Below are 121896 nucleotides of genomic sequence, written 5' to 3'. Positions count from 1 at the left end.
CCAGCACACGGAGAAGACAGCCCTGGGGACCCGGGGCGGATCGGCCGCCGGGCTCCTCGGGCCGGGGCGCTGGCTGCTGAGCCGGGCGCGCCAGGGCACCCGGGGCCGGGCCAGCGCCCCCTGCGTCCCCACGCGGGCAGCGGCCCCGCGGGAGGAGAAACCCGGGTCGCCGCCGCCGCCGCCACCGCCGCCTCCTCAGTCTCCTGGTCTCCGTTGCCGCCGCCGCCCCCTCCGTCACCTCTCGGGGGAAGGGGGGACGCAGGGGGCATCGCGGGGCCCCGGCGGATGCGCCCCCCGCCACCTCTCGGGCTGCGCCGCCTCGCGGGGATGAAGCACCGGCCGTGAAGATGGAGGTGACCTGCCTTCTACTTCTGGCGCTGATCCCCTTCCACTGCCGGGGACAAGGAGTCTACGGTAAGAGCCCGCGTCCCGCTCTAAGCGGGCTTAGCACCGCGCGGAAACTTTGCAAGAAGCGCAAAGTGCGCGCTGCCGGGGTTTGGTGGGGACCCCGGCTCGGACTCTGGAGTGGATGCCCGGGTCCCCGCCCTTCTCTGGGCGTGAGATCGAGCTAGCTGTTTCGGAGCACGGAGACGGGTCGTTGGGTCTGGCGTGAAGCCGGGGATGCCAGGGGGAGGTGGCCACTTCCCCAAACCTTGCCTGGGGCAGGAGTGACTCGGAACCCTTGAGAGCACCCAGTCGGCTCGGGAGATCCCACCAGACCCCAAACCCGGGCCTGGGGCAGCGACTTGCACGGAAACCTAGTCCTACCCTGGCTCGGCCTCCGGAGTAGAAGCCAAACGATGCACGATCTGGAGTTGTGCACGGCTGGCGGGTGAGCTGGCTGCCCGTACCGCGGCCGGGCGGCGGGCTCGCCTTCCCCGCTCTCGCTGAGGCTTCGCTTCTTTTCACTCGCTTCTTGACGGCAGGAGCGGATGCCAGCATCCCCCGGATTGGGCGCCTAAAACCCGGCATCCGTTTTTCAAATCTAGCCTGAGCCAGTTCTTCCTGTCCCCGGTTCCCAGCTACAAAACCCCAGCCCCACCTTCCTTCTCCCCGAGTGCACACACGGACACATTCAGCCACCGTCCCCGGGAAACGCAAACACGGCACGCACCGATCCGGCTACGTGTTCAAACTCTGCCTCCTGCCACGCAGCCCTGCTCCTGCGTCCCTACGCCCCCGTTGTCCGGCGTTTAGGGGACTCCGGCTGGGTGTCCCTTCTCCTGTCTCTCCAGAGAGTGTTCCCTGGGGAAAGGTCCCGAGAGCGGGCATCATCTGTTCACGATGGCCCAGAGCTCTCCCCTCTCAGGAACCCCTCCCTCTGAGTTCTAGCAGCCTTCAGTACCTTGACCTTATACACAAAAAAAGCCCGCCTCGGGGCTCAGTGGCCCTTACTTTGCCTTCTCCTGACTGCAGGGTGTCCATGTGGGTCACTTTGTAATCCTGCGTAGCTGGGGTGGGGAGAGGTCCCTGTTCCTCTTCCCCAGGGCCTGATTGTTCTTTAGATCAGGGAAGAGTTTGACCTGTTCTGTGGGCGTGGAGGCAGAGGCAGTGTCCCCCCAGCGTGCTCCCTTGCCCCCCCCCCCCCCGCAGATGCCAGCCTCAGATGCTGATGCTAAATGCTCCCTTCTGGGGGGTGCCTGGCTCTGCTGTGCCTCCCAGAGACAGGGGTGTCCTGAGGGGTGTCTAGGAGGTGACATGCTCCCTGCCCTGCACAGTTAGCTGGCTTGGGCTTAATTCCCTGGGGAGGCAGGCCCAGGCATCTGGCCAAATTCTGCTTCTTAATTAGTTTGTGTGTCTCTTACTGCCTGGCCCTTTACAGAGGCCAGAAGAGGGAAGGGGGAGGAGGGGGGAAGTGGGGAATGGAAGGGGGGATTGTAGGGAGGAGGCCACTGAGCTGGCGCCAGAGGCCTCCTCAAGGCAAAGGAAGACACCTGGGACTTGGGGGGGCAGGGGTCCTCTATCTTCTTTCTCCCCAAGGGTTCCTCATAGCCTCATTGCCTCAAGAGCTGGCCTAAGGAGAGATGTCACTGAGGCCTTTGCCTCCTGCTCCCCACACCCCAGGGGCTCTGAGAGTGACAGAGACCACTATACCCTGCTTTCTATCCTCTACTCTGCTACTCCCTCCAAGTGCCCTTGGGCGATCGGGCCAACCTATTTCCTGGCCATCCCTCTCCTCCATCCCCTCCAGCATCCAGCCTTCTCCAGGGCTGCACTGGGCCATGTAGAGGAAGCTCCTGTGAGCATAGCCTGGAAACCCTAGCAATGAGGGTGGGGAGGAGGGAGGGATGGGAGGCATAGGGTTGGTGGTGTCTGCGGGCCCTGATTTCAGAGGCCCTGGGGTGAGGATTTAGCCTTTGGTTTATCTGCCCCCTATTTTCTGTAGTTTCTCCTCCCTCATGTGCCTGAGTCTCTCTTTTCGTTGCTGTCCACCGGAACAAATCAAGGTGAGCTGGGTGTACTGGGGCCAACCCTGGGTCCTGGGGTGACAGCGCCTTTGGGGTGTTGGCTCCGGAGAAGCTTGGGGCCTCAGGGGAATTGCAGAGTGGAGGTCTGTCTTCGTTGAGGTCGATGGAGAGAAGTGAGGATCTAGTGTGAGAAGGAAGATGGCAAGAGGCTCTGAGTTCTTTGTGATGCTAGAAGCTTTGGCCAGACTCAGCAGAGGGGGGAACTATTGTAGGCCCGTAGTTCTTCTGCCCCCCCAATTTCCCTCTCTGTCCAAAGCAGATGAAGCAACTCGAGGAAGAGTAGAGTGTGGGGGTGAGGAGTGATCATTTGTGTCCCTCATTGTATCCTGGCATCCAACATGGCATCGGGCACGCAGAGAAGCTGGGCAAACATTTGCTGCAGGAATGAAGGGCCATGGTTGGGGGGAGGTTGAGGAAATGATTTTTGAAATTCTTTCCCCCCAAAAAGTCAGTCTAGGATGTTTTCCAGCAGGGTAGTGGGACACATTCTGAGGGTCTCTGCTTAGGAAAAGTCCCAGAGCCCTAGGGTGGCAGCCTAGGGGGCCTCAGGGAGAAGAGAAAAGAAGCCGATAGCCCGGGAGCACAAGAAAAGGCACAAAAAATCGCAGTGTGTCCTGGGGAGCGCCGGTGTGGCTGAAGGAGGGCCAGATTAACAGGGAAGTTGAACAGCTAAACTGAGGAGCAGGAGGAAGAACAGGAGGACGTGGAGGGCAAAGCCGGCAGGATCTAGCCTGGGCTGTGGATCTCTGTTGAGGCTGGCAGGAGGCCAGTACCCAGTACCTATACTCCGCTTCCTGCTGAGGGTCCTCTTGCTGGCCCTGAGCTCTGCTGTTGGGCTGGGGAGGTGTGCTCAGTCTGGCCAGGTGGCTTCCCTTCTTCTTTGGGGCGCAGATGCTCTAGCAGCCACAAACTGGACCAGATGGTCCATTTGGAGCCGATCCCCTCGTCCCTCCCTGCCTCCCAATCTCCTGGCTTCGTGGTGGATCCTGTAATTTGTTTTCTGGCTCGTGAGGGGGTTGGGCTGGCCCCAGAGGCCTACTTCTGGGGCAGAGTCAGTCACCAGGTGATGGAGGAGGAGTCCCCAGTATGTGGATAGCATCAGAAATCACCCTCTCCTCCATCCCAGCTTCCTTTCCTCACCTAGCTGCCGGACTTCTAGCCAGGGCAGGTTGGTGGGATTCCTCTCTCTTACAGAAACACAACAAACCCCTGGATTATTTAATATTCAAGAGTAGGAATTGACATTATCCTTAAGACAGGTTGTTTGCAACTTACTGGTGGAAGTCAAAATATTTCACCAAAGGTGTCATCAGAAACTACTATCCTATGCTAATTTTTGTGGGAACATGAAGACAGATGTTGAATAATTTGACAAGAGCAACATAGCTTACAGAATTATCAAGTCAGGTTTTTTCCCCCTCTTCTGAGGGGTGCACAGAAGGAATTTCAGGAAGTGGGTCTCCCAGTGCCGTCTTCTGGGTGTTGATCTGGGTGTGGGCACTTGGGATTTTTTTTTACTAGAGTTTCTGCCACATGCCTTGAGATTGGCTGTCCGTATCTAACTCTCCCCCTGGAGAAGGCATGGCATTGAAAAATTTTGTTAGGTTAACAGAAGGCTTAGAGTTTTCTAAATGTCCTCAAGAAGGTTAAAACCTCTGTTCTTCTTCCTTCCCAGTTATAGAAATTGCATGAGCGAGAGACAGGGCCTTGTGCCCGCAAAAGAGGCTGGTTTGTTTGCCTTGCTAGCACTGTCTCCCCGCCCCCCTCCGTCTCCCCCTTCACCCAATGAAGTTGTTGCTGCCTGCTGAGCCAGCCTGAGGGCTCTGCAGGAGCTGGCTGGAGGGCCCCACTTCAGGTCAAGGTTGGCATGATGTCCCATTCCACCCTGCAGGCTGGAAATCTGTGTTTCCTGATGTGGTGGGGGCTCTGGTGAGGGGGTGGTTAGAGAGGACGCTATTACCCAGGAAACCACTCCTGAGAGGGTATGCTGGGGCCATGCCAAGGGCCCACCTGTAATTGGCCAGGCTTGGCTGTGAGTTGCTGGGGCAGGGTGGCAAAGCCTCATTTAGAGCCTGGTATGAGCTCTGCTTTGCTAGAACAGGGAGGAACAGGCGGGGTGGGGTGAGGGGGTGCTCCGGAGGGAGAATGGAGGGAGCTAATCACAGCCGCCAAGGCCCAGCAAATGAATGATGCAGGAAATCAATATCTGGGGGCGGGAGTGGAAATCCGGGCAGTGGTAGCAGTGGTAGCAGCCCTGGCTGCCCGGCAGGCATGGGTGGGCCTGGGAGGAGTGGGACAGGCTGAAGTATGGAGGACCCCTCTTGGCCATCTCCCTGTCTTCCCCCCATGACTACTCTAGGTCCCACCCCACCCCACCCCCCACCCCAGCCCATCCACCACCTGCCTTCCATCTCCATGGTGGGTCAGTAGATGCCCCTGCAACACAGGGGGTTTGGGAGGTAAGACCTCAGGTCTCTCGGTCCTGGCAGAGCCTTGCCCTGCCCCCTACCATCCTCTGGACATCAGAGCCCAACTCGCTCCAGGTGCAGGGGAGTTAGTGCAGCAGCCTGGGGACGCTGCCCTTTGCGTCTGGCACTGCCACTCCAGATGTGGCCAGCAGGGGGAGGGCTTGGCCACCACATTGCCTTTCTGGGGCTCCCTGGGCCTCAAGCCTCCCAGTGGGATGAGAGTTCCATTTCCTCAGCTTGGGGTCCATGGGGGGGGGTCCCTAGGGCCTACTGAAGATCTGGACTCCCTACACTTCCACCTCCACCCAGTGTCCCATGGCACTTGGCTGTGGCCAAAGCCACACTTTCTGCACCCTCTGCCACAGGAGAGCTCTGTGGAGGGGCTCAGCTCTGTGGGACTCTGCCCAGGTGGGGCTTTGTGCTGAGCAGGGACCGTTGTCCTTGCAGAGCTGCCTCTTTGTGAACCTGGGGTGTGGCCCCTGTTCTTCGTCTTCCTCCCCTTCTTAGAAGACTCTGCTTTGCAGACACACCTCTGCCCGTGGCGGGAGCTGGGTATGAAGGGCGGGATGGCATTTCATTGCTGATCGGGGAGTCGAGAGCAATGCTTAACACAGAGGAATCCTTTTTAAACAATGACATCTCTTTTCCCCAAGTCAAAGAGTAACATGTAACAATCAGAGAATATGTACAATTATAAGGAAGTAAAACTCGAAGCCCCGCCATGCATCTGGTGATGGTTCTTCTAGGCAGCCTTTTGTGCAAAGACTCAGACTCGGTTTTAACAACAATCGGTCCCTTATAGGCGTGTAAATGCCGTCTGCCTTCCTCACTGTTTCCATGCCGCTGCCTCCTTTGATTCCCGTAAAGTTCTGAGAGGTCAGTACAGCAGGTCCTCTTGTCCCTATTTAAGAGCAGAGGAAATGGAGGCTCCAAGACTTTAAGTGACCTGCTCAAGGTTAGCCAGCTGGTAAGAAGTGGCTCTGAGACTCCATCCCAGGGGACCCTCTGATTTGGTGATAGGAAAAAGGGAGGTTCTGCCCTCAAGGAGAAGGGGAGGGAGTTACATACAAGATGGTTCCTGATGATCTTGGCTAAGGGCAGATGAAGAACTGGGAGTTCAAAGGGGAAGGAAGTTGCTCGCAAGGCCTCGTGAAGGGGGCATTTGAACTGGCTTGGCAAACAGAAGTAAGGGCTGAGAAGGACATTGCAGGCGGAGGGCTCGTTGTGGCAAAGGCATATGGAGGATAAAGACCCTGGTGTGTGTGGGGAGTAGTGAGTCACTCCTTCGGGCTGGAGCAGAGACTGAAATGGAATGGGCAGTTAGAGCTGGAACACAGAAGGAATGATAATAACAACTGCTCATGTTTCCTGCCCAGGCTGAGATCACAAATGTGTATTGTCTTTAATCCTCACCACCACCTCGTGAGTGAGTCATCATCAGCCCCTTTTACCAAAAAGTAAACTGAGGACTCAGGAAGATGAAGTCGCTGGTCCAAGTGACAGAACTGGGCTCAAACCCAGAGCTGAATCAGAGCCTGTGCTTGGGTGGAGTAGGCTGGAATCCTGGGTGTGTGGGAGAAGCTGCCAGGAAGGTCTTGAGCAGAGAAATGGGCTGACGGGCGCCAGCCCTCAGGCCGTTGTGCAGCTAGCTGTGTGTGTATTAAAGAGGATATGACCAGGAGGAGGGCAACTGGCCAGGAGGTCCTGCCGTTGTCCCGGGGAAACCATAGAGAGAACTTGATCCCGGGTGGTGGCGGGGAGGAAGGGCAGGAGGGAGTGGGTACAAAGACTGTGGTATTTCAGCAATCATGTGATTGAAGGCTCTGGATGGAACATTTGAGATGTTTGGCGGGAGAAGCAAGCTCTTAGTCTCTGAGCGTTGCATTCAAACCGAGGAGAGGGGCACCTGGGTGGCTCAGTGGGTTAAGCCGCTGCCTTCGGCTCAGGTCATGATCTCAGGGTCCTGGGATCGAGTCCCGCATCGGGCTCTCTGCTCAGCAGGGAGCCTGCTTCCTTCTCTCTCTCTCTGCCTGCCTCTCAGTGTACTTGTAATTTCTCTCTGTCAAATAAATAAATAAATAAAAATCTTAAAAAAAAAAAAAAAAACCGAGGAGAGACAAACAGTAAACAAGGAACAAGTCTATAATGCATCGTATGGTGATGGGCGAGGTGGAAAAGGGTAAAGGAGCCAAGGGGACAAGGAGTGGTCAACTGCAGTTCAAGGTGAAATACAGTGGCTGGGAGGCCTCCTGAACAGACATCTGAAGAGGCTGAGGGAGGAGGAGGCCCAGTGGGTGTCTGCAGGACGTATATTCCAGGAGGGGAAGCATGCCTGGCCTGGTTAGCAGCAAGGAGGCGTCCTGGATGGCTGGAGCCCAGTGAGCGATGGGGAGACCAGGAGGACAGAGTTAGGGGGTTAGTGGGGCCAGATTGTCGGCAGTCTTGAAGGCTATGCAAGGATGTTGGCTTGTATTCTGAGAGATGAGGGGAGCCATAGGAGGGTTTTGAGCAGGAGAGGGACATGAACTGACACCTTTTAGAATCCCTCTGGCTGCCCTGGAGAGAACAGATGTAGGGGGTTGGGCGTGGGGGAAGGGATCCTCTTAGAGATTGTTGAAAAAGGCAAGAAATGAAATGATACAATCATTAACTTCCACAAGTGCTTCTGGAAGAGCGTAGGCAAGATCTGGGGCTGAAGATGGCCCTGGCACCATGGCGGTGAGGTACAGCAAAGGCCTTGGGAGTCAGGCAAGTCTGTGGCAAGGGGGTGATGTAGTTAAGAGCTGGGACTTCTGGGTAAGAAACCAGGTGGGAACCCCAGCTCTGCCCTGCACTGGCCATGAGAGCCCGAGAAGTTACCTCAGCTGTCTAAGGCATGGCTTTTCTGTTTGTCGTATAGAGACAGCCGAACCCACTGCGTGGGTTTGTGACAAGCAGGCAGTGAGACAGCTTGGGAGGCCCCGAGAGCCGCGCTCGGCTCTCAGCCAGGCCTCAGTGCATCATTTTCTTTTAACGACAATGCCAGTGCAGTTTTGAACTTCATGGGATCCCGGTGTGGGATGTTTGGAAGAGATGCTAGTGGGGTAAATAGACCTAAGGGTTCGTGCTCAGGTGAGAGGGAGGTTTGCACATCTGGTTTTCTGTGCACAGAACCATGTGGGCCGAAATCGTGAATGGACTGAAACCACCAGGGCGGAGAGAGCGGAGTGAGGGGCACTGGGCTGAGATCAGCACCCTGGGCTGTGGGAGGCCTGAGAAGAAACAGAGTGGGTAGCATCAGGGAGGTAGGAGGAGACCCAAGAGGGGTCAGGGACCGGAAAGTGAGCGGGGATGGAGTCGGTGGGAGCCGAGGTGGAGGAGGAGAGTGAGCAAGGGCCGTCTGGGGACTGGGGGTTTGGCAGCTAGGCAGCTGCAGCCTGAGCAGGGCTCCCTGAGATCCAGCAGGACTCCTCTGGGGACTTTATGAAAACACAGATGCTGATTCAGTGGATCCGGGGCTAGGCGGAGAGTCTGCGCGTCTAACCAGCTCCTGCATGCTGCCCATGCCACTGGTCCACGTTGCTCTTTGAATACCAAAGGCACCCAGGAGAGACTCTGGATTCAAATGGCTTGGGTTGGAGGGCCGAGTAGGTAACATGTTGCCTGGGTGGGACTCTGGCCCAGGAGCTTCGCCTCTGAGCCTCAGTTTCCCTCTCTGGAAGGCTGGTTCGGGCATGCCGGCCTCTTGGGATTCCAGAGTAGCCCAACAGTAATAACCTTCTGTAAGATCTCAGGCAAACTCTGGGGACTCTGTTTCCCGAGAGCAGAGGGGGTGGCAGGCAGATGGTAGGGGAGCCCCAGGAGTGGGTGGCGTGTGGAAAAGGGAGGTGCAGGCTGCACTTTTGAGAAACGTGGCAGGCTAGGGAGGGCCTGCACAGCAGTGTCTGCTCCCCAGACCTGGCCTTCTGCCTTCGGGAAGCTGGGGCTGCAGGGGTGGGGGGTGAGCCCCATCGGTGGGCAGTGCCTTGGGCAAGCAGGAGGGTGCTGCTTGGCCAGCTTTGCAAATTCCACCCCAGGCTCCTGTTGGTTCCTTTCCAGCACCAGAAAGTCAGCTGAAATAGACGTTGATTATCGGGAGGGTTGGAAGTTGTGTAGAGAGGTGGTTCTCAACCCCAGGGGCATGTCAGAACCACCTGGAGAGCTTTTCCAACTACAGATGCCTGGCTCCACCCCCAGACCTCCGGAATCAGAGACTCTGCAGGTGGCATCAAGGCAGCTGCGGTTGTAAAGAAAAGAGCTCTCCGTTTGATTCTTGGGCACAGCTGGTGTAGACCAGGCATCCGAATGTGTCAGGCCCAAACAGATGTCTTCTTCCCTTGGGCTTTCTGAGGGCATTTCTGGGTTTTTCAGGTCACCGCCCAAGCTTTGTTTTTGTCAAGCTCATCTGGACCCTGGGGTCTTTAAAAACAACAACAAAAACAACCACCACCACCCATGCTTGTTATTTTGTAAATGATGAGCAGGGAAGCTTTCTAGTTTAATAGTTCTACCTGGCAAGTCCAGGTCACGGGAGACCGGCCCCTCCCCCTGCTTAAAACCGGGGGATTTCCAGTCCTGAGTCTAGAGAGCCAGAAAGACACTGCCCCAGAAACTGTTTTCATTGATTTTCAGTAGGTAAATTCTGTTACCATTTTGAAATGTTGCCCTGTTGTTTATCCTCTTCTCTTTTTGGTTTAGAGAAAATGAAAATTTCAAAGCTGGACCACATCACAGCCATTCAGTGTAAACCAAGCAAATATTTAATATTAGAGTATCTGCTAGGTGTCTGGATGGGTGGTGGGTGCTGAGGCTGCAGAGGTGAAGGTCACCTGCCTCCAAGGAGCTCACAGGGAGACGGGAGAATATAGTCTTTTCCAAAGCCCTCATTTTCTAGGTGCAGAAGCTTGAGTGACTTGTCCAAGGCTATACAGTTAGTACGTAGTGGAATAAGGATTTGAATTCAAGCCTGCTTCGTGCCAACCCTAGTGTCAGCCTGCTTTCCCACGTGTGAGGTTCCTGAGGGCAGCATCTGGTCATTTTTTTGTTCCCTAACCTGTGTTGTGGAAGACGGGTTGGCTGATGGGAACAGCGTGAGGACCTTTGGTCCTATATCAGATAAACATCACATTCTGTTGCCAGAAACAAGACCCGACTACAGAGCCTCCTACCTTCTTAAGTCAAGAGATAGGCTCTCCATGACTGCTATGGTGACTCCTTGGTCACTAGAGATCCAGACTCCTTCCATCTTATTCCTCTGCTCTCCTTCTGAAGAGTGGTACTTTTCAAACGCTGCCACATGTTAGAATTATCCGGTGAGTGTTTAAAAAGCCCAATGCCTATGTCATACCTCATACCAATTAAATCAGAATGTCTGGGAGTGAGAACCAGGCATCAGTATATAAATGTATTTTTAAAGAACTCCAGCCATAGAGCATTTTTGCCTCATTGTTGCCAAAGGGCTGCTGGGGCTTAGCAATCACGACAGATTCCAGGCAGGAGGAAGGGAGAAATATTTAAAAGGGTGGGCCTACCTGGTGAGTCAGCTTCTGTTAAATAACTTTTCCAGGAGCCCCCTCCCAATGACTTCTGCATACATCTCATTGGTTAGTTTCAGCTGCAAGGGAGGCTGAGAAATGTAGACTTTTAGAAGGGCACATTCTCACTCAAGAAAACATGAGGTTTGGTTAGAAGGGGAGAATGGATATTGGGTAGGTAATGAATAGTCTTTAGAACAAATCCCCACCTCAGGGCCAGTTGGCATTTCTTGAAATGAGAAAGGATTTAGACGGATGTGAACGCTGCTCTCACCCTTCCCTGCCAGCCTGGCTCAGGTGGGGTGGGCAGCTCTGGCTGCTCTGAGGTTGCCCAGAAGGATCCTCAGAGAAGACCGAGAGGCACAGGAAAGAGACAGACATTCATGAGGGGTCCTGCTTCCCATCTGCACTTGTTCCCTCCCCTTCCCCCCACCATTCAGGCTTGCCCGAGTTTGTTCATTTCTGCTGCTTGATACCCCTTTCCACGAGCAGGTGGCTTCTTTGAGTCATCGCCACAGAAGAGCTCTGAGGATCTTTCTGATTTTTAGGCCAGAAACTGGCAGTCCATACTGAAAGCTGGGGACTGTACTATAGAAATGACAATCTAGCTCATCTTCCTGTCGGATTCACACCCACCGGAGACCAGTCTACCACACTGCTGTTTGCTCAGTGTCTTTCTGGTCCTTGTTTCTGGGAACTTCTCATTGTCTGACCTTGTTTCAACTTGCCATAACATACTCTCTAACAGAAAGATTCAGGAGCTAAGGCCTCTGAGCTGACCTTGAACATCTGTTTGGCCCTGAGATTTTTCCCATATGTGATTCTTAAGACACCAGGAGGGTAGAGGTAGGGAGCTGGATTCCGGTGGCCTCATGTACCTGTGTCTGGTTCTAGGGTTTCAGTGAAATGTGGGGAGACCTTGGCGGAAGTCACTTTAACTCCCAGTAAAATACATAGGCTCACAAAGCACACTGGAGGTGGCAAGGCCTGACTTCCCTGTCCTTTCTGGAATAAGGCCACAGGGTAGACAGAGGGAAAGCTATGAGATGGGGACATAGTAAGGTGTGAGCTCTGCTTCCATCCAGTGACCTTAAGTGACCCAGAAGCTTATCTTTGAGATTCAGTGCAGGAAGAAACTGAGACCAGTGAGGGTAAGGGGCTTGTCGAGGTCACATAGCAATTAGGAGTCAAGACTGAAGTTAAAAGCCATGCGAAGGGACTCTATAGCTATATCTTTTTTTTTTTAATAAAATATTTTATTTATTTGACAGAGAGAGATCACAACCAGGCAGAGAGGCAGGCAGAGAGAGAGGAGGAAGCAGGCTCCTCGCTGAGCCGAGAGCCTGATGCCAGGCTCTAACCCAGGACCCTGAGATCATGACCTGAGCCGAAGGTAGAGGCTTTAACCCACTGAGCCACCCAGGCACCCCTCCATAGCTAGATCTTGCTTGTTCTCCAGTATCACCTTTCTAGGTTCAGGAGAAGCCAGGACATGTCCACATGGCATTTATAAGCTCTTCTATAGCCACACCTTTATAATCTCCCCCACCCTGCACTCCTCTCTGAACCCTTTGTCTATTCCCAGGCCTTTTTGTATCTGAACTATAGGATCCGGGGCTTGGTCTGTGCTCAGGACTCTGGCTTAGATGTTGGAAGCCCTTAATGGAAATCTCAAGGAGGCCCGCCTTTGTGGGTAGAAGAGGCAGCTGGCTTGGCAGTGTGAACTGGAAGTTGCTGCCAGGCCCCACCAGGTCCAACATCTCTGTCATACTGTCTAAGGCCCACCTTAGAGTTATTAACAAGCAGAAACACGGACACTGTTACCAGAAGGTCACTCTGGGAATACCTGGCAGCACTCAGGCCTTTTGCCAGTGGCCTAGGTCAGTTGATGAGATGAGTTGGATCTTGAAGTGTTGGTACTCAGGCAAGGAAGTTTCCAAGAAAGTAACGGGTCATGGCTGGGGGCCACGGTCAGTTATGTGATGTTTGTGGGTGTGATTGTTAAGCAATATGAGGGCTCTGGATCATGGCCATATGAGAGATCTAATAGTGGACATCATGATGATCAGAATGGGCTTGGACTCACAGTCTTTGTTTGGGTTCTCCAGCAGCAGACCTTGGGATGAGAAGCCCAATGAGGCCATTTATTTGACAGGTGAGCCTGGAAATCTCTGGTGGGGAAATGGAGATGTAAGACAGGGAAGCAAAGGGAACCCTGAAAAGGTGCGTGGTCAAGCCAGTCAACACCATGTCCCATTGTGGACACCTGGGACACCGTAAACACCCTGGAGTTCTCCCACCATGGTGAAGGAGCTGGGGCATATATACACTAGCTCCTGTTGTCAGCTGAGGGCTATTCTGGGGGTATAAATTTCTTGGTACTTACAGCCCAGTCCACATGCTGTATAAGCTCTATTGACCGGAGACAGCCTCAGGCAGAGAGAAGCAGCTTCTGGCCAGTGTGCAATCAAGTGGTTGGGTGGGGGCAGCACAGGGGTGGCAGGCACCACCGACAGCTTGTGCTATATATCCTGCCTAAGCCATCCACCTTGCTTTTCCAGACCCAGCCTGTTTGGCTGAGCTCTTTGTTCTAAGGTCTTGTCTTCTGTATAAGCCCTGACTCCAGTCTGCAGAGTCTCCCTGTGGCCATCAGATCTGTGAACTGCTCATTTACTTCCTTGGATTCTGTGACCGGAGCCCCAGCACATCACCTTCCCCAAGACCTTCCCAATAGAACCCAGGCTCTCCCTGAGGGATGGAGGGGGCCTCGGCCTTGGGAAGGGTGGGGTTGGGGGATCACTGAGGACAGACTTGGAGTCTATGGGTCTTTCAGGCATTGCTATGAGAGGCCTGATCTTTAGCTCCCCAACTGCTGAATTCAAAGCTAAGAAAAAGGTGGGGACAACCTCCGAGACTAGCTCTCTGCAGGCAGAATGCCATGTGGTTGTAATAGGGTTGATGGCATTCTGTTCACTTCCTTCTCCAGGAACAAAACCTCCTCCTATGGGCAATGACTAGGCTAGCCTGCACCCTTGAATGTCCCTGGGCCGTATGGATCCACATCAAAGCACCTTAGTCTGTTGTGAATTTTTGTGTCGGTTCGTTACCTACCTGAGATGAATTAATCCATCAAATATTTATTGAGTGCCTCCTATGTGCCAGACACTGTTCTAGGTGCTGAAGATACAGCAGAGAGCGAGACAGATGATATAGAATTACCGACTCCTAGAGTCAGAGCCAGCAGGCATCTTAGGGCAGATCTAATCATTTGTTGGGAGAGAAACCTGAAGCCAAGAAGGGGCAAGAGAAATCTTCAGGCCACACAGCAAATAGGGAGCCCTGCTTAGAATCATGGAAGGTCAGAGATAATGAGCTAAGAGGTCAGCTGTCCCTAACTGGTCAGTTTTCAGAGGCAGAAACCAGTGGCCAGAGGCAGGGACACACCAAGCTACTAGCTTTACTCTTGTTTGCCAGTGAATGCATCCTTCTTTCCTACATCTCTCCCAAGCGAGATCTGGGCTCTGATTTACTGAGGGGAGTGTGTGCGCATGTGTATGTGTGTGTGTGTTTGTGTGTGGGGTTTCATGTGGGCTAGGGCAGCCAGCCGCAGACATGAGTGGTTTTCTCGTGATCAAGCCATTCCACCTCCTTCTGGGGCGTTCAGAGGCTGCAGTGGGCTCTCCCCTCCCCTCTTGCCTCCCCTAGTTCCCCCAGATGGACATGGCCCCCTGGCACTGCCCGCTGTCACAGTGGCCTCGGCAGTGCCAGGGGGGTTCTGTCCTGAGTGTGCCCAAAGCCTCCACACTCCTGACTCATTTCCTTACTTTCTCAGGGGCTGAATGAGCAGGGGCTGTGAGGCTGTCCAGGGCCTGGGTGGGCTGCCTCCCTCCCAGTCTCCTCCCCCTCCTTCTGGGGGAGCTGGGGCAGGTGTCAGGAGTGACTCTAGAGAGCCAGACTGAGAGGCAAAAGGAGGTGATGGGGTGGGAGTTCTGGTGATCAGTGTGTGTGTGTGTGTGTGTGTGTGTAGGACCATTGACAACGTGATAAGCTGCTCCCACTGGGTACCTCGATAAGAGCTGGAACACCCCCCACCATTCTCTCTATACTGTGCATGTGTACTCCGTTTGTATTTTTTTGTGTACCCATAAATATACGAGGGTGTACCCATGCTGAAGGTGTGTGAATGCATGGTTATGTATCCAAGAACCTGCCCTCCTCTGCACAGGGGGCCAAGTGTGTTACCTGTGGGGAGACTGCAGATCTGTTTGGGGGCCCTTCTCTGGGTCCACCTTTATCCCCCTGCCACTCCGGGCAGCCCTTGGTTCCCAGGCGGGGGACAGAAATGGTTATCCAGCACCCTGGGCCGTCAGCCCAGTGCTTATGTCCAGCCTGGGTTATGGCTGTGCCCCCCAACCCCTACTTCTAGGAGACCTGAAGTGGGGGCCAGGGGCAGGCTGAGGCTGGCCTGGAGCTCCTGGCTAATTTTCCCCGGCCTCCATCGATCCAGCAGCTTCTCCTGAGTCTATTAGCAGTCGGCGAGTGAAAATATCCCCCATTGCGAGCCCTGACCTGAGACAGGGAGGAATCCATAGCAATTTGTTCAAACAGAGGAAAGCGTTTCCCTCTGATTTGTATTCCAATTTATTCTAGGCAGGAAGGGGGTCAGGGTGGTGGGGGGTGAACCCTGGCTCACCAGAGCTGGGCCCAGGCCGGTCTCCCTCGGCCCCCCATGCCAGCCGGGGTGGCAGCTGGTGCTCCCCATGGTTCCTGGGGTGGGGGTTGAGGAGGGGAGGGTGGGCCCCAGCAGGGGGACGGGAAGAGAGGCCCGCCAGCCTTCCCAGCAGGCCCGGCTTGGCTGGAGAGCTCAGTTGTGGATTTGGTTTTCACAAAATACAAAGCCGCCTGCTCGGAGCCTCTCTCCCGGGCACTGGGGCCTGTGCCAGGCGTGCGCTCACCCACTGCGCCCGTGCCAGGATGGGGGCTGGGCTGGGCTGGGCCCACGGACAGTGGCCCCAGCTGGGCTGAGTGGCAGGAGGGTCTATTCTTCCCCTGAAGCCCTCCCCAGCCGGCCTTGCAGAAGCAGAGCTGCTCAGGCTCAGAGGGGAGCTGACACTTTGGAAAAGCTGCTGTGCCGGGTTGGCGAGCCCCCCATCCCAGAAGCCCCAAGTGCATCTTCCTGGTACCGTGTTCAGGCTCCGTTCCTGTCTGAGCAAATGGGGGGCTCACCGGTCTCTGATCCACCATGCTCCGAACTCTCTGAGCACTTACAGTAATGACAGCTCTGACTGACCTTCATTAAGGACTTATATTTGCTAGGCACTGGGCTAGTGCTATAAAGTATCCAGTCCTTGCAGGGTCCAGGCTTCCTTGGGTGCCTCGGTTTCCCCACACTTCAGATCCTTCTGCCACCTCCCTCACCCCCCTCTGCTCTATCTTTCTCACTTCCTCCTGAGAATCACTTCTCCCTTCTACCTGAGGGTGGCCCTGGTGATGGAGGGTCTCAGGACTGACGCCTCTGCATCTTTCCAGAGGGACCCCATGAACAGGCTAGCTCCCTTTTTTCCAGGTAGCTCCCTTTGGCCCCACCTCACCCTCACCTCCAGGGTGCAGGCCTCTGAAGAGGTGACGCCATGGCAACGGGAGAGGAGGATTCTGGGAAGGGTCAGCCGATGGTCCTACAGCTACCCACCCCCCTCCCGTTTCCTTCTTTTTTTGCACTGGTGCCCGCAGGAAGGGGAGTAACCAGAGACGTTCTTCACACCCAGGTGTCAGTGACTAGCAGCTCTGAGGTCAGCTGTCGCACATGATTTGCCGGGCTCCATGACACCACCAAGGTCTAATTTCAGAAGCCAGCAACTAAATATATCAAAGTGGATGAATAATCATCTCTCCCAGGTGGGAGTATATGGCATGAAGGGGTAGAGGGTTCTGACACAGATCTGGGTTCAGGTTCTGCCTCAGCCACTCCCTGGCTGTGTGATCTCGGGCAGGTTAGGCTCTGTGCCTCACGCACAAGCTTCCCCCGGGCACAAGATAGAGGTCTCAGCGTCTTCCTGAGGGCGCTATGGTGAAGAGGCAGTGGGAGTGCATGGAAGGCCATTCTTAGCACGGGGCCTGGCACACAGGGAGTCAGTGTCCAGAGGCGGCCCAGCTAAGTGAGTGATACCTGGGCCTGAGCCTGGCTGGGGGAGCTAGTGGGTCACAGAGGCTGCCACCAAAGAAGCAGCACGTGGGGCTCTAGGTACTGGCATGTGACACATTATTAGGGGAAAGAGGGAGCAAGACCAAGACCCTGGCCCCGGAGAAAAGATGGCAGAATTCCAGACCTCCTGCCATCTTCCTCCCGGGGAAATTTATAGCCAGAACATTCCCTGTGAGCCACTTTGCTGGTTGGGAGACAGGTGTGTTTTACACTCAGGCCTTTGCTGCACCCCTGCCTCTCCCAGACCTCATTTTCGTCCTTAGAGGCAGCCCCCCACCCATACCTCCTCAGCCCCCAGCAGCTTCCTAAGGGCAATGACTTTTTTGTCTCTGGCTGTGATTGAATTCTGGTCCTATTGGCTTCCTCCCTCCCCAAGTCCTTCACCTTTCTCCCTGACCTCTGGGTTCCAAATCATTTACAAGTTGTTCGGGGGATGCTCAGCTTATAATCAGGTCCTACAGTGCATGCTGCTTATGTGATTTCTAAAGTTTTAGCCAAAAAAGGAGTGAAACCCTTCAGTGATAGAGAAAAAAAAATTATGAGGATACTTAACAGGAGGGCAGGTATTGCATTTCTTGATTTATAAATGTACCCAGTGCTAAAGAAAAGATGTTCCCCGACTTGATGCTTCCTGCACTGACTCTTGGAAAGAAAAGACTGACTATCTTTTTCAGGAATTTAACATGCTTTCCTTCTCAGAGGTATTTGCCTTTTGAAAGGGACACAGAAAAAGAATGAATAAGTGACTGTTTAATATGCAGGGTGTTGATGAGTGTTATGAAGAACCCACAAAGCAGGGAAAGGGATTGAAAGTAGTGGAAGTGGGGCAGGCGTGCTGTCTGAAATAGGGTGGTCCAGGAAGGTCTCCCTCAAAACACAGCTGAAGGAAGTAAGGGAGTGAGTTCTGGAAATATGGGGCAGAATAATGCGGCAGCAGGAGCTGCAAGTGCAAAGGCCCTGAGGTAGGAGTGGGCTTGGTCTGCTTGAAGAACAACAGAGAGAGCAGTGCGACCACAGTGCTTGGGACAGTAGAACAGAACATAAGATGGGGATGGGAGCAAATGACAGGGGTGTGACAGCCTATTAAAAAAGTGTTGGCTTTGATTCTGCTTGAGATGGGAGACACTACAGGGTTTTGAGCAGAGGAAGGACAGGGCCTGATGAAGTGTTGTAAAGGGATTTATCTGGTTTCTGCTGGAGAAAAGACTGTACTGGGCAAGGGAGGAAGCAGGGTGTTTCTCTCAGGAGGCTGCTGTAGAAATCCAGGCAGAAGATGGTGATGGCTAAAAGTGGGGTTGTATCACAGGGGTCGGATTGGGGATCAGTTTTGAAGGCAGCTGAGAGGGCTTGCTGGTGGCTTGGGTGTGGGGTGTGGGAGAAGGGGAGAAGCCAAGGCGGGCTGTTTCCAGCTGATGGCAGGGGATAGTGTGTCTTCACTAATGAAGGTGAGGGTGAGGAATGGCTCTTGGACCGTGGGGTGCTGCAGGGGCGGGTGGGGTGGTGACTGCTGTCCTCCTGAGGTCACTGGATGCAGAGAGCGGCAGAGAGCGAATCAGGCCCTTACACCTCAGCTCCCTGATTTTTTTAAACCTCGAGCTAATCCTCCTGCTGCCTCCTGAGCTGAGTGGGGGTGAAAGCCGGTCTGGGGGAACTGTGGGGAGGTAGCTTCGAGACGTTTCATGCAGTCAGGTTGTGGTACCTCTAATTCCACCCCACAGCTGGGTGGGATGAGGCCCCAAAACCCACACATGCCTTGGGGGTGGGGCCCTTGGGGGCTCTCTAGAAACTCTGTCCTCCCCTCCCTGCTCTTCAGTCTGGGGGGGTCTAACGCCCCACCTGCTCTCAAGCCACAGGATTGATTTTGCTTTCAGGGTTGTTATTATTACCCACTTAAACAACCTCATAAGAAAAAAAAAGGAACCCAATGAGCATCAAACATTAACTGTTCATTCTAAATTCCCTTCTCATACCTGTCAATACATTTTTACATAGCGGTAAACAGTCGTCAGTTCTGCGCTGTTGGCCGACTTTATCTCCTGCACACGTCTCGTGGTATTGACTGAGCCCTCAGCCTTGTCACTTTAATGGCTGCAGGGTACCTCCTGCGTCGACCCGCTGGGGTTTGGTCACCATTTCTCTGATGTGGACAGTCTGGGAAGACGCCAGTTTCTCCGGCTTCTAAATAGCTCGGCTGTGAATATCCTTATGTGAATTCCTTTTTCCTTTTAAATTATTTCCTTGGGGCCTATTCCCCAAAGTGAGATTGCCTAATAGGTCATAGGATAGGAACAGTTTTATGGTCTCATTTCGCCCTGCCGGGTCGTGTTACAAAAAGTTGGAGCTGGCTTTGCACATAGCCCAGCCACAGTGGATTTAATCCTCTGAATTTATTTCCCTGGGTTTAATAGGTGTGTTATGGCTTGTTTCTTAAATTCTAGTTTGCCTCCTGAAACCACGTTTGGGTCTCTCGGCACCTAATAAGCACCTGATCTGAGCAGAACTTTACAGTTTTATATGGAGCTTTCTGATATGTCCTCTCAGTGAGGCACTATGAGCGTCATATCGTTGGCCTCTCTTTTATAGGGCAGAATGGGAGTTTGCTCATGTTAAGTGCTGGAGTGAGGCCTCCAACCAGTTCTTACAGGTTTGGTTAGAAAGGATTCCTGCCCACCTGCCACTGTCCCATTCTGTCTGTGGGCCCAGGGTCCCCACAGAGGGACCCACAAAGAGCCCCTAAAGCCCGACCTGAGCCCCAGTTCAGTGTCCTTAGTCTTGTCATCTCTCCTCAGTGCCCACAGCCAGCTGGGGCCAGGCCCCTGCCAGTGGCCTCTGCTTCCAGGTTGGGTCTCATCTGTATGGGGCTTGGAGGAAGCCACTTGGGTTTGGGGGTCAGGTGGGGCTTTGGGGGCTCTTTGCTTCAGCAAAGCCATGATGCTTTCCATTCCCCGGCGTAGGACTAGCCCAAGCTCTACGTTCTGGGTTGGGGGCCTAGACCTAGCTGGTTTTATTCTGCTCCCTTTGAACTGTACTTCATGACTATTTCCTAGGCAGTGGGCACTTGTGCTTGGTGGATTCCGTTCATACTGTGTTTAACTCTCATAATAGGGAGCGCATTTATGCCCATTTTATAGTCAGGAAACTGAGGCTCTAGACCAGAGAGTTAAAAGACTTGCCCCAGGCCACAGAGCAATTGCTGCAACTTCCTGGATGAGAACCCCATGCCCGGGCTGTGTCTACACCAGACCCGTGCCTCCCATGGCTTTGGGTCCATAGTTACGCTTTAGTGTGGGCTGGTTTGATCATATCAGTGTCTGGGGCTGCTGCCAGGGTGCAGGGCCAAGGGAATGGCAGTGATGGGGTCCCCAGGACTGGCAGAGCTTGGTGGGGCTGGGTAGATGGGACCCAAGCAGGAAAACTACATGAGCGACCCCATATCTGTGGGCCTCGTATGCCTCATATCCCTTAGCCAGGCAGGCTCAGGTCCTGCCTTCTAGAAGCCATTCTCTGCCATGATGATGATAGCCTCTCTCTCCCACCGTCATCCTGTATGTTCCCTTGGGGAGACCTTTCCTTCCTGCGATTATTCTTCTGTTCTGGTCTCTCAAGATTACAGCTTGTGGTATTCCCCCTCAAAGTAGACCTCTGCATCCAGTGTTACATTTTCTTCTTGCAGGCTCTTTGAACTGGTTCCCACAGGGTCCAGGGCTATATTATCAAATGGAAAAGGGACTCGAATTTATGAAGTACCTACTGAGATACCAGTCCTTGTGTTATGTACCTGATGTGAGCGATCTCATTTAATTCTCATAACCCAGAAGTTATTTCCACTACTGCCCGAGATGTCTTTTTTCTCCATTTGCCGATTGAGGAAACTGAGGCTTCAGGAGGCTGAATGACTAGCCCAACAGTAGGGAAATGAGCAGTAGAGTCCTGTCCCCTGCACCTCATCCCACACCATCTGGGCTGCCCGTCAGGCTTACACATAAGCTTCAGGTCGAGCAGTGCCAGATTTAGGGCTTGTGCCTCTCCTTGGTCTTCCGTGAGTGTCCCGCCTGCACTGGTTAGAGCTGCCCTCACCATTGAGAGTTTTGATCCTGATCTTCTGTGACTGAGGGAGAAAGCCCCTTATAACTTCTCCCAGGGCACCTCAGAGTCTCCAAGTAGGGGACTTTCTTGGTGGTTTGTCCCAACATCCAGAGTTCCATTAGTGGGGTGCCCATTAGACTTCTACTAATCCATAGACAAGGAAGAGTCTGCGTATCACCGAGCACTCTCAAACACTGTGTGCTTTCTGATGAAGTCAGATGTGGGTGTGAGGGTGTTGGGCATTCCCTGGGCCTGGGCAATGGATTGGCCACCACTGCTGGCAGAGAAATCTTGTCAAGAGGGTCAGGCTCTGCCCAAAATGTTGGGCTCTGCAAACTGTACTAGGCTCTGCAAACAGTACTAGGCTCTGAAAACAGTATCTGCTCCTGCAAATAGGAGCAGGCTCTGCAGACAGTAGCAGGCCCTGCCTGTTTTTATGTTTAGTCGTGGTGATAGGGTGGCAGCCCAAGCACTCAACCCTTCTGTTGTGGCTGCTCTCATATTCAGGGATAGCACCTTGTATTTGGAGGTCAGAAATATCCGTGCTGGGGTTGGGGAGATTTCTGTGGCCAAAGAGGAGGTTGGCTGAATACAGGTTTGGTTGTGATGAGCAAGAAAAGGACTCCGGTGTAGAGAGCAAACACTAATGGGATCTGCAGCAAAGTGAGGACAGCGGTTCTTCACTGAGGGTGGCTCTGCGTTACTTTGTCTTGCGTCCCAGTGCTGAGGGCAGAATAGGTCACACAATAGGTGCTTAGGAAATACTGCAGAACAAATCAAAGATTCAGTGGCAAATAAACAGGCAATTGTGTGTGTCCTTTGAAAGGCTGGAAGGCCAGGAGCGATAGGGAGGATGGAGAGGGAGGATATACCGCAGTGTGCACTGAGGTCTAATGACCTGAGAGAATGTCCAGAGGTGTGTAGGGTAGAGTGTGATGGGGCTTCCCTTCAAGATGACTGGCATTCTTTTTTTTTTTTTTTTTTAGGATATATTTATTTGAGAGAGAATGAGAGAGAGTGAGAGCACAAGGGGTGGGGGAGAGAGACAGAGAATCCCAAACAGATTCCCCACTGAGCAGAGCCCAGTGCAGGGCTCCATCCTGCGACCCTGAGATCATGACCTGAGCCAAAAACCATCCAAAACCTTGGGTGCTTCAACTGACTAAGCCAGGCCAGGTGTCCCTCAAGACGACCAGCATTAAGGTGGGGTCGGAGGAGATGGCGTGGTTTGAGGGAGACTGTTTCAGACTGGTTTTTCCCAGTATTGAATTGGAGCCTCCCCTGGGTTTGGAGAAGTCCCATGGTCCATCCTGGGTGGTGAACAGAGGACAGGTGTTAGCCAGCGCCACAGACAGCCAGGGCCAAGGGGGAGGCAGAGCAAAGCCCTCTGCGGAGAGCACAAAAGGGTTAATTTTCCCAAGAGGTCCATGTTTGATGGCCTGTGGTTTGTTGGAGAGGTATGCCCTAACATCATCCCCGGAAGAAAGGTACCCAGGCGGAGCTGGCCAGGGGCCTGCCCCACGAGCTTCCTCCCAGACCCTAGCCGCCATTCTCTGAGCAGCTAATTAAAAGGGAAAAGCCTGTTAATATTTCAGCACTGTTAACTCTGCTAAATTATTAAGTGTCCATTTGCATTACATGCATAAAAGGATTGATAAACATGTGCGAACCAGGAGCTGGGAGGAGCACAGAAAGATGGCTTCTAAGGATGCTGCCTGGGACTGACCCAACTAGTGACTTGGAGACCACATCCTGCATCCTGAGCCCCCAGCACTGTGCCAGGCCCTCGGGAGCTGGAAACGCACAGGGCTTAGCATAAAAGTCAGAGAGTCAGACTAAATCAGCAGGGCATCCTTGGACAACGTACTTAACCTTGCCGAGCCTCAGTTTCCTGATCTGACAAATGGGAGCAAAAGGCTTGTTATGAGCAATGCATGAGATAATAGACATGAAACACTTGACACAAGGCTGCACATTACTCTTTGCGCAGAGTAACTTGCTATTCGTGTGTATATATCGTGATGTTATTGTTAAGTTAGGGGGGTGGGTTGGGGGACACTGGAGCCTTAACTCCAGCTCCCAGCCGATCCCTCCCTGCCTCCTTTCTGCTGCTCAGCAGGCCTTTATAGGCATTGTCCTTATCCCAGCTTTTCCAGGACTGCACACTTCCCTGGACTCTCCCCAGCACCAAGCTCAGCCCCTCATGCTCATAAGGGTGTGCGGACTGGTGGAGCCAGGACCGGAACGCAGATCCTGATTCCGTACTGCCTGGCTCAGAACACTCATGGATGCTCTTGGGAGGCTGTGAGGATGGTGGCCCTCGCCCTGCCATCTGCTAATGGGGCAGAATGAACCGATGCCAGGTGGGAAAGTCTGCAGCTCCCTTCTCTTCTCCTTCCCCACCCCCGCCTCCTCTGAAAGTTTCCGTGGCCTGTAGCCACACACCTTTCCAGAAAGAGTAGGGAACAGGAAGCAGGACCACAGCCTCCATCTGACGATGATTAACCTTTTAAAATGCTGCGTGGGGAGGAGACCTGAAGGAAAGCCGCTGGAGCTTTAAATGAAGGGTTTCCATTCATTTCATTGCCTGCCTTCTTTGGCTCTACATCTTACTGGTAGCTCCTTGCGTGGTTAACAGCACCTCCCACACCTTGACTAGTGCCGGGGAGGAGATTCTCTCATGAGGGATGGGGGTCTCTGAGGAAATTGCCCCCCAGGTTCCAGTGAGAATTCTCTTCCGAAGCCTAGTGGGCAAGTTGAACTTGTCTTACCATGAATCCTTGAGAGTGTGAGGCTTCCTCACTGGGCTGCTGGGTGCTCGCGGTCCTGACCCCCACCTATAATTTGGGGTGTATGCTTTCTGGAGGAAAAAGGAGTGAGCCAATAGGCCAGAAGCCTTCTACTAGGGACCCACTATTTCCGCCTCAGCTGTCCTCCTTATTATGCTGCCCTGTGCGTGACATCTCTCATGCTGTTTGGTCGTGCTCAGCCACAGGGCTGGGGGGCGGGCATCGTACTTGACTTGACTTGACAGACATTCATTTTATATTGAGCTTGGGATCAGTATTTCTCCACTTGTTTTCCACAGCATTTGTCTCTCTCAAGATGCTAGGAGATCCTCTGTGAAGAAGGATCAAATACATTTGGAAAGCACTGGCTTTAACTAAGTTACATGGGTATGTTTACTAAGGGACTTTTCAGAGCCTTTAAAAATCTACACTCGGGTGCAGAGACACTCTGGGAAGGAGAGAGAAGGTGCAGCATTAGCATCCTGGTTTGGCAGAGGACTATCAATGAACACTTTATGGCACACAGGTTGGGAGATCCCATTTTCCTTTTCCGTGGGGCTTCGTTGAGAGCGCTCAGGAGAATGAACTCGGAAAAGTCTCATAGACCAGAGGCAGGGAAACATACGTGGTTCTAAACTCCTGTCCTATCTTCTATCCATCAATGTGGTGTCAAACAGAGGTAATCAAATCCAGCCTCCAAAGTTCCCAAGGACCTTACAATACAAACTCTGACAGCCTTGGAGTCGGCATGGCAGCAGGCTCCCCAGTGACACAGGATGGGTAGGGGAATCTGTGGAGGACTGGGACAGTGAACAGAGTTCCAAGCTAGCAGGTGAAAGACCTGGGTTCAAGTCCCCGCTCTGCTCCAATCCCGTGTCCGTGAGTGATGAGGAGAGGGCATTTCCTTTTCTGGACCTCTGCTGTCTTCTCTGCCAAAAGAGGCTAAATAAAACGTACTATTTCTGCCTCTCAGAACGAGGCAGAGGAGCTTGGAAATATATACAGCAGACCCCAGGAAGGTATCACTCATCACTATCTGTAACATTAAGGCTGGTCCTTTCATGGAAAGGGCTTGCGCCCCCCCCGCCCCGCCCCAGGGAGGTGGGTTCTTGAGAGGAGTGTGGGATCATTTCTAGAATAATGATGCTAGCTACTATGTTTAGATGGCTTACTGTTTCTGAAAAGATGGCTTCTGTTACTGAAAAGCCCTGTTTTCGGCCCTTGATGTGAGTTTACTTACGTATCCCTCATAACAAGCCCATTTTACAAGTGAGAAAATGAAGGCTTAAGTAACTTGCTAAAGTCACGAAGTAACTTGCTGAGAGCTGAGTGTTCTGGGAAGCTGAGAGGAGTGCTCCGAAGGGGCCTCATCCCTCTGCCCTGTTCCCAGCTCCTCCGAGGCCTTGCACCACCCTCAACATGAATTTTAACATATCAGTGAAACATCTTACTGGCTTCATGACTGCTTTGAGTGTCTCTACTCTGGGATTTTGAGGGTTTGCCCTCCTGCCTCCAGAGGGCGCTCTCCTGCCCCAAACTCTTGCTCCTACTTCATCATCTCAGGATCTGTCATTTATTGAGAGAGCACATATTGTTTGGCCAGACGTTGTCTTAAACCCTCATGCCAGCCCCAGGAGAAGGTATTATTGTTCCCATTATATGAAGGGAGAGGCTTAGGCTCAGAGAGGTTAAGTAACTTACCTAACGGCACCCAGTGGGTGGGTAGCAGAGGCAGGCATTAGTCCCAGATTGTCTTCTTTTCCCATTTCTCTAAAGGATATCTCTCCTCTGCTCGCTGTTCCTGGACGCATCCCCTGTTTGAAAGTAGTCCTAGCACTTACAGAACTCTGAAGCCATCCTGTTCATTTCTGTTCCCTTGTTTGCTATCCATCTCCCCAACACTGCTCTGTCATTGTTTGCTTTTCCTGATAGTCTCTCCCGCACCCAAGCAGCAGCTAACAGGCTTGAAGCATTTGTTGTTTGACAGACTGAATGAAGGGATTATGATGTCATGGTGCCACTTGACACCGGTCCTGGCCTGGTTACCTTTGGAATAGAAGCTGCTGCCATTAGCATTGCCTTCCTAGGGCATGTGGAGCAGGAGGCTGAGGTTAAGTGGGGCAGAGCCTTTGGGGGCCTGGGACTTGGTGGGGACTCTGTTGGTTCGGGGTCCAAAACACAATTCTAGCCATTCCAGGGGTAAGCAGAGTGGGGGAGACTGGTTCACGTTAACAAAGCTCAGTGGGAGGCCACCGGCAAATTGAAATACCAAGGCCATAGGGTCCTGTGCACCCCTTGCTCCAGAGGGAAAATCCACACCTCGAACAAGTCAACCATGGGAAGCAGCTCATCAAATAGGAATCAGAGTAAAGGGAGTGGGGAGTTGTAATGGTTTGTGTCAACCAAGGAAACTAGATAACCTCAAATGGCAATTTTTAAAAATTGAAGTGTACTTAGGAACAGCCAAATCTTAAGCAAATAACCTGATGCATTTTTACATATACGTCCGCTCATATAACCACCACTCAAATTCAGATGTAGACCTCTCCACCAGATCCGATGGGATCCCACCTTCTCCCCAGAAACTTCTGGTGTGCCCTTCCCAGCAAATAACCCTCATCCCCACCTAAGGGCAACCACTGTTACTTTAAAATCGGTTTTTCCAATTTTGGATTTCAGACACATGAAGTCATTTACTATTTACTCCTTTGTGTCTGAGTTCTTCCACCCAGATTGTCCAGGTGAGATCAACAGTGCTGTTGGGTCTATCAGGCCTTATTTTATTTTGTTTTATTTTTTTTAATTTTATTTTTGTATAATATTCCAGTGTATGATTGTACCAGAATGTATTTACCCATGCTAGTCTTTTTTTTTTTTTTTTAAATATTTTATTTACTTATTTGACAGAGAGAGATCACAAGTAGTCAGAGAGGCAGGCGGGGGGGGGGGGAAGCAGGCCCCCTGCTGAGCAGAGAGCCCGATGCGGGGCTTGATCCCAGGACCCTGGGATCATGACCTGGGCCGAAGGCAGAGGCTTTAGCCCACTGAACCACCCAGGCATCCCTACCCATGTTAGTCTTGATGGACCTATGGGTGGTTTCTCATTTTTAGCTCTAATGAATACAGCTGTTATGGATATTCTTGGACCTATTGTTTGGTTGTTGTAAACACTCATTCGCACTGGGCACTACACAGGAGTGGAGTTGCTATGTCATGGGACACCCTTGTCTAGCTCGAGGAGGTACTGCCAAAATCTCTTCCACAGTGGTTCTATCATTTTAGAGTTTGATCCTCTTAAGAGTTAATGTTAGGTCATCTTAGTGATGTTACCATCCATGATCCCCATGATTCTCCAGTGAGGAAACGTGGCTGGTGGCCAGAGGCCTTGTGTCTGCGGGCCAGACTTTGTGCTGGCCAGACCCTGAGAAAGTCCAGCTCTCCAGCTCCTTTTCAGTATTCCTTATCAGTCACCGAACCTTCTGTTGTTACAACACTGCTTGGCTACGGGCAAGCCACAGTGTCCAAGATTACAGCTTATCTTCCACTGGAACCTGTTAAATCAATGTCTTCCTTGTGGAGAGGCACCCCAGGCCTCTTGTAGACATCCACGCAACCTTCTGGTCTTATCAGCAACTGGCATGCTCACTGTGCATGGGGGGGGGGTTGTTTCCTGATGAGATTTCCTTTGGACCTTGGCCACAGATGGCCCTCTCTTCCACGGAATGGTGATGTTCATGCATTTTTGTCACAAAGGGTGACAGTTGCAGGCCCATTCCCTGGATTCCAGGGTGCATCTTATATATGGACTATGCACTGATTACAAAATTTATAGAAAGTATGAGTTGAGAAGGATCTCAGAGGTCATCTAATCTGCTCCTCTGCCATAGGAGAGGAAACTGAGGACCATGAGGTCTGACTGGCTCAAGGTTGCAGAGCTTGTCTCCTGACAGTTGTCCTTGGTTCCTTCCTCTATGACAGCCAGGCAGGAAGAACGGTGGTGTGGATGCTTAGACTCTTGACTACTGGCAGCTGCTACTATTTGCAGAACCTGCTACTGTTTGTAGAGACTCTAATGGTTCAGCATGGCCTGTGTTACTCCCAGTTGCTACCCCACAAGCTTTTTGACCTACAGCTGGGCTGCTCTGTATACCCACCTCTGTAATAGTTCACGACTGTCCCATCCGTGTTGGTTGGAGAGACTCTGGTAAGGCGCTGCTTGGGGTAACTACAGGACACATCAGGGTTTATTAAGCACGTCTCATCCAGTCTGTTACTGTCACACCCACCCTCATGAGTTGTCAGGGCCGGCAGCATTCTCTCTGTTTTAGAGATGAGAAAATAAAGGTCCAGAGATCACTCATGGTTTACTCCAAGTAATATATATAATATAGGACTCTGCCCTGTCACCCAGCACAAAGCTTCCTTGAGACCTAGTGAGAAAGTTGTTTCCTCCTAGAGCCTTTTGGGATTCTTCCTCTAACAGAGCTCTCTCTCTCTCCTCTGACCTATGGGGCCTTCTGTATCTCTTTTATGATGCTTAGCAACATCACCATGGGATATTCTTGTAAATTCACCCATTCAGTGTTCATTGATTGCCCACTGTATTCAAGGCCTTGTGCTGGGAATAATAAGGTAGAACTCATGGTTTGGTAGACGGAAAGGCTAGAACCCTGCATCTGGCAGACAGGCAGATCAAGGCTCTTTTGTCACACTGGGAGAGTGATGGGTACAGGAGGAGGGTGGGTACCAGTCAGTCAGGAGAGGCTTCCTGGAGGAAGTTACACATTTTATGTACAGGCTTTACCTCACCCTTGTGCCCCTCTTTAGGGCAAGGACTCTGTTTTCACCCCCTTGTGCCCCTGGTGCCCACCTCCACTTTCTTCATCCCACAGCTGTGAGCAGACAGGTATGAACTCGGAGGCCTTGCCCTCCTCTTCAGAGCCCAAACGTTGCTGGGCTGGGGGCTGGACACTTAGGGAGGGGCTGCGTACTTCTCCCAGTCAGTGATCTTCCCTTGGGGTGTTGTAACCTCATCCTGCTGTGGTCCCCTGGCCCTGGTCCCTGTGAGAAAGGCCAGGGAGGAGCCACTCTTTTGAGAGCTTCCAGGCCCCCAGAGAGAGCTTCCGTCCCTTGAGGAGGTTGACCCAGGCTCAGGGAGCAATGAGGGAAGAGTAACAGGCCTTTGGGTAAGGGGAATGGGCAGTCTGTGGGACTGGGAGATATCTTGATCAAGCTCTCTAAAAGTAAAGCCTAGGATGGTTGAAGGGGTGCAGGTCAGGCACATGATTTACTGAGAAAGTGCTCTCAGCAGACATTGGAATGGGGAGCAGCCAGGCAAGAATGTGGTTCAGTTGCTTTAGCCTCAACCTGTTCCCAGGGGACTGTGGAGTGTAAGTGGCACATAGTCATCCCACCAGCAGATAGCAGATGGTGGGGCAGCTATCAGTCCTTGGACTCTGTGTGTGTGTATTTGGGAAAGGGGTGATCTCCTGGGCATTTCTGGTGAAGGACAATTCCCAGGGGAAGGTAAGCTCTGTGCACCTAGCAGCTAATACTTCCAGAAGCTGGGGCGTGGATGCCCCCACCAGGTGTGGGGCGGTGGGGGGGGGCAGCGCCAGCATCTTCTATGACAGGGGCTGCTAAGACATTGATGCTCATCGAGTGACAACCAATTTTATACAGATACTGAGCCCCTCATACTCATCAGCTCACTGACAGCCCAGATCTCTTGCAAGGAGAGAGGGCTGAGGAGGAACTGGCCTCTTGCTGAGTCCTTGACCTTTCTGGTTCTGGCCTGTGGCCCTGGGAGTGTCCTTTCTAGAGCTCAACAAGTCAGGCCTCTGAGAAATGGCCTGGGGAAGTCTGGACTGCGCCTCCCGCTAACATACTCAGAGGCGGGAGCCTTAGACCACCCCCTCTGGCCTTGGCACCTCTTGCCTAAACCTGTCCCCTCTCCCCACTTCCAGCTCCCGCCCAGGCTCAAATTGTCCATGCAGGCCAGGCGTGTGTGGTGAAGGAGGACAACATCAGTGAGCGTGTCTACACCATCCGGGAGGGGGACACCCTCATGCTGCAGTGCCTCGTCACCGGGCACCCTCGGCCCCAGGTAAGCACCCCCCTGGCCTCGCCTCCTCAGTCTCCAGTCCACCCTGGGATCAGAGCCACAGAAGAGGTGGTGGGAGCTGGGGACAAGAGGCAGACAAAGTTGGCAAGCCAACACAAGACAAGAGACTGGGTCTGAGAAAGAGCTAGAAAATGAACCCTGTAGGGAAGGGCTGGAGGCCATGAGCTTATTCACCTGAAAACATTGACGACTGAGGGGAAAAATTAAATGGCAGTTGTTCAATTCCACTTCATTCCCGTTGTATCTGTGGGGCAGACACTTCCTCAGAGGCATATTCCGCCTCCATGTGAGGGCAGCCCTCACGCACTGACACTGTGTTAGGTGCTTCCCCAACGTCTTCTCTTTGGTGCCTCACAACCAGGCTGTGGGGGAGACATGAGGGCTTCTGTTACACAGCTGAGGAAATCAAAGCCTGAGGAGGCTGAGTGAACTCCCAAGATCACACAGCCCCGGGAAGGGTGGAAGCAGAACCCTGAATCCAATACCCGTGTTCTCTGTAGCTTATTAGCACACTTCCCCACAGTGTGTCTGTCTTTGGGTTGGGGGCTCTGGATGTTACCAACCACATAGGAAGCACTCTCCTCTTTGGGAAGCTTCAGGTAGGCAAGCCCCACACTCTTGAGGTTAAAAGACTGAAAGCAATAGAAAGCAGTGGAAGAGGAGTATCTGGTAATGCCAGGTATATTTTGTCACAGACCAAGTATGTGGTTTAGTCAGAACAGTTGGCCAGTTATCACTAAAGCTGATGGGAAGAGGCAGGAGGTGGGCTGGAGGGATAGTTGGAATTTGCGGGTGAACGGCTGTGGTATTTAAGAGCAGCAGAAGATTCTTCACTGGGTCCTGGAGAAGACAATGAAATGCAGAAGCATTTTTTTGGGTAATTTGGGGGCACAGGGATGGCTTTGATAGGTTTGGCCTGGAGACAAATAAAAGGACAAGGAAACTGTGAAGGACTCAACCTGAAACCATCAACACCTCTTGCTTCTTCTCTAAGTTTTGTTTTCAAGTGATAGCGATGCTGCCATTCTTCAGTTGCTGTTTGCGTCAGGTGCGATGTCAGTATGGTCCCCCGGAACACGAGGGAGGCCACTGGGCCATCTCTCCCTAAAGCTGCACTGGCCACCTGCGTGTGTCCCCTTGTGCATTGCCTTTATGAGTGGTTTGTGGCTGGGGCTCAGTGTGTACCCACACATTCTTTTTTCTATTTCCATCCACGATGTCATTCATGTCATATTGGATACAATATGGCTGTGTGCCATCTCATTCCCCACATGTAGCCAGCCTCTGAGGCTTCTGTTTTTATGTCTCTTGCATGGACCTTCTGTTTCTATTCCTCATTACCTCTAAAGCTCAGACCTGCAATCCTAGCCCTTGGACCATTGCAGTAGGCTAACTGCCCCCCACCCCCACCATGTTCCCACATCCCCCTCCAATTCACTTCTGTACCCTGCTCCCAGAATTGTCATCCTCAGACCTGCTGTAATATGATGGAATATTACTCCCCTGCTCAGAGACCTTCCATGGTTTACCTATTACCTACCAGACCCAGTTCAGGCTGCTAGGGATGGAAGTGAAGAAACCCCTCCACACACACACACACAGTTTGGCCCCACTGCCATCCTTCTCATACTCATACTATGCTCCAGTCCCACTTGCCCAAAGAAACCCTGTTTGTTCCTGCATTAGCCACTGCTGTTCACCTCTCCTGAAATGCTGTCTACCTCCTTGTTTTCTCAGTTCATTAAACACGTATTTACTGAACACCTGCTATGTGCCCAGTGCTGTGATAGGCCCTGAAGATGCAGTTACAGTTCCCATTGTCATGGAGCATCCAATATAGCAGGGGAACAGGGAAGGAGCATCTCATAGCCCACTCTGAGGTCAGGCTGGAGGAAGGAGTGGATATGGAATTCCCCACTCCAAACAAATAACAAGAGAGTAGGAATCTCAAAGGCCAAAATGAAGAAAGAATCTGTAGCAATGGCAGTGAGCAGAATGTGAAGAACATATCCTTGGAGGGGCTTGAACTATGTAGCCACCTCAGGGATAGTAGCATGAATAGATGCACAGGGAGTATGAGTTGAGGCCACAGGTTCATCTGTGGCTGGAAGCTACACATGGACTCTCTACCTAAAGCAGGAAGCTTGACAAGGGCACCCCCTGTGAATGGGGCCCAGAAGTTCTCTGTCCCACAGCCCAGAGTGACAGCAGAGAGCAGAGTCTGCTTCTGGACGTGTGTACAAAATGTCGTTTGTACAACCCCTTGGGCTGTCTGTATCCACCGTCCAAGTGATGAGGACACCAAAGCTAGGAAACTAATGTAAAAACTAGCTGGAACCTGTGAACCCATGGGTCTTGGGCATAGGCAACCATAAAGCAACACCCAACACAGGTCTGTGAGGGCCCACATGGAACTACTGTGGAAGAAAACTCCCATGGAATACAAGCCCGTGGAGTAATATTTTAAAACAATATTTAGAAATATAGTGCCAGGAGGGCCAGTCCAGAGACTTGAAGAATTGAACAATTCACATCTGAGGAAACAGACAAATCAGAGCCATCTGAAAGGATCTTGAAAATAAACATGTTTGAAGGGTTTAAAGAGAGAATGAAAGATTATACAACCTGATTAGTTAGATATGAGGGTGAAAACCAAGTAGAAATCCTAGAAATAAAAACAATATGGTCTTTTGAAAAATTTGGGCTCAATACCATAGAGATAGCTAAAGGGAAAATTAGTGAATTGGATGAATAGATATGAGGAAATCAACTACAGTGCAGTCTGGAGAAGATCAAGAGATGGAAAATATGGAAAGGAAGTTGGGAGAGGTGGAGGCTAGAATGACAGGGTACAACATAAACTTAGGACAGACTAGAGAAAACTGTGAGAAGGCAACATCTAAAGAGATAAAGGCTGAGAATTTTGTAGAATTGAAGAAAAGTACAAACCCTGCAGTGGCCATATCCTGCATGAGAAAGTTGCCCTTCACCTGCTTCTCCCCAACCTTGTTCTTACGGCCTATGGCCTGCCCTCTTCACTGAGATCAGGGGCTTTGCCCTGTCTCAGTAATAAGCAATCCTCCCCAAATTTAAGTTGGAAGCTTCCTTACACTACTCTCCAATTCTTAAGATTTAATGACCTGGAATTGATCAATTTTTCTTAAACCCCTGCTACTCTGAGTAGTTGCTCCATTGTCTTGTGTGATTCTTGCTAGTTCACCACAATCTACAGCAATGTTAATAATAAGGGAGATTTATTGAGTGATGAATATATACTGGGGGCTACACTTAGGTGCATTACACTTGTTTCTAAACCTCTGCAAAGAGTAAATTATGCTGTGTAATAGTTATAGTTATCTACTGCTGTGTAACAAATGCTCTCAAACTCAGGGGCTCAGAACAACAAATGCTTGTTGCCTCACCATTCCTATTGGACCAGAATCCAGGAGCGGCTTAGCTGGCTGGTTCTGGCTCATGGTCTCTGAGGAAGTTGCAGCCATTTGAGAACTGACTGGGATGAGAGGACCTGCTTGTAGTCTACTTCTTGTAGCTGTTGACCTGATGTTTCCCTTCTTCCCCGGTGGACCCCTCCTCCCTCCAGTGGGCTGCTCATGGCAAGCCAGATGGCTTTCCTCAAGACAAATCACAGTCCTTCATAACCTGATCTTGGCAGTGACATACCATCAGGCCAACTGTATTATATGAGTCATACAGCCCATCCCTCGTACAAAGTGGGAGAGCACCCCAGAAAAAAGAACTAGAGACTGGGATCACTGGCCACCATCTTGAAGGCTGGCTACCCCATAGGCCTCTCCTGCAGATGAAAAATCTGAAATTGGGCGCCTGGGTGGCTCAGTGGGTTAAGCCGCTGCCTTCGGCTCAGCTCATGATCTCAGGGTCCTGGGATCGAGGCCCGCATCGGGCTCTCTGCTCAGCAGGGAGCCTGCTTCCCTCTCTCTCTCTCCGCCTGCCTCTCCATCTACTTGTGATTTCTCTCTCAAATAAATAAATAAAATCTTAAAAAAAAAAAAATTTAAAAAAAAAAAAAAAAGAAAAATCTGAAATTGAGAGAGGAGTAACCTACCCAGGGCCACCAAAAATTTTAGAAAATTCTTAGTCTTATGGACACTAAGGCACATTTAGTCCTTTCAGGAACCCTAGGTGGGGGTAATATTTTCCATTTTCCCAATGAAGAAAGGAGGGCAGGAAGGGGGGGGGTAATTTTGGCCGATCCAACTTGCCTCTTAACCACTGCGCTATACTTCCTTCTTTAAAGCTCCCTCCCTCTGACCCTAGATTCCCCAGATTCCTTCCCAAGGCATCCTACCCCATCCTGTATTCCCCTGGGGGGATTGGTTTTGGGGAGTGGGGGTGCTCCATGGGTACTCAGGAAAAACAATGGGGTAGGAGGGAGACGCCCCATCCTCCCTGCCCAACCTCTCACTGCCGTGGCTACTCTGCCCTTCCCCTGTGGACCCAGGTGCGCTGGACCAAGACGGCTGGCAGTGCCTCGGACAAGTTCCAGGAGACATCGGTGTTCAACGAGACGCTGCGCATCGAGCGCATTGCTCGCACGCAGGGCGGCCGCTACTACTGCAAGGCCGAGAATGGCGTGGGCGTGCCTGCCATCAAATCTATCCGCGTGGACGTGCAGTGTGAGTTGGGGCTGGTGGTGCCCCCAGGATGCTCAGTCTGGGCTGGAGGAGGTGGGTAGAAAGGAGGCTGGCGAAGCGACCCCTCGTGGAAGAGCACAATAGAGACTCCCGGCCTAAAGGGGCATTACCTGCTGTTCCTATGGTGTGTCTCACCCTTTACCCTTAACACGCGTCCCCCCATAATCCATACAAACCCTGCAGCAGCCCTCTCAAGTGTTCAGGGAGGGTGGGATAGGTTGGATTAGACGACTTTCACAGGTTATGAGGTTATGCCGGGGGCGGGGGTGGAGGGTGGGGGCGGGGGCGCAGGGAATTGTGACTTGTTCACCCGCAAAGGTTCTCTTGACTGCTCTGGTGCCCTTCCCACAGCACCTCATGTCTCTGCTTTGGCCCCAGGGGTAGCTCTGAAACTTCCCTGCCCCCACCACTTACAGGACCAAGCACCCCTTAGTCCTGACTGCTGGTTGAAAGGGAAGCCCCTAGTCCCTACCTGCCTGCCATAGAGATACCCCTTAACCCCAAGAGGCTATTTCACTGCTTGCCACCTGCCTCTGTGCTAGCCCAGGCTGACGCTAGTTACCCAGAAGCCCCAGGGGCAAGCCAAGGGACCTGTCTTGTGCCATCTTAATGTCTACAATGAACCTACCCATTAGATATGCCCTGTGCCCCTCCCCTCCAAAGTGAGATCCCCAAGTGGTGAGCAATGGGATCTTGGACCCTTCTGTCTTCCATCAGTCACCCAAAGTCCTGCCAAACCCTGGGGGTAAGGGTCATTTTTTGATTTATTGGTGCTGGAAGGGACTGGCAGGAATGGCCTGGATGTCATCCATGCCCTACCTCCACCCCTGGCCTTTGTTATGACTTCTGTCCAAGTGGGCTGTGTGAGGACAGAATGATGGGACACTTGTCATAGGATGTTAGGCTGTGTAATGTGGGTACCTTTGGTTCACAATGCTGGCTGTCCATTAGAATGTCTGGGGGTCTTTATAAGAAACTACTGATGCCTTGGTTCCACTTCCAGAGATTCTGATGTAATTGGGTATGAGGCCCAGACATTGGGATCTTTTCTTAAACTTTTTTTTTTTTTAAATTGAGGATTAACCTACATCCAATAGAGTACACTAACCTTAAATGTACAGTTCAATGAGTTTTTATGTCTATGCATGTGTAAACACCATCCAGTTCAAGAGCATTTCCAGGACCCCAGAAAATTCCCTCATGTTCCCTCCCAGTCAATAATCTCCTTAGAGGCAATCGTTCTTCTGACTTCTGACACCATCAGTTAGCTATGCCAGGCAGTGGTATTGAAAAGAAAAGTATCCGTGTGATTCTGTCATGCAAACAAAGGTGAGAACCACCAACCTAGTCCAATTTACCAGTGAGGAAACAAGCCCAGAGACAGAAGGGACTTAGGCAGGTCACACTGCAAATTAGCAGCTAACCCAGGATCTGAACCAGTGTCCTGATTTCCAGTCTGCAGCTGCTTCCTCCATCCCATGACGGGAAGGTGAAGAAAGACACCCCCGTGCAGAGCCGGGGGCAGGGACAGCTGGGAAGCTGTTAAGTCTATTCCCCTGCCTCTAATGGGTTGGTCTGTCTTGTGGGCTGGGAGACCATGTGGCTCTCTGGAAGCTTCCCTTGAGAGTAGCTTAGCTTTCCTGGAGGGCTGCCAGAAAACCCAGTCCCCTACCTTCGGGTCAGCCAGCCCTGACTCCCCCCGGCGTGGTATCCTTGCAGACCTGGATGAGCCCGTGCTGACGGTGCACCAGACAGTGAGTGATGTTCGAGGCAACTTCTACCAGGAGAAGACGGTGTTCCTGCGCTGTACTGTCAACTCCAACCCGCCTGCCCGCTTCATCTGGAAGCGGGGCTCTGACACCCTGTCTCACAGCCAGGACAATGGGGTCGACATCTATGAGCCCCTCTACACCCAGGTCAGGATGGACAGTAGCCGGCCTGGTCTCCTCATGGCTTGCCCCACACTCTTCCTTCTGCACCCTACAGGGGAGGGGGATGTGAAAACTGAGGTCTCATGATCCTGAGTTCCAGGGACGGCCCTGACTCCAGTTATTCTGTTCTGATGTCAGAGGCATACATTCTGATTGGGCTTCAGACATCCTGAGCCAAATGAAATCAGGGCAGAAAGGTCAGGGAGGACAGGATAATCCCCCAGGCAACATGTCCACCAGGGTCATGGCTAGTTAGGAAAGGCACTCCCCCGCCCCCCGCAACCAGAAGTAGGCACGTGATGCCTCAGTCTTCTGGCTGGCAGAGTATTGGGAACTCGGGCAGGTGCAGTGGTAGCTGGGGGCAGAGAGATGACTGCACTTCCCACGGGACCCCTGCAGTCCCAGGAGGTGGTGAGGAAGCTGTCCTACCAGGGGAGGCTTTCCGAGGTAGCTATCCCAGGTGGCAAGGCTCGACGTGTGGACATGGCCTGGGGGCCAGCCCCATGTTTGCATAGGTTGTAAGACAGAACAGGAGTCCTTCCTTACCCCCCATTTCCCAGAGGGGGAGAACTGAAGCCTTGGTCCTGGCCAGTGTGTCCCAGGACAGCATCAGATGCAGAGAAGCTCAAGGTACGGAGTGGGCAGCATCCACCCCAGGCTGCGGCTCCCTAAGGATAAACTGTGGAGGTTGGAAAGATGGGAATTAAAGGAGGAATTTGCTTCTGCCTATGGTGCTGGGTGAATGTGTGTGGGATCCCTGGGACCCAAGCAGGCCCCTCACCCCAGTACACTGCTGCTACCTAGGGGGAGACCAAGGTCCTGAAGCTGAAGAACCTGCGGCCCCAGGACTACGCCAGCTACACCTGCCAGGTGTCTGTACGCAACGTGTGTGGCATCCCTGACAAGGCCATCACCTTCCGGCTCACCAACACCACGGGTACAGGACTTCCCTGCCCGACCCCCTCACCCACCCGGGCTGACTTCCCAGCTAGGAGACAGTACCCCGCCCCACACAGGACTCTAGGCACCGCACCATGAGCATCTCCCTTCCTCCCCTCTGCCTGCTCCCTGCCTTCTCCCCAGTCTTCCTTCAGGCCTTCCCCAAGCCCATGGGTTCTCCTCCCCCTCAGCTCCCTCAGCGCTGCCTCACAGTCCCCTAAGACCCCACCTCCTTGTCCTCATAGCACCACCAGCCCTGAAGCTGTCTGTGAATGAAACTCTGGTGGTAAACCCGGGGGAGAATGTGACCGTACAGTGTCTGCTGACAGGCGGTGATCCCTTACCCCAGCTGCAGTGGTCCCATGGGCCGGGCCCGCTGCCCCTGGGCGCTCTGGCCCAGAGTGGCACCCTCAGCATCCCTTCAGTGCAGGCCCGGGACTCTGGCTACTACAACTGCACAGCCACCAACAACGTGGGCAACCCTGCCAAGAAGACGGTCAACCTGCTGGTGCGATGTACGTGGGTCTGAAGGGGCGGGAGGGACTCGGGAGGCAGATGGGGGTGGGGGGGCTGCCCTCCAGAAACCACTGGGGAACTGGGAAAGGGGCTTGTCTGCTTCCTTTTGGTAGATGAGATTTGCTGAGGGGCCGTGTTCCAGGCACTTTGATTTCCCTGCGATTCTGAGGTCTGTCTGCTGGCAGCAGGACTACAATTTGTATAAAGTTTTATTTGTGATGTACATTTCCAAATGTCATCTCAACAATGGAAGAAGTGGGAAGGGCTGGCATTGATTACTCACTTTTTTTTTTTTTTTTAATCTATTTGACACTCAGAGATTACAAGTAGGCAGAGAGGCAGGCAGAGAGAGAGGAGGAAGCAGGTTCCCCGCTGAGCAGAGAGCGTGATGTGGGGATCGATCCCAGGACCCTGGGATTATGACCTGGGATTATGAGCCGAAGGCAGAGGCTTTAACCCCCTGAGCCACTCAGGCGCCCCAGATTACCCACTTTAAAAAAAAAAAAAAAAGACTTTTTATTTATTCATGAGAGAGAGAGAGGCAGAGGAAGAAGAAGCAGTCTCCCCATGCAGCAGGGAGCCCAGTGCAGGACTTGAACCCAGGACCCTGGATCATGACCCGAGCCAAAGGCAGATGCTTAACTGACTGAGCCACTCGGGCATCCTGATTGCCTACATTTTTCTTAGATTGGGAAATGGAGGCTGCCACAAGCTAAATGTGGACATTCCAGTCTTTAAGAGAAATTTCCTGACTCTTCCCATACAATGGTTTCTACATTTTTCACAGAATTAAAATGAAAATAACATAATTTGCACATATCCCATATGCAAATCTTTATTTGCAAAGCATGTCAGTGAGTCTGAAGGTAATTACTAAATGTAAAAATGATACAAAACTTGGGGCACAATTAAAGAAGTATAAACACTCTCCTTATTAAACCTCAGCCTCATTCGCTTCTCAGTGTGATCTTGATTTTGCTACTGGGCTTGAAGGAGAAAGCTTTTTTTAAAAGTTTTATTTATTTAAGTAATCTTTGCACCCAACATGGGGCTCGAACTCACGACCCTGAGACCAAGAGTCACATACTAACTGACTGAGCCAGCCAGGCACCCCTAAAGAGAAAACTTGAAATTTTTCGGACTTAGAAGTAACTTTAGGTTGTTGTTTGTTTGTTGCTTATTTATTTGAAGATTTTAAAGATCCAGGCTTGTTTGCAGCTCTTTAACCCTTGAAAAATAAAGTATAGCTTCTGTCAAATCCAGTGGAGAGTCTTCTGCTGAAATGGTCTCTCCTTTTTGTTCTTCCCCCTCCAACTATTCTCTTTTCTGACTCTTCTCACAAGAAGAAGCTAGCTCTGGGTGGCTTTTTACTTAATCAGAGCAAGAAAGACCATAGCCAGATTGTTGCTGATAGCTACTTTTTTCTTTGATCTTTTTTTCCTGTCAGATATTCTTTACCACCTAATTCCATTTGGCCTTTAAAACCTGGAGATTGAAGTTTATATCACATACTTATGGTCCCCTCTTAGGGTGACACACAGCCTTCTTTGCCCAGCCCAGTCCTGGTTCTTGGCTGTTGTACCAGGGACCTGTCGAATTAGCACCCACTACTGAGAATTCTGTCTAGGGCCGCCTGGGGAGGCTCAGTCAATTCAGTGTCCAACTCTTTTTTTTTTTAAATTTTTATTTATTTATTTGACAGACAGAGATCACAAGTAGGCAAAGAGGCAGGCAGAGAGGAAGGGAAGCAGGCTCCCCGCTGAGCAGAGAGCCCAACGTGGGGCTCGATCCCAGGACCCTGGGATCATGACCTGGGCCGAAGGCAGAGGCTTTAACCCACTGAGCCACCCAGGTGCCCCCAGTGTCCAATTCTTGATCTCAGCTCAGGTTCTGATCTCAGGGTCAGGTGTTCAAGCCCTTCTTTGGACTCCATGTTGGATGTGGAGCCTACTTAAAAAGAAGGAGAAGAATTCTAACTCTTGGCTATGTCTGACAGCATTCAGATTTTTTCAAAGAGACTAGACCCTTTTCCCCTAAACTCTGTGTTTTATGTAATTTCATGTAAAGTGATTGTATTAGGCTTTTATTACAAAAATTGCACACACTTGTTGCTGCAGAAGCAAACAGTACAAAAGGATAAAAATGTGCAAATTAAAATTTCCCCTCAGCCCCACTCTCTAGATAGAAATGCTATTACATTCTGGTACCTCTTTCCAAAATTTGTACTTTGCATATTCACAGTTTAAAACAAGAATAAAAATAAAGCAGTGCAGGTTTTAAGAGTGCCGGCCGAGTCTGAATTCAAGGTTGGCTATTTCTTTGGGCAAGTGACTTAAACCGTCTAGGTCTCACTTCTCTCCTTTGTAAAATGGGGACAGCAAAGTGCCTCACTGCAAGACTGTGGGATGGGTGAGATGAGTAAAACCACGTCAAGGGTTTGGAACGGTGTCTCTCATGTTCAGTCAAGAGCACCTATGACAGTTAATAAACCTACTTTTCTACAGCCAGCTGTTTTGAATTTTTAAAAATGCATCTGAGCAAGCAGGACCATTTCCAAGCAAAGCAGTGATTTCTCTTGGGGGTGGTGGTGGTTGTGTGGGGTTGGAGCCTCCAAACTTGGCAGTTCAAGGAGAGAAGCCAGGTCTGAATGGGGGTGGGACATAGACCCTTGGCTCTGGGCCAGCCCCAGCCATCTCTCCCTCCCCTTCTGCCCATAGCCATGAAGAACGCTACATTCCAGATCACCCCAGATGTGATCAAAGAGAGTGAGAACATACAGCTGGGACAGGACCTGAAGCTGTCATGCCACGTGGATGCGGTACCCCAGGAGAAGGTGACCTACCAGTGGTTCAAGAACGGCAAGCCGGCACGCATGTCCAAGAGGCTGCTGGTGACCCGAAATGACCCTGAGTTGCCTGCGGTCACGAGCAGCCTAGAGCTCATTGACCTGCACTTCAGCGACTATGGCACCTACCTGTGCGTGGCTTCCTTCCCAGGGGCACCCGTGCCTGACCTCAGCGTCGAGGTCAACATCTCCTCTGAGACAGGTGGGCAGCTGAGACGGCATGGGTGTGTGTGTTGGGAAGGGGAGGGAGCTGGAGAGGCCCACAGAGGGAAGGTGGGCACAGTAGTTTGGAGAAAGGAGATCAGAGTGAGGAGAACATGATTGTGTTGATTCTGTGTTCTGCACACATTTATGAAGCACCTGTGTATGCCAGGCATTGTCCTAGGCTCTGGGTAGAATGGTGGGCAAAATGAGTTCTGCTGGCATTGAACGAAGCAGGAAGGCAAACACTTTTCTGATAGTCTCACAAATAAATATATCACTGCAAACTGTGATACACAAGTCAGGAAAGTTTCCTAAGATAGAATGTTTGATCTGAGATCTGAGGGAGGGGTAGGACTTTGCTAGGCAAAAGAGAACAAGGGAGGGTGAAAGAAAAAGAAAAAGGGAGACCACAGAAGCAGCATGTGCAAAGGCCCTGAGGGAGGTAAGTGTGGGGACCAAAGTGCAGCTGGGAGAATGGCATGAGATGGAAGAGAGTGGACGGGTCAGCAGGTACCACATAATGCAGGGATTTGGGTCTTTATTCAAAAAATAATAAATAACAACAATGAAATAATGACTAACATTTATTGAGTGTTTACTCTGTGTTCTGATGATTTCATATTTATCTCATTCACCTTCATGGTTTACCTTATGGGGGTAGTTCATCATCAGTTTTTAGAGATGAAGAAACAGGCTCAGGGAGTTTAAGAAGCTCACCTAAGTTAACAGACAATAAGTAGTGTAGCTGGGATTCGAACCCAGACAGTTTGACTTTAGAGCCACCCCTGAAGGGTTTACAGAATGACAGGAGTTTGGAGCAGATGATTTTGGAGAGAGTCTCTAGAATCTCTTCTCCAGTCCCAGCCCTTTACACCAAGATGCTGGCTGACTTTGGCTAAGCCTCTTTAACTCTCTGGGCCTCAGTTTCCCCTCTGTGAGATAGTGAACCTGATGGCCTCGGAGGCCCCTTCCATCCTGACTTTTGCACAGGGAAAAGACCTCACATCCAGGGAGCGTGTCCCTTACAAGTGGATCCCATAGCTGGGATACAGGATGGGAGAGAGAAGATGAGGCTGGGGAGTGGCAGAGGCTGGAGCACAAGGGTCTTGTTTACAGAGCCAAGGTTCTGGAACTTTAAGCTGAGGGCAGTGCAGCCTCAAAGAAAGGAGACAGCCCTTTGGCCTGTGGGGGCACAGAAGGGTTGGGAGCTGGGACGTTTTAGAAAAAGGGAAATCCACGGGCGCAGGGCCATTTCCTCCATTTGGCTTATTAGCCTGATGCCTGGGGCATGGAAGCTATTTAAGGGCCTGTGGAAATAATTTAGACCTGGAAAAACAAATTAATTGGCTCCAAAATACAAAGAGAAAACTGTACAATTAAAGCCAATACACATATAAAGGTTTACAAGAGTATGAATGATCCTAACTAGAAAGCCGGACCTCAGCTTGCCTTGTAGAGTTATTTACAATTTATATTTGGTGTAGGACATTTTAATTTGTTTGATGGGATGTAGGATGGGACCCATGGAAGTCTTTAAAAGAACCTCCAGTTGGGCATTGTGTTGGGTTGGATTGGGTTTGGCTGTGTGTAGCAGAAAATCCCAAAATTCTACTAGCGGCTTAAATGAGCTAGATATGTATTTCGTTTCCTCATAAAAGTGAGTGGTCCAGGCTGGAATAATGGCTTAGCTGCTCCGAGTCCTCAGGGCCCTGGGCTCCATCTTGTCTCCGTATTCCATTATCCCTAGTGTGGGCCCCCTTGTCCACAATGGCAGGTCCAGCTGCAGCCATCAATCTGCATTCCAGCCCATAGGCAGGAGGAGAAGAGGGGCACAGTCTTTCCGTTGGAGGACCCTCATTTTCTGTCACATCCCATTGGCCAGAATTTAGTCATGTGGCCACATCTAGACCTAACCCAGGCTGGGAGACTTAATGGTTCTTCTGGCTGAGCGCCCTGCCAAACTCCAGATATTCTCTGACTTTGGAAGAAAGGGTAAGCATATTGGGGGACAGACTAGGCATCTGTGATAATACACCAGAAGACAAATGGAAGCTCTAACTAGATTGGGGCCAGTGGGCAGGAGAGAGGGGGTTGAAGGAAGAAGTCAGTGGGTAGAGCTGTTTAAAAGGTGGAAAACCCCCTTTTGTTGGGCTAAAGGGAAAGAAGGAATAGGCTTCAGAATCTTTCTGAGTTGGGAGACCCTGAGGTGGAGAGAACTGGGGGCGGTGTGTTGTGTTTTGGAGATACTGAGGGATCTTTGGGACATCTGGGATGGGGAAGAGAGGCTAAGACCTAGGGGGAGGAAAGCAGAAGCCCAAAAGCAGAGGCTAGCGGGAGCTCTAACTCTGCTCCTGCCGGCCTCCCCACCGCAGTGCCTCCCACCATCAGCGTGCCCAAGGGAAGGGCCGTGGTCACAGTGCGGGAGGGCTCGCCCGCTGAGCTGCAGTGCGAGGTTCGAGGCAAGCCACGGCCGCCGGTGCTCTGGTCCCGCGTGGACAAGGAGGCTGCGCTGCTGCCCTCGGGGCTGCCACTGGAGGAGACCCCGGACGGGAAGCTGCGGCTGGAGCACGTGAGCCGCGACATGAGTGGGACCTACCGCTGCCAGACGGCTCGGTATAATGGTTTCAACGTGCGCCCCCGCGAGGCCCAGGTGCAGCTGAACGTGCAGTGTGAGTCTCATCGCCCCACCTGGACTACCTTCTGAGCTGTCCCTCCGGGTTCACGGGCTGACCTGCCCCTTCTTCACCCCTTTATACCCTCCGGTCCAACCAATCCCCTCCACGTACTGCTGATATGCCTAAAACCCTGCCACCCCCTACCCCGTGTTCTAATATGGGAGGTCTGTGGCCCTTGTCAACGTTTCCACTTTCCCGCCCCCATCTTCATTCCTAGGGACCCAGTGAGCAAAGAAATAACTGATTTTGACAGGTAGAAATGGGAGTTTGAAAGACCTTCAAGGGAGCTGATAGTGTAAGGATGATAGTGTAAGGTAAGGATGAGAGTTAACAAACCTCGTTCAGCTCTTGCCAAGCACTGTTCTAAGAGCATTTTAAGAGCATTCTAAGAGCATGAACTCATTTAACCCTTCGGCCCTATAAGTAGACTCTATTATTCCCTTATTTTTACAAATAGAGAAACCGAGTCACAGGATAAGTAACTTGCCTAAGGCCCTACCGGCTAGTTTGAAGCTGGGCTGGGATTTGAACCTAAGGCAACTATCTAGCTCTGGGGATCTTGCTCTAAACCCCGACGTTATGCAGCTTTTCACTACGTGGGGGAGGGTCGGGGAGAGGAGTGTGAGGGAAGGATTCGAGGCAAGACTAGAGGCCCAGTCTGGGAAGCATGGCTGGAGGAACTGGCCGGGAGGGGGTGGGTATGGGCAGGTCAGGGAGGTAGGAGCACGGCTACTGTCTATGTTACGAATGTGTATCGCTCTGAGATCCCTCCAGGCTGGGGGGTGCGGGAGCAGGGTCGAGTGCGTTGCCTCCGATCGGGCCGCTCCTCAAGCCCCATCCGCCCCGCTGACCGCCGCCCCCGCCCCCAGTCCCGCCGGAGGTGGAGCCCAGCTCCCAGGATGTGCGCCAAGCGCTGGGCCGGCCCGTGCTGCTGCGCTGCTCGCTACTGCGGGGCAGCCCCCAGCGTATCGCCTCGGCAGTGTGGCGCTTCAAAGGGCAGCTGCTGCCTCCGCCGCCTGCTGTCTCCGTCGCCGCCGAGGCCCCCGACCACTCTGAACTGCGCCTCGACGCCGTCACCCGCGACAGCAGCGGCAGCTACGAATGCAGCATCTCGAACGACGTGGGCTCTGCTACCTGCCTCTTTCAGGTCTCGGGTGAGCGTCCCGTGGGTCCCGCCCCACCCAATCGCGTCCACCTGGGGCTAGGCTCCGCCCCAACTCAAGCCCCGCCCACACCCTGCCTGGGCCCCGCCCCTTTCCAGCCCGCCTTCGCTAGGTTTAGGCCTCTGCCTTTCCAAGACCCGCCCACGCCAGGTCTAAACCCCGCCCATGCCGCCTGCACCAAACTGTGACGTCTTTTAGGTCCCCTCTAGACAGGCTGTAGCAATTCACTCACAGCCCCTCCAGGTGTAAGACCTTTTCTTCTCAAGGGCCGCTTTTATGTGCCCTAAACCCCGCCTGTTGTAGCTTAGCCTCCTTCCCCTTGGCCTCGGACGGCCCTGCCTCTTTCAAGCCCCTACTTCCCCGGGGTTAGGCTTCGCTCCTCTAGACCCGCGAGCTCCCGGTATGGGCCCTTCCCTTTAAAGACTCATCCGCGCCGCGCCTGGACCCCAGCTGCGAGGCATAGGCTCCCTTCGAGCCTCGTCCAATCCCAGCTTTCCGTTTCCTTCTTTCTTGGGGGCAAGTGCGGTCCAGGCCCGCCCACACGAGGCTTAAACCTGCCCACTCAAGCCCCGGGCATCGCCCCATCCCAGACCTCACATTTCAAGCCCCTCCTACTTAGTCCTTGGCCGCAGAGGCTGCGGACGGAGGACCCCATCTTTTCCTAACGGCAGGCCCCATGTGAGGGGCCTGAGCTGTAGCTAAGAGGAGAGAAGACGACTCAACAGCTTCTCTGGAATGTCGTGGGTGGTTCGGGGCCAGCCAGCACACATTTCCTGAGCTGTCACCCCCGAGGTTCGGGCCCCCTGGTGCCCAGAAATCCCTGTCAGCCCATATCTCAAGTCATTCCTGGGTGGGCTGTTTGGGGCTGCAGGCAGGCATAGGTGAGTCAGAAAGGGTCGGAGGTCATGGTGAGGGCTGAGGGGAACGCATAGAGGCCAAAGGAGTTTCTGACCCCCTTTCTCTTCGTTGAGGGAGAGCAGGTTCCTTCTCAGAGCTGGTGGCAGCGCCCCTGGAGGAGAACCCCAGGTGTGCCTGTCCCCTTCTGCATCCCCAGCTCTCTCAGCAGTCCCCAACTAACCGGGTGCCCCTTTAGGTCTTCTCTTCAGTCAAAAACAGGGGGCCAGGACCACAGGTCACTCCCCAGCCGCACCCCCCCCAGCCCTGCCAGCCAGAGGCCCCTATGACATTTCCCACCTCCTTCCCCTCTCCCCTGTTCTCCCACACTTCCCCTGTCTCCCCATCTTTTTTCTCTCTCTGTCCTTCTCCTCTCTTCCTTCCACCTCAATATCCTTGACCCTTCTTTGCGTCTTTTCCCCCATCCTCTTTCCCTCCCTAATGTCCCTCCTCTCTGTCTTCCCAAATTTCTCTTTTCTCTGGTTTTTTCCTTGGCCTTTCCCTCTCTGTTCTCACCAATACCACATCTTGGAATTCCCAATCCCCCTTTTCTCCACTTCACACTTTCCCTCCTACTCCATCCTCACTCCCCTAATATCCTCCTCTCCCACCATCTCCTCCCTTAACTATGTTCCCTTTCTCTTTGTCTCCATATATCCTTGTCCCTGTTTCTTGCCATCTTTCTCTGTCTCCCTCTCCTGCGCCTCCTCTCTCTGTGTCTCTCCCCATCTCCCACCCTTCACGGCCCCACGCCCCCTCCCCACCCTCTCAGCCAAAGCCTACAGCCCGGAGTTTTACTTCGACACCCCCAACCCCACCCGCAGCCACAAGCTGTCCAAGAACTACTCCTATGTGCTGCAGTGGACCCAGAGGGAGCCCGATGCTGTGGACCCCCTGCTCAACTACAGACTCAGTGTCCGCCAGGTGGGCCAAGGGGGACAGGGCTAGGGCGGGGGTGGAGGGGTGAGGAGGGGCAGGCTGACCCTGGGAATGTCCATCAAACCATGAGAAGTGGTTGGAGGCAGGGCTTGGACACATCTGACCCCTTTGCAGACTACACTTTAGAGCCAGAGAGAAAGTTTTCTGGACACAGCAGCAGAAGCTGGAAGGTTTTAGGGACCTTCTCTGGCCCATTGCTCCGGGCCCTGCCCTGAAAACTGGGCTGGGTCTGCTGGGTTTGTACAGAAGAAAGGGGGCAGAGCTAGCTCTGCTCACAAGACACAGAATCTACTCGTGAGTCAGGAGCTTAGGGTGGGGAGGGAGGCAGTTTTCTCCACAGGGTCTCTAGAATGCAAGGCCAGACTATGCTGTTCTTGTGTCAAGTTTAATTCCATGTGGTTCTTCCGCCCAAGGGGCAGTAGGTGTGGAGGGTGAAAGTGTGGCTCTGGGGCGGACCGCCTAGGCTAGAATCCTGCTCTGTGTGAGCTAGGGCAAACCACATCTGTTTGGCCTCAGTTTCTTTATCTGTAAAATGGGAGTCATTATAACATTCCGCCTCAGAAGACTAGAATTTTGAGGATTAAGTGGGTTACTAATGGCAAATCACCTTGAACAGCGCCCAGCACACGTTTATTGTTCAATATGAGTTGCTATCCTGTGTTATTCAGATGGGCTGAGGAGGGAGGCGCGGTAGGAGTGATTACCCTCTCTCACGGATGGGGGAACTGAGGGTCTGGTTTCCTCGTTTTTATTCTTTCTGCTCCCTGCCCCTGCCCCCCACCGCACCCTCCAAGTCATACCAGGGCCTGGGCCGGTGCTGTGGTGGAGGGTGTGGCCATCTGGGCATCTGGAAACACCCTGTATCTGCAGCTGAATCAGCACAACGCCATGGTGAAGGCCATCCCAGTGCGGCGCGTGGAGAAGGGGCAGCTGCTGGAGTACATCCTGACTGACCTCCGTGTGCCCCACAGCTATGAGGTCCGCCTCACGCCCTATACCACCTTCGGGGCTGGGGACATGGCCTCCCGCATCATTCACTACACAGAGCGTAGGTGGTAGTGGTGGTGGTGGGGTGGGAAGGGTGGGCTCCTCTTTTCCCCAGGGGATCTCCTTCCAGCCTCCCCACATGGTTCCAGAGCTTGGAGCTCCCCGCTGTGCAGTGTCCTACTTTGTCACTGCAGGGTAGGCCTCTCTGGCCTCCAGTCCTGGTTTCAGGAGCCCTGTCCCCTGGTCCCAAGCCTGGGCACCCTCTATACAGTCCCATACCTCAGTTCTGACTTGGTTTTCCTGCTTGCTTTCCCAGCCATCAACTCTCCCAACCTGTCAGGTGAGAAACCTCCCTCCCACTTCCCCTTCCCTTTGGGGACACAAAGACTCCCTTGGTGGGTGGAGAGGTCCCTGGCAGATACCCAGAGAGAAAATGGGGGTGGAGGCCAGCAGCTGGAAGAAGAAGCCAAAGGGAACAGGGCTGGGCTTGGAGACAAGTGCATCCAAGATTCATTCTGGGGCTTAAAAGTGGGGGGCAGAGGGGGGGGACATCTGTAACTCAAGGCCTCTCCTCCTCAATCAGCATCCTGATCCTATCCCTAGAATCACTGTCCCAAGAAGGAAAACGGAGAGACCAGACTAATCCATATCCCCCGTTCTCTGCAGCAGGGGTCCTCAATCTGAGATCCATGAAGCCCCCCACCCCACCCACAGGATCTGTGTATAGAATTCAGGGCATCCATGAACCTGGAATGTGGAAGGGCATACAGTTACTTCTTTATCTTCCCTTAAATTCTGGCAAAAGTTTAACATCTTTAGTGACGACTGCAGACAACAAGCCAGGGAAGTGTAATCACTACCCGTGACCCTGTCATCAGGACAAAGTCGAGGTTTGCACGGCACCTTAAAGTTGTTGCGGCCCTTTCTGAATATCATTTACATCCATCGGGACTTTGAAACCACCACAGTTATTAGAGCTAATGCTAGATCTTGTTATTTAATTAGATAAAAAAGAAGCCCACCGATTATCATATCACAAACGTGTTTTTTAAAATATTTTGACAGCTGTATCTCAATATAAGTGATTTCCTTTGTGACCCTCTGTATTTCATTGTGTGCATCTAAAATTATTATTCTGAGATAGAGTCCTTAGACATCACTAGATAGCAGAGGTCTGTGGTATACAAAGGTTAGGAAGTCCTGTTCTGGGGAACAAATTTGTCAGGGGCCCCGTTGCCTGGTTTCTCAAGCCCTGAGACCCTAGGCCCATGGCTTGGATGCACGACCCCTGCCTCAGGGTGGTCAGGGAGGGCGAAGCTGGGCCAGGTGGCCTGAGGAGCCTGACCTTCTTTGTCTCCTCCCCACCCTTGGCCCAATGCAGACAACACCTGCCACTTTGAAGATGAGAAGATCTGTGGTTACACCCAGGACCTGACAGACAACTTTGACTGGACACGGCAGAATGCCCTCACCCAGAATCCCAAGCGCTCCCCCAACACTGGTCCCCCCACTGACATCAGTGGCACCCCTGAGGGTGAGGACATGGACTGCTGCAGGACAGTTTTGGGGGGTGTGTGTATGTGTGTAGCACCAGGGAATCCCAGTCGGAAGGCGGGGACACAATCCTGCCCTCAGGGAGCCCCAGTCTGAAGGGAGCCACAGCCCTGCTCTTAGAGAGCTCTAATTTGACGGGGAGACACAACTCTGTCTTCATGGGGACCCAGAAGAAGAGAAACTGCAATAGGGTTCGGAACTCCTGGCCTAGACTCCTATGCTGTCCAGTGAGGCAGGGAGAACACGGTGGATGGGTGAGGCACCTGGGGTCAGAGGAAGCTCAGGCAGTGAAAGGATCAGATGGTTAGCGGCTGGGTGGGGTAAGGAGGAGGCTGTTGGTGCATCCCCCCCTCCCCAACAGGCTACTACATGTTCATCGAGACATCAAGGCCCCGGGAGCTGGGGGACCGAGCCCGTTTGGTGAGTCCCTTGTACAATGCCAGTGCTAAGTTCTACTGCGTCTCCTTTTTCTACCACATGTACGGGAAGCACATCGGTGAGTCGGGGGACCAGGTCATCTGCCCAAGGGCTGTTGGGGTGGGGAGGAGAGATGGAATCCACGGGAGGCTGGCACGGGCCCATATGAGGCCTGGGCTTCCTCAGCTTGGCTAAATCACAAATCCTTGGAGGGGGTGTAGGCAGAATCCGGGCAAGGGAGGAAGCCAGAGCCCACTCATTCGAGGTTTTCCTGAGTCTGCAAACAAAATGGTTCCAGCAGGACAAGATGGAAGCCTTGGAGGAGATGGCGAAAACAGCTAAGAGGGTGCTGGTATTGAGCGCCTGTCAGGTGCCTGGTGATATCCTGGGGGCTCTGCATCTGTAGTCCCATTACCTCTCACAAACACCAGGTGAGGGAGGTGTTACTATGTAAATCAGAGAGGTTCAGCATTTTCCCCGGGATCACACAGCAACCTGAGTTGTCTGACTCCCCCGAGCCCTAAGCTCAAGGTTGGGGGGGTGCCACTCTGTAACCGGTGAGGGGCAGTCCCTTTTCCTAAGGCTGGGTGGGCATCTGCCTTCTGGGAAGTCACCTCAATCAATGAGGTCATCATTCAGCGGTCACTTCTTGAGACAGGCATCAGGTGATGCAACAAACAGGGAGAGGAGTTTCCCATGCTCCTGGCACCTATGGTCAAGTGGGAGACAGATGTCTAATTAAACCAGATACGACTGAGTGACCACTGTGACACATGCCCACAGCAGGACAGGGGCCAAACAGCTGGTAACAGAGACCAACGCTGGAGGCTTGGTTATGGACAACTCTGATGAGGAAGTGACAAACTTTTAAAATTTTCATTTATTTGTTTGTTTACTTCTTTACGGGACAGGCCATGTATTCTGTATGGGTCAAAATGTCCAAAGGGCTTATAATGAGAGTCCCCTTCTCATCCCAGTCCTCCTGCTACCTAGAGCCTTTCCCCAAAGGCCATCAATGTGCTAGATTTGGGGACAGGATTCCAGAAACTTTTTATGTATATAGAAGCCAGTGGAAGATTTGAATTCAACCCAAGGAAGACCCCGTAAACATCAGATCTGGACAGGAGGGCTTTCTAGTAGGGATGCTGTAGAGGGGACCCCCTGTCCCATGTCACGTGACTCCTCTGCTCTGCCCCTTTCATCACCATCTCCTCTAGGCCTCCCAGGTCTGATCTGGCCCCTGCCTCCTTCTCTGACCTCATCTTCTACCACCTTTCCCTTGGCTCCCACTCAGCTCGAGAGAACACTGGTCTCCTTGCTTTCCTTGAAATACTTGAGGCGGATTCCTGCCAAAGAGGACTTTGCTCATGATGTTCCTTGGCCTGGAACATTCTTCCCCTCCCCTCATTCAAGGGACTTCTCTGAAGTCCCTTGACATCCCCACCTCAATACCTCTTTATTCCTTTCCCTGCATTATTGGCTTTATAATGCTTATCACCAGTAGAAGGTAAGCTCCAGGACAGCGGGGTCCTCGCCTTATTCACTGACATATCTCTTATGCCTAGAACAGTGCCTGGCACATAACAGTGCCTGGCTCAGCTAGTTGAACAAATGAATGATAGGGAGGTCTAAGGTTCTAACCATGAGGTTCTCTGAAAGTCCTCTTTCAGTTGTGAGGACCATGGTAAAGAGTAAAGAGTTCTTTATTCAGCATTTAATTATTGAGAACCTGTAGCAATTTGCTGCAGACCTTCCCTCAAAGAGCCCAATGGGAGGAGAAGATGTGGATGGCTCTGTCACATCACAGAGCAGACAGTGGTCTGGGCCTGGATCACTGAAGTAGAAGGATTCATGGTTCCTAGGGAAGCACAGAGGACTCCCAACTCAAGCCTAGGAAGACTTCTTGGGGGGAAATGGCATTTCAGAGAGGCCTCAAGTCACAGGAAGGATTTGGCCAGGGCAATGTAGTAGGGGAGGGAGTCTCCAGCAGTGTGAAGAGGCTGAGCAAAAGCCCAAAGGTGGGAGACCTGGAGTCTGTCTGTCCAGACTCCAGCATGGAGTTTCCTCGGCTTTGCAGATGGCAAGGGAGGCAGGGAAGACAGTAGTGAGCAGGCCCACCCTTAAGGGAGGCTGCATGTCTTGGGCCCTGGCTGAGGCTGTGAAAGGTGGTCAGGAATCCCCTGAGCAGGGGAGACCCTAGAGCTGATGGGCTCCTCAGGAAAGGGGGTTGAAATTCAATTTTTGTTCAAGCAGTGAAAAGAGAGGTTCCCCATTAGTGGCCTTGGGGCAGGGTGGTGGAGGAGGCAGAAAAGATACGGGAATTGAGGGGGATAGGAAGGGGGAAGAGCTCCAGGAGGGGGAAGAGAGAAGGGTCTCTCGGTGAGGATCCTGAAAGGTATTGGGGCTTGGGTCTGTTGAAGTCTATGTGGCACCTCCTGGCCCACTCTGGCTGGCTGCAGTCCTCTGATGGGCCCATCTGCTGGTGAGGGTCCCCACCCAGGCCTCCTCTGCCTCTGGGGAAGTCTGTGTTTCTTACTGTCCCAATCCCTCCTCCCCCCTCCCCTCCTAGCCCACCTGGCAGCTGGACCGCATCAGCTGTCCCCAGACCTTGTATCTTTCTGGCCAACTCCTTTCATCTCAGGCAGGTAACATTTGGTGGCTCTTCCCCAGCGGGGGTCTGTCTATCTGGTGTCACAGATGGTGTGGCTTTGTCTCTGGGCAGTGCCATGGAAATGCCAGCCACCGGGTGCTAAGATTGATTCCCCTTCCCTCTGAGCCAGATCCTTCCCATCACTGGGGACTGGAGGTAGGCTGGAGGAGCTGGGAAGGGGCATGACATTGCCTGGGTGCTCTTTGCCAAGTCACAATCCCCTCCCCCTTTTCCAAGGTCCCCAGCACCTCCAGAATTCCAGGCCCCTGTGGCTGTGGGCACAGGAGCTCAGCACTCCCAGGCACATACCCTCAATGTTTCACTTCCTCTGTGTTTACTGTGCCTGTGTAGCACAGATACAAACATCTCTTTAAAGCAACTCCCTCTCATTTTCTTGGCTTTGTCCAAAGTGTGAATATTAGAGAAATCGTGAGTTTGAAGGACTTGCTTTATTCATTTCTCAAAACATATCTCTAAGTATCAAAATTTTTAAAGTCCATTCCTGTGCCTCTAGGAAAAATCATCCCATGCCTGGGGTGTGCCTTGTGTGCTTTGGGAATCCTGCTCTGCGCTCAGTCATGGGCCCCACTGCGTGGGACAACTCCACTCCAGAGGAAGAAGGAGTGTGTGTGTGTGTGTGTGTGTGTGTGTGTGTGTGTTTGGGGTGGGGGGATTAGCTGAATAGAAAGGAAAGGAAGGAATAAAGGAAAATTTGCAAGGCGTCCTGATGAATTGAAGCCCGCTGCAGTCCTCTCTGTCCTGTTCCTGTGTTGTGAGCTGTGGCATAATGGGATGTGAACCGTTCTGGGCTAGTGTTGCAGGCAGTGGCGGAGGAGGGGGGCCTCGTCCAGATCCTCACTTCTCCCCTCTCTTCATCCCCACCATAGGCTCCCTCAACCTCTTGGTGCGGTCCCGGAACAAAGGGGCCCTGGACACACACGCCTGGTCTCTCAGTGGCAATAAGGGCAACATGTGGCAGCAGGCGCACGTGCCCATCAACCCCAGCGGGCCCTTCCAGGTGAGGCTCTCCCAGCCCTCAGGCTGGTGGTCTGGCCAGGGAACACTGAGGAAGACTCGGGTTTCCTCCCAGGAGCTGGGGAGAAACTCGGAGGGTATGGGGGCTTCCAGTGGACTGAGGAGAAGGGGTTAGGGGTTCTCTCTGGCAGAACCCCTTAATCCCTGCTCTTTGCTCTCTGACCCCACCCCAGATTATTTTTGAGGGGGTTCGAGGCTCTGGCTACCTGGGGGATATCGCCATAGATGACGTCACACTGAAGAAGGGAGAGTGTCCCCGGAAGCAGATGGATCCCAATAAAGGTGCAAGATGGGGAGGGAGGGAGGAGCCAAATCTGGGAGGGCGGGCTCTATGGGTAGGCACCTGTCGGTATCAGGGCTGAATGGCAATTCAGAGCGACTGGGTGATGGGACTGGGTGTCCGTGACTGCATGGACAGATGCTGGTGTGTTTGGGTGGGACATTTGGCTCAGGTTATGGGGCATTTGTAGGGCAATGAGAAGACTAAACTGTGCCCTCCTGTGAACTTACCGAGTTATCACAGTACCTAGATGCCTCCTGTGCCTGCCTCGGGGTATGTCTGTGTATGTGTGTGGGTGGGTGGGGGGGTCTAGATGTAAACGTGTTCCCCACCCCCCAGTGCCAGGTGTTTGCTGTCATAACAGCTGGAATTTATTGAGTGATTACCACGCACCAGGCAGGGTGCAAAACCCCATATATGTGTAATCTCAGGTCATGAGGACAAGAGCCCCTGGGGTGGCACTGATGGTAGACTCATTTTATAGAGGAGGAAACAGGCCCACGGAGGTCAGGTGAATTGCTCCATGACTTAGTGAGCTGCGGAGCAAGGTCCTGGAAGGCTTAAGTTATCCCCAACACCACCCAACCTCACATCTGCGCTTACGAGCGTGTCTATGTGCAGTGAGGGCAGTGTCCCCCTTTAGGTGTCCCAGAGAGAGGGTGCAGCTCGCTAGTCCCTGGCCTGCCGAGCTGACCCGAGCCCTGGCCTGTGTCCCTTCTTTCTCTTGTCACAGTGGTGGTGATGCCGGGCAGTGGAGCCCCCCGCCAGCCCCACCCACAGCTCTGGGGGCCCATGGTCATCTTCCTCTTGGCATTGCAGAGATGATGAGAGCTGCGTGGCCCCCCCACCCCGCCCCCGGCACACCAAAGTGTCCGCATCGTACCAAAGACTGACCCCCGCCAGCCGGGGTGCCCAGGGGCAGGGCCAGCCTGCCAGGGAGGGGGCCTGCACTGGCTTCGAGGATGAGCAGAAAACAAGGACAGAGGCCCAGCGCTGAGGCCCTGGAGACAGTCGTTCGACACACGCATACACTCACTCACACACACACACAGAGATATATTAAAGCACAAGTTTCTATCTGACCTGCCAGCACCTTCTTTTCTGCGGAGACAAAGGACTCGCCAGAATGGCGTCCGCCACCCCAGGGACCTCGGCGCCACGTGGGCCTTGTCCTGGCTGCACCTGTGGTGTGTTTCTGACCTTCCCTCGTTCCTCAGACCATTCATTGGCTTTACCAGAACGGAGCCAGAAGGGGAACTGACTCAGGAGCCCACCCTTGGCTGGACTCTGGGACTCCCCGGGATGGAGGAGGCCAGGGTCACAGGAGGCCAGGGGGTACCTGGTGAGCTCCAGCGGGCAGTGCGAGGGAGGCCAGACACCTGCTGCATGCCCTCTGTTTTCAGGGCAAGGGCTGGAAGGTGGAGACCCCAGGTCACCTTGATCCCTTGACCTGTTCTTGGATGTCATATCCTCCCCACACTGCACCCCCTTTGAAGTGACCCAGCACAGGGTCTTGGGCCTGGGCAGTCTGAAGACTGATACCTTCCTTCTGCCCCATCTAACCCCACCCCACCCATAAGGAGCTGGATTCCTGAGAGCACAATCCCCATCTTGGTCAGCAGGCCTAACCTTAGCACCCACCTGCCTCTCAAAGGAGTGGGGGTGGGGTGGTGGTGGTGGCCAGCCATTCCCCGGGGTGAGGCTTGACTTTGAGAGGAGTAGAGAAGAAGGCCTGTTTTTGTGAATTCGTGCTCTCATGGCATTTGGGAGTAGAGTGGAGACTTTATTTCTTCTATACTTGGCATGAAGGGGTGTGCTGGATAGGAGGATGTGTGTAAAGGGGGTACCCTCCTCCTCCTCCACTGCAAAGCACTGGCCCTTCCCTGCCCAGGGGCAGTGAAGGAGGGGTTTGCAGAACTGGGGCAGGGAGCGGGGCAGTGGCTGGCCTCCGTGCTGCCTGGAGCTAAGCTCATGCCTGGAACTGTGAAAAGGCTCTCTGTCCACAGGTTCTGGGTTGGGAGCCTAGATGGGCACGGTGGAATCTAGCCCTCTCAATGTCACTCCTGAGATCCTGCCCTGCCATCCGTGGGAGAGAGGAGACACAGCCCCTTCCAGGATGAGTCTCCAGGCACGTGTCCATGGAGCTGTGTGCGTGCATGTGTGTGTGTGCGTGCGTGTGTGTGCAGGAGTGTGCCTGCCTGTCTGTGTAGCACTGTAGGTACATCTCTGGGCAGGAGTGGGTGCCAATGTGAGTCTGCACATGCAATTACACATATTTGTTTGTGAGGCTGGGCCTAACCCCTGGCTCAGTGCGCGCCTGTGGATGTCAGCATGCATGTTCCCCTACACGAGTGACACGGATGTCTGCGAGTGCTGTAGCACTCTGTAGCCTACTCTGTAGCCTACTGCAGAGTAGTACTAGCCTACTCTGTAGCCAAAGCTGCCTGCCACTGCCCCACCTTTCATCCCCTAAGGACGACAAAGAGCTTACAGACGACCCTACTGAAATGCAAGCACCTTTGGTGGCCCATGTTATAGGGCTTCGCCTGGAGCATTCGGAGGGGACAGCTGCCAAGCAAAGGGAGCCAGGCAGTGCCAAGAGGCAGGCAGGGAACCAGTGCAAAGGCTGCCCATCTCACTGCCCTGCCAGGGCTGTGCTATCATTATCACCAACAGCTGGGGGGGGTGGCTGGGCCAGGCCTGGAGCGGGGCCTTCTGATCCTGGACCAATCTGGCTGTCTTGCTGGCCCATCGGAGGCCTCTCTCCAGAATGAGTGGCTCCAGGTTCCCAGAACACACTTGCATCCCGTCTGCTGAGTATTGTTCCTTAATTGTCCCATCTGTGCAGGGTCTGTTGCCCCAACTAGACTGTGAGCTCCTCCTCTGAGCCTTCCAACCTTCTCGCCCAGCCCATCCCAACCTCATGCCCAGCACAAGTGGGCCTGTTAGGGAAATCAGAGCGGGCTTTGCCCAGCAGAATGGATTCTATAAATCAGTGATTTCCAGCCCCAGCTGTAGAATCAAACCTCCAGAGTTTTTTTTAGAAAGCACGGATGCTTGGTCCTACCCCCAGAGGTTTTAATTTAATTGGACTGGTATGCAGCGTGGTATCAGAAATGTTTAAAAGCTCCTCGGAAGAAGCCAGGAATGTGAACCATTGACCCATCACCTGCCAGGGGCTTCCTCTGTGCCCTTGCTGGGGTGGGTATGGAGATCCAGAGAGGAATGGCACCGGGCACCTCCTCCTTGGGGCACCAAGGTCCTTGGTCCTCGTGTGTGGACCGGCGAGGTTGGTGCCTGTTTGTGTCTGTATGTGTGTGTGCGCAGGTCTGAAGGGACTGTGGGTGTCCGTGTGTACTAACACTACCAGTGTGTGATGGGAACTCTTAGGATGTGCCGGTCTGTGTGTGGGAGGATGGGGTCTGCAAGGAAGGAGAGTCTTCATGTGTCCCAGTGTTGGTGTGTCTGTGTCTGCCTGTGAGTCAGCACCTCTGTGTCAGTGTCGGCTGTGCTGTGGGTGGTGGCATCTGTGTGCTGGTAGGTGGCCTGTGAAGACCCCCAGCCCAGGGGAGACCAGGCTGGCTGGATCCAGCGCATCTCCCCCGAGGCAGTTTCGCCCTCAGGGTCAGGGTGGCTGAGGCATTTTGTGGCCTTAAAACAGGGAGTCCGGGGTCAGCTCTCAAGGCGTTAGGGTTTATTCACCCCTGTTGCCCCCTGTTTGCTGTCTGGGGAGACCCCTGGGGCGAGGTGCCGTACAGACAGAAGTGGGGGAGTCCCAGCTGGGTCTTGCTGCTCCTGGGACGACAGACAGGTGCCCCGGGTGCCCAGCTAAGCCTTCAGACCATGCCCCCACCTCCAGGGATGCTCCCCCTACCTAGCCTTCTCTGGGATACTCCGTACTTTCCTTCCCATTCATTCTCCTTTCTCCCTGTGCTTGGCTGAAGCCCAGGGCTCAGGCTCTCACTGCCTGAGACCAAACTGCCCCTTGTGTAAATGAGAAAGGTGCAGAGGCGGGGGTTGGCCCAAGGTCACACACAGCCCCTTGGGGTGGAGCCAGCTTTGCAAGCCAGGTGCTCCCACCCTGGGGCGGTTACACTGTGGGCCAATGACTCCAGCCTGGCACCAGGGGAGTTTGGCCCAGCTGCCCTGTCTCTAGGCACTGGTACAGATGTTACAGATGTTGCTGGGAAGGCTCTAGGAGCCCTTTCTGGCTTCTCAGCCCAGGCCACTGCTCCTCCCACCCCAGATCAGACCTGAGTGCCATGTGGACTCTGCCTCCCTGTTCCTCCACTGGCTTTAGCTACTGCCTAGGCTCCCAGGTAGAAGGGACTGTTTCCCCTCCCCAACCCTCTGTCTTCACATGAGCCTGGACTCCGCTGTCCTGGTGTCCTCATCCTGTGGGCTTCCCTGTACGGACCAAGAGGGCTGGGGTGAGAGGGTACAAAATCTTGTGTTTTCCTCTTCCTGAACTCAGGGGGCTTGATGGCATTTCCAAGATCTGTTCCAAGAATGAATCTTCTCCAGGGAGTCCCTGTAGGGCCACAGATTGAGGTTCTGGGCTCTGGGAAGCCCTCTATACTTCCAAAGGCAAGATAGCATGACCCTCTCTGTTAATCAGTGCTGTGTGAGAGTGTGTGTCTGTTAGGGTGAGGTGTGTGTGTTTGTTATGTATATGTGTGAGGGTGTGTACTGGGGCAGAAGGACCACTCCTTCCTAGGGAGCCCTTAACCATGAGAGCTGGAAGGGACCTTAGAGACCATCTAATCCAGTGCCCCCATGGTACAGGTGAGAAAGCTGAGGTCAGAGACATGTCACTTGCCCACCATCACCCCTCCCTTCTGTCACCTGCATCCATTTCCCAGAGGACCCACTAGAAGTGCCCTCCCTCCCGGCACCTCCCCACCACCTCCTAGCTGCCCCCATAATCACCTTTGCAGCTCAACTCTGCTGGTCCCTTTGCCCCAGCGGTCTCCAAGCATCGTTCCTGCCCCAGGTGGGAGCTCACCAAGGCTCACCCAGGAGAAGGGGCAGGGGAAGGAGGGGACTGCTTCAGCCCTGAGGCCTCCCAGACTTGAGAGAAAAGCCAACACCTCCATGCCCAGGCCCACCCCAACACCAAGGTAAAAGCACAACAGGAGACCCTCATTTATGGGTGAAAGGTATTGGGGTTGTTTTAGTCACACAACCCCGTACTCACCCCTTTGCCTTGCTCTCTGTCTCCACCCCAGCCTCTGTCCCCCTTTGTCCCTCTTTCACCCCCAAACCCCTCAAATGTAACCTCTAGTTGCGGACGCGGTTGTTTCAATCAATAAAGCTGCAGTGTTCTAGTGCTCGGGGTTCGGCTGTGTGTGTGGGTGGCAGATGGGCCAGGAGGGGGCACCAGTGAATGGCTGGGGGGCTCTTTTCAGACCTCTGGGGAGAGCCCTTCTCCTTGGTACCTACCATCATGGGTCCTGCTCTGCCCCTGGACAGTGAGGACCTACGTTCTGGTCTCCAGCCCAATGAACCCAGTGTCTTCATTCATTTATTTCTTCAAGAAATACTAGTCAAATCCCGCCTTCATGGAGGCTTCTGCCTTAGTGGGGAAGATGGACACAAAGCTCATAATTACACCAGGAAACACATCATTATGAATACAATTAGGACTATAAGAGCAGGTTCTTATTTGGGTTAGAGATTCAGGGATAACTTCTTCAAGGAAGAGGCATTTGGGATGAAAGACCACAGTGTGAAACAGGAATCCATCAAAATTCTAGAGAACATAGGCAGTAACCTCTTTGACACCGGCCACAGAAACTTCTTTCAAGACATGTCTCCAAAGGCAAAAGAAACAATAGCAAAAATGAACTTTTGGGACTTCATCAAGATCAAAAGCTTCTGCACAGCAAAGGAAACAGTCAACAAAACTAAGAGGCAACCTATGAAATGGGAAAAGATATTTGCAAATGACATTATGGATAAAGGGCTGGCATCCAAGATCTATAAAGAACTTTTCAAAATCAGCACCCAAAAAACAAATATTGCAAATAATCAAGTCAAAAAATGGACAGAAGACATGAATAGACGCATTTGGGATGCGTCTTCTTCAATAGAAGACATACAAATGGCTAGCAGACACATGAAAAAATGTTCAACATCACTAGCCATCAGGGAAATACAAATCAAAACCACAGTGAGATACCAGCATACATCAGTTAGAATGGCAAAATAAACAAGGCAGGAAGCAACAGTGTTGGTGAGGATGTGGAGAGGATGTGGAGAAAGGGGAACCTCTTACACTGTTGTGGGAATGCAAGCTGGTACAGCCACTCTGGAAGACAATATGGAGGGTCTCAAGAAGTTAAAAATAGAGCTACCCTATGACCCAGCAATTGTACTACTAGGTATTTACCCCAATGATACAGATGTAGTGAAAAGAAGAGGCACGTGCACCCCAGAGTTCATAGCAGCAACGTCCACAATAGCCAAACTGTAGAAGGAGCTGAGATGTCCTTCAGCAGACGAATGGATAAAGAAGATGTGGTCCATATATACAATGGAGTATTACACAACTATCAGAAAGGATGAATATCCATCATTTGCATCGACATGGATGGAACTGGAGGGAATTATGCTGGGTGAAAGTCAAGCAGAGAAAGACAATTATTATATGGTTTCACTCAGATGTGAAACATAAAGAATAGCACAGAGGATAAAAGGGGAAGGAAGGGAAAACTGAAGGGGAGAAAGAGTAGAAATCAGAGATGGAGAAAAACCATGAAAGACTCTGGAATCCAGGAAACAAACTGAAGGTTTCAGAGGGGAGGAGCATGGGGGGAGAGGGCAGGTGGGTGATGGGTATTAAGGAGGGCATGTGTTGTGATGAGCGCTGGGTGTTATATGCAACTAATGAATCACTGAACACTACATCAAAAACTAATGATATATTATATGGTGGTTAACTTAACATAGTAAAAAAAAAAGAAGAAGAAGCATTTAGGAAAGACCTAAAGAATGATTGGGGTTAGCCTACCAGGGCAAAGGGAGTCTTCCAAGACAAAATAGAACATAAAAAGGCCCAGAGAGATGAAGAACCACAGAAGGCTCAAGGAAGGGGGAGAAAGATGAAGAAGGAGGAATCAGGCTGGTCAACCACTGTACCAACTTGGCTTTCCATTCTCAACCCCCTAGTCCCCCATGCCTCCTCCACTCCCCCGACTCCCTTCACAGGGTCTGGGTTCCTTCCTGGCCCCATAAACTGCACTATGCACTCCAACTTGAGCTGCCTCCATCATCAATGAGCTGCCTCATGCCCCCAAATCTTTTTGTACCATTTTCCTTTTCCCCAGCCCCTCCCAGAGTCCTAGAATTTTAGAGCTGTGAGGTCCTTAAACATCACCTATTTCATCCATCTACTACTATATTCCTTAGGAGAAACGGCTTGCCAAGGTCACGGAGGCAGGCAGTAATGGGGAAAGTTCACTCCCCTGTGCACATTTGTTCCATGACCCCAGACCAAGGGCATGGGTTTCATAATATGAACTAGGATGAGATCAAACAAATGACAAGAAGAGTCTCACATTACTTGGTTACAATGACTCAGATTAAGTTCAGCAGACAATTTTATTTTCGTGGTCCCAATGGATAAACTGAGGCTCTAAAAGGTGACAAGACTAGGTGTTCCCACCCTCAGCTTAATCAGTTCACGTTGGGTAACTTTTTGCTACCATACTTGGGATTCCTCTTCCAAGAGCTTAGGATCACCACTTCTCTAGGTTGGCTCACTGTGTACAAGGAAGAGAGATCCACTCAAGCTCACTCATTCAAGTACAGGAGCATCATCGCAAGATATCATAGTGAGGGGACAGCCACTCTCAGAAACCCCAACACGAGAGGTGTAACAGGGATGGGATTCTCCAGCCAGATGGCATTTTGGATTTAAGGTAGCTCTAGGAGATTATGCCTCACCTGTAACAATGGCTGCAAATCCTTTGTCATCCTGCCTATAGAGAAGAAGTCTAATTCCTTTCTCCCTGTATCTAGATTAACCTTAGTGACTTATTTGGCCAGTAGAAGATGACATTCTGACATGAAAATGCCTTGAAGCTTCAGCTAAGGTCCCTTGGGACATTCTCTCTGGGAGCCCTGAATGGCTGTGTAGGATGTCCAACTCTCCTGAGACTGAGGCTGTGGGAAGGGTTCCAGTGGACTGCCCCAGCTGAGCTCAGACTTCCAACCCCTTCCCCAGAGCTCTAAATATGGGGGTAGAGCTGCCTTGGGCCATCCAGATCAGCCAACCACTGACTGAATTCCTTTGCCAAATGCCACATGGAACAGAAGAATCGCCTAGTCAAGCTTTGCCCAAATTCCTTACTCTCAAAATCAAGGGATATAATAAAATAATTATTATTTAAAGCCCCTGAGGTTGGGGATAGTTTGCTACAACAACATTAGGTAAGCCCCTGGAGTGATTCAGCCACTTTCCCTTTTTCACGTCTCTCTTCGCCCACACAGTTCCTCTCCTGATTTATGGTGTCTGCTCCTTTCCTGGCTCTAACTCTCCCCCATGACCATCTAATGGTGGCTCCCATTCACTCCCATTCACTGACTCAGCCTCTCTAGAGAAAGGGCCCTTTGGACTGGCCCACCATTTTGTGCCCAATCATATACACATCGTTGGACAACCTGTTGACAGGCCACCATTGGGTCAGGGATCACTCTGATCCAGCTGGGGAGGAGAAAGGGGTCAGGCCTAGAAAACATGGCTGCCTGTGGCCTGCTGCTTCTTGAAAGTGAGTGGGCCCACTTTGGAGGGGCAGTGGTTGGCAGGCACCTTGAATGTACCTCCTTCGTTCCCCCCTCTTTCATCCCTCCTCTAATGACCATCTGTTCCCAGGGGGCACAGCTGTGCAGTGTTTACACCATGAAAGGAACCCCCATCCAAGGGCAAGTCCCAGTGTAAACTATAGAGGTAGGTCGGCTAACTTACAGGAACAGTGTCTCATATTAAACTTACGATCATGCAGACATTTTTATTTTCACGTTTATAGATAAGGAAGCTGAGGCCCAGAAAGGTGCTGTAATTACTCAAGTTCATAAAATTAGGAAGGAGAAGAACCTGGAGATGAATCAAGACTCTGTCCATTTACGTCAACCAGATCTCCTCCTCTCCTTCCTCCCCTTTGGGGCCATTCTGCTTTTCTCACCAGCTCATCCCCAGGGGCTGGGAGAAGCGGGGCCCTTTCCATGCAAACCTCCACTTCAGATGGAAATTGTTCCTGGTCCCGATTTTCTATTTCTAGCTGCCTGACCTTTTTGCATATGTCCTTTGTGGAAAGCTACTATAACACCTTTTTAGAAAGAGGTTGGTTGGGTATAAATAAATCCAAGAAAAAAGTTGAAACTCTTCTCCTTGAAGTCACCCCAACCCCAAGTGGAAGTCTCTCCATATTATTTCCCAATCCCGCTGCTCCTAAATTCATCTCTCCCGAGCATGAGGCCCTGTCAGCACCCAGCACATCTCCCTGCTCTGAGGTCAGCTTGGCAGGCCCCCCAAATGCAAATCCTACCACTGAATCCATCACCCTGTCTCTTTAGCCATTTTGGTCTTTAAAAATGTTTTGAGCCTTCCATTTCCCTCAGGCCCCATGAGACCAGCCAAAGCTCAGCCGAGTGGACTCAGCACTTTGCAAGGCCTCATTCCATCTCCGTGCACTGCCCTAAGAAGCATCCTGCTCTCAGGAGGGCCCCCCCCCAACCACCCACCAATCAACTCTCTTCTGCGAGGCAGTGAGAAGTAGAGTGAAACATGAGTCAGAGAGGCCGAGAGTGCCAAATGTCCACGCAGTGGGTGTCTCTGCTGCCATTTAGAGAGGTCTGTAATATATTGCTGAGACAGAAGAGCAGATAAGAAAAAAAGATGCCTGGCACCATTTCACTTCTTTATACAAAAATATCTGCATGTATAAGTGTGCACATTTAAGACCAGAAGAATGGTCAGTGGATTATCTGTGGTTACCTGAGTGATGAAATTGCGTATGTTCTTGACTCACATTTTTAGACTTTTCTATATTGTCTGATTGTTTTTGCATGGACATGTATGATTTTTAATAACCAGGAAAAAAATATTTTCTTGAGAAAAGAAAAGCCAGAAGCCATCAAGGACTATGGATTAGAAATAAAGGTCATTTTCTGTTCCTGGCCTTATTTGTACAACCATATATCACAGAGATAGGGAAAGGGCTTTGAACTTAGGCCTTGAAATCTTTGCCTGCTGATTTATTCAAATAAAAATACTCGGACAATTGGGAGGAGAAGAACAATTGGTTTGTGTTGACCAAGGGTGAAGAGGTGGAGCTGGAAAGCCAAACTGTGAAGAAAAAAGAGCCCGGGGAGAATAACACTACCCGGCCACAAATACTAACGTTGGAAATATGGCTGACCCCTGACCCTGATGCACATGTGAGCGACACCTGTCCCCTGAGTGGGGGCTTGACTATGTGTGTGTCTGTGCATGCTCTCTTTGGGACACCTGTGTCACTGGCAACCCTGTGCAGTGCGGCTGTCACCCTCCTGCTCACAATTTTAAGGGGGCCAGCTAAGATGAGTGTGTGGACAATCAACCCCCCCCCACCACCACCCAGTGGGAAGCTGGTGGGCTGTCTTCTGCAGCCAGGGGAGGACCTGGAGGGAGGAAGAAGATCTCTCCTCTTTTTAGGCTCCTCTGTGCCTGCCACTCCCCACCCCCCATCTCCCAACAGGTAGACAACCCCCTTGGAAACTCAGACTCTTTTTTTTTTTTTTTAATTAACATATAATGTATTATTAGCCCCAGGAGCACAGGTCTGTGAATTGTCAGGCTTACACACTTCACAGCACTCACCATAGTACATACCCTCCCCTCAAAATCCATAACCCAGCCACCCTCTCCTTCCCTGCCCCCGTCCCCCAGCCACCCTCAGTTTGTTTCGTGAGATTAAGAGTCTCTTATGGTTTGTCTCCCTCCTGACCCCATCTTGGGAAACTCAGACTCTTGACTAGATGTACCCAGGCCTCTGCTGATCTCTGCCTCAAAGAAGGGGTCCTGCTTCTACTAGTGAGGGGCAGAGAGAGGGGCTGAAGAGAAGTGGAAAGACACAGATGGCGTCCTCTAGAAAGAGCCTTCTAAGGAGAGGCAGGGACGCCTGGACCCAAAACCTGGCTTGTGGCCTCGAATAAGCAGCCCCATCTGGGTCTCAGTTTCCCTGTAGGTTGGGGGAGGAGTGGGACGTTGAACTCCTGAAGGTTCTTCCAGCTCCAGGATTCAATGAAATGAGGGTGGAGTGTTCCTAAGCAATGCAGAGAAAGGGGGCCCCCACAAAAGAAATGAATACCTCCGTGTCATAGCCCTGTTTCTGTGTGTGTGGGATTGAGCATCTGTCTGTCTCTGTCCTCCTCCCCAGCACTGTTCCCCCCACCCCACCCTGCCCCCTCACTCAGGCCTAGGGAAAGCTGGTCAGTCTGCATCCCCTCCACACCCAGGTCCCTGAACTGGGCCCCCCAACCCGGCAAGAAGCGGGCAGGTGGCAGAAAGGAGCGCAGCCCAGAGTTCGGAGAGTCCTGGGCCTGGCAGGTGTAGACAGGGAGCCGGGAGGGGCTGTGCGGCGCGGCGGAGGGAGGGCGGCGGCGGAGGGAGCGCCTGGATCCAGGGTCTTCGCCAGCATCGCGGGTCGGGAGGTAGCCCGGACTGCCGCGGCAGAGAGGGGTCTTGGCAGAGTTGGATGGCTGTTTCCCCGGAAGCTGAGCCAAAGACCAAGGAGGAGAGACCCACAATCTGCAGGGCAGATGGCCCGGATGGTGGGGAGAGGGGGGCGGCGGTGGCAGTTACTAGGATGGGCTGGAGAGTCCTGTTCCCTGTGGCTCCCAGAGGCATCAGAAAAGTCCTGTTCAATCGGGCCCAGGTGGGGGGTGGGGGCGCAGCCCAGTAAATCCAGAAGATTCCCAGAAGGTCATGGCCAGCCTCAGACATCCTCTCCTGGAGTGAAGGGTAGAGGCAGTGGGAAGTGGCATCTCAGAGACCCCGGGGGTAAGGGATCCCCAGAGATGGGGATGAGATGAGGTGCAGTGAAAATGGAAAATCCTCATGTCCTCTCTCTCTACAATGGGAATTTGAAGCCCTTTTCTTTGTACAAAATTGGAAGAGCAGAGTGGTTTCTGCAGGCTAGTCCCCTGGGGACTTGGGCAGGAGGAGTCTGCCGCATTCTAGTGACTTCTGGCCTGTTGAACAGTGATGACAGGGTGGAGGCTGGGGGCCCAGGACTCTCCTCTCAGTTCAGATCCCCAACTTCTGGTGAGCAGGTTTGGCTCTGAGGACTTGCCTCCTCCGCAGGCTTTTACTGGCCCTTGCCCCAGGGGCCTGCTTGGCCCTGGGCCACCCTTTAGAGGTCTCCATGTACATCTGTTGTCTTGCCTCTCTCTTACTGACCTCTTACCATGGGAACAACCTCCAGGCCCAGCCGAAGTGTCTGTTACTTCCAGCCCTGGGCAGTGCCCGGCCCCATCTGGCTAGCAAGAACTGAGTTAGCGTGGAGATACTGCCAAGGGTTTCAAGATCGAATGTGACCTCTGGCCACCCTCTTCAGTGGGCAGCCAGAGTCATCCCTACAATAGCCCCCAGTGTGCTTGAAGGGGACCAATGACCTGGAACTCGGAACCGTGCCAGCAGGTCATTCCCCATTGGCCAGGCAATGCCCTGCATCCTGTGTGATTGTGGGGAGGAAGGTGGTGGCAGAATGGGGGAAGGGTGGGGGGCTCTGTTCTGCACCCCCAGCATTCCAGAATGGACTAGACAACTCCAGGCTGAAGGGTTGAGTCACTCCATGGAGGCCTGGCTCTATCCTGAGAAATAGCGTAAAGTCCCAAAGGAAGGGCAGACACTGGGGTTCAGAGTCTGGGTTCTGGTCCAGACTCTGCCATGGACTCTCTTTTGTTCCCACGTGTGGGCTTGGATTTTCTCATCTGCAAAACGGAAGGAGTTTGGATTGAATGATTTCCTTTGAGCCCTTAGGCTCCAACTTTCAGTGTTCTGTGTTTTACACGCTGTTTTGGTAGAGTGTGGGTCATAAAGCACCACCACGAATGGCCAAAATCGCTTTTTGGTTGTATCTCTGGTTTAGGCAAGGATGGAGTCCTGTAATGCATATTTCAACTGTGGGCTTCTGCCCACAAGCGGGATACAGCTCCCTTGCCCGTCCCCACAGGCCCTGTCTAGGTTCTTAGGCTTGACTGAACCCTGTGCCCTTTTCCAAAAATCACATCCTCTGTAGGCCAGGGTGGGTTTCTTTTTCTCTGCTATTGCCCTGTCAGTCACCCCTGCCCAGCTTCCGGGTACCCTTTCCATCTTGGACCCGTCCTCTCTTACCAGCCACCCTGACCCCAGCAACTCTGATCTCCTTGCCTCTAAACCCCAGGAGAATCGCCATCCCTTTCCCTTCATTGTCTGCCTCTCCTTTCTTGGATCATCACCCTGGGAGTTCTCCTAACTACCAGGGCTGGAGAGGATACAGTTGTATTTTTTACCACATAATGTTTGCTCCTTCATCGACTCGTTTACCCACTTAGTCACTGTGGTAGACACTGCTGGTTACTAATGTCACAGGCACTCCCTTCTTTTTTGCCCCTCTCCCACTATAGGGCTTGGAAAACTGAAGCACTCATTTCATTTTTTTTTTTTAAGATTTTATTTATTTATTTGACAGAGATCACAAGTAGGCAGAGAGACAGCAGAGAGAGAGGAAGGGAAGCCGGCTCCCCGCTGAGCAGAGAACCCAATGCAGGGCTCGATCCCAGGACCCTGGGATCATGACCTGAGCTGAAGGCAGAGGCTCTAACCCACTCAGCCACCCAGGCGCCCTGAAGCACTCATTTCTTAGCCTCTCTTGCAGCTAGAGTTCATCCCTGTGAGTCAGTTTTGACCAATAAGATATACGAAGAAGTCTGAGGGGGGCTTTGGGGAAAATTTTTCCTCCCCATTAAAAGAAAGAAACTGAGAAGGATAATCTTACCTCACCACTCTGTCCTTTGCCCTGCTTCCTGCCCATGGGCATGACTACATGAAGTTGTGATGCCTGGAATGGTGGTAGTCATCTTGTGACCACGAGGCACCAAGCCCAAAGATAAAACTAGCATGCTGAAGATGGTAAAGCAAAAATGGCGGAACGAGCCTGGGCTCCTTGATGAGTGTTGAGTTGTCGAATCAAGCCTGAAACCACACTCTGCACACTTCTCATAGAGTTAATAAATTTCAGAGAAACAGTTCAAGCTTTGTTGGTGAGGTATTATGAGGTATTTTTACTGTCACCATAACAACAACAATTTTGATATTCACTCAACTGATCATTCACTTTCTCATGAATTTACTCATGCATGTATATATTCAACTTCTTGCTGTATTGATAAAATACAGGTTCAGATGTTCTAACAGAAATTCTGCATAACAATTGCTAAATTTAATAGGTTCTCCCAGAACAGTCTGACTATAAGTAAGTGGTCAAGGGCAGCGCCAAGATGTCAGGGACCCAGGATCCTCCTAGCTTGTTGTTTCACCATCCCTGGGCTGTTCTCTTGTCCACACATTATAACATGTCCCCACCACATCGCATTTCAGCAGGAGGGAAGGGGGAAAGGCAAGAGAGGGTCCCATTCTCTTTTTTAAAGGTATGATCTGGAAGTTACATGCCTCACACTTCTTTTCACATCTTATTGGCCAGAACTTAGTTATATGGCCATTCCCAGCTACAAATGAGGCTAGAAAAGGCATGCTTCATTCTAAGTGGCAATGTGCCTAGCTATAAGTCATATATATATATAATATTTTATATTATATTTATATATTATATATACATATGCTATATGTATATATTACACTATATGTATATATGTATTATATATAAGAAAGCGAGAGCAGATGCAGAGTGAAATTGGCAGCCTCATTGAGTTTGTTACTCACTTGTTCATTCATCAAACGTGTATAAATATATACTATGTGGAAAGGACTGTGTCAGGGGCCAAAGCCAAGGCCTCACATTTCAGGCTGCTCATGGTCTGGTAGGAGAATCACGTAAATCTAGATATTCAAATCCAACAAACCTTTGGGAGCACCTGCTCTGCCCAGACATTCAACTGAAAAGCAAAGAGCACCAGTAACGTTCTATTTGGTGAGCCAACTCAAGGCCCACCTGCCACCTCTTCACCCAGTTTCTTCTGAGAGCAGACCTATAGGAAGAAGGGAGAACAGTGACAGTGGCAAAGCGAGGACTTGTCCCTCAAAACAAATCTTTGCTTAGAAGAATCTTTCTTTGGTTCTAAAGAGAATCCCGCCTGCTGAAATGTACACTCTTTTGTTCTCGGGTATGATGGGCATCAGTACTGGCATCTCCCTCCTTGGGGCCCCTACAGATGCCTCTGAAGAAAGGAGGTCAGTCTCCCACCCTCAGGTTAGTGAGGTGGCTCATTTCCTTTGGGGAGCAGAGACTCTGCATGAATGGTTCTCACCCCGTATCTGGCACACAGCAAGTATGCCACAGGAGTTTGATAAACGGATGAAGAATCAAGGAGTCAAGGAATCAGCTCTTCTGGGTGTCTGCCTCTGGACGCTCACCTTGGGAACCCATCTTTATGCTGGTGGGAAGCGCGGGCCACGCAGATGGACCACACATAGTTGTTCTGGATGGCGGTCCCCATGAGGGCTCAGCTGAGAGCCAACATCAGCTCCTGGACCCATGAGTGAGTGTGCTTCTGGTCATTTCAGCCCTCATCCTTCAAGCCACCCCAGCTAGTGCTAGGCGGTGTAGAGATGACCTGTCCTCACCAAATCCTGCCCAAGGTGAAGATTCCTGAACAAAAGGAAGGTTATCACTGTTTCGGGCCACTAAGTTCTGGGGTGGTTTGTTATGTAGTGAATGATCACTTTAACCATATGGTAGATTGTAAATGGCCACACATTCTTTGCAACTCTGCTTACCAAGAGGTGGAGTCTTCTTCCCCAGCCCTCAAATCTAGGCTGGCTTTGATCAGCAGAATAGAGCGGAAGTGACTGCGGAGCCTACGCCTAAAGGGCATTGCAACTTCCATAAGCATGTTCTTGCTGCCCCGACTGCCACGTGGAGGAATAGGCTCTCCTCCTAGACACTGGAGTCCCGTGTTCCAGCCAATGGCCAGCACTGACCTCCAGACTTGTGTGTGAATTCATCTTACCCCATCCTGACCACAGCCCCCTGAGGGATCCTAGGCAAGAAACCAGCCCCAAACCACTGGTCCCAGGATTGGGGTTGAATAAAATGGCTCTTGTTTTATCAGTAGATCGCTTTTTATTTCTGAATTGACAAAGGAAACAGAGAGGTATTTTGGATGCCCAGCACTATGCCAGGTGTGGGGATGGATGCCGGGGACAGGATTCTTGGCTCTAGGAGCTGATGGCCTTGTTGAATTGCAGGGGAAATGAAGTCTCACACGGGAGTAGATGGCGAGCTGACAACCCAAATGCATTCTCCCTTCGTCGTGGGGATGGGTTGTTCAGCAGCATTTGTCTGCCCCAGTGCCCTTGGTGGTCTTGTTTCCTACATGAAGGTGTGCCACGGGACCAAGCTTTCTCCAACGGGAGGCAGGGAAAAGTGATGGAGGCCACTCTGGGTCAGAGCCTAGAGGATAGTGGGGCTCTCTTTCTCCCTAGAGGAATAAAAGGAGCCAGTCTCTGCTTTACCTTTTGGTGATGAGAGCGACTCTCCACCCCGGGATTCATTGAGAAAGTTATACTCTTCTGATTTGTACTTTGGATTCTCTGTTATAGGAGTTCAGTTTCACCCTATTCACTATAGCTAGCCTCTCTTGCGAGGCAGCCCCAGTCTCACCTCCAGACTGGAAGCTTGCGGCTTTGGGCTGGGTTGGGGGGAGGTGGGTGATGGTTTCTTCCTCCTAGATTGTGAGATCCCTGAGAGCAAGGACTCCTGTCCATTCTTTCTGTTCACAGCTGTGTCTCCAGTCTAGGGGTGGAAACCGAGCCTGACAGATAATAGATGCTCATTAAGTATTTGTTGCTTAGATGAATGAACCGGGGAAGGAGCTGTACTGTCTTGTAGTTCTGGAGGCTTCTAAAGGGCTTCTATCACGAGCCTCAGACTGGGACTCCCTGTAGGCAAGGCTCCCTGTTCCTTGCACTTTCTCAGGCTCAAAGCAGCTGTCTGGGCATCTGAGACCAGTGGAGGGCAAGGTTGCAGGGTGTCCCTCCCTTGCTTCCCAGCACCCATGATGTGGCAGTGACTACGGCAGGAGCTGCAGATGGCATTCAGTGATGCCAGAGGGTGGCTAAGCACCCTTGGAATGAAGCTTAGCCTCATTACAGCTTGTTTGAAAGAAGAGCCAATTAGGAAAGCAATTTTCCTTGAGCAGTCTGAAGGATGGAGTAAAATGATACCCAATCAGACAGGAAGCCAGCAACCCCCGCACCTCGGCTGACTCCCCAGAGGGTCCCCTGCCCAGCCCTCTGTCCTCCTCTGAGTACCCCCCTAGCCACCTGGGTGTAGCTAGTGGGTAGAAAGGGGCAGCTGAGTCCCACCTGAGGCCTCGGGTCTCCAGAGGGCATCCTGACCACCCCTCTCCTCCACGTAGCGCTCCGCTAACTTAACACATCCTGGCTATAAACACTCCCAGCTTCTAAGGGCCTCATGCTCCTGGCACTGGGAAGTTCTTGATCACTAATTGCCCTCTTTGGGGCTGCAGTTTCTTTTCATTATATTCTTTGTGGGGAAAGAAAACAGGAAGCACTCTTAGGAGAGGCTCCAAAGCCCCTGATGTCCCCTTCTCCATCCCGGAAGTCTGGTGCCTTCTGTCCTCTGCAGGTGGAGGAAAGATGGTGTCCTAGATTTTTTGCATTGGGCAGGACTTGAAGGTGAGCACAGGGCAGAAACCCCGCTTAAATGATTGAGCTAAGACAAAAAATAAATAAATAAGTGAGGGGACTTGGAATATCTCTCATAATCAAAGGACAGGCAGACAAGAGCCTTGGGGACAACTGGAACCCAGCACTCAAACACACTGCCACAAACTCTCATTTCCCTCTGCTCTCAAGTCCTCTACCTATTGACCAGAGTCCGTCTGAGCCTCGTCCACGTGGCAGGCACCTTGGATCTGCCTCGTGTCCCATAGCATTTCTGCCAGGAGGAGCTGAACCTCTCCCAGCCCCAGTTTGCAGAATCCCAGGGAAGAATTCCGGGCCAACTTTGAGCACGGGCTCACTCCTCATCTGATCATCCATGGCCGAGGAGGCAGGGGGCATGATAAACACCTACTAGGATCTCATGGCTGGACAAGTGTGGGCCATTCCCCAGAAGGGGGTTACCAATCCCAGGTGCTGGGCTGCGGAAACCCTGTGCGCAGGACTGGCAGGAGAACTTGGTGAATTATTTTTCAGGTTAAAATGTCCTTTTTTTTTTCACAAGAAGTTTTAAAATTTTTAATTGACGTCTAGTTAACAGATAAGGTTACATTAGTTTCGGATCTATAACACAGGGATTCCACAAGCCTCTGAGTTACGCTGTACTCACAAGTGTGGCTTCCATCTGTCGCCATACAACCTTGGTGCAAGCCCCTTGACTCTGTTCCCCAGGCTGTGCCTTTCATCCCTGTGACCTTCATTCCATAAATGGAAGCTTTTTTCTCCCACTCCTCATCCCCACCCCCTGCTCTGGGTACCACCTGTTTGTACGTGTATATATGGGTCTCTTTCTGCTTTTTTTGTTTGTTTGTTTGCTTGCTTGCTTGGTTTCGTAGATTCCACATATGAATGAAATCATATGGAATTTGTCTTTCTCTGTCTGACTTAGTGTAATATCCTCTAGGTCTACCCATGTTGTCACAAATGGCAAAAAAAAAAAAATCTCATCCTTTTTTACAGCTGAGTAATATTCCTGTGTGTGTGTGGTGTGTGTGTGTGTGTGTGTGTGTGTGTACCATATCTTCTTTATTAATTCACCTACTGATGGACATTTGGGCTCCTTCCATATCTTGACTATTGTCAATAATGCTGCGATAAACATAGTGATGCATGTATCTTTTTGAATTAGTGCTTTCGTTGTCATCTCTGCATAAATGCCCAGTAGTGGAATCACTGGATCATATAGTAGCTCTATTTTTAATTTTTTGAGGGACCTCTCTTTTCCTCTATTTCTATATTCTACAGCAGCTGCACCAATTTACATTCCCATCAATCAGGCACAAATGTTCCTTTTTCTCCCCATCCTCGCCAACACTTGTTGTTTCTCGTCTTTTGGGGACTGGCCATTCTAACAGTGAGGTAGTGTCTCATTGACACATTGTCTCATTGGTTTTGATTTGCATGTCCCTGAAAATGAGTGCTGTTGAGCCTCTTTTCATGTGTGACATTGTGAATTTTTTTTAAAGATTTTATTTATTTGACAGACAGAGATCACAAGTAGGCAGAGAGGCAGGCAGAGAGAGAGAGAGACAGAGGGAGGCGGGAGCAGGCTCCCTGCTGAGCAGAGAGCCTGATTCGGGGCTTGATCCCAGTACTCTGGGATCATGACCTGAGCTGAAGGCAGAGGCTTTAATCCACTGAGCCACCCAGGCACCCTGACACTGTGAATTTTAAACAAACATGCTGACAAGAGGGAAAAATCATTTCTAGAAGGTGGGTCTCAAACCTTTATTGAGCACAGCAACCCCCAGCCTGGGCTAAGGGGAGGGACAAAGCCGTGGGAGCTGGGGTCTCTGCCCTCCCTACACCTGGTGCCCAGACAGCACTGGGCTTAGACTTGGAAGCGAGGCTTCTATCTGGCCGAGCCACCCTGGAGGGCCAGCACCCAGCACAGTGCCTGGCACACAGTAAGTAAGTGCTCAATCATTCAGCCAAAGTGGTGACAGCCCTGTCAGGCTGTCTGCATGTTCGGCCAGCCTACATGTTCAATGGAGTCTGTGGGAGAGAGCCTGCTGTGTACTGGTGCCTTTGCCATTCCTGCAGAATGTGAGTCCTGAGAGCTGACTCCAGCTTCCTGCTCCATCCCCATAGTGGCCTGCACATAGTAGGGGCTCACTACAGATCTGCTGGATCTACAAGGTAAGCCTCGCAATCATCATTTTGCAAATGGGGAAACTGAGGTTCAGAGAATCAGAGGGACTTGTCCAAGGTTATACAGCTAGACAGTGAGGGAATCGAGTTCAGCTGATTTCCTAAAGCTGTTTTCTCAATTGGCAACCCCAGCTGCCTCCACACAGGCAGGGCTGGTAGCCAGGCAGAAAGGAAGGGAGGAGGGACAGGCTTCTGCCTCCCTCATCAGACTCCCCGAAGAGAGGTTTCTTTGGCTTCCCCTCTACCCTTACTTCCTCCTGCTCTGGACTGGTGTTCTCAGGACTGCGGCCAGAAGGGCCAGGGGAACTGCAGAGGCCTCAATGGCTTGGAGACCCGTGGGGTCCCAGCCACTTCCTGGGGAGTCTGAAGGAGGCGGCCTCAGCAGCAGGGGCGGCCTGCTAATTAGGGCACGGTGTTCATGATTCACTATTCTGAGATGTCATTTTCTAGACTTGGGGTTGGGGGTGGGAGTGGAGAAGGCACACACAGAGTTGTTTTTAATTACATTTGGTTTGCTAATTTCTGATAGAAAATAAATATTTACCGGGAGCCATATTTCTTCATTTCACGCCGGCTGACTCCTGAGTTTATCGGGAGCCCAAACAGGCACCTCCCGCTCACCTCCTGGGGCCCCCCTAGTCCCCACCCCCGCACTGGAGTCACATACCGAGCAGGAAGGGAGGGCGGGCGAAAAAGGGGGAGAAATGGGAGGGAAGATAGAGGCGGAGGGGGGCCAGGCCTGGTTTCTGTGGGCGGCAGGTCCACTCTCAGGTGTGGACAGAGGGGCAGGGGGCGTGAGGAGGAGGGGGAGGAGAAGCTCCTCCCTCCCGATGCTCTCACAGCGCCCAGCACCACGGCTGGGGCTGGGGCGGGAGCCAGAAGCCTGGCCGCTGGGGTGACCCCAGCTCTGCGACTGCCAGCCCAGAGCACGCTCTCCCCTTCCTGGCCTGTTTCTACTTGTCAAGATGATCTTTAAGGACGCTTTCACATCCTAATGTGTGTTGAGCCTCTCCGAGGACTGGCTTTGGAGGCCTTTTGGAGTGATGGGGATGGCAAGAAGCTTTGCAAGGCTATCCTGTCCACTCCTGGGCCTCCAAATGGGCCCCTGCCAGGGAACTCGAGGAGGGAGCAGAGAGGAGGAAGGGGGCAAAAGAGGAAGGAGGGTGAATTCCCCTGGTGGGGATGTAGGTAGCCTCCAGAAAGCAAGGGCAATCTGCCCTTCCCTCTGCTGAGGGTTGAGATCTTGGGGTTTTCAGGGGACACCTATAGAAGATTCCCTTTTCCCTGTTATGGAGGGAGGAGAGGAAATGAGAGACCCCTTAGTGGAGGGCTGGGGGCCTGGGCAGAGTGGCTAGCTAGAGCAGGGCTGGCTTTCTCAGCCTTAGTGCTATTGACATTTGGAGCCAAACAATTCTGGCTGTGGAGGGTGGTCCTGTGCCTTGCATCCCCAGCATCTCTAACCCAATAGCACCCCACCCTGCTAGTTGTGATAACCAAAGATGTCTCCAGACATGGGAGTTTGTGTGTCAAATTGCCCCTCATTGAGAAGCATTGTCTTGGAAAACCTTGAGTGGGGGAGGAGCTGGAGGAAGAGGAGGAGGAGCTTGTGGGGGACTCTGGACTAAGAGGTGATGGGGCCCCCTGAAGGATGGGGAAAAGATAAGGGGATTTGGAGACTGGAGAATGGAGGGGCCCCTGCCCCCAGCCTGGTTTCTAAATCCATGTTAAGCCAAGATTTTTTTTTTCCAATTACATTTCAATTTAGCTCAATTACTTTTCCATTATTGTTCAAGCGACTCGGTTTTAATTGAAGCTGCTGGCTCTTATCTCTCTCATTCCCCCACGTAGAAGAGGGGAGGGGGAGGAGGGTTGGGTCAGAGGAAGCCCAAGTGGGTGGAATTCTAGGGGCAGTGGGCGTCTTGAGCAGAAAGATCAAGGCCTTGAGGGATACGGGGCTCCCCAGAATGGCCAAACAAATCTGCAGGTGTCAGGGTGGGAGTGGGGAGAGCTACAAAGAAGGAAGACTGTGATCATAATACTCACTGAGTACTAGACATCATTGTAGCTAAGGCCAATAAAGTATATGCTAGTCTCTTACCTATTTTACCTATGGGAAAACCAAGACAGAAAAGTTAAAAAACAAAAACAAAAACAAAAAACAAAAAAAAAAACCCCAAACTTGTCCTGTCGTCCACCTGATAAGTAGCAGGACTGGGAGGAAATCCAGCCCTCTGGCTCTTGAAATGAGGTGCTTAACCCCAGGCTGTATTCTCCCTCCTTCACAACTTTATCCTCTTGCCTCCTATCTATACCCTCAGCCCCATCTCCCTGACAATCTCTCTCTCCAAAGCTTGGAGGCTCAGTTCCCTCTAGGGTGTTTAACATTCCATCTGTCTCTAATTCCTCCCCAGCCTTCAAGGGCTAGCCTTCTCTTCCTCTTCTAGGAATTCTTCCCTGATTGCTCCTGCCCAAATGTACTTCTACAGCCCTGAAGTTGCCCATCATGGTGAGGGTGGGGTGTTCAGAAAAGGCAATAACCTAGAGTTGGACAGATCTGAATTAAGTCACCTATGAGCTGTGTGATTTGGGCCAAGTCACTTAAGCTCAGTGAGCCTCCGTTTCCATGTCTGTAAAATGGGTATTAAGAACACCCATCTCGGGGCACCTGGATGGCTCAGTGGGTTGAAGCCTCTGCCTTTGGCTCAGGTCATGATCCCAGGGTCCTGGGGTGGAGCCCCGCATCGGGCTCTCTGCTCAGCAGGGAGCCTGCTTCCTCCTCTCTCTCTCTGCTTGCCTCTCTGCCTACTTGTGATCTCTGTCTGTCAAATAAATAAATAAAATCTTTAAAAAAAAAAAAACACCCATCTCTGGGCACCTGGGTGGTTCAGTTGGTTAAGCGACTGCCTTCAGCTCAGGTCACAATCCTAGAGTCCCAGGATCAAGTCCCGCAAGGGGCTTTCTGGAGAAGCAGGGAGTCTGCTTCTCTCTCTTAGCTTCTCCCCTCTTATTTTTGCTCTCTCTCTCTCATTATCTCTCTCACATAAGAAAATAAAATCTTTAAAAAAAGAACACCCATCTCCTGGGAGTAGGTGTTCCGGGGATTAAAGTAAAAGTGAGGAAGCAAGGGGTAAGAGGTTTAAGCAAGATAAGGGGTTTTCTCGGTAAATCATAATGTCAGCACAGGTATAGCAAGGATCAATCTCCCCACTTCACAAAACAAACAAATGAGCCCCAGAGAGTGTTCAAATCCCGCATGGAAGTGGAACAGAAACTGGGAGAGGGATCCTCCCCTTCACCCTGAAAGTCATCAACCTATGACAGAGGAGATGGAGGCATATAAACAGCTGTGAACTTTCTGAGCCCGTGGGGCTGAGAGGCTTGAGGTCTTCTCTGACCTTCCTTGTCCTGCCTGTGAACCCAGTGAACTCACAGATGGGCTGCCCCTGTGACTCTGAGGATGGGTGAGTGATAGAGGTGAGAGTAGGCAAACCTTCTGTCTTACAGTTGTGGTTTTTCTCAGTTAAGAGAATGCCACTAGAAGGAATAGAATATGAGAGTCAAAGTTGCATTACATATTTTCCAGCAAAAAGTCTGAAGTGGGTGCTTCCTGGATTGGTAGGTGACTGGGCTCTTCACAGATTCCTCTTTCTGCCACCTTCAGCATGGTCATAGCCTCATGGTCACAAGATGGCTGCCAGGGTACTACATCACAGCGTCCCAAGACAGCATCCAGAGCTGCGTGGAAGGAAAGGGAAGAAGGGAATCCCCTTACACCCTCTTTCCCTTTCGCTGGGGAGGAAAGTCTTTCTAGAAACTGCCCAGCAGATTTTCCCTATGTCTCATTGGCAAGAATTGAGTCATACTGTCATCCCCGCAGCATTGAGAAAGCCAATTCCTAACACTGTTATCCCAAGGGCATACCCTTTCAGGCACCATCTTGATGTAGGGAGAGTCCCCTGGAAGATCTTGACCTTGACTTCGGTATCCATCATCTCAAGTGTCCCCTGAACTGAAACCCAAGTGCACAGTGTCTGCAAATAACCTCAGGATAAGCAGCTTTGGTACTTACCTCTCTGGTTATAAGCTTTCCTCTCAAAATTAGCTTCGTATTTCCTGCTACCTTTTCATCTTTTTTGCACTTTTTAAAAAAAAGATTTTATTTATTTATTTGAGAGAAAGAGAGGGAGCTTGAGCAAGGACGAGTGGGGGAGGGGCAGAGGGAGCCGCAGAAGCAGGCAGGGGCAGGGAGCCCCTATGATGCAGGGCTGGATCCCAGGACCCCAGGAATCATGATCTGAGCCAAAGGCAGACGATCAACCAACCTAGCCACCCAAGCACCCTTTTTTTTTTTTTTGAAGCTTTTAAGTTAATTCTTTAAAATATATTTGCCCAGCATTTTTGGTTGTTTTTAGAAGGAAGGTTAATCTGAAGGACCTGTACACCATTACTGGAACAAGAACCTGCAATGTCTGACAAAGAGGGGTGGGGTGTGGCCTGAACCAGTGAATCCTGGTTGAGCACACTGGTGAGCCCCAACAAAACCGGGGTTCTCTGAGAGAAGGAGGAAGTGGCTACCGGAGCCACAGTAGTGGTAAATATCCCTGAGACCAGTGGGACAGGCACAAGGGACTACAGAAGGCTAGCCTATGAAATGTGCCCTTTTGCCCATACTGGGAGATGTATCAGCATTTTCCTCCAAGCCCATTATTTTTTTTATTTTCAACAACAAACTCACAGAAGTATTCTACTAATGTCCTGTCACTTCCAAACACTTTAGTGAGTATTTCTTATACGCAAGAGCATTCTCCTGCATTCCAAGATCAGGAAGTTAATACTGATACATTACTACCATCCGATCCTCAGACCCCATTCAAGTTTTCACGACTGTCCCTGTAATGTCTTCTACAACAAAAAAGATGCCATTCAGAATCACGTGTTGCATTTAGTTGTGATGTCTCTGCCATGGGAAGCTTCCTTCACTCTAAAACTGTTTGTTTGTTTGTTTGTTTTTTGCTTTTTCCTTGACTTCTATAACTTCAACACGTTAAAAATTACAGACCAGTGATTTTATACAATGTACCTCAATTTCAATTTTTCTGTTTCCTCATGATCAGATTCAAGGTATGCATCCTTGGCAAGAAAGAATATTGGGGCGCCTGGGTGGCTCAGTCCATTAAGCATCTGACTCTTGGTCTCAGCTTAGGTCATGATCTTAGGGTCGTGGGATCAAGCCCCATGTTGGGCTCTATGCTCAGCACAGTCTCCTTGGGGTTCTCTCTTTCCCTCTCCTTCTGCCCCTTCCCCTGCTTGCATTCTCTTTTTCTGTCTCTAAAATAAATAAATAAAATATTTTTAAAATGTATCATATAAAGAAAGAATATCAAAGAAGTGATGCTGTGTTCTTAGTGCAACCTATCAGGTTTTAATATGTACCATTTCTGATGATGTTCACTTCCAACATTTTTGAACTTATGTATATAAAGTCATGACCTTTGACTCTGTAGGGTCCCACAAATGCTGTCCAGTCCTGCACACATAAAAAAAACTGAGGCCAAGGTGACCCTGTGCTAACTTGCATGTTTCAGGCAATTCCGTGGTTTATTCATTCAGAACAGAGAGCAATCAAGGAGGAGATCAAGAATTGGCTTCCTGGATTGGGGAGGATTTGGCAGAGACTAAAGGGAAGCATCAAGGTAGGATGGAGACTATATGAAAGGTATCAGAGCTGAAAAGAGTAGAGCATGTGTGACAGAGGCAATGTTCTGTATTCCACAAAGCTGTGTCCTTTCTCTTGGGTCACAGAAAGACTACATTTCCCAGACTCCCTTACATATCAGCTGGGTCCTGTGACTGATCTCTGACCAACTGAATATGGATGAAAGTAAGGAATGCTGCTTCTGGGCTTCCCATAAATCCTTCTGCATGATCCTCTACCCTCTTTCCTCCCCTTGCATGATCATTTTGAAGATTGCAATTTGAAGATGGTGGAGAAACTGTGTCCCTGTATGACTGTATGGGGCAGAACTCTACCCTACCCCACTACCAATCACCTCAGATTGTGACAGGAGTGGACGATTAACCTTGGCTATGATAAGCCACTGGGATGTTAGGGTTATTAGAGTAGCTGCCATACCTTGACTAAGACAGTGTGTGATGGAGACATCAATAAAGCCAGTTTGGATAGTACAGAGTCATGTGGAGACTTGTGAGATAAGATAAATTCAGCTTATAATGGGGCCTTGAAGATCAGGCTAAAGAATCTGGAATTAAATAGGGAGCCACTTAAGGATTATGAATTGGGAAAAGACATGAAAGAGGTAATGTTTAAAGGGGAGGCAGTTTGGGGGCACCTGCGTTACTTACTTTGTTAAGCAGCTGACTCTTGAATTCAGCTTGGGTCAAGATCTTGGAGTCCTGGGCTGGAGCCCCAGGTCTGGCTCCATGCTCAGTGGGGACCTTTCTCCCTGACCATCCCCCTGTTCTCTCTCTCTCTCAAGTAAATAAATAAATCAACCTTTAAAGGCAGGGGGAGGTGGTTTCTAGGATATCTTAGGTTGTAATGAAAGAAACAGGGAGGCCATTTAGAGGTTGTTGTCCTTATGCAAGTAAGGAATGGTATTAAATAGGGTCAAGTTCAGATTGACAAAAAAAACCCAAACTAGTGACTTGGTTGTGGTGAATATTTATTTCTCTCACATAACTGAAGTCTGAGTATATCATTCTAGGACTTCTTGGACATTCTAGGCCCCCCCCCTTTTTTTAAAAGATTATTTATTTATTTATTTGTCAGAGAGAGAGAGCGAGCACAGGCAGACAGAGTGGAAGGCAGAGTCAGAGGGAGAAGCAGGCTCCCTGCGGAGCAAGGAGCCCGATGTGGGACTCGATTCCAGGATGCTGGGATCATGACCTGAGCTGAAGGCAGCCGCTTAACCAACTGAGCCACCCAGGCGTCCCACTAGGCCCCTTTCATATTGTCGTTCTACCATCTTTAGTAGGTGGCTTCTGTGTCATGATCTCAGATGGCTGCTTGAACGACAGCAGTGAATCACATCTACCTACTACTCAATAGGAAACAGGAAAGGACAGGGAAGTGAGTGCCCCCACCTCTAAGGGCACTCCATAGAAGTTGCTTGTACCCATCTACTTACATATTCATCACATGTAGCTATAAAGGAGATTGAAAAATTTGGTCTTTAATGGTCCCAGGTGCCCAGCTGAAATTGGGAACATGAGAAGAATGAACTTGGAAGGGGGATAATTAACAGACTCTGGTATGATGGTGGCGTCAAATCTTGGGTTCCCCATTTTACTCAGTATGTGATTTAGTCTAATTTCTTAACCTCGGTTTTTTTTAAAAGAGTTTGATACTACCTCCCCCATAGAGAGACTAAATGAGATATTGAATGCTAAATGTCTGGCACATAGAGGATGCTCAATGAATAGTAAATTGATTTAGCCCCTGTGAGACAAGAAAGGAGTGGGGGAAGAGGGACCAAGGGGAAAGAATTGGATATCAATTTCATTCATTCATTAATTCACAGTTGCATCCACTCATCATCCCTTTATTGACATGCCAGACACAGTGCTGGACTCTGGAGATAAGCAGGGAACAAGGCTCTAGCCCCTTTGAGGAAGTTTTGCAGTCTTGGAGACAGTCAAGTAAACAGGTGATTAAATTATGACAGGGTGGAAAGCCCTGCCCCATGGGCTCAGCCAGGTTCACAGCTTTCAGCTTCCTCCTCCCCAGAGAGTGTTGGGAGGTCTCCACGGTGCTGACTTGGATCCACCACTCCTGCCACGAGGCCCCTGCCAGCCATCATCCAGGGAGATGGAGAATCAGTAGCAAGGGAGAGTTCTCCCTTTCTGTCTCAAGGGGAAGGAAACTTTCCCTCTGAATACACAGAGGGTGAGTAAGGGACTGAGTGGGGAAGGGGAAAGGCATGGGTGTTTGTATCAACATGTGTTTGTGCAGCTTGTTCCTTGGGTGGTTGTTGGGTGAGTTTATAGGCAACGTGGTCCTTGGACGTAGACTGATAAGATGGCTGCCATTGTGATAGGTTCCCTAATGGTGCAATTTCAAACACCAACAAAGGTTGTTTTTTCTTCCTTTATAAAAATCTGGGTTCTGGTTCTGAGGAAATGGAGTATACCCTAGCTTGTCTCCCCTGTGGCATGAAATGATCAATTCTGAATTCAGGAATCAGGTACCAGAGGATTCTGAAAAATAAATGGTGGCAAGTGGATTAAGAAAGAATTAGAATTTTTATCTCTCTGGTATTGCCTGGACTTAAAGGCAGCCTAAAACTCAGAAGTGCACATTGAGTGTGGGCAGAAAGATCTTCATGAGAAGCTTTCTATTTCTGGACCAAGGAGTGAAAAAGGGGACCCCTATGGGTTATAGAGAGTAAGAGAAATCCCCTGGCTTTAAAAAATTTTTTCATCCTTTTTTCTGGTCCTGGCTCCCAGGCAATCCTCCAGTAGCAGTGATGATGGCAGCACAGCAATGGAAGGTTTAGTCAGCAGGAGGGGGGCCTAAATCTCTTGTGGGGCAGGGGGCTCTTACCTCTCACCAGAGTAGCTGTGATCCCAAGAGCACAAGACAAATCCCCATTATTATTTTCTTTCTCTTTGTCCTCCTATATTTTGGTCCACGACAAAGAGACAGCAGTGGAAAGAATATAGCAGAGTGAGGAAACTAAAACATCAATTTCTGTCTGGAGGTCTGGGAAGGGAGGCTGCAGATCTGGAAATTGTCAGGTGGATCATGGAGAAGAGGGAGGTCAAGAGAGTAATCCCATAAAGTTGTGTGTGAATTCCAGGCCTTACCTCCGAGTTATGTATGCCTGGATCAGATCCTAAACAGCTTATCCAGGCTTTAAGAACTGAGCTACAGCACAGATCACCACCAGGTCCCAGACTGACCATTGGGTGGCACACACGTGGGACTGTCCACCAAAGTATTACAAACACTTTGAAAACTAAACTGATATTGGGGTCACAGCCCCCAGAAGGCAGATCAGAACTTGCAATCTAAACCTGACTTGATTGGTTACCTATTAACAAAAAGACCCAAATACACTTCTTAAGATTAAACAAAACCCCAAATAGCTAGGATAAAAGCCAAAATATCTTGGCACATGAAGAATGAAGAACTCTTAACTCACAAGAGAAAAAGAAAAGCAATATACGCTAACCCCAAGATAACATGGACACTGAATTATCAGACAGAGACTTTGAAACAGCTATTATAACTATGCCTCAAGAAGTTAGGATGAACACTCTCGAAATGAATGGAACATTAGAGAGTCTCAGCAAATACATAGAAAATATAAAGAAGAAGCAAATAGAAACTTTAGAATTGACAAATACAATGGTTGAGTTAGAAATCCTCTGGATGGGATGCCTGGGTGGCTAAGTCATTTAAGTGTCTGCCTTCAGCTTAGGTCCCAATCTCAGGGTCCTGGGATAGAGCCCCACAATGGGTTTCCTACTCAGTGGGAAGCCTGCTTCTTTTTCTCCTGGAGCTCCCTCTGCTTGTGCTCTCTCTCTCAGATAAGTAAATAAAATCTTAAAAAAAAGAGAAAGAAATTCATTGGATAGGCTCAATAATAGAGTGAAGATAATTGAGGAAAAGTAACTGAACTTGGGTGGTGAATAGTTATTCAGTTTAAACAACAGACAGAAAAATATTTATTTATTTATTATAAATCTATATATATATTTGACAGGCAGAGATCACAAGTAGGTAGAGAGGCAGGCAGAGAGAGAGGGTGAAGCAGGCTTCCTGCAGAGCAGAGAGCCCGATGCGGGGCTTGATCCCAGGACCCTGGAATCATGACCCGAGCTGAAGGCAGAGGCTTTAACCCACTGAGCCACCCAGGCGCCCCCAGAAAAATATTTAAAAAGATTTCTGAGAAAAACTGAACAGAAAATCATGTCTATAGGACAATATCAAAAGTTGAACATTAGTGTTAGCAAATTTTTTTTCAAAGGAATTTTTCAAAGGAATTCAAAGGATGTTTTCTTTTCTTTTCTTTCTTTCTTTCTTTTTTTTTTTTTTTAAAGATTTTGTTTATTTATTTGACAGACAGAGATTTCAGCTAGGTAGAGAGAGAGGAAGGGAAGCAGGCCCCCCACTGAGCAGAGAGCCCGATGCGGGGGCTCAATCCCAGGACCCTGGGATCATGACCTGAGCTGAAGGCAGAGGCTTTAATCCACTGAGGCACCCAGGCACCCCTCAAAGGATATTTTCTGACCATATTCAATTAAACTAAAAGCCCATAACTAAAAGATAACTGGAAAGCCTCCAAACACTTGGAAATTGAACAACACACTTTTAAATAATTCATAACAAAGAGGAAATATCAAAGAGAAAATGTTTAGAACAGAATGAAAATGAAAACGAAATATAGCAAAATGTATGGTATGCAGTTAAAGCAGTGCTTAGAGGAAAATTTATAATATTAATTGCTTATGTTAAAAAAGAGGAAAGTTCTCAAATTAACAATCTAAGCTTCTTGCTTAAGAAACTAGAAAAGCGGTGCAAAAGAAACTCAAAGTAGGGAGAAGAAGTAAATAATAAAGAGCAGAGCAGAAATCAGTGAAATTGAAACCAGGAAAACAATATAGAAAAATCAATTGAATTAAAATCTGGTCCTTTGCAAAGATCCATAAAATCAATTTAGATTGACAAAGAACAAAAGAGAAAAGGAAAATCAGTATCAGGAATGAAAGAGGTAATGTCACTATCAACATCCATACATTAAAATAATAAGAATAGGGTGCCTGGGTGGCTCAGTCCTTAAGCAACTGCCTTTGGCTCAGATCATGATCCCAGGGTCCTGGGATGGAGTCCTGAATCAGGCTCCCTGCTCAGTGGAGAGGCTGCTTCTCCTTCTCCTACTCCCCCTGCGTGTGTTCCTACTCTCGCTGTCTCTCTGCCAAATAAATGAATAAAATCTTTAAAAAATGAAATAAAATAATAAGATTACTGCAAATATCTCTATGTCCATAAATTTAACAATTTAGGTTCAAAGGTCAGCAAATTATGGCCCATGGACCAAATCTGGTCCACCACCTGTTTTAGTCACTGAAGTTTTTTGGAACATGGCTATACTGGTTTGAATATTCTCCCTGCCAAATTCATGTCCATCTAGAACCTCAGAATGTGACTTTATTTGGAAATAGGGTTTTTGCAGGGATTATTAGTTAAGATTAGGGCATATTGGATGAGGATGCACCCTAAATAAAAAATGACTGATGTCAGGGCCCCTGGGTGGCTCAGTGGGTTAATCCTCTGCCTTCGGCTCAGGTCATGATCTCAGGGTCCTGGGATCCAGCCCCACATCAAGCCCCACATCGGGCTCCCTTCTCGGCAGGGGGCCTGCTTCCTCCTCTCTGCCTGTGTCTCTGCCTACTTGTGATCTCTGTCTGTCAAATAAATAAATAAAATCTTTAAAAAAAATGACTGATGTCTTCATAAGGAAAGGAAAGGAAGATTAGGACACAGAGATACAGAGAGAGGAGGCCCTGTGGTGACTGGGTAAAGACGGGGGTGGGGGGGTGCTTTATGTTGCCACAAGCCAAAAAATGCTTGGGGCCAGAAGAATCCTGAAAGGATTCTGCCCTGGAGCCTTCAGAGGGAGCACAGCCCAGCTCACATTTTGCTTTTGCCCTTCTAGCCTCCTGAACTGTGAAAGAATACATTTTTGTTGTTTTAAATCATCCAATCTCTGCTATTTTGTGACGGCAGCCCTAGGAAACTTACACAACAGACACATCCACTCATTTATGTATTGTCTAGAGCTGCTTTTACACTACACTGACAAAGCACAGTAGTTGTAACAAAGACTCGGTGCCCCCCAAAGCCTACAATGTTTCTATCTTTCCCTTTACAAAGTAAGTTTGATGACCCTTGGCATAGATAAAATAGACCAAGCCCTTAAAAGTCACAAACTACCAAAATGCACCCAATAAAAATAAGAAGAATTATTCTATATCTATTAAATAATTTGACTCTGTAATTTAAAAACTTGCAAAAAACAAAATCTGGAAGTTAATGAGTTTTCCTGGGTATTCTGCCCCCCCCCGCCACCCCCCCACACGGAGCCATATATATATATCATACGTATATTACATGCCATATATGCTATTGAACTTTTGTGGGTTTTTTTCCTGTTAAAAAGAAAAAAAGAGGGGCGCCTGGGTGGCTTAGTTTGTTGAGTGACAGACTTTTGATTTTAGCAGAGGTCATGATCTCAGGGCCCTGGAATAGAGCCCGCATTGAACAGCCCCCCCTTCTGCTTCTGGGCTCTGGGCTCAGTGGGGAGTCTGTCTGAGGATTTTCTCTCTTTCCCTTTCCCTTCCCACGGCCCCCCTGCCCCCACGGGCCTGCTTTCCCTCCCCCAAATAAATACATAAATCTTTATAAATCATTAAATGAATGAAAGAAAGAAAGAAAAAAGAAAATAAAAGAAAGAAATCTTCTGGCCTGGATGGTTTCACTAGTGAATCCTAACAAACACTGAGAGAAGGAAACAACCCCAGTTCTACACAATTGCTCCCAGAAGACAGAGGAGAAGTCTTGCCAACTCATTTTACAAGGCTAGCATTACCCTAATGTCCAAACCCGATGAAGACAGAATAAAAGAAAACTACAGACCACTATCTCTCATGAACATAGAAACACAAGTCTTGAAGAAGATACTAGAAAATTGAATACAACACTGGATATGAAAAGAATAACACACCATGACCAAGTGGAGTTGATCCCAAGAATGCCAGACTGGCTCAATATTCAAAAATCAATCAATGTAATCCATCATATTAGCCGACCAAAGAAGAAAATCCACATGATTATATCAAACTGAGATAATCGATGTATGCTGTTTTAAGCTGCTGGGTTTTGTGATAATTTGAGACTCAGCAATAGATCATGAACCTTAGCAAGTTCTCTGTTCCTCCCGTATTTCTTCTCCCACTCATCTCACATCCCCCAGGTAACGACTAGGTAATCACTAATCTGAGTGTATGCTTTATTTTTCTTAGGCGTTTCTTTATACTACTACTCTTTTCTCTTTATACTTCTACTTATATGCTTATCCCCCCAAACCATACCTGGTATATTTTACTGTGTAAAATATAAATTCATGTAAAATAGATTTACATGAATGTCTTAAAATTTTATAAGTGATACCACATTGTACTCAGCTACTTACTCTTCTATACTATTATACTGCCACTCACCCATGTTATATGTGTAGGTCTTGTTTATTCATCCTTACAGTCCTGTATTGTACTGTAGGATTATGCCACAATTTATTTATCCATTCTTGTATTCGTATATTCGTGACACCTATTTTCTTCTTTCTTTCTTTTCTTTTTTTTTTTTTTATTTTATTTGACAGACAGCGATCACAACTAGGCAGAGAGGCAGGCAGAGAGAGGGGAGGAAGCAGGCTCCCTGCTGAGCAAAGAGCCCGATGCGGGGCTCGATCCCAGGACCCTGGGATCATGACCTGAGCCAAAGGCAGAGGCTTTAACCCACTGAGCCACCCAGGTGCCCCTCTTTTAGTTTTTTTATTTTTTATTTTAATTTTTATTTTTTGCTTTTCTAGTGTCGCTGGAAACCTTATACATGTTTCTGTGTGTAAATGTATGGGAATTTCTCTAGGGAGAGGAAAAGCTTGATCTAATCCTGGTTCTGTCTTCTTTTTTCTGCAGTCCGTAATGAAGTGGTTGCTCCCGATCCTAGCTGAGTGGGGCGTGTGTGTTGGGGAGGGATGTGGAGGGGTTGATGAGGACGGGGGAGGAAGAATCATAATGTAACAATGAACGACAGTGACCATGAGTCACTGAGCCTTGTCTGTGTACCTGAACTAAACACTTGTACTTGCCATAGAATGTCTCCTTTGGAAGGGGCTTTTGATGCTTTTGTCAAACTTCCTGGGGATTTTTGTCTCTTTCAAAACTCCTGCCTTGCCCCATAGCTCCTTTCCTACTCATTTTCCCAGTCCAGATCCTGCCACTTTGTCAAGAGCTCCAGAGATGGTGTTAGGGAGCAGGAGGGGAGAAAAGGGAGAAGCCTCCCTCCCCAGTCTTTACCGGGGAAGCAAATGGATGGCTTGAAGCCCATAGTAGGGAACCACAACATGGGGCCTGCTGTGCCCCCCACTCTGCACAGCCCAGGACAGGCATCACCCTCCCCTCCAGCTGCCCACACTAAGGAAGACAGGCTGGGGCAGCTTGTAGATGGAGTTGCTTGGCATGCCGGCAAGCATGTGCTGCTAAGGATTGTGCCATCCGATGGCAGGGGGTCCACTGGAGCTGGGGAATACTTCCCAGCCTCTAGAACTTTTCCCTCTCCTAGGAGAGGGAAGTCTGTCTGCATAAAGGACACCATATCTGGGGCACCCTGGCTGAGGCAGGGAGGGGATGAAATGACCTAGAGGTGGCCTTGCAGCCGCCAAAGGCCTATCCCATCCGAGGCCTAGCGGGCCTGCTGCAGGTGCACGCACATCTCCATAGGCGAATTATTGGGCTGCCCCCTGTTGTCAAGGACAACGCCCCATTACTCACTCTTGGCTCAGCTGCCCTGTCACACAGCCTAAATGTTTAGATCAGACAAACTCAAGAAGCCCAGGTCCCCAGGGCTGAGGGAAAGTGCCAACCAAGAGAATTTTCTCCTCCAAGCACAAAAAGGATCAGCCCAACTCCTGGGGACTGGACTGAAGAGAAAATGCTGAGGAGCCCTCAGTTCGAGAGAGGAAGCATAGTGCCTGCCCACAGGAAGCCATCAGTCTGAGGGAGGAGGCACAAGCCCTGCTCCCAAGAAGTCCCTGGTTTCAGGCAGGTGAGGCAGAGTCGCTACTCTCGGAGAGTCTAAAGGAGGCACAACTATCACTGTTAGTCTAAGGGGAGTTGCCTGTCAGTTTTGCACAGGGAAGGACCAAAGACGCCAGGATCCAAAATATCTCTGATTCTAGACAGAGTCCATGAAGATTATTCTAGCAAGTGAGAAGCCATTGTTTTCTGCTTGTGCTGGCACCAGACTGAAGTGGCAGGAGAACTGGATGCAGGCAGCCAGCAAGAAGGACTTCCCACCTATGGGAAAGGAAGGCACGAGGACAGGCTGGCTTTGTCTCTGGGCCTTGGGATTGTTGTGGGGTTAAAGGCGATACCATGGGTGAAAACAGCTGGTAGATGGTAAATCATCCCATAAGCACAGTGTACCATTACCACCATTTAACTGTTCCGATGGTGGTAGAAGCCTGGATCCTGGGTGACATGAGAGCCTAGCACCCTCTGGGGTTGCAGAGTCCAAGGTAGGAACATGGACCTTAATATGTAGATACCTCTTAATAACCAAGGCCCATCTTCAGCAAGCTAGTTGGACCTACTGGGCCCCATACCCACAAGATTCCTGCAGTCTTGCCAGGTAGACTGTAGGGCCTGTGGAAGCCATGACAATCTGCCTATTCCGCACCCCACCCCCCATGCCCCAGGAGCTAAGAGCCCAGAACAGTGAGCATTGCTAGTTACTGTTTCTCTTTCTAAAAAAGAACCACAACTCTATTAAAGTAACAGCATGATTTAGTTAATTATTCTCCATAGTAAGTGGGTAACTGTAGGTATACAATTCATCCAGCTCCCTGCTGCCTGACTTGAGTGTCCTAACATCCCACTTTGCTCTTGTCACTGCATTCCCCTCCCCCAAGGCCTTTCCCGTCCTTCACAGATTACATAAGATAAAGCCCCAAATCCTAGCTCTGAGATTTTGGGACCTCCACCATTGGACTCTCCCCACATCCCTGCCTCACTGACAGGACTCTACACTTTGGGCAAACTAGTCTGTCCATTCCCTGTCCTTGTCTCTGCCTCCTTCAACTGAGCCTCTTTAAGACTGGTCAAACCCAGCTTCCTTCAAGAAGACTTCTTTGATGGCTGTAGTCCAGAGCTTCTTGAAGTGGACTTGTACTATTAGCATCAGAATCACACGAAATGTACAGGAGATGGGTGTAGGGGGCGGCAGTGGTTAAAATGCTGATTCATAGGCCCCCCATCCCAGATCTATTGGACCAGGCTCCCTGATGGGAGATGGTGTCTAAAACTTTGCTCATTTAACAATCCCTACCCCTGCCCTATCGTGCTCCACTGTCCTAGTCCCTGGTAACCAGCTGTGCTGTTCTGAAAACCTGTAGCCCTTGGACATGGATCTCTTGTCTAGAAACATCACAGGCAGGAACAAGATAGACTAGAGACTCTGAAGGGCCGTCTGTCTATCAAACACCCAAATCATAATAAACCACATTCAATGCCATGGAACTTGAGAGATGTAAGGGGAATCTTCCAGACTGCTCTGAGGGAACATGCTGACAGCAGCTCTATGGTAGGATTACAGCAGGGAAGGCAGAGAGACTCACCTGACCCTCTTGCTTTAAGCAGGGACTCAGATGGCCAGCATCCTCTGGCTTCCAGAAAAAACTATTTCAGATCGTCTCTGGAGGAAAACATTCCAACTCAGTCCCAAGATTCCCAAAGATTAGGGGTAAGCAAAAGAGGAAAATAAAAAACCCCTCGTGGTCACCATTTGCCAAACACTTATAAAAATGAGCCACCATGAGTGAGAGCCAGCAGAAACCATAAACAATAGACGTGAATTCCCAAGGAATTCAGATACTAGGATAATTAGACACTGGTTACAAAATAATTATGCATAAAATATTTTCCAGTGTAAAATAGAATGGCTAGGGGCACCTGGCTGCTCAGTCAGAAGAGCATGCCACTCTTGATTGCAGGGTCATGAGTTCGAGCCCCACACTGGGTGTAGGAATTACAAAAAAAAAAAATTTTTAATGAACTTTTTTCAAAAGTTTATTTTTAGAAAAGTAGAAATTGCTCTACAAACATCTGAGCAATGACAAAACAGATTTCTTAAAGGACTGAATAGACCTCATATTGAAGCAAACTCAGTGGTTGGGTCAAATAGGGGATGAGACGTAGCTGAAGGAAGAATTAGTGAAGTGGGGACTAGAGCTGAAGTCTTCGCTTCAATGGCAGCACAGCAAGTCAAAGAAACAGCAGATGGGAGAGGGTTTGCAAGGTGTAGAAGACTAATTGGGGTCTCAGAAGAAGAGAAGAAAGGGAGAAAAGGAAATGTTTGAAACTATAAGGGCTTGAAATTTTCCTTTTTTGATTAAAAATATGGATTCACAGAGACAAGAGAACAAGGAAAAGCAGGATAAATAAAATTAAAAAAAGGCTTCATCCAGACCACCTGGCCAGGCTGCCTGAATTATGTGGGTTTGGGGCTCAGCAGGTCCTCAACTAGCTTCCTGAAGATGGGCCTTGGCTATTAAGAGAAACTCGCTGGGCAGCACATCAAACAGAAAAAATTCTAAAAGCAGCCAGAGGAAAAAGACAGATATGCTCTCAGGTCCCCTTCTAATGTCAGTTCCCTGCAGATGAGCGTGTTGATCTCTCCAGCCAGATCGAAGTCCCCTAAGGCCCCCGCCTCTGTCATCTGTGCACCCACAGGTACATCACTAACCTCCGAGGCTCCGGAAAAGGCCGAGGGGTGTGTTGCATAGGGAGGGGAACATCCAGGTGGTGGATAAACCCCGGCTCTGTACTCCCTCCCTGTGGTCCCTTTGCTATGCCTGGGGCTGATGCTCAAACCTAAGTCACTGGCGTGTGCGCTCCTCTTGAACTTCAAAAGAATGAAGAGCCAGATAACAAAATCCAGGTGAGGATTCCGATTTTTAAAAAGATTTACTTAAGTTCTGACCCTGTACTCAGTTATTCCTCGCGCATTCTCTCAGGGAGCCCTTGGGATATCCCTGTAAAGTGGTCTTCATCTGGGGTGCGGACCGTGGGAGCCAAGACAGGAGAAAACCACCCTCCCCCACTCAGCTCATGGGGTAATTTGTCCCACCCGCAGCCCCACCCTCCTTCTCTCTCACACACCAGCACCCCTTCTGATGTACTTAATATGTGACCTTGAATATGAATGTCTTCTCGTTAACTATGTAGTGTTGGCTTGCCTGAGAATGTGTTTCTAATTTCCATAAATGATATTGTGCTATAGACCTTAATTCTGTTTTTTTTTTCTCACACTCAACAATACGCTTTTTTTTTCTTTCACAGAGAGAGAAAGAGAGAGAGAGAGAGAGAGAGAGAATGCACAAGCGGGGGGCGGGGAGCAGCAGGCTGAGGGAGAAGCAGGCTCCCCGCTGAGGAGGGAACCCGATAAGGTGCTCAATCCCAGGTTCCTGGGATCATGTACTGAATGGAAGGCAGACTCTTAACAGATAGAGGCACTCTCAGAGGAGGTAACTGAGGCTCAGAGAGCCTAGATGACCTTGCCCAAGGTCACCCAGACAGCAAGGAGCTGGCTTTGGTCAGAACCTGCATGGCAGTTCTCTCTTCCTTCACAGACTTAGAGAGAGGTGCTTATTCTCTTCTCACTGGGCCCCCTCACCTACCTGCTCCCTGCAGGGGAAGGTTCCCCTGCTGAGCCACTGCTGGCCCCCCAAATACCTCAAAAAACCTTCACTGGCCTCCAAAATGGCTCCTGGATTCTGAAAGGCCCCATCCCCCCTTCTTCTAAACCTCTCCAGTGAATTTCTTTTACAGTATTTAATTGAGCATATCTAATTAGGTAATAGAATTCATTTATTTAAATAGGTAATACAATTGCCATATTTCAATATTCAGAAGACAAAAAAGGGGACACGGGGGTTTCTCACTCTCTGCTGACCCCACTGCCTAGTTTCCCAACCTGGAAATCATTTGCATTACCAGTATTTACGACTCTCACCAGAGATATTTTATCCTTACACACGACAGTATGTTTCCGTGGGGTTCCCTCACCATTTTTACGTGAATGCTAGCATACTCTTTATACCATTTGAAGCCTTTCTCTTGAAACTTCAGACTGTCTTGGGGACTGTTCCATACCAGTCCTCTATTATACCAGCTTCTGCTTTCTTCATGGCTGCATAGTATTCCATTGTGTGGCTGCACCATTATTTATCCAACTAGGGTCCTCTTCAGGGACATGGTCCAATCTTCTGCTAAGTAAACGGCTGCCGTGAACATCACTGTGCACCTGTTGTTCTCCTGTAGGTGAGTGGAATGGCTATTATGATGCAGGGCTCAGGCGCCTTTAGGACTGGACACTCATTCCCCTAGCGGCCAGAGTGTTGGCTGCTAACAGCTCACAAACCTCTTCAGGCACAGCCATCTGCTGACCCTTACCCAGGGCTACATCCCTTTCCCGGAGGCATAAACATCCACCACCTGGTCCTCCAAGGCTCCTATGCCTCAGTTTGGGACTTCTCTGCTCCCAGAGCTCCCGTGGGATGAGCACGGCCGTTCAACTCCTTCCTCTGCTCCTCGTGCCTCCCTCACTGCCCTGCAGGTATGGAGCTCAAGAACGTTCCTTCCCCAGCTGCCCTCCTGCATGCAAATCCCTGCCTCAGAGACTGTTTCCAGGAAACCCAATCAAAGAGAGTCTGTTTGTAGGATAAATTCTTCGTTCGGGAAGAGAAGGACCAAGGCACTTGTAATGTGAGGAGATTTTCCTGTGTTTTCAAAAGACGGAACAAAATATGTACACAGCTGGCGTGCAATCACTGTCCCTTCCACCTGACCCAGATTAGAAGGGACTTTTGTGCAGATGGTCACATAGGATTTTCCAGCATCCCTCTGCAGCAGGCAGGACAATCTGACGCTTTGCAGCTAAGGTGGCTGAGTGGGAAGGGGGCGGCTTGCCCAAGATGGCACGGCTGTCACGGAGAAGGCAGCGTTATCCCGGTTTATGCCCTACCAGGACGCTGACATGTTGGCTCCACCCAGGGCCTGGAGGACAAATATGGCTAACAAAGGTGCAGCTGGGAGCATGGGGAAAGGCAGAGCTAGCAAGACCTCCCAGGTAGGGCTCTGCCCTTCTCTGATGGCCCAGATGGCCCCGCATGACCCCGCCCTCCCTCTTCTCGCCTGACCTTCCCCTGCCCTTCAAGCTCTCAGGCCTACTGTAAGCTGTCAGATGCCAGGGAGAAACTAATTCAGACCAACATGAGAGCCCCGTGCAGCCTCTCCCCAAACTACTCGGGTGTCTGCCTGCGTTTTAGACTGTACAAAAATAACTTCATGCACTTAAATCACCTTTACAACCATTTAAACAGCCCCAGCTTACATCTGGACCCTGACAGCTGGATTTTGATCTGTGTCTTCAGCCCGAATGGCCTTCCATCTCCTCTACTCTCCCACCTTTGTGCGTCCTCCTCATCCTCCAACCCCCAGGCACTGCCTCCCTGAGGAAGCCTGTCTCTACCTTCCCCCTCCCAAGGATTCCCATAACAACCACGGATGCTCAGTGCTATGGGCTGAATGGTGTGCCCCCTCCAAATTCCTGTGTTGAAGTCCTAATCCCAGAACCTCAGAATCTGACCTTATTTGGAAATAAGGTCATGGAAGATAGAGTTAGTTAGGAACATGAGGTCACACTGGACAGGGTGGGCCCCAAATCTGACGTACCTAGTGTCCTTATTAGAGATGCCATGAGGGACACTCGGGTGGCTCAGTCAGTTAAGCCTCTGCCTTTGACTCAAGTTATGATCTCAGGGTCCTGTGATCGAGTCCCACATTGGGCTCCTTGTTCAGCAGGGAGCCTGCTTCTCCCTCTTCTTCTGCCTGCCGCTCCCCCTGCTCATGCTCTCTCTCTCTTTCTAACAAATAAATAAATAAAATCTTTAATAAATAATAAATAACTATGCCGTGAGAAGAGAGACATGTACAGAGGGAGAACAATGTGAAAACACCATCTACAGGAGCCCCTGGCTGGCTCAGTCAGTAGTTCAGTAGAATATGGAATATGTGACTCTTGATCTCGGGGTTGTGAGTTCGAGCCCCAGGCTGGTGTAGAGATTACTTAAAAAAAAAAAAAAATCTTTAAAAAAGAAGGAAAGAAAGAAAAGAAAATTCCAGCTACAAAAAAAAAGCCGAAGATTGCCAGTAAAGAAAGCCCCAGCAGCTAGAGCGAGGCCTGGAACAGATCTTGCTCACAGGCCTCAGGAGGAACTCACCCTGCGGGTACTTTGATCTCTGGCTGCCTCCCATCAGCCCCCCAGAACTGTGGGGCAGTGCGATTCTATTGTCTAAGCTGGTGTTCGGTGGTACGGAGTCACCGCAGCCCTAGGACACTAATACACTCCCTGGGCCTTGTAAGGATGAGCTAAGGGATTCCTGGGATGCTAGGGGCCGGGTTTTATCACCCTCATTCAAATGGCAGAGGGAGGAGATAGACTTGTGCTTGGAACTGCTCCTTTCGGTGTCTAATAGTAGTCAGTATCCGTGGGAGTATTGAAGGAAGACCCACAGTATTACTTCAGGCTTCAGACTTGGTGCTGATGGCTCCCAAGCGCCACAAGGGAGGAGAGAACCTTCTAGCAGCCTCAGGTGCTTGCCCAGGCTCCTGGCCAGTGAGAGGCAGGCCAGGGATCTGATGTAGGGCCTGCTATCTCCTGCAGACAGACACCACATCCCGGCTGCCTGCCAGTGAGCACGTCTGCCTCCCGGACCAGCTGTGTGTGCCCGGGGTCCAGCCTGGTCACCTGGGCCTCAGGGGCCCGCAGGGCCCAGCAGGGTGCTGAGCACACAGTGAATGCTCCAAAACCTGTGGTGGGAAGAGTGAACGCACGTGTGGCTCTGATGCAGCAGCGTTCATGGGCCTCAGAACAACATTTCATACACAGCTCAGGTATCGACAGAATTCTCATCTCAGCCTGCTAAATGCCTGCCTCATTTTCCACTCGATTGACAGACTCCATTTTACTTAACTGACCCCTATTGTGTTGCAATTGGATGGTCTCTCATCTCCTCCTAAACTAGGGGGCGGCACCAGGGATGCCCAAGCTTTCCGGTGCTGGTGCCTTCGAAGGAGCCAGCCTCGGAAGAACATTCCCATACTGCTGGCAGCAGCTGCCAGGCTGGAGAAAAGCTTGGGGACGGGCCTGGGCCTTCCTGAGGTTCAGCAGGCATCACTGTTCCCCGTTACCCTCGAGACCTGTCTCTTTGCTGACCCCGTCAAGGCAACGAAGGGCACAGCTCCCAGGCAGCCTGCTCTTGTCCTTCCCGTGTCTGACAACTTCCTACTCTTCTCTGAAACAGAAACCTGGCGTTCTTTCAGTCACGGTTGCTGAGCACCTACCTGGTGCCCAGAGCTGATCCTGGTGCTGGGGATTCATTGAGCCGTCAGCGAGAGACGACAGCCCGGCTCACAGAACTCACATCCCAGAGCAGAGAGGTGGGCAGGAAGCAGAGAAGGGATACGCTGGTTACTAAGTGCTATGGGAACTGGGGGAGAGGAGCTGAACGTCCCCATGCGGTGGCCCAGGAAGGCCTCTCTGAGGAGAGGAGCGGACACCTGAACAAAGAGAAGGAGCGAACCACGCGGACATGTGCAGGAAGACCTTTCCAGGCCAAGAGAACAGCAAACGCCAAGGTCCCGAAGCAGGAGATGCTGATACATTTTGGAAACAACAAGGAGACTGGTGAGATGAAAAGGCACAGATGAGGAACCTGAACCGGCTTGTCTTAAAAGATCTGTGTGGCTGCTTTGTAGAGAGCAGACTGTGGGGGGACAGGAGCAGAAGCAGATGCGATAAAGCAGGCGAGAGACAATGGGGCCCTGGACCAGAGTGGTGGCAGAGGAGCGCATGTACATACAGGCACACACACGTGCATGCACACACACACACACACACACTCTTAATCCTTTTGGATCTGTCCTGAAGCTGGGACTGACAGATAAAAGGCATTTCAGAGATCATTGCCCAGCCCCATTTTGATGACTATACAACGAGCCCAGAGAGGACAGGTAGCTGGTCTCGGTCATACACACAACAGGGAACTCAGACCCAGAATCCAGTCTCGGCAGCCCTGCTCCCATGCTCCTGTCCCAGCATCTCTCCGGGTCTCTCTCTCTCTCTTTCACTGCGTGTTCCCCACCCCCACCCCCATTTTGTCTCTCTCTGTTCCCAGCCTCTGTCTCTCTATCTCTGCGGACGCCTTGGCGTTTATTTCCCCTCCTGTCAGGAGCAATTTGGAACATTAATTAGTGATGAATTAGCAACGTAAATCCCAGCAGTTGCTGGCGCCTGGTGCCCACGGGCTCTTAGAAGGGACCTTGCAAATCTGATCTTAATACCTCTCGCCTCCTCTCCTAGGGCAATTACTTCTCACATCATTTGTCTGCGGAGGCTGTGGCCACCCCCACCCTTGCAGCGAGGCTGAGGACAAGTTCATCTTTGTCAATTAATTATTGAACGGTTTATTTCGCACTGGGAGGTGATAAGAGAAGGGAAAGCCGCATGTTGTGAAATCATCACCGTAATTATACAAACGCTGCCGCAGCACGCGACATCACAAGCGACATCACAAGTCGCAGGTGCCAGGGGGGCAGGGAAAGAACGAAGGGCAGAGGCCCCTAGTGGCCAGGAGACCTGGCTGTGAGGCCCCTGAGATACTCCACATGTGACTAACAGACATACCCATGTTCAGCTTTTCGAGTCCAGTTCCAAGTGGGAAGCGGGGAACAGGGAATTAACCATGGGGGCAGGCCCTTGTGGCTTCCTCTGGGTGTGATCAGAATGTGGGAGACCCAAGACTGTCTATATGGTTCTTCCCATCTGAAGTTAGGAGCCCCAGAGCATGCACAAAATATGATACTCTAGGGTCTTTGATACTCTAGCAAAAAGCCCTTACAATAGTCGGAAAAGCCCAGAACATCTGTTCCACCCACCCTGCCCCATTACATTTCATTTCATCTCTGATTGCTCTCCCCTTTGCTGATTCTATTCCAGTCATACTGGTCTCCCTGCAAATGCCTGGCACAGCCTGCCCCAGGGCCTTTGTGGGTGCTGCTCCTTCTGCTTGGCGTGCTTTTCCCCCAGAAATCTGCATCCCCGCACCTTCTGCAGGTCATTACCAACTATCACCTTTCAGTAAGACCCTTGTAAGACCCTCCCTGAGCACCTAATTTTATTTCATTTTTTTAAAAAAGATTTTATTTATTTATTTGACAGAGAGAGAGAGACAGAGAGATCACAAGTAGGTAGAGCAGCAGGCAGAGAGAGAGGGGGAAGCAGGCTCCCTCCTGAGCAGAGACCCCAATGCGATGCAGGGCTCAATCCCAGGACCCTGAGATCATGACCTGAGCCTAAGGCAGAGGCTTAACCCACGGAGCCACCCAGGTGCCCAGCACCTTATTTTAAATAGCAGCCTGCCCCCCAAAACTGCTGTGACACAAACATTCTCTCTCTTCCTGCTCCATTTTTTCCCAGAGCATTTCATCATGCTTGGCGTGATGCTTACTTATTTATTCGTTTATTCTGTCTCTCTCTCTCTCTCTAACCCTCCCTCCCTCCCCAAAGTATGGGTTCCAGAAGGACTAGGGTTTTTTTGTCTGTTTCCTCCCATGTCCTGTCTGTGTCTGCACGTGGGGTGTGCGTGCTCTCCCATGTCCTGTCTGTGTCTTCTGCACTTATAACAGTGCCTAGCACAAAGTAAGTGCAGACTTAATCATTGTTAAATGAATGAATGACTATTTTTGTGGGATGGGGCCTGAATGTGGAAAGGACAGGGGAGAGTTCTTTTTTCTGGAACAGGCCAGCAAGGGCTGTGGCAGCACCAGAAATTCGGGAAGATTCCTGGCAGCGATGGGGGACCCTGCCCAGGAGGAAAACTGTCAGAAAAGGCATTTTAAAAGTGAGTGTTCCAGTTGATTTCATGTCTGTACATGCCTCGAGGCTGGTGTGTTTGATGCTGCCCCTCGGTTGATCACACTCAGACTGGTCCCCATCCCCCAACTCTCCCCAGGGAGGGGACAGGAACAGGAGAAGCTGTGGACACTTTGATTAAGTCCCCAGCAAGAGTCTCCACGCATGTGTCTTGTTCTCTCCCCAAGGCTGTAATGGGGGGGGGGTGTTGGGGGCTGGGCAGGGACAGCTCCACTGTGAGGAGGAGGAGGTGAGGCTGCAAGGGAGGGGTGCTGGGAGCAGGGTGGGACCAGGGCAGGGCTCTGCCCCAGCAGGAGGTGAAGGAAGGAGTGGAGAGGTAATGGGGAGGCAGTGTGAGGAGGCAGCGCAGCAGGTGGGGACAGGCCTCTCTCTGGGCCAGAAGATGCAGAAACTGAGCACAGGAAGGAGTGGACTGGGGGGTGGGGGGAGGCGAAGGGCACTGATGGTTGCCCCCAGGGCCCTGTGGGGACACCAACTCTTTTTCCCGGACCCCCTCGCGCTGAAGCTCCTCTCTTCTCCACCATGCTATGTTGCCTTCCCCCTAGAAACGAAGATGGTGATTTTTTTTAGAGCCAGTTTTCCCCCAAATCTCAGGAGATACCAGAGCTGCTGTTTCCATGGAAACCTTCCCCGCCAACCTGGGGAAGGAGGAGCTGGGCAGCCTTCCCGCCCCCAGCCCCCATCACCCCCTCACCGCCCCTGCTCCAGCCTGCAGGGGGGCCCCAAGGTGAAAATAATCCCCCTCCCCCAGATTTTCTCAGCGGGGGGTGGCTCCACTTCTTCAATGAGGGAAGGCAGCTGTTTTTGTCTCTGGGCTCAGGCTGAGATATGGGGTCCCTAAGACCCAGGCAAAAAAGAGATGAAGTTACTTGTTGGGAGGGGATGCATGGAGGCTAAGACAAGCTCTATTTTCTGTCATCATCCCCAGAAATGACTAGCCAAGGGACAGTTCCCCAGGGAAGGGCTCAAGGGCAGGACCTCTCCTTGCCTGGTAATCCTGAAAGGTGCCATTTTTCTGGCTCTGAACATCTCTAGGGAGTTTCCTTCCCCAGATCCCAGTCCCACCCGATCTCATCAAGGATCACACTGCAAACTGGACACAAAACAAAACAAAATTAAAAAACACAATGACAACAATTTAAAAAAAACCCCAAAACTCTGTTCAACTCATATAAGGGAGTACTGTATTGGGAGGATACATCATAGCTCCTTGAACTGATGAGAAGGCTGGAGAGGAAGGCTCAGGAAACTGCCAGAAACAAGAAAGGCAGGTGAAGGTGGGCAGCCAAAGTCCTGTCCAGAGACAGGCCAGCTAGGGCAGGGGACACTGCTGCCTCTGGACACTGGCCAGCTGTGGACAATTTTAACGGTGCCCACTTCTCCATATCGCTCTTTCCAGGTCAGGATCCTGGGCAAACAGATAGTACGAGAGAGTGTTTTGGGTAATGGAACTGCTCAGTATCCTGATTGTGGTGGTTACATGAATCTCTCTATGTGTGTTAAAATTTTAAAAACCGTACACTAGGGGCGCCTGGGTGGCTCAGTGTCTTAAGCCGCTGCCTTCGGCTCGGGTCATGATCTCAGGGTTCTGGGATCGAGTCTCTGCTCAGCAGGGAGCCTGCTTCCCTTCCTCTCTCTCTGCCTGCCTCTCTGCCTACTTGTGATCTCTCTCTGTCAAATAAATAAATAAAATCTTAAAAAAAAAAAAGTCAATCTTACTGTTTGTTAATGGAAAAAAGAAGTTCCTAGGTTAAAAAAAAGATCAATACACTATATGTTAATTAATTGAATTTAAATTTTAAAAAATCCTTTAGCAAAGTTGACCTGTGTGTCCACAGGCCAGCTGCTGGGGCCAGTGAGGGGGGTCTGTCTGCAGTCCTGTGGCTTCCAGAATGGGCTGGAGCTCTGCCTCCCAGCCGGAGTCATATGCTAGGACATTCCAGGAAGATGTTGGGAGTGTGGGTGCTGGGCGGTCAGCAGATGGACAGATGTCTGCTGTCCCAGTGGAGCATTTGGGTGATTGGGAGCTTCTGAGGGAATGCGACCACGAAGAAGGTACCTGTTTCAGTGGGAGCAGCAGGTCTGACAGAGGGGAGACAACAGGTTTCTGACCCAATGGACACAAGGGAGCCTAGTCACCTGTTTGAACCAGCACGCACACCCCACGTGCAGACACCAGAGCAAGTACACACACTCAGGCTTCTACACCCATTTGTAAGCCCCCCAAATGACTAGTTCGGTCAGCGGGAGACTTTGGTTCTCATTTATTGCATGGCCTTGGAGAAATCCCTCTCCCCTCTAGGCTAAGTTACCACCTCTGCAGAACCGGATTTCTCCACGTTCTGGCATGCTGAGCAAAAGGCCCCAGAATTCATGGAATTGCATGTAGGAAGCCTGTGTTTCTGGGGTGCCCCCTTCTGCTACTGTCCTGGATGACGGGGGGTGGAGAAAATGACGCTTGTCACGGGGAACCCCTGAGGTCCCACCTAAGAAAAACACCCTTCTGCCAAAGGAGGAGGCCTAGTGAACAGGGAAGACAGGCTCCCCCTTCACCCCAACCCTCCCACCTCCTCCAGCCAATAGGAATGCAACCCATGGTCCCTGCCAGTCTTAGGAGCCCAGGCTCAGGTGCTTTTCCAGGAGACTGAGGGCGGTGAGTGGGGAGGAGAGGATTGGGAGGGACTTGGCAGTGCTCCAGCTCAAGGGCTCCAGCTCCAGCTGGCTCTAGGCTCCAGCTCAAGGGAGTCTGTGTCCCCTGAGATCCAGCCTTCAGGAGTAGTGGAGGGTAATGGAGGGTCTTCATTAAGGAGCTTGGGACAGCCTAGCTGGGCTTCACACACTCCAACTCTCAGTATCTCAGGGGATCAGGGGAGGGTAGGCCCCCTGCCCCCGCCGAAGACTCCCCCAGCAGAGCTTCCCTGACCCACATTAACCCCCACCTATTCTACCTGGTTTCCAGTTCTACCCAGTTCCCTACCTGCTGAAGGCTTTTGGACTCTTGCCTCACTGGATAAAGGCAATTCTGCATCGCCTAAGCTCAAGCATGGAGCAGTGGGAAGGAAGGGCAGTAGTTCTCACGCCTAGACATCATGAGTGTGCATCCAAGCTCCTCGCCCCTTCTTGAGCACCCCTCCCAGCCCTTGAGTGGTTTGAGGGACTGGTTCCCCAGCTGGCATCACATGGGAGTAGAAGCCCCCTGCCCCTGGCCTCAGCTCAAGGTGGAAGTGTCTAGGGAGGTTCAAGCAAGGGGAAGAGCCACAGAGTGGCTCCCTGCACAGTCTGAGGCCAGACCAGATGGCCCAGAATCCTCTCTATGGAGCAAGCTGGGGTGGGGGATGGAGTGGGAGAGGTGAGGGATGTGGGAGACACTTAGCCCACCCGTTGCCCTCTTGCCTACCTTCACATGGTCCTGCTCTCTCCCCACTCCCCTGCCCCTACTTGGAGCCCTGGCTTCCTGAGCCAGGATCCTAGCAGAGGAAGGTAGGGAGGCAGGGGCAGTAGGGACTCTCCAAGGGGGCCTGTCTTAAATTGCAGGATGTGAAGGGGTGTGCCATGGTGCAGCATAGGGCTTCCCCTGAGCACATGCTCCAAAAAACCAGAGCTTTTCCCACAATTTTAAAGGTCACGTGTTGATTTGTCATGTTGTTAAGACTGCAGGAGAGAACCATGTGACAATAAGACCAGGAAACACAAAGCGGATTGTCAAAGGGGACCACCTTTTTCTAGCCTGCTCCAAGGCACCCCCCACCCACTACCCCCCTACCAACCACAGGGCATGAGCCCCTGGCTCCGCCAGCTCAGGGAGGGGGTGAGGGTCCTCTGACCTGGTGTGGAGATGGGGAATCTGACACTGTGGACACCAGGGGGATGGCGAATGGACAAAGATGAGAACCCCACTGGGAGACAACATTGACTGAAGCCTTTGTGCCATCTCTAGCAATTGAGATAAAAGGCACTTCCCAGTTCCTCAGATGCTCCTGGCTTGTGGGAAGGCTCACAGAGAAGTAATTAGAATCCAGTAAATGCAGTCAGAGAAGGTAAGGGGTGTGTGTGGGGTGGTGGGGAACCAGGAGGGACATCTCTTCCCACTGAGGAAGCTCAGGGGCAGAGCCGGAAGCTTGGGGGAGATGCAGGAGGGACACAGGCAGGAAGAGTGAGGGGCACCTGGGAGGTGGAGGGGCGCGGGTCTCCTAATTAGAGTTGTTCTGGATGAAGCCACTGTGTTGATATAGCACCTTGCCCAGCATGTCTACCTACTTTGTGTTAGGGGATTCTTGACGCAAAGTTAGGATGATGGAAATGTTTTATTTGTGCAGCCTGGTGGCCACTAGCCACATGTAGCTCCTGAGCACTGGAAACGTGGCCAGTGGGACTGAGGTGCTGGGTCTTCATTTCCATTGAATTTTTAATTAAGGTAAATGGAAACTTAACTGGGCACCTGGGCCTCGTGGCTACTGGGTTGGGCAGTGCAGTGCGGAGACCCAGGGGTCCGCGGGGCACAGTGTTGCAGAAGGGGAGACAGACATTAAACAAACACCTCTGTGGTCTTGGGTCAGGCTGTGGGAAAAGCTATGGAGGAAAATGGAGATGTAGAGTGGTGGAGTGGGCTGTTGTCCTGGAAAGGGGGGGCAGTTAGGTAAGGCCCTTCCAAGGCCCAATCTGAGGAAGAATGTGCTAGGCAGAGGGAATAGCAGTTGCAAAGGCCCGGAGATGGTAGTGGGCTGGGGCCAGAGGGGCTGTGGTCCGGGGTGGGGTTAGGGGTGGTAGTGGGAGCAGGAAATGAGAGGCCTGAGATGACCCAGGGCACAAAGAAGAGTGTGGGTTTTATGCCGTGATGTGCAGTGCCTGCCTTTGCCACAGCTGACTGGACCAGGAATTGAATCTGATGCCTGGACCCACTCCGGTAAACCAGATGTCCATTACTTCTCTGCCTGAGCATACCACTGCTTTTGTCATGGGTAAAGGAAACAGACATGCTGGGTGTGTGACTCAGCTTCCTAGGTCCCTCTCCTACTCTCCACTCCTGCTCTGGCTCCGAGACTCTGCCCTCCCCTATTTCTAGCACTTCTTTTGAAAAGGTGTTATTTATTTATTTGAGAGAGAGATCGAGCCAAGGTGGAGGGGGCTCAGAGGGAGAAGCAAACTTTCCGCTGAGCAGGGAGCCCAATGAGGGGCTCCATCTCAGGACTCCTGAGTCATGACCCCAGCCGAAGGCTGATGCTTAACTGACTGAGCCACCCAGGCGCCCCTGCCCGCCCCTATTTCATCTCCTTTTCTCCCTACTTTTGCTTGCCTCTTGGCTGATGTCTAATGGGTCTCTCTGTGGTTGTGTTCCTCTGCCTGACTTGTCCACCCCTTCCCAGGCTAGCTCAGCAGAGACAACGAGGGCCTGGCCCGGGGTCGGAGGGAGGGCAGTACACCAGACTGGGGTGTGATGGGGGCACAGCCCAAGTGTAGGGAAAAGCCAGTCTAGCACATAGGGGACTGTGGTGGGGAAGCCTGTGGGTGGGAAGTCCTGTTTGAGAGACAGAGCCAGGATTTGCCCAGGATCCTTGAAACAGGGTAGGCAAAGCAGGGCTTGTCCGGAGGTAACTGGAATGGGACAAACCTTCCCAGCTCTTTCCTAGCTCTTTCTCAGCCTCCACCCCAAGGAGCCATAGGAGTCTGGGCTTGGGTGGGGGGAGTGTAGGAGTTTCTAGGTGGGGTGATTAGTTTTCTTGCTGCCGCTTAACAAATTACTACAACCTAGTAGCTTAAGACCCCATGTTTATGCTCTTATGGCTCTGGAGACCAAGAGTCCAAGATGAGTCTTAAGGGACTAACATCAGGGTACTCAAAGAGCTGCTTCCTTCTGGAGACTCCAGGGGAGAATCTGCTCTTGCTTCCTGTAGCTTCTGGAGGCTGCAAGCCTTCCTTGACTTGTGGTCACATCACTCCCACCTTGGCTTCCATCATCACCTCTCTCACTCTCTCCTCTTCTATAATATAATTGTGATTACTCTTGGCCCGCCTTGGGGAATCCAGGATAATCTTCCCACTTCAAGGTTCTTAATTTAATCACACCTGCCAAGTCCCTTTTGCCAAATAAGGTGACACTGCCAGGTTCCAGGGGTTGGGATGTGGATACTTTTGGGCGCCATCATTCCACCTGTCCTAGGCGCCCCACTGAGGGTATTCTGCTGAAAGCACTTGAATGTGAGGCCCGAGAGCCAAGGAGCCTGTCTTCGCCCTCTGTTGTTCCTGCCCTCCAGAGTTGGTGCAGACACACAGGGTCCCCTGTGCTCCTGGCTCTGCCTCTGCCTTGTGATTTCCCGGGCAAGTCACTTAACCTCTCTGTGCTTTAGTGTCTTTATCTGTAAATTGGGGATAATAACAGTACTGGCCTCCAAGGTTTTTGGTGAGGATTCAATGCATTAATCCATATAAGGTGCGGAGAACATTGGAGCATTGGTAAGTGCTATGACCAGAATGTACAGTGCCTAGCACCCGGTGACCATGTCAGCTGTAGGCATGACTATGACAGGTCTTGCCCTTGCCCCGCCCTGGGATAGGCACACCCTATCTTCTTCTTCTCTTCTCAAGGAATTTACAATCTAATTGGGAATACAAAGGCTCATAGAAGCACAGAGCTTTTGTTTCTGGAAGGACAGCTTCTAAAAATGATTTCACAAATGTTTGTACTATTATAGTTTCTTCATTATGCATCTGTGATAGTCATTAATACAATTTGCCAAGTTTTTCTAGCTCTCCGCCTTTTGGGCTTAATGCTGACTTCGGCTCTTGCCAACTTCATTGTGGGTAAGTGGGCGAGCAGGTGGGTGGCCTTATGGGTCTGGTTCTGGCCAATGGATGGTGAGCAGACAAGTACCTGAGCATTTAATTACTGGTGCAAGACCTTCCAGAGCTCTTCCCTTCCCTCCGGTGCAGCCTGGCTTCACCCTGATTTCCCCAGGGACTACTATGTGTCGGGAGGGGGGGTCTCTCCACGGACACATGATGCCTGTGAAGAGCGAGTCAGAGTTAAACTGATTGTTTCGGCCCTTGTGATTTAGGAGTTACTGATCACCTTCTCCTGACTGAGTCAACAAGGAAACTGGTTTACAGAAAGAAAGCCCAATCAGCACCAGTCACGCTATGATTGGTGGGTCCCCACTCAGTCATGTTCTCTGCACCAGTGCATAGTTTGTGTAGTTATAATCCATGAAGAACATCTATTAAAAAAAAAACAATTTTATTGAGGTCTAATTGGCATATAACATTATATTAGTTTCAGGTGTGCCCCGTAATGACTCAGTGTCTGCATCTATATTGCAAAATGATCACCGTAGTAAGTCTAGTTAACATCCATCACCATTCGTAATTAGAACAATTTTTCTTCCTTGTGATGAAAACTTTTAAGATGTACTCTGTTAGCAACTTTTAAATATGCAATACAGTGTTATTAACTATAGTCACCGTGCTGCACATTTCATCTCCCAGGACGTATTTATTTTAGAACCAGAAGTTTGTACCTTTTGACCCCCTTCACCCATTTCTCCTATTCCCCTACCCCTGCCTCTGGAAGCCACCAATCTGTTCTCCACGTGTATAAATTCAGAAGTTTTGTGGGGTTTTTTGGGGCAGGGGGTTGTATTTTTGGTTTTTTAGATTTCACATATAAATAAGATCATATGGTATTTGTCATTCTCTGTCTGATGTTTCATGTAGCATAATGCATTTGAAGTCCATCTATGTTGTTGCGAATGGTAAGATTTCCTTCTTTTTTTATGGCTGAACACTATTCTATTGGATACATATACAGCATTTCTTTTATCCACCCATCCATCTATCCATCCATCCATCCATCTATCCAACCATCCATCATCTATCCATCCATCTATCCATCAGTGGATACTTAGGTCATTTCCATGTCTTGGCTATTGTAAATAATACTGAAATGAACATGGGAGTGCAGATATCTTTTTGAATTAGTGTTTTTGCTTTGTTTGGATAAACACTGAGAAGTAGAAGTGCTAGATCATATATAGGAGGTCCTGTTTTTAATTTTTTGAGGAACCTCCATATTGTTTCCTCAAGCAGCTACACAAATTTACATTCCCACCAACAGTGCACAAGGGTTCTTTTTTCTCCCCGTCTTTGCCAACACTTATTTCTTGTCTTTTTGGTAATAGCCATTCTAACAGGTATGAGGTGGTATCTCACGGTGGTTTTGATTTGCATTTCCATGATAGTGATATTGAGCACCTTTTCATGTATCTGTTGGCATCTGTATGTCTTCTTCTTCTTTTTTAAAAAAAGATTTTATTTATTTATTCATGAGAGACAGAGAGAGAAAGAGGCAGAGGCAGGGGGAGAGGGAGAAGATGGCTCCCCATGGAGCGGGGAGCCCAACGCAGGGCTCGATCCCAGGACCCCAGGATCATGACCTGAGCCGAAGGCAGATATTTAACTCACAGAGCTATCCAGATGTTTCTTGCCATCTGTATGTTTTCTTTGGGAAAATGTCAGATTCTCTGCCCACTTTTTAAAAAAAGATTGTATTTATTTATTTGACAGAGAGAGATTACAAGTAGGCAGAGAGGCAGGCAGAGAGAGAGAGAGAGGAGGAAGCAGGCTCTCTGCTGAGCAGAGAGCCCGATGCGGGGCTCGATTCCAGGATCCCAGGACTCTTGGACCATGACCTGAGCCAAAGGCAGGGGCTTTAACCCACTGAGACACCCAGGCACCCCTCTGCCTATTTTTTAATTAGATTGTTTTGCTATTAAGTCATATGAGTTATTTATAGATTTTGGATATTAACGCCTTACCAGTTATATGATTTGTAAATATTTTCTCCCATTCAGTAGGTTATCTTTTTGTTTTGCTGCTAGTTTGCTGTGTAGTAGCTTTTTAGTTTGATATACCATTTTTAAATTTTTAATATATATCCCATTTTGAAATTTTCTGCTGTTGGTGTCAAATCCATAAAATCGTCACCAAGACCAGAGTCCACTCTTGTGTTCTACTTTTGCACTTAATATTTTCTTCCTATGTGTATGCATCAGTGAGAATTGAGTTTGGCTGACAGTGACAGAAAACCCAAATTAACCATGACTTATATGCCCAAGGTTACTTCAATCCCTCAAGTGAAAATTCCAGGAGTAGGCAGTCTGGGGCTGATATGGTGACCCCATGATAATGAGGAACCCGGGCTTCTTTCACATTACTCTGCTATTCTCAAAAGATGGTTTCCCCCAAATAGCTTAAGATGGCTGTTGAAACCCTATGCCATTTGTGCTCCTGCTAGTGGGACACGGAAGAGGTGGTGGGGGAGGGGTAACTCTGTAATGATATGTCACCTATTACTGTTCATTTATTTTTTTTTTAAGATTTATTTAGGGGTGCCTGGGTGACTCAGTTGGTTAAGTGTCTGCCTTCATCTCAGGTCATGATCCCAGGGAGGGATTCCCTGAGCAGGAAGCCTGTTTCTTCCTCTCCCGCTTGCCCTGCTAGTGCTCTCTCTCTGTGTCTCTCTGTGTCTCTCAAATCTTTAAAAAATAAAGATTTTATTTATTTATTTGAGAGACACAGAGAGAGAGAGCACACAAGCAAGGGGAGGGGCAGAGGGAGAGGAAGAGAGAGAATCTCAAGCAGACTCCACGCTGAGCACAGAGCCTGAAGTGGGGCTCAATCCCAGGACCCTGAGACCATGACCTGAGCTGAAACCAAGCATCAGACGTGAAACTGACTGAGCCACCCAGGGGCCCCGACTGTTCTGTTTCTATCCCATTGGTCAGAACTTGTTCACAATGCCACATCTAGCAGCAAGAGACGTTGGGGAATGGAATACTCATTCTGGGCAGCCATGAACATTGTTCATTTTTTTTTTTTTTCTAAAGCAGAAAGAGATGGCTCCAGGAAGGCTGCCCCAGTATAGGACAGTCCTTTCACATATAAGTTCCGTGGTATAATGATCAGTATTGACTTTTTCTAATTTTTTTTTCACATTCCAGGTAATCACATTAGTGCAAATCACTTTTCTCCATTTGTGTTATTTCCTTGAGATTTCTTTCCAAATGTGTGATAACCTACCAGGCTGACGGGTGTGGCTCGTTCTCTGGGGCAGTAGCTGCTGTTACATTTTGCTGGACTGGGCTCCCAAACATTAGCCCAAGCAACAGAGCCAGGCGGAATTTACGACCCAATATTCCTGTTTCTTCCCAGCCCAACCAACATCAGCTTGCGCCATTTTAATTTGTTCTTACTGATTTAAGAGGTGTGTTGGTTTAAGGATGTTTTCATTTTCATGTCATTCATTACCAACCAGCTGAGATTTGGGTCTGGGCTGGTTGTAGTCTATATTTTCCTCAAATAGCAACCGTTTTTTTCCAACTGCAAGGGAAATTGGGACTGGGGGTACAGAAGGAGAGGGCGAGAGAGAATCTTAAGCAGGCTCCGTGTCCAGCGCAGAGCCCGATGTGGGGCTTGATCTCATGACCCTGACCTTGTGACCTGAGCTGAAATCAAGAGTCAGATGCTTTAACCAACTGAGCCACCCAGGTGCCTTGAAAGGGACATTTTTATAGTCCATTTTAGAGCAAGAAAACAGGCCCTGAAGCTGAGGTCACATCAGTTTTGCCAGAGCCAGGACTGGACCCATATTCCGACTCCCAGCTCAGTGCTCCTATAAACAGGACCTGTGTAAGTAATTAAGCAGGAATTCAGTCAAGGCTGAGGTACAACAGGGAAACCACTGGATGGAATATTGAGGGGCCTCCTTAGATGAGGTTTAATGTGACTAAGCACCATGGTTTTGTGTGTACTGACTCCTCTCCCTGGGCCTCAGTTTCCCCACAAGCAGAGTAGGTCAGAGCAGACCCCTCTAATACTCCTCCCAGCACTGACTAGAAAGGGCAATAATCCATGCTAGGACAGTTTAAGAGGGTGGGTTGGGGTGGGGAAGGGGAAGCACTGATGCTTCGGGGTGTGGGAAGGTGGGGGAGACCTTGCGGGGAAGGGCGGACTGGAGCAAGTCTGGTATGCCCCATGGTGCACACTGTGTTCTCACAGCATTTTCTTGAATCTGGGGCTGAGGGTAAACAGGCGCAAGTCTACTTTGGAGACGTAGGTGAGGACTGGGTATAGGAGACCCAGCCCTACCACACTTTCCCTCACCCCAAGACGTGGGGAGGGAGCTGGATGTAGAGTCTGGGGCCTGGGGGAGGAGAGGCAGACGGACTTGAGTTACTAGGGCTCTGGGGCAAACTGTAGGCCAGGACTCTGGTCTGCTGTCCAGCTCCAGCCCTTGGTGATCTTTTCACTGGAGGAAGTGTTTCGAGATGCTCCAGGTCACTGAGGCTGGTGGCCCTGGAAAGGTGGCACCGGAGAGTTACAGAGTGCCCACGAGACCCCGGGCTCCCTGGCCAACTTCTGTCCCCTCTGGTCCAGTTTACAAGACCCTCTACCTGACTGATTCCACTTGAAACCCATTACTCTGTGGGGGGAGGGGCCTGTCTTCCTTCCAGCTGCAGAGCTGAGGTCAGGGGTTAAGTGACCCCACTTAGCATGAAGGGGAGAAGCCCTGCTCTCCAACCCGGCTACCCTGCTCTTGGGCCCTGAGGGTGCCCCTCATTCTAGGGTTGAGACTGTGCGAACAGCAAACTTCATGCTTGTCTTCTGAGGGATGGGAGGGGCGGGCGGCTCCAGGTGAGCAGGGGGCCAGGACAGAGAGCCAAGGACAGAAGAGCCACGACGAGGACAGGCCGACTAGAGCACTGACAGAGAAATGCCAGTCTAAGGAAGAAAAGCGTGTGTGCGCGTGTGCATGTGCCTGTGTGAGTGTGAAAGTGTGATCAGTATGTGTGAGTATGTGGGCTGACGGGAGCGGGCCCCTGAGGGTCAAGGAGGTGGAGGCCGAGGCCTAAATGGTTGAATGAAGCAGGGCTCGTGCCTTGGGCTTTAGGTGAGGGGCCGGGATGGGTGCCTTTTAAGGGGGTGGGTGAAAGGAGAAGAAGGGGCCTCAGAAAAGCTAATTCCAAACCGAAGGGTCTCAGACACCAACTGGGATTTTTAGATGGGCAGTTCTGGCCAGATTCCCAGAGGCTAGGTCAGGAGCCCTGCCAGAGAGGGGCCCATGCCAGTTAGAAACTGAGGGTGGGAGTGACAAGGGGCCCAGAGAGTCTCATTCCCTTCCCTTGACTCCTCTTCCCGCCTCCCCAGATGCCCCTTGGGAGCCTCCCTGGACCTCTGACACCCAGTGCTGGGCTCAGTTGCTGATGCCTTTCCCAGCTCCATCCGCACTTGCTCCCGGCAGGCTCCTGCTATAAACCCACCTGTCGGTCAACAACTAGGAGATTTACTGACACCATTCAGACCTGCTTTCTGAGCTCCAGACTCGTATTCGTGTTTGCCTAGTGGGCCTCTCCACTAGGGTGTCTGATGGGAATTTCCAACTCAACATATCCAGACCTGAGCCCTGGCCTTTCCTCGTCTTGAACCCAGAGTCTCTCCCTACTCAGTAAATGGCAGCAGAATCCTTCCTTTTGCTCACAGAAAGAACTGGAATCATCCTCGACTCCACTCTGTCTCTTCTACCCCGTCAGTCCATCAGTGAATCTTATAGGCTCTACTTCCACACCCATCCAGACCCCTCCCCTGCCACCCTCTCCCTGACCCAGCCCCTACTATCTCTGCCCTGGGAGACTCCAGAAGCCTCCTCACTGCTCTCCCTCCTTCTGCCCTTGACCTCCTAGGGTCTACTCTTAACACAGCAGCTAGAAATACTCTTTAAAAACAAGTTAGCTCACAGGCGCCTGGATGGCTCGGTTGGTTAAGCGTCCAACACTTGATTTCAGCTCAGGTTGTGCTCTTGAGATCAAGCCCTGTTGCAGGCTCCTCGCTCAGCAGAGAGTCTGCTTCTGCTCCCTCCCCCCACCCTCTCTCTCTCTCAAATTTAAAAAAAAAAAAATCTTAAAAAAAAATAACAACAAATTAGCTCACCTCCCTCCTCTGCTCAGAAGGACTATTCATTTCACTCTGAGTAACAACGTAAGCCCTTGCAATGGTCTAGGAGCTCTTTGTCTTCTGGCCTCTCATTACCTCTCTGACATTATAGCCTACCATCATTCCTTCATTCAGTCCACTCCAGCTGTGCTGGTCTCCCTGATGTTTCCTCAAACACATGGGCATTCTCCTACCACAGGGCCTTTGTACCAGCTGTTCCCCCTGCCTGGAAAATTCCCTCAGATATCTGCAGAGCTCACTCCCCCACTTCCTTCAGGTATTTGCCCCAATGTCACCCTCTATGGCCCTATTTAAAATTGTAACTCCATCCTAATCCAAAATTTTTTATGCCTTATACCCTGCTTTATTTTTTTATAGCACTCATACTCTTTAATGCATGATATAATTATTTCTTTTGCTCCTATCAGTTTTTCTCCATGAAAATGTCAGCTCCGCAAAAGCAGGGATGTTTGTCTATTCTGTTCACTGATGTCTGCCCAGCAGCCGGGATGACAACCAGTACACAGGAGGCACACAGGACATATTTCTTGAACAAATGAATGCATCTAATCCAGCCCCTCATTTCACAGATGAGGAAATAAAGGCCCAGAATGAGGGACAGTAGCCCTGAATCATTAAAAAAAAAAAAAAAAAAATCAGTGGCAGGAGGCAGGATGAGACCAAACATCTCCAGACTTGCCTTCCAGTGCTCTGCCTCATCTCCCACCCCAGACTGGGTAAAGCTAAGTGTGGCAGACACCACGGGGGTCCCTCTGTGATCTCCTCAGATCCTTTTAACTGGTCTGTATGTTCATTTCCAAGTTCTGTATGCTTTGCGGCTAATGTCTGGCACCTTGACCTTTTCCAGCAGTTTCCCTTGGGCTGTCAGAACACCTCACCTGTAAGGAGAGCGGGAAGTGTCTGAGAGTCCACATACTTTCCCCTGAACACACACACACACACACACACACACACACACACACAGGCAGCCTGATGTCAGGGACTGGTGGGAGAGGAAAAAGGCCAGCAACATTCCTTGAAGCAGGACCATGCCTGAGGTGCGATTTACCCCACCAGAATACCCTGCAGGATCACTCTGAGGTTAGAACCTTGCCTGAAATCTCCCCGTGTTTGGCTTCTTTCTTTCCCACCCTGCTTCACCCCCTCTTGCTGGACTCTCAAGTGAGCAGCCCTGTAATATCTCACCTGTGCATGAGTCCTCCTGGCAGGGTCAGCTTCTGGAAGAACCCAAATTAAGGTAAGGGCTTCTGTGTTAATCTGGGGTAGACTTGTGTACCAGGGAGGTATAGGGGATAGACCACAAGCTTTAGAGGGTCCCAGTTGCAAATCTGAGAGCAGCCCCTGAACTACAACAAGACCTCGGGGAAAAATCCTGAGCTCTTGGAGCCCAATTCCCTCACTGGAGAAATGGCATCAATTCTATCTCCCTACGCAGCTGCTGGGAGGATAAATGAGATAAAATAGGAGAAGCACTTGGTGTGGTGGCTGGCACAGAGTGGTTGTACAAGAAACATTAGTCTTTTCTCTGTCTCCCATCAGTGTGTGTTGTGACCCAGCTGGCCTGTCTGGAGACACTTTGGGCCCCAAGAGTCTCCCCCACAGCTAAGCAGATACTGCATAGCTCCGAGTGTGCTTAATCAGAAACGAAATACTTCTCCAAGGGGTACGAGGGACATAAAGAAGAGGTATCCTAAGGCCACTGAGACATCTGCCAAAGAGTAATAAGGTGAGGCCCAGAGTGAATAAGACTATCTGGAATGAAGGGTGGAAGTAAAACACACACACATGCACGTGCACACACACACACACACTCCCCATGGGTTCCCACTCTACTTAGAGTCAAGTGTACCACCAGACAAGGAAACATTGACAATCAACTCCAGGTTGTAAAAACCAGTCCTCAGCTGGACAGGCAGCCTGCCTTGGGGTGGCAATGGCACCAACAGTGGACAATGATGAGACTCAGGAGCTCTAGAAGCTAAGGTCAAGGACGGCTGTGTGACTACAGGTCCCTCCACTGCTGCCCACCTCTTTTCACGTGCTGGACTACCCCCAGGCTGACCCCGTGCCGCGCTCATCCCACTCCTGTTCATCATTGTATCTGCAGCTCTGTCCCGACAACCTCACTCGTGTCTCATATCTGTATCCGGGCTTTCTTAGAACACTGGTTGCTCTCCAGAAGCAAGGGTCAAGTTCGTCTTTCTTTCTTTTTAAGATTTTATTTATTTATTTATTTATTTATTTGAGAGACTGAGAGAGAGAGGGAGGGTGTGAGATGACAAGTGGGGTGAGAGGCAGAGGGAGAAATGGGCTTTCTGCTGAACAGGTAGCCCGCTGCAGCGCTCGATCTCAGGACCCTGAGATCATGACCTGAGCCAAAGGCAGATGCTTGACTGACTGAGCCATTCAAGGGACCCGTCTTTATTTCTTTTAGAGTCTAAGTATAATGGGTTGTATTTTATTTTTAAAATGTTTTTCTTTTTATTATTTCATAATTATTCGTAATGTTAGCTTTGATTGGTCTTCTTTTTTAAATAAAGGTTTTATTTATTTATTTGAGAGAGAGAGCATGCACAAGAGTGGGGAAGCAGCAGAGGGAGAGGGAGAAGTAGATTCCCCACTGAGCAAGGAGCCTGACACGGGACTTGATCTGAGGACCCTGGGATTATGACCTGAGGCAAAGGCAGGCACTTAACTGACTGAGAAATCTAGGCACCCCAATGGATTGTATTTTCTTTTAAGATTTTATTTTTATTTATTTATTTGCCAGAGAGAGAGTTCACAAGTAGGCAGAGAGGCAGGCAGAGAGAGGGGAAGGGAAGCAGGCTCCCTGGTGAGCAGAGAGTCCGATGTGGGGCTCGATCCCAGGACCCTGAGATCATGACCTGGGCCAAAGGCAGAGGATTAACCCACTGAGCCACCCAGGTGCCCCTGGATTGCATTTTAGAGCTAAATTGTTATCATTCATCAAATCCCAGCCTCCCCTATATTTTGTAAATATAACAACAGAAGCACAGAGAGGAAAAGTGGCTTTCTCAGGGTCCCACAGTGAGTTAGTGACCGAGCCAGAATGGAGTCCTTAACGCCATTCTATTTTATTTCGCCACCACAGGGATATCTGCTAAAAGCTGCGCAGATGAGAGCAATGACAGAGACACACGGTCCTGCCTGTGGCAAGGCCTCTGACACAGCCCTTCATGGCATCCGTTCTACTGAGATGGGAGGGAGTGGCTACATGGAGCTGTCCTCCTCTTGCTCACAGTTTCTGTCAGCAGCTGGAGGAGATCTGAAGGAAGTGTGGAGACCCTTATAAAGTGCCTACCATGTGTTGGGCACTGCACACATGCCAAGATGTGAAAACTGAGTGTTCAACAGAGTCACTGATGTACAATAGAAATGAAATTCCGAAGGCAGATCTTATATACAGAATTTGCCAAGGAAATGTTCCAGAACCAGTTTCATAACGTGAAGCACCCTCAGCCAAGTCAAGGACATGTAAAGAAAACACAAAGTAGAAGAGAGGATTCAATGAAGAGGTCATCTTGGAAAGAGTTCTTGCTATGTTGTAGACCCTATCTCATATCCCTAGGATGGCCACAATCAGAAAGGTGTAGTAACAAGTGTTGACAAGGATGTGAAGAAACTGGAACCCTCATATGTTACTAGAGTGAATGCAAAATGGGGCAATCTCTTTGGAAAACAGTTTGGAAGCTCCTCAAAAAGTTAATGTTATCATTTGACCTAGTGATTCCACTCCTAGCGATTCCACTCCCAAGAGAAATGGAGACATACATCCACACAAAAAGCTGGACATGAATGTTCACAGCATCATTATTCAAAATAGCCAAAAAGTAGAAACAAGCCAAATGCCCATCACTAATGAATAGATTTAAAAATGGAGAATATACCCACAATGGAATATTATTCCGCCATCAAAAGGAATGAAATACTGACCCATGATACAACGTGGATGAACCTTGAAAACATTAGGCTAAGTGAAGGAAGCCAGCCACAGAAGTCACCATATGGTATAATTCCATTTATATGAAAGGTCCAGAGAAGACAAATCCATAAAGACAAGAAATAGAGTAATAATAGCCCAGGGCTGGGAGAATGGAGTGGCGGGAGCGGGGAGGGGAGTAACTGCTAATGGGTATAGAGTTTCTTTTTGGGATGACGAAAATGTTCCCAAATTGATCATGGTGATGGTTCTATAACTCTTTGAATATATTAAAAACTATTGAGTTGTATACTTTAAAAGGGTGAACTTTATGATGTGTGAATTATATCTCAATAAAGCTGTTATTTAAAAAAAAAAAAAAAGCTGCTGCAAAACCATCACTCACCTAAGAGAGTAGAAAAATCATGGGCCTGCCCATGTTTCCATTTGTGCCAGGGAAAGATATATAACCACCTCCAGATAAATTTGAAAGAGAATGTGGAACGCAGTTTTAAAAAATTGAAGTGTTTGTTCATCATTACCACAGAGATATATGCTATTTTGCTTACAGTTGTTGTCCAAACTGTCCATGACTGAGAGCTGCCAGGATCCAGTTTTGGAAAGGTCTTGTCAGGCTAAAATGTAAAAATATGTTGAAGATTGGGGGGGGTGCGTAATCTGGTATTTAACATCTGCATAAACTCAGAAGAGGGTGGAGGTGTTCAAGTCAACAGAAATTTGTGTGAAAAAGACCCAGTTTTAACTGACCGTAAGTCCAAAATTTGCTAACCATTTGATGTGATAGCTATAAAAGCTTGCTCCATCTTAGATGACGTTAAAAGAAATAAAACCATAGGGTCAAAGGAAGTGATAGTCCCAATGTGGTAAGAACCCAACTCAACTGTTCTGTTCCGGCCATCATGGAAGAAGTATGCTGGCAAATATTAACCAGTCTGGAAGAAATTGACCAGAAATGGAAAAGCCTGGCAATCACGTGAGAGGAGAACGATAAAACCAGCTGACAGTATTTAGCTGGAACATATAAGAGAGAGGTGGGAGCCATATAACATCACATGGAAAGTAGAGTAAACTTGCACTATGCCTTTCTTTAGTGATGACACAAGAATCATACATGTAAGTTATAGAAAGGTAGGTTGGGGTTTAACTTGGGAAGTAAGTTAGTTATTGAAATAGACTGCCTCAGAAAGAAATTATACTAGTTATAGCTTACTGAAAAATAAGTGAAATTATTTTTATTTTGAATAGGTAGTAGTACATTCACATACTCAAAAGGCAAAACAATAGGATGCCTGGGTGGCTCAGTTGGTTAAGCGTCTGCCTTCAGCTCAGGTCATGATGTCAGGGTCCTGGGATGGAGCCCAGATTCAGGCTCCCTGCTCAGCAGGAAGTCTGCTTCTCCCTCTCCCTTTACCCCAGCCGCCCCCTTCCGCAGCCTGTGTTCTCTCTCTCAAATAAATAGTCTTCAAAAAAAAAAAAAAAAAAAGGCAAAACAATACATAAAAGTTTACAATGAAAAGAGTTGTTCCTATCCCAAATTATCCTCCAGGTCTCCTATACACAGAAGAACGACTTTTTATCCTTCCAAAGCTTCCATAGGCAAATAAAACACATATTTCTCTCTCTCTCTCTCTCTCTCTCTCACACACACACATACACACACACACGCACGCACACACCTTTTCCACAATAGGTAACGTACAATACACACAGCTATGTCTTTACTTTAGTCTGGAGAATTTCTATTTACTTGTTAAAATCTTTTTTTTTTTTAAGATTTTCTTTATTTATTTGACAGAGAGAGATCACAAGTAGGCGGAGAGGCAGGCAGAGAGAGAGGAGGAAGCAGGCTCCCCAGCGAGCAGAGAGCCCGATGTGGGCTCCGTCCTAGGACCCTGGGATCATGACCTGAGCCAAAGGCAGAGGCTTTAAACCACTGAGCCACCCAGACGCCCCTAAAATCTTCTTTGCTGTTGTGCTAAATCTGATGGTAAACCCATATACTGAGTTTTAATTTCAGTTATTTTATTTTTCAGCTCTATAATTTCCACTTAATTTTTAATAGATCCTATGATCCAGTGAAATATTCCACTTTTAAGTGTTTTTCATATTTTCTTCTGGTTTCTTGAATATGTTAATCATAGATATTCTATTTTTTAATTTAAATTTAATTAATTAACATATGGTGTATTATTAGTTTCATAGGTAATCATAGCTATTCTAAAGTCCTTAATATCTAGATCTCTTGTGGGTCTGTTTCTATTGTCAATTTTTAAAAAAATTTCCTTTGAGATGCTCTGGTCCTGTTTCCCAGCATGCCTAGTAATTTATTTTACTGAATGCCAGATATTGTGATTTTAAAACTTTACAGTATATATTAAAGATCTTTCCAGTGACATAGTGAAATATATATTAATGTATTGAAAATGTCCTCTATTTTTTTCTATATAAACATTTTATAAACAGTATCTCCAAACCATAGAGCTTTCCTACTGCCTGGAGAGAGTCCTGCAACTAAAGTCCAGCAAGGATGGGATCCATGTCCAAGTCTGTCTAACTACAAATGGGTGTTTCCCCCTACCCCACAACAGCTGTGAACAGCCATCATAGGAGGGGCCTCAAGTGGATCCTGAAGGGCCCTTTGTTGTATAGATAGCTCCAGCAAGCCTGTAGTGGTTGTGTTACCCATTCAAGTTAGCTCGAGAATAAACAGCCATATCAGTTAAGAATTCTTGTTGCTACAAGAACTGTGTGTTAGTCAAAATCTCAACCAGAAGTAGCACACTTAAGATAATAAAAAAGGGATTGATTACAAAGGTATGGGTGGGGGCGCCTGGGTGGCTCAGTGGGTCAAGCCGCTGCCTTCAGCTCAAGTCATGATCTCAGAGTCCTGGGATGGAGTCCCGCATCGGGCTCTCTGCTCAGCGGAGAGCCTGCTTCCCTCTCTCTCTCTCTTTGCTTGCCTCTCCATCTACTTGTGATTTCTCTCTGTCAAATAAATAAATAAAATCTTTAAACAAACAAACAAAGGTATGGGTGGGATGTAGGGAGACCCCAAGGTGGAATGTGAAGAAACCTAGGGTTGGCAGCAATGGAGCTGTCACCACCGCAAAGCTGAAAGGGCTGGAGCAGGGAGAGGTGACTGGAACCCACAGAACAGAGAGTCATGGAGAACAGGCCACCTTGAGAGGAGCAGTGTCTTCAGCCAGCCCAAGGAGACCTTACAGGTAGAGAGCCAGGGGAATAAGTAATCCCAGTGTCTCTCTCCTCCCTCTTTCTGATCTTCTGCCAGGGCTCCCTGTTAGCCAAACACAATCAGAAGCTTCCTGAGGCAAAGAGGAGATGGAAAAGTGATCTAAAGTGGATCTAGACAGGCGGGAAAGTATCTGTCATCGCGCGCGCGTGCAAACACACACACACACACACACACACACACACATCCCAGAGGCATAAGGAATAAAGACATTTAACTGGGTCGCACGGAGGTCTCTTTGTAGGCACTTCCAAAGTCGTTCAGCAGCTCAGTGATAGATTCCGTGATGTCATTGAGGACTTAAGCTCTCTCCATCTTTTCACCTCAGTACCCTCAGGATGGTTGACTTTCTATCCTAAATTGTTGTCTCATGTCTCCACCTTTACACCCTTACTTGACTGCATTCAAGACAGGAAGAAGGGGCACCCTTTCCTACCCATGTCTTTTGATCAGGGAGAACAGTCATTCACGAAAGCCACCCTGCCCCCAGCTGTCGTCCCGCTGCATCTCATTGGCCAGAACTAGGTCACATGCCCACCCTCAAACCAATCGCTAGCAAAGGTGGACGGGAGTCTCTTGGTTGGCATAGAAGCCACAGTTCACTCTTAGGGCCAGAGATTGGGTTCACTTCCTTGAACATGTTGCCCCCCACAACGAAATCAGTGTTCTTCAGTCTGAGGAAGATAGAGGAATGTTGTCAAGTAGGTAATCAGCCCTATGAGCTACAGGCTTCTCTTACTTTCCCCCAAGAAGTTCCAGGCACCTCACAGAAACCCAGGGGATGCACCGCAGCTGAACTCAGGGAAGTAGAACAGGTTGAGGTTCTGAACAGCCACAGCTCATCCCAACCAGTCTCTGTACCGCAGTGCAGGGTCTCCTATCTCCAGCCAAGCACCGCTTCTCTCTGCTCTGCGCTTCTCCCTGTGACAGATTCCTCTGCCTGTTTGTGGCTTCCTCGCTCCAAAATTGGAGCTTCTCTGACCCCTCTCAGCCTGTTGCAGGGCAAAGCCTTATGTTAGCCAAGGTTAGGGAGTGGGATGATAGGTACAGACAGCCCGAGTGCAGCAGGGACTGGTGGTGGCGGTAGTGCCCTTTATGAGGGTCCATGCAGAGGTCAAGTGAGGGCAAATGAAGCTGGGGCAAAGTAACAGAACAGAATTTACCTAGATATGCATAAATGCCTAAGGACACCACGATGTGTTCGTGCACTTGAAAGAAGGTGATTCAGTGCAAACGTGTGCTGAAAACCCTCTTGACTTGTGTATTTGTGGTGCCCCCATGGGCCAACAACTGGGAACAAGTGTGCCTCTGTCTTCCATTCTCCAGCCCTCTGGGACAGGCTCAGAAATGCCTAGCTTGAAGGGCTTCTAGAGGAATGTAGTAGATGTTCGGTGCCTGCCCAGATCCCCTTTATCAGGCTACCGCATCCAGCCCAGTTGCTAAAGTTTCACAGTGACCCCCTTTTCCAGAGAACTCTTCTCAGCCAACAGAGCCACCTCCCCAGATGTTTGAGATGACTGAGAGTTTCCTTGCCTACCCGCTCTGGGCTCCTCACAGCCAATGCCGGTCCAACAGGGCGATAATAAGAGGGGGCCAACAATGGGGTATTGTTCCCGCTCCGGGGTCTCCGTGGGGTCAGGCTTCCCCCTTGCCTAGATTTCCGGCCCCCAGCCTCACCTGCCCCTCCTCTCCCCCTCCACTGTAAGTCACCTGGCGAGAATTCACATCTCAGGCTTTGCTTGCAGGGAGATGTTAGGCAAGCTGACATCTAAGGCTTGTCCACTCTGAGACTCACGGATCTGGGCTTCTCCATCTCACCGGGCTCCCCCAGGGGCAAGAACAGTGAGCAGCAATCCTCTCCTCCATCTCTCTCCTCCAGTCACTGCACAGAATTCTTTCTTTTTTTTTTTTTAAAGATTTTATTTATTTATTTGACAGAGAGAAATCACAAGTAGATGGAGAGGCAGGCAGAGAGAGAGAGAGAGGGAAGCAGGCTCTCTGCTGAGCAGAGAGCCCGATGCGGGACTCGATCCCAGGACTCTGAGATCATGACCTTGAGCCGAAGGCAGCGGCTTAACCCACTGAGCCACCCAGGCGCCCCACTGCACAGAATTCTTTAAAAATTTTTCTTTTATTTGAATATAGTTCGTACACAATGTTATATTAATTTCAGGTACTCGATACAGTGATTCTACTTCTTTCTATGTTATGCTGTGTTCTCCAAAACTGTAGCCACCATTTGTCATCATACAACCTGATGCCTGTATGCCATTGACTATATTCCCTATGCTGTGCCTTTTGTTCCCAGGATTTATTCATCCCATAACTGGAAGCCTGTATCTCCCAGTCCCTAGCCCCATTTTGCCCATCTCCCCTTCCCCTCTGGCAACCACCAGTTTCTTCTCTGTATTTATAGGTCTGATTCTGCTTTTTGTTTATTCATTTGGTTTTTGAGATTCCACATGAGTGAAATCATATGGCATTTCTCTTTCTCAGTCTGATTTATTTCACTTGGCTAACACCCACTAGGTCCATCCATGTTGTTGCAGATGGCACGATCTCATCCTTTCTTAAGGTGATATAACATTCTATTATATATATCTTCCTTATCCATTCATCTCTCAATGGACACTCAGGTTGCTTCCATATCTTAGCTATTATAAATAATGCTGCAATAAACAAAGGAGTGCATATATCTTTTTAATGTTTTCAATTTCTTTGGGTAAATATCCGAGAGTGGAATTATGGGATCTCATAGTATTTCTATTTTTAATTTTTAAAAAACTATTATTTATTTATTTATTTGACAGACAGAGATCACAAGTAGACAGAGAGGCAGGCAGACAGAGAAAGAGGAGGAAGCAGGCTCTCTGCAGAGCAGAGAGCCCAATGTGGGGCTCGATCTCTAGACTCTGGGATCATGACCCGAGCTGAAGGCAGAGGCTTTAACCCACTGAACCACCCAGGCGCCCCTCTATTTTTAATTTTTTAAAATTAAGGGACCTTCACACTGTTTTCCACAGTGGCCCCACCAATTTACATTCCCACCAACAATGTACAAAGATTCCTTTTTCTCCACATCCACACCCACATTTATTTCTTGTTTTTTTAAATTTTAGCTATTCTAGCAGGTAAAGGATGATATCTCTTTATGGTTTTGATTTGCATGTCCCTGATGATGAGTGAGGTTGGGTATCTTTTCATGTGTCTGTTGGTCATTGTGTCTATGAGTCATCTGTACATCTTTTTGGAAAAATGTCCATTCATGTCCTCTGCCCATTTTTTAATCAGATTGTTTTTGGTGTTGAGGAGTATACGTTCTTTATGTATTTTAGACATTAACCCCTTATTGGATTTATCATTTGCAGATATCTTCTCACATTCAGGAGATTGC

General features: G+C 50.3%; 1 protein-coding gene across 4 annotated transcripts; it reads left to right on the top strand.

Annotated features, from left to right (window-relative positions):
* Positions 1-293: 293 nt before the first annotated feature.
* On the top strand, positions 294-58721 carry MDGA1 (MAM domain containing glycosylphosphatidylinositol anchor 1). 4 transcript variants are annotated; one of them, XM_004739998.2, is made up of 17 exons: positions 294-414; positions 29532-29671; positions 34170-34344; positions 36082-36278; positions 37098-37230; positions 37562-37747; positions 40466-40795; positions 43170-43466; positions 44342-44626; positions 46302-46453; positions 47339-47516; positions 47772-47795; positions 48837-48989; positions 49371-49505; positions 52964-53094; positions 53285-53393; positions 54125-58721. In XM_004739998.2, exons 1-17 carry the CDS (start codon positions 348-350, stop codon positions 54214-54216), a joined length of 2784 nt encoding a protein of 927 aa, XP_004740055.1. In that variant the 5' UTR covers positions 294-347; the 3' UTR covers positions 54217-58721. The 4 variants fall into 4 exon arrangements, with proteins under 4 accessions (XP_004740055.1, XP_004740054.1, XP_004740057.1 ...); XM_004739997.2 differs by having other exon boundaries at positions 37478-37747; XM_004740000.1 differs by lacking the exon at positions 294-414 and adding an exon at positions 25617-25675 and having other exon boundaries at positions 37478-37747.
* Positions 58722-121896: the final 63175 nt, after the last annotated feature.

Source organism: Mustela putorius, unplaced genomic scaffold (genome assembly GCF_011764305.1).
Source record: "Mustela putorius furo isolate JIRA1106 unplaced genomic scaffold, ASM1176430v1.1 tig00003983_pilon_pilon_pilon, whole genome shotgun sequence".
NCBI classification, from domain to species: Eukaryota; Metazoa; Chordata; class Mammalia; order Carnivora; family Mustelidae; genus Mustela; species Mustela putorius.
Note: the sequence above shows the minus strand (reverse complement) of the source record. Positions and strands in the feature narration are given on the sequence as shown.

What these genes read in the sequence shown, in the direction of transcription:
- MDGA1 (XM_004739997.2), top strand. Translation starts at nt 348, where the DNA reads ATGGAGGTGACCTGCCTTCTACTTCTGGCGCTGATCCCCTTCCACTGC. An exon ending in CATCATTCACTACACAGAGC is followed by an intron (nt 47,517 to 47,771) that starts GTAGGTGGTAGT and finishes TTGCTTTCCCAG; the next exon opens with CCATCAACTCTCCCAACCTG. An exon ending in ACCCCAGCGGGCCCTTCCAG is followed by an intron (nt 53,095 to 53,284) that starts GTGAGGCTCTCC and finishes ACCCCACCCCAG; the next exon opens with ATTATTTTTGAGGGGGTTCG.